The 144179-nt window shown below is 43.9% G+C and overlaps 1 protein-coding gene across 1 annotated transcript; it reads right to left on the minus strand.

Annotated features, from left to right (window-relative positions):
• Positions 1-17669: 17669 nt before the first annotated feature.
• Positions 17670-105325, minus strand: mxra5a (matrix-remodelling associated 5a). Its single transcript, XM_063054609.1, has 7 exons — positions 104898-105325; positions 66923-67342; positions 58658-58787; positions 52509-52899; positions 43472-48097; positions 30522-31422; positions 17670-20123 (listed from the first exon to the last, which is right to left on the minus strand). The coding sequence occupies exons 2-7, from the start codon at positions 67129-67131 to the stop codon at positions 18218-18220; spliced, it is 8163 nt and encodes a 2720-aa protein (XP_062910679.1). The 5' UTR covers positions 67132-67342; positions 104898-105325; the 3' UTR covers positions 17670-18217.
• Positions 105326-144179: the final 38854 nt, after the last annotated feature.

Genomic DNA, 144179 nt, shown 5'->3' on the forward strand with positions numbered 1-144179 from the left:
GGTCTGTTTTTGGTTCACAATTACAATTTCCCACAGATTAAAGCAGTTCTCTCACCAGATAATATCCTCTACAGCATATCCATCAACTTTACTTCATATGGGATGTTTAGTTAGAGATCTTATGAATCTACTTAGCAAAGCTATGAACTGGCTGGCTTGCCAAAAGAACACTTAGAGATTCAACTCACAGAAGTTACAGCAGATTGGAATTGGAAGTGGAATTGATTTATTATTGTATGGAGATACAGTGTCTTGCATACAGTGCAGATCAAATCATTACACAGTACAATGAGCTAGGTAAAATAATAATAGAATGCAGAACAAAGTGTAACATTTATAGAGAAATGCAGTGCAGGTAGACAATAAGGTGCAAACCCCTAACAAGGTAGATTGTGAGGTAAAGAGTCCACCTTGTACAAGGAGGCCATTTGGCATTCTTATAACAGTGGGTAAAAGCTGCCCTTGAGACTTGTGTTATATGCCTTTAGACTTTTGTATCATCTGCCTGATGGGAGAGAGGAAAAAAGTTTATGTCTGGGGTGGATTATGCTTGCTGCTTTACTGAGGCAGTAAGAAGTGTAGACAGAGTCCATAGCGGAGAGGCTGAATTCTCTGATGTGCTGAGCTGTGTCCTCAACTCCCCGCAGTTTGTTACAATCATAGAATCAAAGAATAAATCAAGGAAGGTAGTGCACCCGTGGCTGACAAGAGAAATTAGGGATAGTATCAATTCCAAAGAAGCAGCATACAAATTAGCCAGAAAAAGTGGCTCACCTGAGGACTGGGAGAAATTCAGAGTTCAGCAGAGGAGGACAAAGGGCTTAATTAGGAAGGGGAAAAAGGATTATGAGAGAACACTGGCAGGGAACATAAAAACGGACTGTAAAAGCTTTTATAGATATGTAAAAAGGAAAAGACTGGTAAAGACAAGTGTAGGTCCCCTGCAGACAGAAACAGGTGAATTGATTATGGGGAGCAAGGACATGGCAGACCAATTGAATAATTACTTTGGTTCTGTCTTCACTAAGGAGGACATAAATAATCTTCCAGAAATAGTAAGGGACAGAGGGTCCAGTGAGATGGAGGAACTGAGCGAAATACATGTTAGTAGGGAAGTGGTGTTAGGTAAATTGAAGGGATTGAAGGCAGATAAATCCCCAGGGCCAGATGGTCTGCATCCTAGAGTGCTTAAGGAAGTAGCCCAAGAAATAGTGGATGCATTAGTGATAATTTTTCAAAACTCGTTAGATTCTGGGCTAGTTCCTGAGGATTGGAGGGTGGCTAATGTAACCCCACTTTTTAAAAAAGGAGGGAGAGAGAAACCGGGGAATTATAGACCGGTTAGCCTAACGTCGGTGGTGGGGAAACTGCTGGAGTCAGTTATCAAGGATGTGATAACAGCACATTTGGAAAGCGGTGAAATGATCGGACAAAGTCAGCATGGATTTGTGAAAGGAAAATCATGTCTGACGAATCTCATAGAATTTTTTGAGGATGTAACTAGTAGAGTGGATAGGGGAGAACCAGTGGATGTGGTATATTTGGATTTTCAAAAGGCTTTTGACAAGGTCCCACACAGGAGATTAGTGTGCAAACTTAAAGCACACGGTATTGGGGGTAAGGTATTGGTGTGGGTGGAGAATTGGTTAGCAGACAGGAAGCAAAGGGTGGGAATAAACGCGACCTTTTCAGAATGGCAGGCGGTGACTAGTGGGGTACCGCAAGGCTCAGTGCTGGGACCCCAGTTGTTTACAATATATATTAATGACTTGGATGAGGGAATTGAATGCAGCATCTCCAAGTTTGCGGATGACACGAAGCTGGGTGGCAGTGTTAGCAGTGAGGAGGATGCTAAGAGGATGCAGGGTGACTTGGATAGGTTGGGTGAGTGGGCAAATTCATGGCAGATGCAATTTAATGTGGATAAATGTGAAGTTATCCACTTTGGTGGCAAAAATAGGAAAACAGATTATTATCTGAATGGTGGCCGATTAGGAAAAGGGGAGGTGCAACAAGACCTGGGTGTCATTATACACCAGTCATTGAAAGTGGGCATGCAGGTACAGCAGGCGGTGAAAAAGGCGAATGGTATGCTGACATTTATAGCGAGAGGATTCGAGTACAGGAGCAGGGAGGTACTACTGCAGTTGTACAAGGCCTTGGTGAGACCACACCTGGAGTATTGTGTGCAGTTTTGGTCCCCTAATCTGAGGAAAGACATCTTTGCCATAGAGGGAATACAAAGAAGGTTCACCAGATTGATTCCTGGGATGGCAGGACTTTCATATGAAGAAAGACTGGATGAACTGGGCTTGTACTCGTTGGAATTTAGAAGATTGAGGGGGGATTGGATTGAAACGTATAAGATCCTAAAGGGATTGGACAGGCTAGATGCAGGAAGATTGTTCCCGATGTTGGGGAAGTCCAGAACGAGGGGCCACAGTTTGAGGATAGAGGGGAAGCCTTTTAGGACCGAGATTAGGAAAAACTTCTTCACACAGAGAGTGGTGAATCTGTGGAATTCTCTGCCACAGGAAACTGTTGAGGCCAGTTCATTGGCTATATTTAAGAGGGAGTTAGATATGGCCCTTGTGGCCACGGGGGTCAGGGGGTATGGAGGGAAGGCTGGGGCGGGGTTCTGAGTTGGATGATCAGCCATGATCATAATAAATGGCGGTGCAGGCTCGAAGGGCCGAATGGCCTACTCCTGCACCTATTTTCTATGTTTCTATGTTTCTATCTATAGGCAAAGCAGTTGTTACACCAAACCATGAAGAATACAGAAGGGATGCTTTCTAGGGTGCATTGATGAAAATTGGCAATGGTTAATAAGGACATGCAAAATTTAGTTTGCTTTTTGAGGAATTGGAAGCTTTGTGAGCTTTCCTGGCTATGGGATCTAGGTGGTTAGACCAGGACAGGGTATCGGTGATGTTCACTTCTAGGTTTTGTTTTAAAGCTTTCTATTCATTTTTCTACTGAAGTTGGTTGAGACTAGAACTAGAAATCGTGGGGTAAGGATGAAAGGTGAAATGCTTAAGGGCGACATGAAAGGGTGGTGAGAGTGTGGAACAAACTGCATGACTCTGTTATGTTCTTATCAGCATGGAGGAAATAACTAGTTGAAGGTCAGGTGAGGAGTTGAGCAGGAAGTTATCGGAGGGAGGAAATTTCCTGGAGGTGATACATTGAGACCTCCAAGAGGACCACAACCTTGTTGTGGTTTGGAGGCTTGTGTACCTCAATGACCTGGAAAACTATATTGGCTGGAGTTAGGGCTCTATGCTTTGGTCCTTGGTAGGATAACCCATGCCAAACAGGGAAAACAGTAGAGACCAGTCCACCTGTCCTCCAGGTTCGGAGGTTCAGCTCAGGGTTTATAATCTTGACTGGTAAAACAAAATTGTTGTGAGAACAGCAATGAAGAATCCTTCTACATCTGAGTGCAACAGTTTTCCTGAGTCTCCACCTAGGACTTGCATGACTAACAGTAGTGAGGAAGTTACTGACACAATGAAGGAAACCCTGAACACAGCCGGAGATGGAGGAACTTTACTGCTGCTCTAAACACCAGCAGTGTAATGGGCATTAAGTAGGTAATTCATTGAAAGTCAGAAGAAACAATGATCACTGATGGGACATTCTTGGTATCCATCACCATGATCCTTCTGCTTCCAGGTTTTCCATTCAAAACTTATCACCATTTTGGTTACTTCCAAAGTTTAATCTGATTTTCACTAGACCTCATCTAATACAATCTCAAAGTCCTGACATCGCACCATGGTCTTACATTAGTACACACATAATGCTGGAGGAGCTCAACAGGTCAGGTAGCACCCACGTGGGAAATCAACTGGTGATGTTTCAGGTTCAGAACATGAGGAACAGTCATAAAACAACCCAAAATTGTTCATGGAGAAAATAGGCCACCATTACCCAGTCTGATCAATATGTGACTACATACCCACCAATCTAACTGACCTTTAATTTGTATGCCAACTGCTTTTCGCATGATCACAAGAAACTGCAGAAAATTACGGATTCATCCTGACACAGAAACCAGAATCGGTCTGCACTTCTCTGGAAGTCTTTTCATTGGGAATATTTAAAGTGGAGATTCTTAGGTCCTTTAAGGGTGTCAAAGGTTATGCGGAGAAGGTGGGAGAATGGGATTGAGAGGGATAGTATATCAGCCAATGGCGCAGGAGACTTGATGGGCTGAATAGCTTAATTCTGCTCCTATGCCTTGTGGTCTTCTCACTGCTTCAGTAAAGCAGCCAGCATAATCAAATAGTGGATGTGGAGAGGATGTTTCCTACATTGGATGAGTCCAAGACCAGCGGGCATAGCCTCAGAATAGAAGGATGTCCCTTCAGAACAGAAATGAGAAATTGCTTTAGCCAGATGTTGGTGAATCTGTGGAACACGTTGCAGTGGAGCCCATGTCATGAGTATATTTAAAGCAGAGGTTGATAGGTCCTCAATTAGTAAGGATGGCGATGTTTACAGAGTGAAGGCAGGAGAATGGGGTTGAGAGGGATTATAGGTCAGCTATGATGGAATGGCTGAGCAGACTTAATGGGCCAACACACACAGAATGCTGGAGGAACTCAGCAGGCTAGACAACACCTATAGGAAAAAAGTACAATTGACATTTTGGCCAGAAACATTTTCTCCATAGATGCTGCCTGGCCTGCCGAGCTCCTGCAGCATTTTGTGTGGTGTTGCTCGAATTTCCAGCATCTGCAGATTTCCTCTTGTTTGAGATTTATTGGGCCAGATAGTATAATTCTACTCCGATGACTTATGGTTTTACAATCTCTAACTGAACAATCACTGATAGAAAATAAATGTTGGAATATGGTGCAAGTACTTTTAAAAATAAAGCACCCAGGTCTTCAAACTCCTCTTTGACTTCATTGCTGTTTTCCTACCTTCTCCATCAAGCTTCAAGTTCCTAGATGCCAGCATCTCAGAAGATTTATCCTGGGCCCAACATATTGATGCAATAGTGAAGAAGACATGCCGGCAGCTGTATTTTGTCAGAGTTTGAGGAGATGTGGTATGTCACCATAGACTCTAGCAAATTTCTACAGAATGGAGAATATTCTAAGTGGTTGCTTCACCATCTGGTAGCGAGGAACAAGAGTTGCAAACTCATCCAGCTCTACCATAGGCACTCATCTCCCGACTCTCCAGGACATTTTCAGAAGGAGATGCCTCACGAATGCAGTAATCATCATTAAGGCCCCCACAACAGAGCGCATGCCTTCTTCTCATTTCTGCCATCAGACCATCAGAGAGGACGTACAGGAGCCTGAAGACACAAACTCAATATTTTAGGAACAGCTTCTTCCCCTCTGCCATCAGATATCTGAATGGTCAGTGAACCCATGAATACCCTCTTACAGTTTTTTGATCTCTTTCTGCACTATTTAATAAATATATTTCATATTGTAATTTATAGTATAGTTTATGTATTGTAGTGTACTGCTGCTGCAAAACAACACATTTGATGACAGCAATGCACACAAAATGCTAGAGATGTGTGTTGCTTGGATTTCCAGTATCTGCACATTTTCTCTTTTTTGACATTTGACGAAATATACCAGTGATAATAAACTTGATTCTCATTCTGATTAATCTTTAACATTAGCCAGTGTCTATATCTTCCTTCCTCTGTACTAGCATCAGTGATAGACTTTTCAAGCATTTGTTGTCACTCTCGGAGTTCTGAATCAAACCCGACTGGACCATCCACCGTGAGCAGTAGGCGTGTTGCAGAACAGATGGATCTAGGAGTGTAAGTGCAAAATTCTCTTATGGTGGCATCACCAGTAGACGGAGTGGAGAGTAAGCGTTTGGGATGCTGGTATCAGTAAGGGCATTGAGTATAGGAGTTGGGATGCTATGTTATAGTTCTACAGTAAATTGGTCAGACTACATTTGGAATATTGTGTTCAGTTTGGTCACACTGCTGTAGGAAAGCTGCCATTGAGTGACCCCACCATCCAAGCCATGCTCTTTTCTCGCTGCTGAGGTACAGGAGACCACAAGGTTCAGGAACAGTTATTACCCCTCAACCATCAGGCTCTTGAACTGGAGGGGATAACTTCACTCACCCCAACACTAAATTGTTCTCACCAACCATGGACTCACTTTCAAGGACTCTTCATCTCATGCTGTCAATACTTATTTCTTATTATTAATAATTGTCTTGTTTTTATTGTTCGGAATGTTATTCAACTTGTCGGCCGGCTGGTGGTGCAGTGACATCGGCTCGGACTCCACAGCGAAGGTTCCCGAGTTCGAATCCAGTCGGGCCGCTCCCGGGCATGCTTTCCATCCGTGCTGGGTTGAGTGTCGGGCTCGCAACTCGGCCTCGTTAAAAAAAAAACCAAAAAAACCGCACTGTGAGAAGGACATGGGGGACCACTCACAGAATCTTTCCTCCAAGACAACCACTTGAAAAAGTGGTTGCCGAGGCTCTGGCAGAGTATGGCACAGAAAAATATAGTCGGGGAGTGGGGGTTTCTGGAGAATTGACGCAGAAGATTGTAACATCAGAACAGTAAGTTGCTGGTCTCAGCTTTCGAAGTTGCAGGAGCGATGTCTGTCTCCCTCGATTGAGAAAGAGAGCCTGTCTGAGGTACCAAAGTGCTAGATTATAAACTGTAGTCTTTGATGGACTCTGCATCAAGGTCTCTTTGAAGGACTTTTGCTTTTGCTTGTGCTTGCAAGGTGGGGGGGGGTGGGGGTTCGGTGCATCTGCTGGCGCAAGTTGGGGAGGGAGGGAGGGTCGATGTTTCTGCTGCTGCTTATGCGATGGGGGGAAGGGGAGTCTTTGGGGTTCTGATGTTTCTATTGTTCATCCTGTGGGGTTTCTTGTTACCTGAATGTCTGTGAAGAGTAAGAACTTCAGGTTGTATACTGTCTAAATTCTCTGATATTAAATTAAGCCATTTGAACCATTTATTTCTTGGAGTGTAGGAGACTGAAGGATGTCCTTATTGAAGAGTATAAAATCCAGAGAGGCATAGAAAGCGTGAATGCGTACAGTCTTTTTTTTAATCCCAGGAAAAGGGAATCAAGAACTAGAGAGTATAGGTTTAAGATGAGAAGGGTAAAATTTAATAGGGACCGGAGGGGCAAATTTTTCACACTGAGAGAATCAGAGTTAGAATCACTTTATTGTATGCGAGACATACTCAAATTGATTGTGGTTCAGTGCCAAGCATTAAACACAGGACAATACCATAACAGACAACACAATAGCAACCAACAATTTACAAGTCAATTGTGCAGAAAGTCATGAGCGATCAACAATTGGCAGAACGTCACATGCGCAAACGTCCTAAATCAAACTGAAATGAATGTTAACATACGAACCGACTCAATAATTATTACAAAAGAAGGAGAGCAGGAAAGACCATTAACGGACGTTGTGCAGGGACAGTTAGGGTATTATATCTGAGTGAGTTTTGTTGAGAAGCTGAATACCTACAGGAAAAAAAGCTTTGGAGATGATGTGTGGTCCTGATGGTGATGGACTTGTAGCATTCCCCTGACGGCAATTTGTGTGGAGCATATGTGGAATGATTTGCCAAAGGATGTGGTTGTGTCAGGTACAATAGCAACATTTAAAAGATAATTAATCATTTAGGAGCTTCACTATCAGGGACATGCTCTGTTCTTTTTACCACCACTGGGGAGGAAGCACAGGAGCCCGGAGACCTATGCTCAACAATTCCGAGGTAGCTTCTTCCCCTCCATCATCAGATTTCTGAAAGGGCCAGGAATCCATGAACAACACATCATTATTCCTTTTTCTTTGCACTATTTATTTTGTGATTTATAGCAATTTTACACCTTGCATCTGCTGTTGCAAAACAACAAATTTTCCCATCAGATAAGAAGTTGGCAATAAAAAACCTAATTCTGATTCTGATCCTTGGACAGCCACATGAAAAGGGAAAGTTTAGAGCGATAAGAGGCAAATAACCATAAGACAATAAGACAAAATGTGGGGACAGAAGTAATCCATTCAGTCCACCGAGCCTGTTCCGCCATTTCATCATGACTGATTTATTATTCCTCTCAACCCCATTCTCCTGCTTTCACCCCATAACCTTTGATGCCCTTACTAATCAAGAACCTAACAACATCAGCTTTAACTATACTGAATGACTTAGCCTTCATAGAGATCTATGGCAATGAATTCCACAGATTCGAATCTCTATTCTAAAGGTATGTCCTTCTATCTGGTCCATGACTTCCCAACTTAAGGAAATATTCTTTCCACATCCATTCTAACTAGGTCTTTCAATATTTGATAGATTTCAATAAGATTTCACAGTTGCTAGCTCGATGGTCAACCCTGCACAGATTGAAAGAGTGCAAGGAGCCGGCTGAGTTTGAACCCGGGACCATTTGCCCCTGGGTCTGGTGCTGACGCCACGACACCACTGACCAGTGATAGTGTCAGCTACATCCTTTGAAAAATGTGCATTATACCAATCATGCATTTTGTGGTAAAATAGTCTTTATTACAAGATGTACAGTACATTGAATTAACATTATAAACATAACTATACATCGGAGGACTCTGCTCACACGTGCTATCTGCTCCAGCAGCACCTTGGTACTAGAAGTAACTCCTTAAGTTTGAGTGCAACATTTATATTTTTAGCTTTTTTTTCAGAAAGGTCTAAATGGTTGAAAATGTGACATTTCTCAGGTGGGCCAATATGTGTATCCATGGTACACAGCTGGGATGTGATGGAAATGTCCTCTGACGAGAGGGTGGAGAAACTTGGGTTGCTTCCTCTGGAGCGGCAAATTCTGAGGGGAGATTTTGAGATCATAATAAGATTATGAGAGACATTGATGGAGTAGACAGATAATGTCTTCATCCGAGAGCTGAAATGTCGAATACCAGCCGGCTTATAGTACATTTAAAATGGGAAGGAGCCATTTCAAAGGAGATCTGAGGGGCAGGTTTTTCACACAGAGAGTGGTGGGTGCCTGGAGTGCTCTGTCTGGGATGGTGGTAGAGGCAGAAACATTAGAGACTTTTAAGAGATGTTTAGATAGGCACCTGAATGTGAGGAAGATGGATGGATGTGGACATTGTGTAGGTAGAAGAGATCAGTTTTCCAATTGATTACTAATTTAATTTCTTTAGCACAACATTGTGTGGGCTGAAGGGCCTGTTCCTGTACTATACTGTTCTGTTCTACATAATAAAGATAAAGTGACGTCCACTGTTGTATCCTTCAGCCTTTGCTAAATTATTTCCATTTCAAGGCTCATTAAACAAAGACACTGCCTGGTGCAGAAATAATTCTCACCGACTGGTGCATCACAGATTCTTTGCATTGTCTATGGTTGGCTGTCTATATGGTGTGTGTGTGTGTGCGTGTGTAGTGTGTGTGTGTGCGTGTGTGTGTGCGCGTGTGTGTGTGTGTGTGTGTGCGCGCGCGCGCGCGTGTGTGTGTGTGTAGTGTGTGTGTGCGTGTGTGTGTGTGTGCGTGTGTGTGTGTGTGTAGCTACGTGCAGTATGCACTTTGTATGTGTGATGCAATATGTTATCAGCACAGATGTATAGTGAGGATGTACGATATGCACAAATACATTCAGCAGCCACTTTATTAAGTACGCCTATACATGAAAGCAAATATCTAATCAGCCAATCATGTGGCAGCAACTCAATGCATAAAAGCATAGGGGCATGGACAAGGGGTTCAGTTGTTGCTCAGACTAAACATCAGAATGCGGGAGAAATGTGATCTAAGTGACTTTGACCATGGACTGGTTGTTGGCGTCAGACGAGGTGCTTTGAGTATCTTAGAAACTGCTGATCTCCTGTATTTTTCATGTGGAATATAGTCTCTAGAATTTAGAGAGAATGTTGCAAAAAACAAAGAAATCTAGTGAGTGGTAGTTCTGTGGGGAAAAAGGCCTTGTCAATGAGAGGTCAGAGGAGAATGCCCAGACTAGTTCGAACTGACAGGAAGGCAACAGTAACTCAGAATAACCACGTGTTACAACAGTGGTGTGCAGAAAAGCCTCTCTGAACACACAACATGTCAAACCTTGAAGTGGATGGGCTACAGCAGCAGAAGACCACGAATATCTACTCAGTAGCCACTTTATTAGGGACAGGAGGCGCCAAAAAAAAATAGCCACTGATTGTAGTGTATAACGTGTGGGCAATTGTACCACATGTTGACTGTGTGATGTGCATGCCCATCCACACAATGTGAACAGTGTGTGCCTTTTGTACTCTATCTATCTAGGTGTGGCAGACGGGGATTTGGGGTGATGTCGGTGTTTTATTTTACAATTCTACTTTATCAACCAAACTGACAGCAAAACAATTGGTGGCAATGTATAAAAAAGACACTGAGATCTCTGCAAGGCTCATTAACCCCAAGCACGTACCAAACTTCCACTGAAGTAACTTACAATTTGGTTGCTCAGGTGTTAATCCCCATGCAATCACAGAACTAACCACTTCTGATTGATCTCATGGTGGTTTGAACCTCATGTTTGGGAAGAAACTATAGCTGATAAGGATGGAATTCAGTAATCATCACTTCTGGACTGAGAAGGTAACTTAGGAAACTCAGCAGATCGGGGGGGGGGCGGTGTGTGTGTGTGTGTGTCTATGTCTAGATTTCCAGTGTCTGGAGAATCTCTTGCATTAATTTAATTTAGGAGTTTATTTAGTGCAACTAATTGACTTGCAAAGCTACTTGAGAAGGTAAAAGCCTTGATGTGGTGTAATGTCATATTAATAGTAGATCAGGTGGCAGGTTTTACTCTCCATGGACATAGGTGATCTTGCAGAATACCACACCAATTATGGTCACTTTTATTGATCCATTTTTCTCCCTGATGTTTTGAAAGTATTATTTACATTCACAAACTTATTTTCCCTAGATCAAAGATCTAGCAGCATTACCCCTGCAGCAATGTGGCTGATTTTTAGGAGATGTGAATTTGTTTACAGGATCTGGAAACAATCATCAGGTCAGTCGGCATCTGTGGAAAAGGAAACACGTTATAACTGGAGGGAAAACAGGTCAGTTCCAATTTCCAAGGAGGTTGGGGAGAGGCAGAGAATCATTGCTCATTGCACTGTAACCCTCGGCTTCCCATTGCCTGGTGCTCTAATAACGGGCAGGCTATTTTGGTGCCAGAATTGAGGCATTGCTTCCTAAGGGCACCATCCATCATTAAGGACCCGCATCACCCCGGAGATGCTCTCTCCTCATTGTTACTAGCGAGGAGAAGGCACAGGGGCCTAAAGACAACACTCAGTATTTTAGGAATGGCTTCTTCCCCTTACCATCAGAGTTCTGATTGGACAATGAACCCGTCTACACTACTTCACTATATTTCTTTCTATTTTGTTTTTTTTTGCACTTCTTATTTAAATACATATATATTATCTTATTGAAATTTATATTTCGTATTATCTATTGCAATGTTCTGCTGCCACTAAACAACAAATTTCACAGCACATGCCAGTGATATTAAACCTGACTTCTGATTCTCATGTATGGCAACACTTGCGGACGGCTCCCAGCGTATTCGTGGGTGTGTTAGTTGTTAACACAAACAATGTATGTTTCGGTGACATATGACAAATGAATCTGAAACCGTATCTAGTTCTCTACATCTCTCCCACTCTGAACCTATCCACCAGTGGCCGCCTACACTGTTGCAATGTTGCCAACAATGTTTTGAGGGGAAAAACTTCATCTTATGTCTATTGCAGTTTCCTGAACTGATTATTGGATTTTCTTATTTTAGATATCTTAATCTTTTCATAAGATATATGAACAGAATTAGGTTATTCAGAACTTAAGCCTTTCTTCCTGTATACAGTAGAACTATTTCTACCTGTAATTCATTTATGGTTTTTGGCTCAGATTTTCTCTCTTTCTACCTGAACTGTTGAATATTTTTCACTTCCCATGATTAACCATGGACATTGCCACACTTGGTTTCACCCTATCAGAGATATTCCCTTCGTTCTCTCCCATCTCTAATTACTCAGTGATCAATTGAAGAGGAGAAGATGGCGGCGCACATGGACGCAGTGGTCCCTCGGGGAGGAATAAGTGTATCTAGTGTTTGTTCTAGACGCATAACATACAGTCGGGATATGCTCGTTAACATCAGGGCATACTATGTTGGAAAAACTGACGAGTTCTGGTGTGACATGGACAGTTTACGCTGCTACGGATTACTATCCGCTACCAAGCCGGCTGCTTCCCGAGGGAGGAGGAAGCGAAAGCGCTGTGAGAGAAGACAGAGGAGGGGTAAGAGGGCCGGCATCCATGCTAGGCTAAAAGCTAACCCCACCAGGCCAGTGGTACCGTCCCTCCTGCTCTCAAATGTCCGCTCCATCGACGACAAGCTGGATGAACTGCGTCTGCTGAGAGAAACACGCAAGGAATTTAAAGACTGCCGTGTGTATGTCTTAATGGAATTCTGGCTCCATAACAACATACCGGACGCGGCGATACAGCTAGAGGGAATGACATCGTTTCGTGCAGACAGAGAGGCAGCTAGGTAAGAGCCGAGGAGGAGGTCTGTGTGTTTATATAAACAAAGACTGGTGTGTGAACGCTACAGTAGCTGCTAAACACTGCTCACCACTGGCTGAATTCCTTCATTGTGAAATGTCGGCCATTCTATCTGCTGAGGGAATTCACCATCATGCTTGTGGCAGCTGTTTACGTAGCTCCCAGTGCCAATGCGAAGGCTAATGCTAATGAAACACTGGGAGGCCTACATGAAGCCATCAGTGAGCTACTGATTACACATCCTGACAGCTTTGTGGTGATTGCCGGGGACTTTAACCACACCAGCTTAAAGACTGTGTTCCCTAAATTCCTGCAATATGTGGATTTCAAAACCAGGGGAGACAAACACACTGGACTTGGTTTATACCAACACACCACAGGCATACAAAACAGCCCCCCGTCCCCATCTTGGCCACTCTGACCACATATCTGTCATGTTAACACCAGCATATAAATGACGGCTTAAACGTGTGAGAGCAGAGAAAAGAGAGATAAGGGTCTGGCCAAAAGGAGCAGCCTCAGCACTACAAGACTGTTTTATGCACACAGACTGGGACATATCCAAAACAGCAGCCTCCTATGACGACCATACAGACATTGAGCAGTATGCGGAGGCAGTCATCAGCTACATAGCCAAATGCACGGAGGATGTCACTGTGATGAAAACCTTCACCGCACGTGGTTATAAAAAGCCATGGATGACAACAGAGGTGCGGTCACTACTGAAGGCCCGTGACACAGCCTACAGATCGGGGGACAGGAGTGTGCTTCGCTCAGCCAGGTCTGCGCTTTCACTAGGGATCAGGAAAGCGAAAAGGGCCTACGCGGGCAAAATACATGGACACCTCTGTGACACAGGTGACACCAGACGGATGTGGCAGGGAATTAAAGCTCTGACAGACTACAAGATCAGGCAGAAAACTGATGACAGCGATGCCTCTCTTCCAGACAGGCTTAACAATTTCTTTGCACGCTTGGAAGCATCAAACACTACAGCAAGGGGGAGAGCCAGTCCCTTTTTGCCATCTGACCAGCCGGCTCCAATCATTGATCCAGAGCAAACACGGAGGACCCTTGCCAAGGTCAATCCACGAAAAGCGGGAGGTCCCGACAACATCCCTGGATGTGTGCTCAAAGAATGTGCTGATGTATTAGCAGATGTCCTGACAGACATTTTCAACATCTCCCTTAGTCGAGCTATTGCCCCCAGATGCTTCAAAACCTCCACAATCATCCCTGTAGCAAAGAAATCAGTTGTAGCCTGTCTGAATGATTACCGTCCCGTTGCCCTGACCCCCATAGTGATGAAAGGTTTTGAACGGCTTGTCGAGCCTCATATCACAGCCAGCCTCCCCTCATCGCCGGATCCTCTACAGTTTGCCTATCGTCCAAATCGCTCTACGGAGGGGGCAATATCCATCAGACTGCACACAGTTCTCTCTCACTTGGACAACAAAGACACTTATGCCAGAATCCTGTACATTGATTTCAGTTCAGCGTTCAATACCATCATCCCGCAGAGACTAGTGGAGAAACTGTCGCTGCTTGACCTTAGCATTGCCATGTGACGCAGGATTCTGGATTTCTTGACAGAGAGACCACAGTCAGTCTGTGTTGGCAGGAACATCTCTGACTCCATCACACTGAGCACTGGATCCCCACAAGGCTGTGTGCTTAGCCCATTGCTGTTTACACTGCTAACACATGACTGTGCAGCCAGATTCAAGGAGAACCTGATCATTAAATTTGCAGATGATACCACAGTGGTGGGGTTATCAGCAAAAATAATGAAACAATGTACAGGGAGGAGGTCAAACACCTAGAGAGCTGGTGCAGGGATAACAACTAGATGCTTAATGTCACCAAAACCAAGGAGATGATTGTCGATTTCAGACGGTCTCAGCCTGAGCACATACCCCTCAGCATCAGCGGCTCCACAGTGGAGAGAGTGGAAAACATCAAGTTCCTTGGGGTGCAAATCTCGGACAATCTCACCTGGTCCAGGAACACCACTGGGATTGTGAATCGGGCCCAGCAGAGATTGCACTTTCTGAGGAAGCTTAAACAAGCATCACTCCCCACTAACATCTTAACTACATTCTACAGAGGTGTGGTTGAGAGTGTGCTGACCTTTTGCATCACAACCTGGTACTCCAGCTGCAGTGCTGTTGACAAAAAAGCCTTGCAGAGGGTGGTTAGGGGAGCAGAGAAGGTTATTGGGGTCTCCCTACCTTCTGTCCAAGACCTCTTTCAGAGTTGATGCCTCCAGAAGACACGGTACATCATTAAAGACCCCTCACACCCTCTCCATGAACTGTTTGTTCTTCTGCCATCAGGCAAATGTTACAGGAGCATCAAAACTAAAACCACGAGGCTACTAAACAGCTTCCTCCCACAGGCAGTCAGACTGCTAAATAGCTGCTCCACCTGACTCTGCTTTGGACACTTTTAACTTGCACTGGACACTTATAACTTGATTTTAACTGACATGTGGCTGTTGTGTTTTACTATTTATTGTTATGTCTATTATTTAGTGTTGCGTTTGTTATGTTATGATTGCAGTGCTCCTGGGAAACGCTGTCTCATTCTGCCCTGCAGAGCTGATGTACGGTTAGAATGACAAAAGAGTTTTTTGAATCTTTGAACCTTGAATCTCTCACCCACTTTCTGCTTTTCTTACTTTCCCACCTTTGACCAAGGACTTTGGATTTGAAACTTTAACTATGTTCTTCTTTGCACAGATGCTACCCGGCCTACTGTGTGTTTCTGGCATTTTCTGTTTTTTTTTCCATTTTCCAGTACCTTAAGTTTTTTTTATTCATCAATTGCAGGACCAAAGTGTTGCTGACAAGCCCAGCTGTTTCCTCCTTGTACTTGAACTGAGTGGAATGCTGCACCATTTCGAGCACTTTGTTGTGGATCTGTGCCACACACTACAGAATGATGCTAATCAGTGATTGAGATTGAAGCATCAGAAGAGAACTTAGGGCATTTCTCATTTTATGAACGAAAGGGTTAATGCATTTGATGGCTTTGGGTCAGTACTCGCTTGCATTTAGAAGAATGGGCGGGGTGGGGGGGAGATTTCATTGAAATCTATCGAATATTGAAAGGTCTAGATAGAGTGAACGTGGAGAGGATGTTCCCTATCGTGGGCGAGTCTGGGATCAGAAGGCATAGCCTCAGGATAGAGCGATGTCCCTTTAGAATAGAGATGAAGAGGAATTTCTTTCATTGGAGGGTGGCAAATTCTGTGAATTCATTGCTGTAGAAAGCTCTGGAGGCCAAGTCATTTGGTATATTTAAAGTGGAGTTTGATAGATTCTTTATTAGTAAGGGCATCAAAAGTAATGGGGAGAAGGCAGAGGAATGGGGTTGAGAGGAATAATAAATCAGCCGAGATGGAATGGTGGAGCAGACTTAATAGGCCAAATGGCCAAATTCTGCTCCTATGTCTTATAGTCTTATTATATTTTCGCAGCAGGTTGCAAGTATTTGGAACACAGTGACTAAAAACATGCTGAAGAAATACTCACTGAATTTCAACAGTACCTCAAAGATCACTTGCACAGCCATGAGCTGTAGGTATGTGGCCCAAGTGCTAAGGTGTAGGATTAATCAAAACAGTGCATTTTATTGGACCAATGGCCTCATTTTGTATCAAAATGCTTTGCTTAAAGGATAGTAGATGTCATTTCCCAAGGGACTTAGGAGCTGCAGTAGGCTTTGCCATTGATTTGTGAATTTGTGAGCCGTTAACTATTGCTATTTTGTCCTTCATATTGGAATTAAGAATTTTTTACTGCAATTTTTATTGACCTGCTGTAGTGTTATCTTAAGGATAGTTTAGCAGTGATATGGCCAATTAATACACTCTGTTTGAAGCCTTCGTCAACCATTTCAGCAAAGACTGAACCTTCCTGGACACTGATGAAGGGTCTTGGCCTGAAACGTCGACTGTACCTCTTCCTAGAGATGCTGCCTGGCCTGCTGCGTTCACCAGCAACTTTGATGTGTGTTGCTTCCTGGACACTGTAGTATTGTGCAATAGTGGGATAGGAGCCAAACTAAGTTACCAAGCTCAAAATTAAAGCAGATATCCCTGTCTTTAATAATGACCTAACATTTACAGGAAACTTACAAGCTATTGGTGCTTTAATTTAGTTACATAGCTAGTGTAGTGGAAGTGGTCATTTGCAATTTCAAATTCTTATTGTACAATAAAATTAATTAAAATGTTCAACCTTTATAAATTGGTTTGGCCTCATTTTTTTTTGCACTATATTTTGGTATGGTTGTCGGATTTTTGGAAAGAGTGAAGGGGGATGGAAGCTGGAATGGTAGGATTCACTCAGGTGGAAACATTAGGAGAAAGATAAATCTCCTTGAAACAGTGAAGATTAAGAGAAGATTGATTGAGGGTGTTCAAAATTCTGAAGGGCTTTAGCAGAGCACTTAAGGAGAAGCTAGCGTGAGGGTTTCCTTTGGAGCAGGGGTTCCCAACCTTTTTAATGCCATGAAGCCCTACCATTAACCGACAGATCTGTGCACCCCAGGTTGGGAACCCCTGCTTTAGAGCATCTGGAAAAAGAAGCAGAGAGTAAGGCAGCTTTATAAAATCCTGGTTAGACCATACCTGGAATATTGAATTGACTTCTGGTCACCTCATTATAGGAAGGATGTGGAAGGATTAGAGAGGGTGCAGAGGAGATTTACCAGGATGCTGCCTCAATTAAACAGCATGTCTTATGAAGACAGGTTGATCGAGCTAGGGTTTTTCTCTTTGGAGTGAAGGAGGATGAGAGGTGGCTTGTATGAGATGTTAAGAGGGATAGACAGAGTGGACAGCCAGAGACTTATTCCCAGGGTGGAAATGGTTGTAACAAGGGGAAATAACTTTAAGGTGTTTGTAGGAAAGTATATGTGAGCTAGAAGTAGTTTTTTTTTACAGAGAGTGGTAAGAGCACGGAGCATGCTGCCAGGGTGGTTTTAGAAGCAGATAGATTAGGGACATACTCAAGTAGCTGGAGGAACTCAACAAGTCAGGCAGCATCTATGGAGAGGAATGAACATTCGAAGTTTGGAAAGGAAAGAAGCCACAATAAGAAAGTGGGGAAGGAGGAGGAGTACAACCTGGCAGGTGATAAGTGAAGCCAGCAGACTATTTGATGGACACATGCTGATAGAAAAATGGAGAGCTATGTGGGAGAGAAAGATTAGATAGATTGTAGGGTAGGTTAAAGGGGTCAGCACAACATTGTGGGCCGAATGGCCTGTTCTATGTTTAATGGGATCTGTAGAGTGATAGTTCTTAGTCTGAGGAGCCGGATGTTTAGAATTACCTAAACATTTCACACATACTGTAGTTCAAATATTCCTTTCCTTTGACCCAATCCTTTACGGCATAAGTTAGTATGCATGTGCACAACTGGTATCTAAAACAGATTTCAGGCTGAAATCATTTGTGAGAAGATTGAAGCAGTATCTTGTGCATTTTCTGTGAAGGTCAGTAAGGACAGTGTGCCATTTCATAACTGGTAGTGTCCACTGCAAGTGGGGAGGCAGCCATTCGGGCATTTCATTAGGGAGAAAAAAAACAATTTGGAAGAAACTTCCCTTTAAAAAACGTGAACGTAGGTTATCTTGGAGTCACTGCCCAGCAGGTTCTTTGCAGTGCACTTGTAAAATCCAGTGTCTCTGTTGGACGGGTTCTGGACAATGAGGGACCCTTGCGGGTGGAGGAACTTGTTGCCAATCAGGCGAGCTTGGAGCGTTGCCGTGAGCCGAGTCCGGTCCGGCAGCTCCCAGCTTATTTCCGCTTTTGGAATCCCCATGGCCATGCAGTTCAGCTGGACCGCGGCGCCATGACGTGCGTAGGTCACAGGCGCCGGTCCGTTGGTGATACGCGGTGGGTAGGCTATGACTATCACCGCCACGCTCATCAAGGTAAGGCCCAGCTCACTCACCGACTTGCAGGTGTAGGTGCCCCTGTCGTACACGGAGGCCTCGTGGACAATCAGGGACCCGTTCTGCAAGAGTGAAAAACGGCCTACAGATTGGGGTCTGCTCAGAACCACCCCGCTGGGTAAAATCCAGGATAACTGAGGCAGGGTGTTGCCTCCACTCATGCAGTCAAGTCGCATGCTCTCCCCGGGTAAAACCTTGATCAGGTTCGTGTATCGATTGCGTATCTCTGGTTGGTGTCCAATCTCCAAGGTGACAAATCTCTCCACAGAGCCGACTGTATTCCTGGCTATGCAGCGATAAGAACCAGCCTCTGTGGCGGTAGGGCTGCTGATGTGCAGTGTGCCATCCCTTGCGTGGTACATCTTTGGTAGCTGCTGACCAGACATCAGTTTCTTTCCATTCGGTAAGATCCAGGTTACCTCCGGGGTGGGGCTCCCTCTGGTGGAGCAGTTAAGGTTAACGCTGTTGCCGATCACAATGGCGACCCCGGCGTTCAGTGGGTTGGTAAATGAAGGCTTCTCCAGGCTGTTCTGCACTTCCAACTGCACTGTGAGCCTGGCCTCACCTCCTTCGTTGCGAGCAATGCATACAAACTGGGCTCCGTCCGACAGCTTCGGGCTCCTGATGTCCAGAGTGCCATTGCGGTGCACCTGAATTCTATCCCCATGGTACGGCGCGGTCACAATAATGTTCTCAGGCAGCATCCACATAACCCGCGGAGTAGGTATGCCTTCTGCTCTGCAGTCAATCAGCTTGCGGCTTTCCTTCATTGCCGTGTCCTTGACTATCGTGTTTGCGCTCTTCCACCCGTTAATGCTCGGGGGTTCAATAACTACTCGCACGGTGACGATCCTTCTCCTCTCCCCGGCCGTGTTTCTGGCTGTGCACGTGTAGTTCCCGCCATCCGACCTCTGGACCTTCTGTATGAACAGAGTGCCATCCGTGCTCAACTGGTACTTCGACGAGGGAAAGATCAGCTTGTTAGTTGGAGAGCGCCAGGTGACCCAGGGGGTCGGTTCCCCCTTGGCTTCGCACTTCAATGAGGAGGCCTCGCCGTACGCCACCTCAACAAGAGAGGGGGCATGACCCTTGAAGGTCGGCGGCTCGGCCAGCACCTTCACGTTGACTCTCATCTCATCCTTGCCGATCTGGTTGACAGCGTAGCACGTGTAGTCGCCTTCATCCTTCAGGTCAACCTCGTTGAAGTAAAGGGTACCGTTATCAAAGACTGTGTACCTTCGCATCCTTGTTCCACTGTCATCTGACTGCATGACGCTGTTGACCATGGTGCCGTCCGGCAAGCCCCACGAGATCTCGGGATCTGGTAGCCCTGATGCTATGCAATCAACTTTCAGGTCTTTACCATACATCACCTTATGGTTGGCATCTTGCTTATATTCAATCTTCGCTGGTTTCATCATGACGTTGACCTTAAGCACCATGAAGTCATCCCCCATGTTGTTTCTGGCGATACACAGGTAATCTCCTGCATCTTTGTCTGTGACAGACTGGACCATCAGAGTGCCATTGTCGAACACTTTGATTCTCTTGCTGTAACTGCAAAACAAACCACATAGAGCTGGTATTGGTATCGTTATATTAGTAACACAGAACACTACAGCATTGTACAGGAGCTTTGGCCCACAATGTTGTGCCAACGTTTTAACCTGCTCAATGATCTATCTAACCCTTCCCTCTTACATAGCCTTCCATTTGTCTTTCTTTTCTTTTCAAATCTTTTTATTATTATTATATTATTCAAAAATAAGACGAGTACATCGAAGTAAGCAACACTTACAATGTCTCAAAGGAAAAAAAGATTATTTTAAAGATTGAAAAATTTTGGTGATAATAAAAAAAAACCCTACTAAGCAGAAAAAGTGGGGGAGAAACCCCCATTAGGGGTACAACCCTGGAGCCATGCGTCATACGAAAAGCTTCTAAAGATAAACATCAAACCGCCAGCATCCATTTTTCTTTCATATGAGATAGTTTGAAAGCATTGCCATGGTGTAAATTTTATTTGTTGGATATCCTAGCTATGCAAAGTTGCCTTATAGAACTTAGAACATTACAGCACAGCACCGGTCCTTTGGCCACAATGTTATGCTGAAAACATCACCGCCATTGGTCGAATCAAAGGTGGCGACAAGTCAGCAGATAGGAGGGAGATTGAAAATCCGGCTGAGCGGCGCCACGACAACAACTCCTTACTCAATGTCAGTAAGACCAGTAAGAGCTGATTATTGACTCCAGGAGGAGGATGCCGAAGGTCCATCAGCCAGTCCTCAATGGAGAATCGGAGAATCAGGGGTGGATATGGTTAGCAACTTTAGATTTCAGAGGATCTGTCCTGGGTCTAGCACATAGGTGCCGTTATGAAGAAAGCATGGCAGTGCCTCTACTTAGAAGTTGGCAGAGGTTTGGCATGACATCTAAAACTTTGACAAACTGCTATAGATGTGTAAATATAGAAACATAGAAAATAGGTGCAGGAGTAGGCCATTCGGCCCTTCGAGCCTGCACCGCCATTCAGTATGATCATGGCTGATCATCCAACTCAGAACCCTGTACCAGCCTTCCCTCCATACCCCCTAATCTCTTTAGCCACAGGGGCCATACCTAACTCCCTCTTAAATATAGCCAATGAACTGGCCTCAACTGTTTCCTGTGGCAGAGAATTCCACAGATTCACCACTCTCTGTGTGAAGAAGTTTTTCCTAATCTCGGTCCTAAAAGGCTTCCCCTTTATCCTCAAACTGTGACCCCTCATTCTAGACTTCCCCAACATCGGGAACAATCTTCCTGCGTCTAGCCTGTCCAATCCCTTTAGGATTTTATATGTTTCAATAAGACGCCCCTTCAATCTTCTAAATTCCAACGAGTATAAGCCCAGCTGATCCAGTCTTTCCTCATATGAAAGTCCTGCCATCCCAGGAATCAATCTGGTGAACCTTCTTTGTACTCCCTCTATGGCAAGAATGTCTTTCCTCAGATTAGGGGACCAAAACTGCACACAATACTCCAGGTGTGTTCTCACCAAGGCCTTGTACAACTGCAGTAGTACCTCCCTGCTCCTGTACTCGAATCCTCTTGCTATAAATGCCAGCATACCATTCGCCTTTTTCACTGCCTGCTGTACCTGCATGCCCACTTTCAATGACTGGTGTATAATGACACCCAGGTCTCGTTGCACTTCCCCTTTTCCTAATCGGCCACCATTCAAATAATAGTTCGTTTTCCTGTTTTTGCCACCAAAGTGGATAACCTCACATTTATCCACATTAAATTGCATCTGCCATGAATTTGCCCACTCACCTAACCTATCCAAGTGTAGTGGGAAGCATATTGACTGGTGACATCATGACCTGATATGGAAACAGCAGTGCCCCTGAATAGAAAATCCTACAAAAAGTAAAGATATGGTGCAGTTCATATTGGGTAAAGCCCTCGCCACCATTGAGCACATCTACATGGAGCATTGTGACAGGAAAGCGGTATCCATAATCAGGGACCCCCACCACACAAGTAATGCTCTCTTCTCGCTGTGACCATCAGGAAAAAGGTACAGGAGCCTCAGGACTCACATCAGCAGGTTCAGGAACAGTTATTACCCCTCAACCATCAGGCGCTTGAACCGGAGGGATAACTTCATTTGTCCCATTACTGAACTATTCCCACAAACTATAGACTCACCTTCAAGGACTCTTCATTTTGTGTCTCGATGTCTATTGCTATTTATATATCTTTTTTTCTTCTTTTTTGTATTTGCACAGATTGTGGTCTTGCACATTGATTATTTGTCCACCCTATTGGGTGGAGTCTTTTGTTGATTCTATTATATTTCTTAGTTTTACTGTGAAATCTCAGGGTTGTCTACAGTGATGTATAAATATTTTGTTAATAAATTTACTTTGAACTTTGATCAATCTAACCTTTCTCACCTGCATTTTTCTATCATCCATATGCCTATTTACGAGCTTCTTACATGCCCCTAATGTATCTCCCTCTACCACCATTTCTGGCAAGGAGTTTGACGCACCCACCACTTTCTATGTAAATAAATTACCTTTGACAGCCCCCCTATACTTTCCGCCAATCACCTTAAAATTATGTTCCTTTGTATTAGCCATTTCCACTCTGGGAACAAGTCTCTGTCTATACACTTGATCTACGCATCTTACCATTCTATGGCTCTATCAAGTCACTTCTCATCCTCCTTCGCTCCAAAGAGAAAAGCCCTAGCCTGCTCAATCTATCTTCCTAAGGTGTGCCGTCTAGTCCAGACAGCATCCTGGTAAATGGTCAAAGGTAGCAAGGTGCTGTGAAAGACTTGTCTTGCATACTGTCATGGTCCCGACTGAACAAGTTTTGCCGCTTCAATTCCCCAGAGTATGATTAGCTGTTGCCACACCTTTGAGTCTCAGGCTATCAACTATTGCCTGCCACAATCCTTCATGGAAAGCCTGAACTTAACGGGCTCAGCTGAGCACTCAGAGCACAATCGTAGGAGTTCCATGTCTAGTACTACTATTTGTGATATTGCCTTTGGATGTCGTTTGTGTCGTCTTGTTTATATCCAGTCTGAGTTAATTCTAGATCGTACTCTGCACTTGGGTTCACCATTATCCATAGCTCTCATGTTGCGCATGCTGTTTATTGAGAGCAAATCATTACATAGTGCATTGAGTTAGAGCATTGTAAGTCAGTAACAATGGGTAATAGAGTATAAAACGTACAGGGAAAATGCAGTGCAGATAGACAATAAAGCACAGAATCACACTGAGGCGGACTGTGAGGACAAGGATCCATTTTGTCATACGAGGCCTATTCAAGACTCTGATAACAGCAAGATGGAAGCTGTCCTTGAGCCTGGTGATACATGCCTTCAGGCTTTTGAATCTTCTGCCCAACGGGAGAGGGGAGAAGAGAGAATGTCTGATCTGGGTGGGGTATGGTTATGTTGAGCAGGAGTAGTATAAACAGAGCAGTGAGAAATTTAGTGACAAGATTCAAGATTGTATAATGCAATTTCCAGTATGCAATAAAAAGAACGAAATAATTGTTACTCCAGATCCAATGCAGTGCCAAAAAAAAACACAATAAAATAAAGAACACAACAATATTTTAAATAAAACACAATAGGCAAATACATAGATTGATTGCATGTCCATAGAGTGACTCTAGGCACAGGAGTGTCTGTACACAAGTTGACTGGCAGCAAGTGATAAAGTAGTGGTTGTTTGGGGTGTGTTAGTGGGTGGAGGTGTTGATCAGCCTTACTGCTTGGGGAAAGAAACTATTTTTGAGTCTGGTGGTCCTAGTGTGGATATTATGTAGCCTCTTCTCTGGTGGGAGTGGGACAAATAATCCATGAGCAGGGTGGGTGGGATCCTTCATGGTGTTACTGGCCCTTTTCTAACACCTTTCTGTATATATGTCCTTAATGATGGATAGGTTGATGCCAGAAAGGTGTTGGGTAGTTTTGTCTACCGTTTAGAGTCTTCCTGACTGTCACAGTACAGTTTCCATACCATGCAGTGATGCAGCTTGTTAGGATGCTCCATACTGCTCATCTATAGAATGACATGAGTATAGAACAGCATAGTCCAGCTTTCTTCAGCCTCCTCAGAAAGGAGAGCTATCGACGAGTGCGATATAACAGTTGAAGTGTGTAGATGGCACCACTGTAGTGGGTCAAATCTCAAATAATCTTGAGTTTGAGTACAAGAAAGGGATAGAGAACCTAGTGGTATGGTGCCATGGCAACGACCTTTCCCTCAAGGTCAGTAAAGCCAAAAAGCTGGTCATTGACTTTCAGGAAGGGTATATTTCTGTTTAGATCCACAGTTTTGAAGCCAAGAGGGTTGAGAGCATCAAGTTCCCAGGAGGGAATACCACTATTAGCTTGTCTTGACCCAATCACGTGCATGCCATGGACATGAAAGTGCACAGGCGCATGGTCTTCCTCAGGAAGGTAAAGAAAGCTGGCATTCTCTGTTGATCCTCACCATTTTTTCATAGTTTCACCAGTAAAAGCATCCTATCGCAGTGCATCACAGCATTGGTATTGCAATTGCTCAGCCTGAGACCAAAAGAAGCTACAGAGAGTTGTGAATTCTGATCAGCACATCACGAAAACCAGCTGTCCCTCCATAGATTCTGTCTATACTTCTCACTGCCGCAGTAAAGCAGTCAATATAATCGAAATCTCCATGCATCCCAGATATTTTCCATTCTCCCCCTTCCCACTGGGCACATGATACCAGAGCCTGAAACCAGGTACCCTCAGGTGTAAAAACAGCTTCCATACCACGGTTATACAACTATTTAGCAGTCCCCTGCTAAGACTAAATGGGCTCTTCAAAGTTCAAAAGTTCAACGTAAATTTATTATCAAAGTGCATATATGTCACCATATGCAACCATGAGATTCATTTTCTCGTGGGCATACATCGATAGAATAATAACCATAACAAAATCAATGAAAGACTGCAAAACTTTGGCATTCAACCACAGTGCAGAAGACAACAAACTATGCAAATACAAAATAAAGAAATACTAATAATAAATTAAAAAACAATAAATATTGAGAACAAGTGATGGAAATAGATCCATTGGTTGTGGGAACATTTTAAAGATGGGGCAAGTGAAGTTATCCACTTTGGTTCAAGAGCCTGATGGTTGAGGGACAATAACTGTTCGTGAACCTGGTAGTGTGAGTCCTGAGGCTCTTGTACCTTCTTCTTGATGGCAACGTGTGAAGAGAGCATATCCTGGGTAGTGGAGGTCCTTGATGATGTATGCTGCTTTCCTGGAACAGCATTCCATGTAGATGTGCTCAATGATGGGAAGCATTTCACCAGGGATGGACTGGGCCGTATCCACTAATTCTTGTATGCATTTTTGTTCAAGGGCATTGGTGTTTCTATACCAGGCTGTGATGCAACCAGTCAATTAACTCTCTGCCATGTATCTGTTAAAGCTTGTCAAAGTATTAGATGTCATGCCAAATCTTTGAAAACTCTGAAGGAAGTAGAGGAACTGCCATGCTTTCTTCATAATTACACTTGTGTGCTGGGCTCACTTTTGCCCTCTTAGACGGACTCTTGACTTCACAATCCACTTAAGGCTTTGTATCTCATTGCCATTCTCCACTGCACTTTCTCTGTAACTGTGACATTAGATTTTGTATTCTGTTATTAGTTTTCCCTTGTAATACTTTAATGTGTGGGCACGTGGCCAAGTGGTTAAGGCATTGGACTAGCGACCTGAAGGTTGTGAGTTCGAGCCCCAGCCAAGGCAACATGTTGTGTCCTTGAGCAAGGCACTTTACCACACATTGCTCTGCGATGACACTGGTGCCAAGCTGTACAGGTCCTAATGCCCTCCCCTTGGACAACATTGGTGTTGTGGAGAGGGGGGACTTGCAGCATGGGCAACTGCTGGTCTTCCACACAACCTTGCCCAGGCCTGCGCCCTGGAGAGTGAAGACTTTCCAGGTGCAGATCCATGGTCTCGCAAGACTAACAGATGCCTTTACTTACTTCAATGTACTGACATGATGAAATGATCTGTAGGGATGGCATGCAAAGCAAAGCTTTGTTCCACTGTACCTCAGTACTTGTGACAACGACAGACCAATTTAATATATATTTTTCCAGGAGAAAATTATAAATTTTAGTATTAACACTTTTATCCATTGCTTGAAGTTTACCTAGATTTAATACAAAAACTCTTTATATAGTACATGCCATTTAACTGGAAAAGGATGAAGAGTAGATTCATGAGTATGCTACTGGAACTAGTTATAAGAAGAGACTAGATAGTCTAATTTGCTTTTCCTTTGAGCCTAGATGATACCTGCTGGACGTGTATGAAATGATGCAGAGTGGAGATATGGAGGCTGGCCAAAACTAGAATGCCACAGTAATGTAGCGGGGAGCACGACGTTTTGTGGCTCCGGATGCAAGATTGGGATTCAGTTTCAGCCACTGGCTGTAAGGATTAAGTATGCTCTCCCAGTGACCATGTGGGATCGCTCCAGGTGTTCCGGTTTCCTCCCATATTCCAAAAGTATACCGGTTAGGATTAGTGAGTTGTAGGCACGCTACGCTGGTGCCTGAAGAGCGGTGATACAATCCTCGCTGATTTGACATGACACAAAATGATGCATTTCACTATACCTTTTGATGTACATGTGACAATTAGAACTAATCTTTAGAGGACAACAATTTAAGCTGAGAGGAGGAAGATTTAAAGGGGACCTGAATGGAAATAATTTCACGCAGACGATGGTGGGCATATGGAATGAGCTGCCAGAAGGGAGCGATATGGGTTGACACAGTTACAATATACAGTATGTTCCCTTGTTCGCTTCTCTCTCCCAGCTACCTTTGTTAAGGCCCCTTAGAATCTTATGAAGTTGAATGAGGTCACCCTTCTTGTATTCAGTTACAATCGCGTCATCATAGGAAGGATATGAAAGCTTTAGAGATGGTGCCAAAGCAATTTGCCAGGATGCTGTCTGGGTTGGAGAGCAAATCTTACGAGGATAGGTTAAGTGAGCTAGGGGTTTTCTCTTCGGAGCAAAGCAGGACGTTAGAGGTGTATATGATGATAAGAAGCGTAGATTAAGTGAACAGCCAGAGACTTTTTCCCTAATAAGAGAGGGCATAATTTTAAGGTGATTGGAGGAAGGTGTAGGGGCTGTCGGAAGTTCTGTAAGTATTTTATACTGAGTGTAGTGGGTGTGCTACCGGGGTGGTGGTAGAGGCAGGCACATTAGGGACATTTTAGAGACTTTTAGACAGGCACTTGGATGAAATAAAAATGGAGGAGTATGTAGGAGGGAAGGGTTAGATTGATCTTAGCGTAGGTTACAAGATCAGCATAATATCGTCGGCCAAAGGTACTGTATTGTGCTGTAATGTTCTACATTCTTCCAAACTCCCAAGAACTTGAGACCAAACTGTCTTGTTCCTCTTGAAAGGACAACCCTTCTATGCAAGGAATTATACTGGTGAGCCTCCTTTTGTGCTCTCAAACAACTATATCTTTCTTTAGTGACGCGGACCAAAACTGTGCACATATTTTCCAATGAGGCCTTACTGACACCCTGTGTAAGTGTAACAAAACCTCCCTTTTCCATCTGGGGAGGTGTAATAATGCAAGAGAGTATATAAGGATTGGGAGACTATCATGAAGAAATGGATGTACCTTGGAATGCATGTCCTTCACATTAATTGCATCAGTCAACAAGGTGATTAAAAGGCAAAAAGGTTATTTTCCTTTAAAGGAGTCGGAAGGTTAAGCTAGAACAGGCAGGTTTGAATGTTACATCAAGAGTAATTTTTTATTAATTGCCTGTTATGCCACTGGTGTTTAGGGCAACAATGAAGGTCCTCTAACTCTGTCCTTGGCCACATAAAAGGAATCTTCATTGCTGTTTCTGTTACAATTTTTTTTGCCCAGTCAGGGTTGTTGGTCTTGAGCTGAACCACTGAACCTGGAGGACCAGTGGACGACTCGCAGTCTGGCCTCTAGCCTTTGATTTATCAAGACCCTACCAAGAGACAAAGCACAAGGCCCTGACTCCAGCCTACATTGCTCTCCAGGTCATTGAGGCACGCACACCTCCAAACCCTACAACAAAGTTGTGATCCTCTTGAAGGATCAATGGGCACTTTATTAGGCCATTGCACACCTGCTTGTTAATGCAAATATTTGATCGGCCAAGAATACAGCAGCAACTCAATGCACTAAAGCATACAGATACAGTCAAAAGGTGCAGTTGCTGTTCAGACCAAACATCAGAATGGGAAAGAAATGTGATCTAAGTGACTTTGACTGTGGAATGATTGTTGGTGTCAGACAGGGTTGTTTGAATATCTCAGAAATTGGTGATCTCCTGGGATTTTCAGGCACAAGTTTCTAGCATTTACAGAGAATGGTGCGATAAATGCAAAAAAAAAATCCAGTGAGTGGCAGCTCTGTGCATGAAAATTCCTTGTTCATGAGAGGTCAGAGGAGAATGGCCAGACTGCTTCAAGCTGACAGGAAGGCCATAATAATTCAAATAACCATGTGATACAACAGTGACGTGCAGGAGCGCATCTCTGAATGCACAACACATCGAACATTGAAGTCGATGGGCTACAGCAGCAGAAGACCACAAACATAAACTCAGTGACCACTTTATCTGGTTCATGAGATACCGAATACCTCCTATATTAGGTACCTAATACAGGTACATTTATACATATTAGGAATTTGCTGTGATGTATTGATAAGGGCATGACATGCAACAAACAACAATAACATTCAACAATTATAAAGAATAATATGAAAAAATAAAGAATTCTATAGAAATAAAAAAAAGCTGGTAAAGTCAGTTAAAGGATCGATATGAAAGAAAAACTAAATAAATAAATACCAGCATGTATTTACAACGTAAACGGCATTTTCAAGAGAGGTTTAAAGTGTTTACAATGCAGTTCAGTGACAGGTAGCATGTATTTCTTGTCTCCATATTACAGGAAAGATTTACAAGGATGTTGCTGGGACTTGAAGGACTGAGTTATGGAGGGAAGTTGAGCAGACTGGGACTTTATTCAGAGTGTAAGGGAATGAAGGTGATTTTATAGAGTGTACGGTATCATGAGAGGGTGATGGGTGGAGATACATCTCTACCAATGGAGGTGTAAGATGCTCCCTTAGGCAAGGTGTAGCACCTGCTTATCCCTCTAATCAGGGTCATGTGAGGCGATAGGAGCAGGTGGTGGATGGTCGTACGAGCAGCCGGTGCATAACACAAATCCCGGTTATGCGACCACTGGTGCCAGGAGACAATCTCTGAAGAGTATTGTAAGTGGCTGGGGTCGCCCATCTTGTAAAGACCCTGTCCAGAAGAAGGCAATGGCAAACCACTTCTGTAGAAAAATGTCTGTAGCAAACCACCTGTCCCTATGGCTTCATGTGACCCTATTTGGCAGGGGGTGGGGGTTAAGCAGGGGCTATATCTTGTCTAAGGATGACTTGCAGGATAGTGGGGGGAAGGAGTGTCTTTTATCTACTTGGTGGAGACATATCTCCGCCCGCAGCCATAACCCTAACCATAGGTCTTTGGAGTGTAGGAGGAAATGGGAACACCTGGGGGAAACCCATAAAGGCATGGGGGAACGTACACGATCCTTACAGACAGCGGTGGGAAACCAACCCCCCTTCTGTTTAGAATAGTGTTTTTTTTCTTTTTTTTAAGATAAAAATTCCTAATAGTCCTTCCTTTTTTCATATATTGATGAGGAGAATGAATTACATTCTTTTTTTTCTGTATTACACACTCTATATCAAATTTATACTTTGTAGATCAACACTATGTGTGATTCTGATGCTGTTTATTTTACCTTCTGTATGTACTGTTATTGACATATATACCAGAGATATTCTCCTCCTGTTTGTACACACACTTTTTAAAAAAATTAATAAAAAGATTGAAAAAAGAAAGAAAGGAAACCGACCCCAATCAGTGATCGATGTTGCTGTAAGCTGATCTCACTAATTGCCTAGCTACTCTGCCACCATGGGATCAATATTTGAGAAGCCAGGCAGGGTCACATCATGGCATCTCATTCAAAACCCACCACCTCCATCAGAACATTACTCCCCTATATCCACGTTGGAGTGTCAATCCTGGCTCCGTGCTCTTCTCTTGAACACAGCCTTCCAACTTTGAGGGAAGTGAAGCCCATACCTCAGTGAGGCATGCGTTCAGCCTTGTGAGAAACTGAGAGGGCTTTTGCTACAATAGCAGCAATGACTCGGAGGGTAGTATATGCTGACATATACAGCAGGTACGTACTTTAATAATAAATTTTCTTCTGAAATTTTTGAACTTTTTGAACAACACATCCCTCCAGTGAAATGCTCAGCTGGTTACCGAGCATCCTTACTGTACCTGTAGCGTGAATCCACGAGCAACTTTGAAGGCAGTCTCCAGAATACCCTTGGTCCTGGATTTCCGGCTGCCTCACAGTCCAGGTGCAGAATGCTGCCGTAACTAACGTCCACTCTTTGAGGAGAAGACAGGGTGATCTTCGCTGTGGCCGAGTGCTTCCGGATTCCAATGCCCACTGTCCTCCTGGCCACACCAACCACATTGGTGGCCACGCACTCGTAAGTGCCCACTTCCCGCGGCGACAGGTGGCGGATGTAGAGGGTGCCGTTCGGGAACACGAACAGGTTGCCGTTGATGAACTGGGAAGGCCGGATCTGCATGCCGCCCGCCAGGATCCAGCGGACATTGGCGGGTGGGGCCGCCCTGGTGGTGCAGTGGGCATGGACGGACTGGCCCAGTCCCGCTGAGACGTTCTCCACCCTCTGCCCCAGGATCCGAGGGGGCAGGGCGGAGACGTGCAGCCTCACTGTTACCACATCAGCCCCCGCTGCATTGCCGGCAATGCACCTGTAGACACCCCGGTCGGAAAAGGTGGTCTGCCGGATGCCCAGCGTCCCATCGGCAGCCAGCGTCACGCTGCCGTCCGCGTCACCCGGCGCCCGCAGCATGCGCCGGCTTGGCAGCAACCAGGCGACATGCGGGACCGGGCTCCCTACGGCCTTGCATTCCGCCGTGAATGGCTCGCCCAGGTAGACTGTGGCATCCCGATGACGGGCTTCGGATATCCGAGGTGGCTGGGCCAATACAACTAGGGTGGCCAGCATCTGGTCGGTGCCATGAGGGTTCTGCGCCACACACAGGTACTGCCCGCGGTCCTGCACCTCGGCCCCGCGGATACTGAGGGTCCCGTTGCCAAGGACTTCAAACCTCACTGAACTGCTGCTTGTGGTCATTACTGCCCCTATAAGAAACACAAAGTCTTGAAGACTGAATGGAATCATAGAACATATTTAGATATTTAACACTAGAGGGCATGCATTTATGTTGAGAGAGGGTTCATAGATCAAAGTACGTATGCAGTATACAGCCCTGAAATTCGTCTTCCCCACAAACAGTCACGACACAGATAAGAACCATGGAACCAATCTGCTCAGAGAAAACCATCAAACATCAAACACCCCTGCCCCACCATGCAAACAGCAACAAAAAAAAAATCAAAAAACACGGAATATAAAATACATATTTCAGTACAGTTCTTTGGAAATCTCTGGAGCATTTTTTTCATGGAGAATTTTCGGTGCCTGGAATGCGCTGCCAGTGGTGGTGGTGGAGGCACGTACATTAACTGTATTTAAGAGACACCTAGATGGGCACACGTTTCTCTGCAGGCATAGGAGGCTGGTCTGCCCATCGTTGGCTTGCCCAGCCCAAAATGTAACTCTCTAGGCTAATCCTTCTTCCCTGTTTTCAGTCCATTTACCCATTACCCATCACCAGGGCATTTTATAAATCATAGAGCTAAACAGGACCAACAACCCATCCCCACTGTTAACAGATGTCCTCTCGTTGCTACCATTAGTAGGAGGTACAGGAGTTTGAATACACTAACTTAATGATTCAGGAACAGCAGAGACTGCACTTTCTGAGGAAGCTTAAACAAGCATCACTCCCCACTAATATCTTAACCACATTCTACAGAGGTGTGGTTGAGAGTGTGCTGACCTTTTGCATCACAACCTGGTACTCCAGCTGCAGTGCTGTCGACAAAAAAGCCTTGCAGAGGGTGGTTAGGGGAGCAGAGAAGGTTATTGGGGTCTCCCTACCTTCTGTCCAAGACCTCTTTCAGAGTCAATGCCTCCAGAAGACACGGTACATCATTAAAGACCCCTCACACCCTCTCCATGAACTGTTTGTTCTTCTGCCATCAGGCAAACGTTACAGGAGCATCAAAACTAAAACCACAAGGCTACTAAACAGCTTCCTCCCACAGGCAGTCAGACTGCTAAATAGCTGCTCTACCTGACTCTGCTTTGGACACTTTTAACTTGCACTGGACACTTATAACTGATTTTAACTGACGTGTGGCTGTTGTGTTTTACTATTTATTGTTATGTTTATTATTTAGTGTTGCATTTGTTATGTTATGATTGCACTGCTCCTGGGAAATGCTGTCTCATTCTGCCCTGCAGAGCTGATGCATGGTTAGAATGACAATAAAGTTTTTTGAATCTTGAAATCTGAAACAACTTCTTCCCCTCCACCACCAGATTTCTAAATGGACAATGAACCCGTGAACACTACCTCAGTATTTGTCTTCTCTTTTTGCACTATTTATTTAATTTAGTTTTCTTTTTGATATACAGTGCACTTATCGTAATTTATATATTTTATTATTATGTATTGTAAAGTATTGCTGCAACAAATTAAATAAATAAGTAACAAATTTCGTGACATATGACTCTGATTCCGTATCCGATATCCTCTTCAACTAGCCGTGCACAACAGAGCTGGAGCTACCATTTCTTCTGCCACTTACCAGTAATTTAGAAAGGCCAATTAAACTACAACCCAGCATATAACCATCTAACCATATAACCATTACAGCACGGAAATAGGCCATCTCGGCCCTTCTAATCCGTGCTGAACTCTTACCCTATCCTAGACCCACCGACCTGCACTCAGCCTATAACCCTCCATTCCTTTCCTGTCCATATAGCTGTCCAATTTAACTTTAAATGACAACATCGAACCTGCCTCAACCACTTCTGCTGGAAGCTCGTTCCACACAGCTACCACTCTGAGTAAAGAAGTTCCCCCTCATGTTACCCCTAAACTTTTGTCCTCTAATTCTCAACCCATGCCCTTTTGTTTGAATCTTCCCCACTCTCAATGGAAAAAGTCTAACCATGTCAACTCTATCAATCCCCCTCATAATTTTAAACACCTCTATCAAGTCTCCCCTCAACCTTCTATACTCCAAAGAATAAAGACCTAACTTGTTCAACTTTTCTCTGTAATTTAGGAGATGAAACCCAGGCAACATTTTAGTAAACCTCCTCTGTACTTGCTCAATTTTATTGACATCCTTCCTATAATTCGGTGACCAGAACTGTACATAATACTCCAGATTTGGCCTTACCAATGCCTTATACAAATTCAACATTACATCCCAACTCCTATACTCAATGCTCTGATTTATAAAGGCCAGCATACCAAAAGCTTTCTTCACCACCCTATCCACATGAGATTCCATCTTCAGGGAACTATGCACCATTATTCCTAGATCCCTCTGTTCTAAAGCATTCTTTAATGCCCTACCATTTACCATGTATGTCCTATTTTGATTAGTTCAACCAAAATGTATCTTTGAGATGTGGGAGGAGAAGATGGCAGTGCGCGCGGCCATTCCGAATGATATCGTATCTGTGAAGTAGGATGCCGTGCACAATCCTGATTTGATAGAGACAGACATGAAGAAGCACGGAGGAACATCTGGAGAAACTTCTGAAATGCCCGTTTCGCTGCCGCTGCTACTGTGCGATCGAGAATCTCCGGAGGGAAGGCCCCAAATCCTCGGCCTTGCCTGTTGCCGGGGCCGGGGTCGAAGCGCTCAGCGGAGATGGTGCTCGATGTCGGGGAGCTGGTCGGAGGCTCGGAGTTTTTGGATGGACTCGGAGTCGGACTGTGGTCGGATGCTGCATCGGCAAGTTTGCGGCGCTGGAGGTTTACCGTCTGCGTGAGATGATGGGACTTTCGAGAGACTTTGAGACTGTACCGTGCCCATGGTCTGTTTTTATCAAATTACGGTATTGCTTTGCAGTGTTCTAACTATATGTTATAATCATGTGGTTTTTGCCAGTTTTTCAGTCTTGGTTTGTCATGTGTTTCTATGATATCACACTGGAAAAACATTGTATCATTTCTTAATGCATGCATTACTAAATGACAATAAAAGAGGACTGCGTGTCCTCGTAACCTAAAAAAAAAATTGGGGCAAAAGGACAAAACACAGGGGCACCCCTGGGTCTTGAGGGCCTGAGTAACGGGGAGAGTTTGGGCAGGCTAATACTTGCAGTGCAGGAGACCGATGCCAGTGTAAAGGTTTATGATCTCATGAGGGGCGTTGATAGGATCAGTGTGTACTAATCTTTTTCCCAGGGTTGGAGAATCAAGCACTAGAGAGCAAGGTCAAAGTCAAAATTCCAAGAATGTATATGCCATCGTATAAATCCCTGAGATTCATTTTCTTACAAGTATTTATAGGAAAATAACAAAATTGAATAGAAGTTATGAAAAACTATACATAAACAAAGACTGAGAAACAACCACTGTGCCAAAGGAGACAAATCATGCAAATAATAATAAAAATAAATAAATAATACTGAGGACATGAGTTGTCACGTCCTTGAAAGCGAGTCCATCGGTTGTGGAGTCAGTTCAGCGTTGAGGTGTTGAAGCTGAGAAATGAAGGATCTAATAGGAACCTGAGGGATGGTGCGTACATGGAGTGAGCTGTGACAGGAATGGCCGAAGCAGCACATAAACAACATTAAAAAGCAGTTGGACAGGGACATGGTAGGAAAGATTTTAAAGCCATACAGAGACACATATACATTGAAAAATTGAAATATACAGTGAGCGGGAGGAGAAGATGGGGGCGCGATGCAGTGCGCGCAACTCTCCGGTGACATGATATCGTATTTGTAAGTAGGATGCCGTAGACAATTCTGATTTGATGGAGACAGACGTGAGAAGCAGGGGAACATCTGGAGAAAATTCTGAAATGCCCGGTTCGCTGCCACTGCTACTGTGCGATTGAGAATCGCCGGAGGGAAGGCCCCAAACTCCTCGGCTTTGCCTGCTGCTGGCGACCAAGGCTGAGGTCGAAGCGTTCGGCAGAGATGGTGCTCGGTACTCGGTGTTGGAGGGCTGATCGGAGCTCGAAGTTTTTGGACGTCTCAGAGTCGGACTGTGCTTGGGCATGGCAGGGAGAGTTTTCTTCCTTCTCCCGTCTGTGTGAGATGTGGGACTTTGGAGAGACTTCGAACTTTTTTATTGTGCCATGGCCTGTTCTTCATCGAGTTATGGTATTGTTGCACTGTTGTAACTATATGTTATAATTATGTGTTTTTGTTAGTTTTTCAGTCTTGGTCTGTCCTGTGTTTCTGTGATATCACACTAGAGGAACATTGTATCATTTCTTAATGCATGCATTACTAAATGACAATAAAAGAGGACTGAGTGTCCTCATAATCTAATCTAATAATCTAATCTAAATATGGCATCCTTTGTGTCAACGACCAACACAGTCCAAATATTGTGCTGGAGCAGTCCACAAATGTCGCCATGCTTGAGGGTACAGATGAGGCACAGGTGAGAGTACTGATGAGGACAGGTGACTGTATAGATGAGATTACAGTTGAGGGCATAGGTGAGGACATCGGTGAAAACTATCATTATAAGCATGATAGGTTACATTAGCTACATGGTAGACACTTTCTTTTCTGCCCAAACCTCCCGGAATATTAGTGTGCTAAATGCATGGAAGTGTTAAATTCCCAGATGATTTACAACAAAGGAGGCAAATCAGCCCTCGCCTGGGGCTTCACCTGGCTATTCAGAGATGTCAGACCAGAATTAGGTTTATTATCAATGATATGTTGTGAAATTTGTTGTTTTGTGTCTGCAGTATATAAAAAATTATTATAGGTTACAAAAGTAAATAAATAATTAGCGCAAAAGAGGAGTATCAAGGCAGTGTTCATGGACCGTTCAGAGATCTGATGGTGGACGGGAAGAAGCTGTTGCTAAAATGTTGAGATTGGGCCTTCAGGCTCGTATACCTCCTCCCTGTGGTAGTGATGAGAAGAGGGCATGTTCCAGTCGGTGACGTGCCATCTTAATGATGGGTGCCACCTTCTTGAGCCACTGTCTTTTGAAGAGTGGAGAGGGTTGAGCCTGTGGTGGAACCAGCTGAGTTTACAACCCTCCGCAGCTTCTTTTGATCCTGCGTATTGTGCTGTCCAGCCTAATCCCACCTCCCGCCATTTGCTCTATGGCTCTGCAGTCACAGTTTTTCACATGCATACCCAAGTAAGTTTGGACTGCGACGAGTGCTTCTTGTCTCTCGGGCCCCTTCAGTCAATGAGTTCTAGACCCACCTCTGGGCGAAAAAGAAAAATCTACATCTTCAAATCCTGCTACTGATTACTTTAAGATCCTGCTTCCTGCATTTTGGCCTCTGTTCATGTAAATAAATTCTTCCTATTTGACCCATCCAGGACCCATAATTGGATACACCTCAATAGTCTCCATGCAGCAATTCCCTGTTCCAAAGAAAGCAACCCAGCAATGTTTCACCCTAACTAAAATGTTTCAGACCTGGCAGCTTCTTCATAAATCTTCTCCAAAGTAATCTCAACTGTTCCTGTAATGTGGTGACCAGCTGTTCTCGAACCAGGGTTTGCTTCAGTTCAAGCTAAACCGTTCTGTTGCTATGTTTGTGCCTTTGGCTAAAAAAAATAAAGCATTGTGATTGCTTTCTAATCAGATTTCCACACATTCAGCTACCTGTGTCCTCTGTTCGTCCAGAACCCTCACTATCCCCCCATTTACTGTTAGCTCCCTTTGTCATCGTGAGCTTTCCCAACCGCATTACCTCACACTTCTCTGCACTGAATTCCATTTACACCACTGGCCAGACCTTCCTCCATATTTCATTAAGATGTAGAAAGAGTCCATCAGGCTCAGTGAGATTATCCTAGCCTTCAGAGCAATCCCACCATCTCTTACACCCAATGATACTCTCACACATGAGTTCTGCAACTTCCCGCAGCCAGTTTCCCCCTCAATAGCAAGCCCACAGCTGGTTTTGCACCCTCTGACAAATTAATGAAGTTAAATTCATTATTACAAAGCCCGAGGCAACGATCGTTCACGAGAACGAACCCAGAAATCAAAGGGCTAACATATGAGGAGCGTTTGTTGGCTCTGGGCCTGTACTCACAGGAGTTCATTTTTAAACCAAGAGTAGCTTTATCTGTCATAAGAAAATTCCAGGACTTTGCAGGAGGGAAGCGTGAGATTGATCATGGTATATGCTTGCCTGCAGAAGGCAGAGGGTGGTGGTGGAGGGAGTACATTCGGATTGGTGGGTTGTGACTAGTGTGTCCCACAAGGATCTGTTCTGGGACCTCTACTTTTCGTGATTTTTATTAACGACCTGGAAGTGGGGGTAGAAGAGTGGGTTGGCAAGTTTGCAGATGACGCAAAGGTTGGTGGTGTTATGGATAGTGTAGAGGATTGTTGAAGATTGCAGAGAGACATTGATAGGATTCAGAAGTGGGCTGAGGAGTGGCAGATGGAGTTCAACCCGGAGAAGTGCGAGGTGGTACATATTGGAAGGACAAACTCCAAGGCAGAGTACAAAGTAAATGGCAGGATACTTGGTAGTGTGGAGGAGCAGAGGGATCTAGGGGTACATGTCCACAGATCCTTGAAATTTGCCTCCCAGGTAGATAGGGTAGTTAAGAAAGCTTACGGGATGTTATCTTTCATAAGTCGAGGGATAGAGTTTAAGAGTCGAGAGGTAATGATGCAGCTCTATAAAACTCTGGTTAGGCCACATTTGGAGTACTGTGTCCAGTTCTGGTCACCTCACTATAGGAAGGATGTGGAAGCATTGGAAAGGGTACAGAGGAGATTTACCAGGATGCTGCCTGGTTTAGAGAGTATGGATTATGATCAGAGATTAAGCAAACTAAGGTTTTACTCTTTGGAGAGAAGGAGGATGAGAGGAGACATGATAGAGGTGTTCAAGATAATAAGAGGAATAGATAGAGCGGACAGCCAGTGCCTCTTCCCCAGGGCACCACTGCTCAGTGCAAGAGGACATGGCTTTAAGGTAAGAGGTGGGAAGTTCAAGGGGGATATTAGAGGAAGGTTTTTTACTCAGAGAGTGTTTGTGCGTGGAATGCACTGCCTGAGTCAGTGGTGGAGGCAGATACACTAGTGAAATTTAAGAGACTACTAGACAGGTATATGGAACAATTTAAGGTGGGGTGTTATGTGGGAGGCAGGGTTTGAGGGTCAGCACAACATTGTGGGCTGAAGCGCCTGTACTCTGCTGTACTATTCTATGTTCTATGTTCTAGGCCTCTTACAATTTTACAGATTTCTGTCACATCTGACCTCAACCTGTGATGCTCCAAAGAAAACAAACCAAGGTTGAAAGAGTACAAGAGAAAACTTACAATAATGTTGCCAGCTCTGGAGGACCTGAGTTTTGAGGAAAGATTGAATAGGTTAGGACTTTACTCCTTTGAACAGAGAAGATTGAGCAGAGATTTGATAAAGGTATGCAAAGATACAAGGGGCATAGATAGGGTAAATACAAGCAGGCTTTTTACACTGAGGTCATGGGTTAAGAGTGAAAGGTGAAAGGTTGAGAGGCACATGAGGAGAAACTTCTTCACTCAGAGGCTGTGAGAGTGTGCAATGAGCTGCCAGTGCAAGTAATGCATGTAAGCTTGATTTTAATGCTTAAGAGAAGCTCAGATAGGCCCATGGATGGTAAGGGTAAAGGAGGCTACTGGTCCCAGTACGAGTTGGTGGGAGTAGGCAGTTTAGATGATTTGGCTTGGACTAGATGGGCCAAAGGGGCTGTTTCTGTACTGTACTTATCTATGACTCTCCTTATAGCTAATGCTCGCCAATCTACCAAACTGCTTCAGGATCCTCTGCAAAGCTTCCACAGTGCGGTGGCCAGAACTGCATACCAGACTCCAAATGTGGCCTAGTGGAAGATTTATTAAGTTGCAACATGGCTCTTATATTCAGAAACGGACTCCAATCCCTCAGCAATGATCCCAATAATTTGTTCATCACTAAACTGACCTTAAATGATCCCATTTATTTCTTGCTTTTCAAAAGTCCTCAAACCTTCTAGCATCTACCCCAGAAAGAGATCTTGAGAAATGGGTATCTTAAGGGAAAGATCTATCAATTTACCTTTAGGAAATGAGAAGGAACAAACTGGCAAAACTGTTTGATGAGTTATAGTCTTTGAAATAACTTCTAATTAGTTCCAGTGGTAATATTGGCATCTAAGCTACACTCATATTGAGCCTATTAATTTAACTTCCTTTACCAGATTAAAACAGAAATCGAACAGTGCAGCACAGTACAAGTACTTTAGCCCACAATGTTGTGCCAAACGTTTAACAAAATCCACGATCAACCTCACATTCCCCTCCTACAAAGCCCTCAAATTTTCTTTTATCCATGTACGGTACCTATCTAAGAGACTCTTAAACATCTCTAATGTATGACCTCTACCACCATCCCCGGTAGCACATTCCACCAACTTAGTGCTCTCTGTGAAAAAAAGCTACCTCTGACAACTCCCCTATACTTTCCTCCAATCACCTTGAAATTAAAAACACAAGTAAGTCTGCAGATGCTGGAAATCCAAAGCAACACACACAAAATGCTGGAACCCTGAAGAAGGGTCTTGACCCAAAACGTCAACTGTTCATTCTTTTCCAGAGATGGAGCCTGGCCTGTTGAGTTCCTCCGGCATTTTGTGTGAAATGCTGGAGAAACTCAGTGGGGCAGGTAGCATCTATGAAAATGAAGAAGCAGCTGATGTTTCGGGCAGTGACCCTTGTATTAGCCATTTCCATCCTGGGGAAAAGATGCTGCTTGTCCACTCTGTCACTGCCTCTTTTTATCTTTTACGCCCTCTATCAAGTCACCTCTCATCCTCCTTCACTCCAAAGAAAAAAACAACCGAGTTCATTCAACCTTTCCTCATAAGATATGTGCTCTAATCCAGACAGCATCCTGGTAAATCTCTGCATTCCCTCTAAAATTTCCACGTCCCTCCTACAATGAGGTGACAGAAATTGAACATGATAGTTCAAGTGCGGTCTAACCAGAGTTTTATAGAGCAGCAACGTTACCTCATGGCTCTTGAACTCGATCCACCAACTACACACCATACACCTCTTACCCATACCATCAACTTGTGTGGCAACTTTGAGGGACATGAACCCCAAGATCCCCCTTTTCCCCCACACTAAGAATCCTGCCATTAATTCTGTACTCTGCCTTCACGTTCAATCTTCCAAAGTGAATAACCACACTTTTTCCAGATTGAACACCATCTGCCACTTCTCAGCCCTGCTCTGCATCCTGTCAAAGTCCCATTGTAACCTACGACAACCTCCTGCACTATCAGCAATGCCACCAACCTTTGTGTCATCTACAAACTTACTAACCCACTCGTCCAAGGTTCCAAAACATACCAAGACGTTTCCCCAAAGGCATTATCAAACACGTTTGTCTCCAAGTTAAAAACAGAAGTTAGAACAGATGATAAAAGCTTGGGCCAATATCTTAGGTTTTATAAAGAGGCTCCAAAGGAAGGAAGAAAGAGAGCTGGAAAAATATAGGACTGGGATTCCAGAGTTGAGGTCTTTGACAGGTTACAGGATGGCTCAGATATGAATATTAATTTGATGAATGAGAGGATCAAAAATAGCTCACAGAGTTTTAGAGTCTGAATAATTTGCCCAGGAAGAGTGAGGCTATGGGAGCAATTAAAATGAATAAATACTCAAAAGGCAGAGCCATTGATTAATTAGGAGACAATGCAAGTCAGTAAACACAAGGAATATGAGTAAGCCGCACTGAGCCAACACACACAATAGGATTTTGGATGACGCTTATGTCAATTTGTATTAGAAGCCAGACCTAGAGAAATATTTCTCTTGAATAGGAGAAATATTCACAAACTAAAGAAAATCTGCAGATGCTGGAAATTCAACCAACACACACAAAATGCTGGAGGAACGCCACGGGCCAGGCTGCATATATGGAAAAAGGGTACAGTCGATGTATCGGCCAGGAATGACGACTGTACACTTTTCCACAGATGCTGCGTTGCCTGAGGAGAAATATTTCACCTGGTTTGAGGAAAATAAAAGATTGGGAATGAGAGGAATGAGAGCTGTCTCAAGTTGGTAGGCATGGGACAGAGGTATTGCCGTAAACTGTAACACACTTATGAAGTTCGTAGCCTCATAAGGGGTGTAGAGAGAATAAATGCAGTGAAAAATGTATCTTACATGCCATTCATACAGATTCACAACAGTGCATGAGGTAGTAAGGGGGAAGCACAGAACATAGAACGTACAACATACAACACAGATCACTACAGCACAGTACAGGCCCTCCAGCCCACAATATTGTGCCGACCTTTTAACCTACTATAATATCAATCTAAAAACACTAACAGAATGAAAAATAAGGTATTGCAGTTAACAGAGAAACTGCAGGCAGACAATAGGGTGGAAGGCTACAACGAAGTAGATTGTGAGGTCAAGAGTCCATCTTATCATTGTAGGGGACCGTTCAATGGTCTTACAACAGAACGATAGAAGAATTTTCATCCACCTGCTGGGAAATTAGTACACCACATTTCTGACTTGTATAAAAAAAAGGAATAATTTATGAAATTCTACTGTGGTTGGGTGGGACATCACCTAGAGGTCATAGGTTAAGGATTAAAAGTGAAATATTTAAGGGGAACCTGAGGGGGAACATCTTCACTCAGACAGTGGTGCAAGCATGGAACAAAATGCCAACTGAAGTGGTGGGTATGAATTTGATTCTAGCATTTAAGAGAAATTTTAGTAAGTATATAGATGGGAGGGCTATGGAGTGCTATGGTCCAGGTACAGGTCTGCTGTATATTTAATATTTTAATGATATTTGAGTAATCTTGTGTGTATGTGTATTTTAATCTACATATACTGTAATTGATTGATTGATTGATTGATTTTCTTTCTTATTATGCATTGCACTGCTGCTGCTAAGTTAACAAATTTCAATACATGCCGGTGGTAATAAACCTGATTCAGATTCTGATTTTTATAGTTTGATTAAACATTCTTTCTTGTTTGCTTAAATAATTCACTGTTGGTTATACGTAAAAACATGTTAATTACATACATCTCGCTAAAAGTAAAGACTAAGTTACATCCACATTTGGGTCTGTGTGTCTTCCTGTGAATTAGCCTAATGTTTCGAAGTTACAAAACATAACGAGATTGACGGAACACACATCAAAGTTGCTGGTGAACGCAGCAGGCCAGGCAGCATCTCTAGGAAGAGGTACAGTCGACGTTTCGGGCCGAGACCCTTCGTCAGGACTAACTGAAGGAAGAGTTAGTAAGAGATTTGAAAGTGGGAGCGGAAGGGGGAGATCCAAAGTGATAGGAGAAGACAGGAGGGGGAGGGATGGAGCCAAGAGCTGGACAGGTGATTGGCAAAAAAGATACGAGAGAATCATGGGACAGGAGGCCCAGGGAGAAGGAAAGGGGGGAGGGGGAGAAAACCCAGAGGATGGGCAAGGGGTATAGTGAGAGGGACAGAGGGAGAAAAAAGAGAGAGAGAGAAAGAACGTGTGTATATAAATAAATAACGGATGGGGTACAAGGGGGAGGTGGGGCATTAGCAGAAGTTCATGCCATCAGGTTGGAGGCTACCCAAATGGAATATAAGGTGTTGTTCCTCCAACCTGAGTGTGGCTTCATCTTTACAGTAGAGGAGGCCGTGGATAGACATAGCAGAATGGGAATGGGATGTGGAATTAAAATGTGTGGCCACTGGTTGACAGAGTAGGCAGAATAACAGCTTAACACAGACTAGATGGGCCAAAGGGCCTGTTTCTGTGTAGTACTGCTCCATAACTCCAAGGAGTTATGCAATTTACTGCAATGTGAATGCAATTTATAAAGAATCTTATAAAGAAATCGAGTGATTTTCTGCCTCTATCACCCAATGGTAGACACTTTATTCTGAATTGTGTTATTGTTTTTCCTCAATGCACTGCTATAATGAATATATCTGTATAGATGGCATTATAAAACTATTTTGGCAGACCAGATCACATTACATACTGAACTTCTCCACTGGTGATTGCAGGTTGATAAAGTAGACCTTACCTGTTGACACCTTTGACCAAGAAATATTAGGCGTAGGATCCCCATATACTTCACAGGGGAGATATGCATCCATCTCTGCTTTCACTGACACAGTCACAGGACTGCTGGGAATTATCTTTGGTTTGGCTCCATTCATCCTAAATTTGGGAGATGGCACAATAATATCAGATGAGCCTCTCTCTACCCATGCAAGGTCCTGTGAGCTGTTCACTGAGGCACTTTTAGAGAGCCACTCTGTCGATGGTATGGATACAGTTGTCTGAGTAGGTACGGGAACTGGGCGGGTGGTCGTCTTGTAGGTGGTTAGCGAAGTCTTCACATCAGTAAATGGAATCGGAACATGCACAAAATGTGTCTTCTGATTGCCTCGGCTGCTCTTGGGTTTTTGTATAGTCTGTTCTTTCAGCAGGTAATTTGTTTTATTCATTCTTGAACGGTTGCCTAAATCAGCAACAAACTTATTGCGGGGTTTGCTGTGGGTCGTTCGGACTGGAGGCACTAACGTCGGCGTAGGAGGCCTGACAGAAGGCTCATCTGGTGTTGTCATGCCTTGCATGGTCGTTCTAGCAAATACTGAGAAAGTGGGCATGCTGGTGCCTACTGATGGGGATCTGGTTACAGAGTGAGGAGACTTACCACTTGCTGCAGAGCTCAGCGTTTTTTGTGTTGATCCCACAGGGATATATTTAAATTTATGCCGTGTGCCTTTGTTTGGAATGGCCACCGGCCGGAGGTTTGCACTTGGCTTCCACCCACCCTTCACAATCCAGGTTGAGTCGTTGGTCTGCCCGGTGTGTCTTCCCTTCAATTGTTGCCAGCCATTTGTACGGTGCTTTGAAAGGAATCTGTCCAGTATAACATTACTTTCAGATGTTCTTGTGGTGTCTATTCTGCCTCGTTCAATCTCTTTCACCCCAGAACTAGGATAAGGGAGAGAATCCCTTCCTTGAGAGGTAACACCACCCAATTTAACATCTGGATGTGGTGTTGTTTTGTTAACTTGAGGATGCAAATCAGGGACTACCACCAAGTTCCCAACAGTCGGTTGTACTTCTGGTGCAATGTTTTTAATTCCCATTCCATCTAAAGTTCTATTTTCAACAGAGGGTATTGAAGTCACAGTATCAACATAAGGAAGGGAAGGTATTTTTAAAGGGCTGTCACCTCTGTGGCCGCGACCTGTGGAAATTCCATCATCAGGATGAAACTTTGGTGAGTCAGAATAAGTTTCTAGAACTGTAGGTGGCATTTTTACCACAGTGTTTGATGTTTGAGTGCTGCCTGATCTCTGTATATTCGGAGCAGTGGCTGACGCCACATGGTAATTCAACGCAGATTTTGATGTCAATGTAACTGTTGTAGAAACAGGAAGTTCTGTAATTGGAACAAGTGGACTTAAGAAAACATTTGATGTTTCTCTGCTGTCCTCCACCTCCACCACTGGAATATCTATAGTAGTCGTTCTTCCCCTTGACACTGGCACATTATTAGAGTCTGGAGAATCCGGAGATTTGCCAGTGGGACTTAACGTCAGAGCTGTCACAGTTGTAGTTATGAGTTTCGACTCATGTTGCAATTCATAGTGGCTTTGGGTACGCAGAGGTTTTGACTGCTGGATGTGAGGGATGGGACTGGCAGCCTCGTGATAAGTTTTTACCGCGCCCTGTTCTGTCTGCACCATTGGAGTTGAGTTCGGTCCTTGCACCTTTGGGTGATGTTGCACTAGGGTGGGACTTGTACCTAGATGTGGAGACTCTGTCGTGGTCAAGATATTTGCCGAGGTCGTTCCTGGTCGCTCTGTGGTCAGTCGATGTGGCTCTGTTTTGTGGTAAGCTGCCGTGGTCAACATTAAACCAGCCTTGTTTTCTGTGGTAGCATTAATCCCGACTTTCCGCCTATCTTTTTCTGTTGGAGCCAACTTCATCGTCGGCCAAGTGGTTGACATTCCATTGGCCTTGGCCTGCAGTTGTGGATGATGGTTTTGCCTAAGTCTATTGAGACGATACCTCCTCCCGGGGCGTCTCCTCCTGCCATACCTTCGAGAACTGGGGTAGGACAAACGCCTCCTGCTGGGTGCCCGTGTGTTGGTGTTGACACCAGTGGTGGTGGCTGTAATGGTGCTGGACGCTGTTTTCTTAGGTGTAGTTGTTTCGCCTGAAGAGGTGGGAACAGCTATTGCAACAGTGGAGGTATTGTCAGCTTGGATTGTGGTACCAGCGGCAACAGTGGTTATTCTAGGTGTGGTGGTGTGAGTCCATTGAGTAGTTCCCTTCAAAGCTGGGTGTCTGATGGCCACTATGGGGGTGCTCAACGTAGTAGTTTCATTGACTACGTTCAGATCCCCAGTGAAATATGTGGTGTCATTATCACTGTTCGCATCCACATCCACCATCGATTCCTTAGCCATCGGATTGTCAAGGCTCTTAGCAACCGAACCTCCGGCAATGAACTCATCTACATACGTTTTCGGAATGCTTACTTGCTTGACGTCACTCCCCACCTTCTCCTGAGTCAGCCACGTGTTGAGAAACATCCCCGTCGCTTCGCTGGGATGCACTTCAACTGGTGGGGTGGGGGTCGGTACCACCCCCAAAACCTCCGGTTCCTGAGTAGGCGTTGCCACAGCGCTAGACTCTGTGTTGACCTCAGGAGGAGGAGTCAGTGTAAGCTTCTCTTCTGAAGGACCACGGTGGCTTTCCGAAGGTCGGAGCTCAAGGTTTTCCCGGGGCATAGCGGTCTCTGGTGTCCCCACCACTGCATTATGTGATGGGACCACGTGCATTAACTGATCCTCGGAGAAATTCAGATCACCGTTTCCAGACGAGCCTCCCGAATCAATCCCTGCCGGCGGGCTGGCCTTAGCGGGCACTTTCACGGTGGTCCCAGGCACTCGTTGCCTGGGAGTGGGTGGAGATGTGAAGACTGATGTGAAGGCTTGGCGCGATGGGGCCACCGTGGGCCGGGGAATGGATTTCCTTCTGACTTTGGCCAAGATATCCGCCCACTTCTGTGGATCTATCTTCTTATTCGTCATGTTGATCCGTCGGCGCGAGTCCAACCTCCTCCTGCCTTCAGCTGCCACCATCCCCCTGCCTCTCTTGAACCCTTTCCTCAGCCTGACGTCCCGAGGGTAATCCGCTTTCGAATCGTCCCGGGTTCCGTCAGCATGAAGGTTTCTCCTCCCATTGGGCAGCCTGCCTGTGAATATGTTGTAAGTTACCTTTTTCTGACTTTCATGTGCTGTCTCTTCACCTGAACCACCCTCTTCTTTTCCTTTCCGATACCCAGCCCTGAAGTACATATGGGAAGGATTCCCCTTTTTGACCACCCGGCTGGGCAGCTTTTTAATGACAGCCACGTTGACGATCATTACATCTGAACCGTACCTGTTGGCCGCAATGCACCTGTAGTGTCCGCTGTTGCCGTCGTGGCCGCTTCGGATGACCAGGGTCCCGTTTGCCTGGACTGATCCAGTTGTGGCATTTGTCGGGGTAGCAAGCACGCTTCTGTTTGGGAGGATCCAGGTAAGCTGGGCTTCCGGTACTGACGCGGCCGTACAGGGTAGAGAGATGGTGTCACCGTAAGGCACGGTGATGCCTCTTTCCCTGACTTGCGACTCATGGAGTTCTGCCGGCTGCACGACGACTCTGTAGGTCAGGGTGTCTGTATCATCCTTCACAGAGCCAATGCACTGATATAAACCTGCGTCCAGTTGTTCCACTGCCTTCACCACCAACCTCCCAGTGCTAGAGACCGAAATGCGGTTGTCCTCACTGGTGTAGGGTGCTGCAACTTGGTTACCATTGGGAAACACCCACTGGATCAATGGATTCTCAGAGGCAACCACCTGACATTGTAGCTCCAACATGGTTCCAGTAACCACAACGTGGACCAGTTTTGTCTTGTCCTTTACTTTGATCAAAACCCAATCAGTCTTCTCCCTCGTAGTACCCTGAATTGTAAATTGTTGAGACAGATGCAGTGAAAATACGAGGACAGCATCATTAGCAGAAGTTAGTTTTCTATCAAGTTTTATGTTGACATAATCTTGCATTAACCAGGAGGGCTTGGCCACTATGTTAGCCCTTACATCGGTGTAGTAATAGGAATCTCTATCAACTGCTTGTCTATATTGGTAGCTTGAAGATTCTGGAGACATCGTTAAGTCCTTCTTTAGTCTTACAGGTGTTTCACTGTAGTAGGCAATGAGTTTCCAAAGTCTTTCCATGTTTTCCTGATTCATGGGGCACGTAAGTTTTACTGAGAGTGTCACGTTGACAGCCACGTCTTGCTCGCTCACCCGACGCCACTGGGCATGCCTTTCATTTCCCATAGTGTGGATCCGACAGAATAAGTCATTTTTGTTTCCTTGTTGGTCAGTTAAGTTCAATGACATGCTGCCAAGAGGTTTTCGATAGTCTTCATGCAATGTATCTTCGGCTTCATCAGCTTCCCAGTCTTTGCTGTAACCCCTCTTCAACATGGATTTGATGGTTGGCTTTGTACAGGTCAGTTCGCTGGAGTCCAGTTTAAATAGTTCCTTCCTGATAAGCTGTTTGGGTTCTGAACATACCGGGCACACTCGACCTTTGGGGTTCGTTCTGTCCTTTTTACATTTCACGACATCTGTAAATGAGAAGGAAAGGATAATGTGCTAAATTATTAGGCAGATTATTATTATCAGTGATTTTCTCACTGTTACCATCAGGTAGGAGGTACAAAAGCCTGAAGGCACACACTTAGCGATTCAGGAACAGCTTCTTCCCTTCTGCCATCCGATTCCTAAATGGACATCGAACCCTTGGACACTACCTCACTTTTTTAAATATACAGTATTTCTGTTTTTGCACGTTTTTTAATCTATTCAATATACGTATACCGTAATTGATTTATCAATTTTTTTGAAATTTTATTTACTTTTTCTCTTCTATATTATGTATTGCGTTGAACTGCTGCTGCTAACAAATTTCATGTCACATGCCGATGATAATGAACCCGATTCTGATTCTGATTCTGATTCTGAAATTATTTTGATTTTGTCAAACTCCCCTATGACTCCTGGTGGAAGAGGGGCTGTGAGATTCAGTCCTTAGACAGTGCAGAGCACAAAGAGACATCAACCCTAGAAATTGTTCCACCTTTCTGTGAGATCCTGGGTGTGAACATCTCTAAAGATCTATCCTTGGCCCAACATATTGATGCAATTATGAATAAGGCATGTCAGTGGCTTTATTTGATGAGGAGTGTAAGGAGATTGGGTTTGTAACCAAAGACTAACAAATTTGTACAGATGTACCACGGAGAACATCACGGTCTGGTATGAAGGGGACACTGCACAGGATCAGAAAAAGCTGCAGAGGATTGTCGCTAACTCAGCCAGCTCCAACATGGGCACTAGCCTCCCCAGTATCGAGGACATCTTCAAAAGCTGATGCTTCAAAAAGGCAGCATGATATAATTCCCCCACCTCCCTGGATATACTTTTTATTACTACCATCAGAGAGGAGGTACAGGAGACTGAAGACACACACTCAATGCTTTAGGAACAGCTTCTCCTTCACCATCAGATTTCTGAATGGTGAATGAACACGACCACATTATTTTTCTCTCATTTTGCACAACTTTTTTTCCTCATACATAGAGTGCATATCAAAAGGAATTACCCCCTTGGAAGTTTTCATGTTTTTGAGGACGGCCTGCTCCAGGCAGATTTTCAGCCGTGCCACATTATTTCCATTTCTTGATGATTGACTTAATTGTACTCCAAGGGATATTCGCTGACTTGGAAATTTTCTTGTATCCATCTCCTGACGCATGCTTTGCAATAACCTTTAGCGGAGTTACTTGGAGTGTTCTTTTGTTGTTGTGGTGTAGTTTTTGCCAGGATACTGACTCACCAGCAGTTGGACCTTCCAGATCCAGGTATATTTTTACCACAATGAATAGAAACACCTTGACTGCACACAGGTGATCACTATTTACCTAATTATGTGATTTCTAAAACCTATTGGCTGCACCAGTGATGATTTGGTGTGTCATATTAATAGGGGTGAATACTTATACAATCAATTATTTGGTCTTTCATATTTGCAAATCATTTTGTAAAGATCTTTTTCTGCTGATTGGTATCAATAAAAGCCAAATTAAATCCACTGTGATTCAATGTTGTAAAACAATAAAACATAAAAACTTCTGGGGGGTTGAATATTTTTATAGGCACTCTATATATTTCTTATTGCAATTTATAGTATTTTTATGTATTTCACTATTCTGCTGCCACAAAACAACAAATTTCATGACATATATCAGTGATAAAAACATGGAGAAAAAAATCATTACTGATCTTTATCTTCACTCTGTACATCTGCCTGGGTTCAGACCTTTAAGACACTTGCTGTCTGAGACAAAAGAGACCACAACAAAATATAATCTACCAGATGAGCCCAATAGGTCAAGCAGCATCAGTGGTGGATAAGGAATTGCTGATATTTCAGGTTCAGTCATTACAACTGACCCAGCCACAGCAGTTTTTTGTTTAGAGAAGTCCAAATTTCTGCAATCTTGAGTGAGGAGAACTGGTTCCAACATTACTCAAACTAAAATTACATAGTAAAAACAGTAAGTGCTGGAAAGACTCAGCTGGACTGGGGGAAACCGTTGAAAGTGTCAGGTGAAAAACATTTTGTTAGGTTTCAGAGCTGGGCTGAGAAGTGGCAAATGAAGTTGAACCAGGAAAAGTGTGAAGTGATTAATTTAGGAATGTCTACTGTGAAGGCAGAATAAAGGCAGGATTCTTAGCAAAGTAAAGGAACAGAGGGATTTTGGTTTCTATGTCAATAGATCCCTCAAAGTAGCCACACGAGTTGATAAGGCAGCGATCATTAGACAGGGACAGAGTTCAAGAGCCAAAAGGTAATGTTGAAGCTCTATAAAACCCTGGTTAGACTTGAAATATTGCGTTCAGTTCTGGTCTGCCTCATTTAAGGAAGATACGGAAGCTTTAGAGAGGATGCAGAGGAGATTTACCCAGATGTTGCCTGGATTAGAGAGCATGATTTCTGCAGATGGTTGAGCGAGCTTTTCTCTTTGGAGCAAGGCAGGATAAGAGGTGACTTCACAGAGGTGACAAGATGGTAAGAGACATAGATTGAGTGGACAGCCAGAGATTTTTTTTCCGGGGAAAAAATGGCTAATATGAGGGGACATAATTTTAAGGTGATTGGAGGAAGATATAGGGGGGGATGCCAGAAGTATTTTTTTTACACAGAGAGTGGTGAGTGCATGGAATGTGCTGTCAGGGGTGTTATCAGAGGCAGATACATTAGGGACATTTAAGTGATTCTTAGATAAGCACATGGATGACAGAAAAATAAAAAGATACGTGGGAGGGAAATGTTACCTTGATCTTGGAGTAGGTTAAAAGGTCAGCATAACATTGTGGGCTGAAGTTCCCCTGAAAAGCATCTTTTATTCATGTCCTCCCATTCCTTGTGGGAGCAGGTTCTCCACAATCTCAGTGAAACAGTTTCTTCTGAATTCCTTATTGGATTTGTCTCTGGCCCTCTCTTGTTCATGACCCTTGTTTTTCACTCAAATAACATTTTTTTTCTAAACCTGCTCCATCATGATTAACCCCTCAAGGTCATGGGTTAGGGGTGAAAGGTAAAGTACTTCAGGGAAAAATGAGGAGAAACTTCACTCAGAGAGTGGTAATAGTGTGGAACAATATCCCAGTGGAAGTGATGGATGCAGGATCACTTTCAACATTTGAGAGAAATTTGGAGAGCTACTAACGACCTGGATTTGGGGGTAGAAGGATGGGTTGGCAAGTTTGCAGACGACACAAAGGTTGGTGGTGTTGTAGATAGTGTAGAGGATTGTCAAAGATTGCAGAGAGACATTGATAGGATGCAGAAGTGGGCTGAGAAGTGGCAGATGGAGTTCAACCCAGAGAAGTGTGAGGTGGTACACTTTGGAAGGACAAACTCCAAGGCAGAGTACAAAGTAAATGGCAGGATACTTGGTAGTGTGGAGGAGCAGAGGGATCTAGGGGTACATGTCCACAGATCCCTGGAAGTTGCCTCACAGGTGGATAGGGTAGTTAAGAAAGCTTATGGGATGTTAGCTTTCATAAGTCGAGGGATAGAGTTTAAGAATCGCGATGTAATGATGCAGCTCTATAGAACTCTGGTTAGGCCACACTTGGAGTATTGTGTCCAGTTCTGGTCACCTCACTATAGGAAGGATGTGGAAGCATTGGAAAGGGTACAGAGGAGATTTACCAGGATGCTGCCTGGTTTAGAAAGTATGCATTATGATCAGAGATTAAGGGAGCTAGGGCTTTACTCTTTAGAGAGAAGGAGGATGAGAGGAGACATGATAGAGGTGTACAAGATAATAAGAGGAATAGATAGAGTGGATAGCCAGCGCCTCTTCCCCAGGGCACCACTGCTCAATACAAGAGGACATGGCTTTAAGGTAAGAGGTGGGAAGTTCAAGGGGGATATTAGAGGAAGGTTTTTTACTCAGAGAGTGGTTGGTGCGTGGAATGCACTGCCTGAGTCAGTGGTGGAGGCAGATACACTAGTGAAGTTTAAGAGACTACTAGACAGGTATATGGAGGAATCTAAGGTGGGGGGTTATATGGGAGGCAGGGTTTGAGGGTCGGCACAACATAGTGGGCCGAAGGGCCTGTACTGTGCTGTACTATTCTATGTTCTATGTTCTATGTACATGGATGAGAGGGGTATGGAGGGCTACAGTCCAGGTGCAGGTTTACAGGACTAGTCAGAATAATCGGCATGGACTAGATGGGCTGAAGGGCTTGTTTCTGGGCTCATTAACTCTGTGACTGAATGACTCTAAGTTTCCTTATAACTTACAAATGACCTTTTCATCTTCTCTTTCTTACAGGGAGACTCTCTCTGCAACCTAAATGTACCACAACACACCTGACTGTGGTGCAAAATCAAAATGGACTGTTCCTCAACACGAATAACAATGCAAAACTAGGTTCCTTCAAAAAGTCACTGATTACCTTCAGCCTCTTTGCCCCAGTCCAGCAGCCACTGCAAGCTACAGTCACAAGCCCAGGGGTTATCCTGCAGATAGATGCTTTCCAGCTGTACCATCTGACTTCGCATTTTCCTGGGCAGTGTCCGGATGGAATTATCGGAGAGATAGAGGTGCTTTATTGAGGAGAACATAAAATGCTGCAGAACCGAGAGGGTTACAAAGGTGTTTGGATGGATTTGGTGCAACTGGTTTCCTTCAAGGTGCAGTAGTGTCAGGGAAGTCAGTCCATTGAATGCCCCAGGTTCAATGAATTCAATCTTGTTATGATCCAAGTGCAACCGCAGCAAATTCAACAGTCCCTGAAACGTATATCCCGTAATAGTAGTCACTTTATTGTAGCTCAGTTTAAGTGTCTGGAAGAAATGAATGCAACATTAAGTAACACGATGCAATTCAAAAGGAAAACTAAATCAATTCAATATGCACAATGACTTCCTCCAAAATGCCCAGGCATTACATTAGCAAACAACACATGCACTATATTCACAGATCATTGACGTGATTAGTCTCCTATTTCCCACAGAGAATTATTGACCTTTATTGGATCATCTTGGGAGGTTTAAGGGAACGATAAAGATGGAGGAAGGGAAAAATCTTGTGACATGGGTGTACAGTGACATAGAACAGGAGCTAACAGTGAGTTAAAGGATGGTTTATGTGCGCTCGGGAGGGAGGTTCTGGGCTTGATTGGCCATTGGTGGTTTGTTGCTTGCTGTGTGCTGGCTCGCTCTGCTGAGCAACGTGGGCATACTAAGTTGGCACAAGCATGCATGGTGACACTTGTGGCCAGCCCCCAGCATACCCTCGGGTTTGTTGGTTGTTCGCACAAATGATGCATTTCACTACATGTTTTGATCTGCTCGTGATAAATAAACTTGAATCTTGCGCTTGAATCCTAAACTTTGCTCTCGAAGCCTTAACTTGGCAGAAGAATGCAAGATAGTCAGAGTCAGAATCAGAATCAGGTTTAATATCACCATCATATATCATGAAATTTGTTGTTTTGCGACCTCAGCACAATGTAATATTTGATAAATAAACAAGAAATGAATTATATTTAAGTATATATGGTATATGTATATTAAATCATTAAATTAAGGTAAGTCGTGCAAAAAAAAAATCCCCAGAAAATAAAACAAAAGTTAATGAGGTGGTGTTCATGGGTTTAATGTCCATTCTAAAATCGAATGGCAGAGGGGAAGAAGATGTTCCTGAATCACTGAGTGTGTGCCTTCGTGGTTCTGTACCTCCTTCCTAATGGTAACAATGAGAAGAGGGCATGACCTAGGTATGGGTGTCCTTGATGATGGAAGCCACTTTTCTGAGGCACTGCTCCTTGAAGATGTCTTGCATATGACAAAAGATCATACCCATGATGGAGCTGATTAATTTTACAACCCTTTGCAGCCTGCTACAATCTTGTGCAATAATGTTAATGATATGTTTTGTACAAAATCTCTTCACTCATACTGTTAAATTTTTTTTCTTCCGTGTTTTTTTTTAGTTTCTGCTCCTTAAATTGGGAGGAATTCAGCTCCTAGGTTACAAAATTATCCAGAATTGTACTCAATAAACTTTATCATTTATTCACGACAAGCTCATTATTATGACGTGGTCAATACGTTACCGTGCAAAGAATCTGTGGCCAAACTTTCTGAAGTGTCTCATTTTTCTTATTGTAAATTCCAAAGCTGCACTCACAATGATGAGCAAAGCAGCGGGGAAGGCAATACAGCATTGAAACTTTCATTGGCAGGAACAGTGCAGCAAATGAATCTTTGAACTATGTCACAATGACCAAAATCTTTCTTTGGGGGCTTTGCTGTTTCTTGCATGGTGGGTGGTGGGAATGCTGATACGTTCTGCTAGAATAAGTGGGGGGAGTTGGGGGGAGGGTTGATTCTGCTTGTGCAGGGAGGGGGCAGGGGTTTTGGGGTTCTTACATTTTTCTGTTATTTATTCGTAGTGTTTTTTTCCTTCTGTTTTGTGGAATTCTGCAGAGAGTAAGAATTTCAGGAAGCATATTGTATACATTCTCTGATATTAAATGAAACCATTGAACCACTTCCAACATACAGGTTGGTTCACAGTGGTAACGTCAGTTTAATCTAATAATGTTTCAATTACTACGTTTGGTGCATCGTAGTTCTATTACTGGATAAAGTGTCTAGATAACCTGGAGTGACTTAATATAGCAGCTCTAGATTCTAAATTAGCTTACTTGGGGAAAAATCTTCTGCATCGAGGTTGTACCAGTAAAGGGGAGCATGGACTCGGAGGGGTGGAGCGAAGTCAAGATGGTGATAAACAGCAACTCCTATGCTTACATCTTTGGAAACAATGCTTCCTCTATCTTTGATATCTCTCTCTTCCCTTTTCAAGGCTCTTTTGACCTGGAGTTACACTCTGACTTCGGTTCTTTGCGGGAATGAGACCCACTGTCAGGGCCGCTTCTTGATATCCCAAGGGCGCGGCCTGGATGGCGAGCACGCCTTCAGGGTTCCGGATTTCTGTGGCTCTGGGGACGTGCTGATTCTAGGCCGGTGCCCCTGAATGAAGTGTCGCGGGAGAACACGGAACATTAGGAGCAGCGGGTTAGCTGCCGGCTGTGTGTCCAGACAGCTGTGCCTTTATAGGGCCAACTCTCTGATTGCAGAGCTCGAAAAAGTGAAGAAACAGACTATTAATATTGTAAATCAGCGAGTTGTTTGTTATGTCTCCCCTCTCACTCTGAATGCGGTCATTTCTTTTTCCCTTAGAGAGAGTCTGTGGTATATCGAATTACCAGGTGAACGAGTAGTCTTTGGGGTACTGCAAGTCTGTGTCTTTATTGATGCTTGGTGCACACTTGAGTGTCAGTGGAGGGTACTGATGCTTTTTTTCTGGTTGGGCTGGGGGTGGGGGTCATTGCTTTGCTGTTGCTTGTGCGTGGAAGGGGGGAGCTGAGGGGCCTTTAGGGTTCTAGTATTCAACTGTCATTCATTCTTTGGGTGTGGATGTTGGTAAAGAAAATGAATTTCAGGATGTATGTTGTATACATTTCTCTGACATTAAATATACCTATTGAAACCTATTGAAACTGCTGTGGCGACTCATCCACTAATGTTCTTCAGGAAAGGTAGTTCATCATTTTCAGCCAGCTCTGAATGTGTTAACTTAATTGACCCTCTGGAACAGAGCTTCCCAACCTTCTTGAAGCCATGGACCCCTACCATTAACCAAGTGGTCCATGGACCCCAAGTTGGGAACCCCTGCTCTGGAGGATTTGAAGTACACTTACTATCAAAGTATGTATGTGGTATACAACCCAGAAAAATCTCAGAGATGTATACTGCACACATACTTTGATCATAAACGTACGTTGAATATTTGAACCTTTGGAAAGAACTAGCAAGTGAGTCCAACGTCAAGAAGTGTCACTTCCATTACTCAAGGAAAGGAATGGACAATGTACAGTACCGTGCAAAAGTCTTAGGCACACGGAGAGTGGTGGGTGTGTGGAATGCACCGCCAATGAAGGTGGTAGAGACGGATACAATAGGGTCTTTTAAGAGACTCTCAGATAGGTACATGGAGCTTAGGAAAATAGAGGGCTATGCGTTAGGGAAATTCTAGGCAGTTTCTAGAGTGGGTTACATGGTCGGTACAACACTGGGGTGTAGGTGTCTATGTTCTGTGTTCACATATACAGTATATAGCTATAGTGTCTAAAACCATTGCACAGTAATGTAGTAATTTTATGTATTGCACTGTACTGCTGCCACAAAAAAACAAATTTCATGACATATGGGAGTGATGATAAACCTGATTCCGATATGGGTCTCTATTGTGGACTGAGAGTGGGAAGGGGGCGGGAGAGGGGAATCATGGTTGGGAGAAGGGGAAAGGAAAGAGGAGGGAGCGGGAGGCACCAGAGGGACATTCTGTGTTGATCAATAAACCAATTGTCTGGAATCAAATGGCCTTGCCTCATGTCTCAGGGTTGGGTGTGTCTTCACTTGCACCTGTCCCATACCCCTCCCACCCTCACCATTCCCAACATCCTTTGCTCCCGTCAGATTTTCAGACTCGCTCTCCACTCCATGTTGACAAATACAGCACTGTACAAAAGTCTTTGGCACCCTTGCTATAGATATGTGCCTAAGGTTTTTGCGCAGTACTGTATGGGCAACAAATCTCAGAGTCATACACGGTGACGTATCTGTACTTTGTTAACAAATTTACTTTGAACATATACTGCTCTACCAGTTATTCTCACAGGGTGTAAACACCAGCTATTTCAGCATGTTGGCATAGCGGTTAACATAACACAATGACAGCACAGCAATCACCGATCGGGTTTCAATTCCAACCGCTGTCTGTATGTTCTCCCTGTAATTACATGGGTTTTCTCCAGATGCTCCAGTTCCCTAACATGTTCCAAAGATGTAAGGCCAGGCATAGTGAGTTGTTGGTGCCAGAAGTGAGGTAACATTTGCAGGGCTGCCTGGCACAGTCCTTGCTCATTTGATTTGATGCAAATGACACTTTTAATTGTGTGTTTTGATGTAAATGTGAAAAATAAATCTAATCTTAATCCTCTGAGAGCCATCAACCAAACCAGGGGAAAACAAAGGGAGAAGAGGAACCACTGTGATTAAGCAAAAGAGTCACAGTGGAACCACACAATTACAAGTGCTTCAAGACTTCAGAACTTCGAAAATAATGAACTGGCAATGTTGTTCAAAGGGATGGTTCAGTGGAGAGTGAGGGTAATTAAGAATATCCGACAGTGCATTCTAATCCACCTGAAAGAGGAGGAAATAATAGACCTTTTTTCCCAGATAAACACTTCTAAACTTAACTTTAAGAAGGATGTCAAGGTCCTAGAGAGGTTACGGAGAAAAAAGTTATGAACGTGATTAGTAGGCTGAGGAATTTCTGCCTCAGGTTAAAGCAGAGAAGTTGGAGTTGTTTTTTGAGCAAAGAAGGTTGAAAGGAGCTTTGATAGAGACTAATTTAAATGGGGCAAAGCGAGGGAGACTGTTTCCGTTAGCAGATAGCTCAAGGACCACAGAGACAGATTTAACATCCTGGGCAAAAGGTAAAAGACAGATGTGAGGAAAAATGTTTTGAATGCAGATTATAGAGTCATATATCACCACAGCTCAGAAACAGACTTTCTGGCCTACCTAAATCTGTGCCAAATTGTTGTCCTGTTTAGTTCCATTGAGTCACACCACGAACCTATCCCTTCATACCCCTCCCATCCATGTACTTATCCAAATTTCTCTTAAGTGTTGCAATCAAACCCATATACACGACTTCTGCAGCCATCTGTTCCACACTCTCACCACCCTCTGAGTGAAAACTTCCACCTCAAGTTCCCTTTAAATATCTCAGCATTCACTCTTAACCTATGACCTCTAGTTCTAGTTTCACCCAGCCTCAGTAGAAGAGCCTGGTCGCATTTACATTATCTATTTCCCTCATAGTTCTGTATACCTTTATCAACTCTCCCCTCATTCCCTGGCACTGCAGGAAATAAAGTCCAAACCTACTTAATCTTTCTTAAAACTCCAGTCCTAGCAACATCTTTGTAAATCCTCTGGAACTGCCAAAACAGTGAAAAAAGGAACCAATTGAGACCTTCAAAAGACATGTAAGTGAAAATAACTTATAGTACGATGGAGAGAAAGTGGAAGCAAGCTACTGACAGATTACTCAACTGGGGCTCAGCATAGACCCAGTGGGTTTAATGGCCTCCTTTTCTCCTTTTCTGTTGTACCAATATTTTATTTATTTAGAGATACAGCGTGTGACAGGCCCTTCCAGCCCGAAGAGTCGTACCGTCCAGCAACCCACCTATTTAACCCTAGTCTAATCTCAGGACAATTCACAATGACCAATTACCCTACTAACTGGTATACCTTTGAATTGTGGGAGGAAACTGGAGCACCCGGAGGAAACCCACGCAGAACTGAACTCTGAACTCCAGAATACCCTGAGTTTATGATCCTGCATTCAATACGTTTTGAATAAACTTTGTGATATTCACTCTTGTACATAAAAACATAAATGTAGTTTTAAACAATACGTTATATACATTTTAAATAATGTCATCAGTATTACCTGCAGTGATTTCAAGTTTTTGAAGACCTTATCTGGAAGACTTTGAATGTCATTGCCATGAAGCATTAGAAGTTCCAGCCTTTGCAGTCCATTGAATAATTCTTTGTGCACAATCTGTATGTTGTTAAAGCTGTACAAAACGGAAGAAGAACATCACTCCATTGACTATGAAAGAAAGCCAAATTTCATTGAAGTTCTGTAGATTAAGGATGTCACCAAAAGTTTTGACAAACTTCTCTAGATACACTGGTTGCTGCTGTGTATTTAATAATTCAATAATACTTGAGTAATCTTGTGCATATATATAAACTGGTAAAGCATTCTTGTTTGCTTAAATAATTCGTTATGGGTTACATGTATAAATATGTGAATTGCATATGTACATCATCATGCTACCACGTGATACATGCATGCTTCGCTTTAAGTAAACTCAAAGTTAGACCTGCATTTTGGACTCCCATATCTTCCTTTGAATTAGTTTAATGTTTTAAAGTTACAAAATGTAACAGTGCATCATGGGCTGTTACGGAAACACCAATGCCCAGGAACAGGAAAGTCTACAGTAGGTGGTGGGTCCATTACTGGCCAAGCCCTGCCTATCACTGAGCACATTTACGTTGAGTGCTGTCACAAGAAAGCAGCATCCATTATCAAGGACCCACTCCATCCAGGTCATGCCTCTTCTCACTACTTCCAACAGGCAGGAGGTACAGGAGCCTCAGGTCTCGCACTAGCATGTTCAGGAACAGTTATTGCCCTACAAACATCGGGCTCTTGAACTGGTGTGGATAACTTCATTTACCGCTATTCTGAACTGATTCTGTAACCTACAGACTCAGTTTCAAAGATTCTTTACAACTCATGTTCTCAGTTTTTTTTTGTACTATTTGTCTTTATTTGCCCATTTAGTCCACGCCAAACTAGTGTGTAGGGCAGCAAAGAATGTCCTCCATCTCTGGTAGTGTTCAGGGCTTCCTTCATCACGTTAGTAGCTTCCTCATGGTTTTCAGTATTGTCAGTCATGCAAGTCCTGGGTGGAAACTCAAGAATACTGTTGCACTCAGATGTAAAAGGATTTTTCATTGCTGTTTCCGTAATAATTTAGTTTTACCAGTCAGGGTTGTTAGCCCTGAGTTGAACCACCAAACTTGGAGGTCTAGTGAAGCAGTCTTAGTCTGTCCTCTAACCTCTGACCTGTTTGGCAAGGGTGACACAGCCAACAACCAAAGCATAAAGCCCTGACAGCAGTCAACATAGCTGTCCGAGTCATTGAGGCATAGAAGTCTCCAACCACGAGAAGGGTGTGGGCCTCTTAGAGGCATCCAGGTACCTATCCAAATTTCTCTTAAATTTTGAGATTGAATCCGCATCCACTAATTCCACTGGCATCTCATTCCACACTCTCATCACGTACAGAATGAAGAACTTCCCCAATTGTTCCCCTTAAACATTTCACCTTTCACCCTTAATCCATAAACCCTAGTTCTAGTCTCACCCAACCTCAGTTGGAAAAGCCTGTTTACGTTTACACTATCTATACCCCTCATAATTTTGTATACATCTATTAAATATCCCCTCATTCTCCTATGCTCTAGGAAATAAAATCCTAACCTATTCAATCTTTCCTCAAGTCCCAGCAACATCCATGTAAATTTTCTCTGCACTCTTTCAATCTTATTGATACTTTTCCTGTAGATAAGTGGCCAGAAAGGCACACAATACTCCAAGTTAGGCCTCACCAACTTCTTACATAGTTTCAACAAAACATCCCAACCCCTGTACTCAATAATTTGATTTATTAAGGCCAGTGCACCAAAAGCTTTCTTTATGACCCTGTCTACCTGTGACACCACTTCCAAGGAATTATGCCTCTGTATTCCCAGATCCCTCTGTTCTACTGCGTTCCTCAGTGCTCTACCATTCACCATACAAGTCTAACCTTGATTAATCCTCCCAAAGTGCAAAACCTCACACTTGACTGCATTAAATTCTATCTACCATTTTTCAACCCATTTTTCCAGCTGGTCCAGTTACAGATGCAAGGTCTGATAGACTTCCTCACTGTCCACTACACCCCCATTCTTGGTGTCATCTGCAAATTCGCTGATCCAGTTTACTACATTATCATCCAGACCGTTAATATAGATGACAAACCACAGCATCACTAGGGCCAATCCCTGCAGCACACCTCTAGTCACAGGCCTCCAGTCAGAGAAGCAACCATCTATTATTTCCACTATCCGGCTTCTCCTGTAAAGCCAATGTCTAATCCAATTTACTACGTCATCCTGAATGCTGAGCAACTGAGCCTTTTTGACCAATCTGCCATGCAGGACCTCGTCAAAGGTTCGATTGGCTTGATTAAGTCCACGTAGACAACATTCCTCAACTTTCCCGACAACTTTCTCAAAAAGCTACATTAGCTTGATTAGACATGACCTACTACACAAAGCCATGTTGGCTATCCCTAATCAATCCCTGTCTATACAGATATTTATATATCCGGTCCCTCAGAATATCTTTCAGTAATTTACAAACTAACTGCATGAGGCGCACCAGTTTATAATTTCCCAGCTTATTCTTTGAGCCTTTCTTAAACAACAGAACAACTTTAGCCACTCTCTAATCATCCAGCAACTCACCTGTTGCTACCGACATTTTAAGTATCTCTGCTGGGGCACCTGCAATTTCCACAAGGTCCAAGGTGAGGCCTGTGCATTTAATCTCCCTAATTTGCCTTAAAATAGCAAGCACCTACTCCTCTGTAATCTCTATTGTGTCCAAGACCTCACTACTGTTTTGCCTTACTTCTATCAACTCTGTGTCTGTCTCCAGAGTAAATACAGGTGCAAAAAATCCATTTAAGATCTCCCCCATTTCTTTCAGCTCCACGCAGAAGTGACCACTTTCATCTTCAAGGAGACCAATTTCATCCTTTGCTATCCCTTTGTTCTTAATATATCTGTAGAAGCTTTTAGGATTCAGCTTCACCTTGTCTGCGAGAGCAACCTCATGCCTCTTTTAGCCCTCCTGATTTCCTTCTTAAGTGTTCTCTTGCATTTCATACTTCTCAACTACCTAATTTGTTCCTACTTGCCTATAGCTGTGATGCACCCCTTTTTCTGTTTTCTTAACTAGGACCTCAATATCTCTCAAAAACCAAGGTTCCCCAAACCTGTAGCCCTGCCTTTTATTCTGACCAGAACAAATAAATTCTGTGCTTTCAAAATTGGTAAGGACTCTCACTTACCAAGTACACCCTTGCCAGAAAACAGCCAGTCACAATCCACACTTGCCAGATCCTTTCTGATCCCATCAAAATTGTCCTTTCTCCAATTTAGAATCTCAGCCCGAGGACCAGACCTATCCTTCTCCATAATTATCTTGAAACTAATGGCATTATGATCACTAGATGCAAAGTGTTCCCCAACATGAACTTCTGTCACGTGCTTGTCTCATTCCCTGATAGGTGATCTGGTATCACAGACTCTGTAGTTGGGAATTCTATGAACTGAATAAAGAAGCTTCTGTGAACACATTTGACAAACTCTACCCCATCCGGCCCTTCTACATTATGGAAGAACCAATCAAATATATGGAAAGTTAAAATGACCTACTATCACAAAATTAGGTTTCTTGCAACAGTCTGAGAATTTGCTTCTCTAAGCCCTCTTGACTATTAGGTGGTCTATAATATAATCCCATTGATGTGGTCACCCCTTTCTTATTCCTCAGTTCCACCCATACAGCCTCAGTAGATGAGCTCTCCAATCTGTCCTGTCTGAGCACTGCTATAAAATCTTTCCTCACTAGTAATTCCACCTCTCCCACTTTAATCCCTTCTGCTGTATCACTCTAAAACAACAGAACACTGAGCATCCAGTCCTGTTCCTCATGCAACCATATCTTATTGATGGCTACAGTGTCATAATTCCACGTGCTGATCCATGCCCTCGCTTCCGCCTTGCCTACAATACTCCTTGCATGGAATGGAAACAACTCAGAACATTAGTCTCACCAAGCGCAACCTTCCTGACTTTCTTGTAGGCTTACTAACTTCTTTCCTCACAACCTCTCCACTATCTGTTCTGGCACTCTGGTTCCCATCTCCCTACAACTCTAGTTTAAAACCACCGGCATGTAGCATTAACAAACCTTCTCGCTAGGATATTACTCCCCCTCCACTTCAGGAGCAGACCATCCTATCTGTACAGGGAACACAAGTAAAAGTTGCTGGTGAACGCAGCAGGCCGGGCAGCATCTATAGGAAGAGGTACAGTCGATGTTTCAGGCCCAGCTTCCCTGGAATGGAGCCCAATGATCCAAAGATCTGAAACCCTCCCTCCTGCACCATCTTCTTAACCACATGTTAAACTGTATTAACTTCCTAATCGATTTATTCACGAAGGTTATAATAAATGCCACCTTGTATTTTATCACTACACTGTTTTAATCTATACTTATTAAAGTTTACGATCTGTTTTATATTATGCCTTTCCAATTACCAAATAACACTTAATACTACTCAGCTAATACTCGCACTTCTATTTCCTAACCACCTTTCTATTTTAACCAATGTACAGTACTGTGCCATCGGCTTAAGCACCCTAGCTATACAAATGTGCACAGCGCGCATTTCCTTGCCAAACAATTAAAAGAATTTTGATGAGACTATAACTGGAATAAAATGAATGCCAAGATATTTAGTTGATTGGACAGGTCATCATACATACATATTCCCTTGGCTTCCTTGATTAATGCCATGGTGGATTTCTGTTTATCTCTACTGAGAAAGAAGGGAGTTTGTTTCTAAGGGTGTTCGCCGAACCTGGACATTAAGTTGCAAACATAAGCACAAAACAATCTGCAGATGCTGGGGTCAAAGCAACATTCACAACACGCTGGAAGAACTCAGCAGGTTGGGCAGCATCCGTGGAAAAGATCGGTCGACGTTTCGGGCCGGAACATCGACCGATCTTTTCCACGGATGCTGCCCAACCTGCTGAGTTCCTCCAGCGTGTTGTGAAGTTGCAAACATTTCATCACCAGTCAAGGTGACATCATCAGTGTGCAATTGAGTGTTGTTTCTGCCGAGTGCTCACGTTTAGATTTATAGTTATATAAACTCGAATACTCAGCAGAAACAAACCTTAATTGCGTACTGATGATGTCACCTCAATTGGTGACGAAATGCGGGCGACCTAATCTCCAGGCTCTGTGAACAGCCCGACAAACAAGCAGCCATCCCGAGCTACCAATCTTCCCTTTCCTTTGAGAGAAGGGAGTGCCTGAGTTTAACAGTTCTGATGAAGGATAACACTGTTAGTGGTCGAGTATCCCGTCAGTACTGTAACAAAAATCATCATTCAAAGTACAAAACTTCAAAGAAAATTTATTATTAAGGAAACTGGGTTCCGGGTTTCCGTTGTTTTGAATGTGATAGAGAGGGAGGGATCAAAGGAGGAGAGGTGGCATTACCAGCCAGGCGAAATGTCACCATAAGATTCAATTTCTTGCAGGCATTCTCAGTAACACAAAGAAATACAACTGAATCAATGGAGGAAGTACACACAAAGACTGACAAAACATCCAATGTACAAAAGAAGACAAGCTGCGCAAATACTAAATAAATAGACATATCAATAGATAGATAATGAGAAAATGAGTTGTAGAGTCCTTGAAAGATAGTCTATAGGTTTGTGGAATCAGTTCAAAGTTAAGGTGAGTGAAGTTATCCACAATGGTTCAGGAGCCTGATGGTTGTAGCATAATAACTATACCCAAACCTGGAGCTGTGGGACATGAGGCAATGCCTGCTGAACTCTGCCCAATAGCAGCAGCGAAAAAAGAGCATGCCCTGGATGATGGGGGTCCTGGTGGTGCTCAAGTCCCTTGAGAGGGAATTAAACCCACAAAGATTTGACTCAGCAAGCTGTCACCAATAAGCTACAACTAGGGCCAGGTATACAGCACACATGCAACACAAGGAGTCATTCATACATGGTGAATTACATTCTCCATCGTGTTTACACATTTTCAAGAGAAATTTGTCTCAATGCATTCAATGCAATAAAAATTCCACTTCTTGTATATCCTAGCTATGTAATAATTGTCTTACAGAACATAGAACATTGCATCACAATACTGGCCCTTCTAGATTCTGTAGGACATCTTCAAGGACCGATGCATCAAAAATCCAGCATCCATCATTAGGGAACCCCATCACCCGGGACATGCCCTGTTCTCATTGCTACCATCAGGAAGGAGGTACAGGAGCTTGAAGGCACTCACTCAATGATTCAGGAACAGCTTTTTTCCCTCTGCCATCTGATTTCTGAATGGACATTGAACCCATGAACACTAGCTCACTATTTTTTTTTAATTTTGCTCTAATTATTTATTTAAACTATTTTTATATATGTACTTACTGTAATTCACTTATTATGTATTGAGCGGTAGCTCTACTACTAAGACAACAAATTTCATGCTATATGCCAGTGATATTAAACCTGATTCTGATGCTGTGCTGACCTTTTATTCTAAGCTCAATCTAATCCTTCCATATTTTTATCATCCATTTGCCTGTCTAAGAATTTCTTAGATGCCCCTATTGTATCAGCCTCTACCACCACCCCTGGCAGAATGTTCCATGCACCCACCACTCTCCCTGTAAAAACCTTACCTCTGACATCCCCCTTATACTTTCCTCCACTCACCTTAAAGTTATGTCACCTTGTATACCTGCCCAGGGAAAAAGTCTCTGGCTGTTAACTGTATCTATGCCCCTTATCACCTTGTACACTTCCATCAAGTTGTCTCTCACGTGATAAGGTGCCACACATGAGGCTGTTGGCAGGATAAAATCCTATGGCATTACAGGGAAGCTACTGACATGGTTAGAGGAATGGCTGACGGGCAGGGGGCAGTATGTGGGAATAAAAGGGGCCTTTTCTAGTTGACTGCCAGTGACTAGTGGTGTTTCTCAGGGGTCAGTATTGGGACTGCTACTTTTCACATTGTCAGTGATTTGGATAATGGAATTGATGGCTTTGTGGCAAAGTTTGCAGATGATATGAAGATAGGTGGAGGGGTAGGAGGGGTAGGTAGTGCTGAGGAAGCAATGCAACTGCAGCAGACTTAAACAAATTGGAAGAATGGGCAAAAAAGTGTCAGATGGAATACAGTGTTTGGAAATGTATGGTAATGCATTTTAGTAAAAGGAACAATAGTGTGGACTATTATCTAAATGCGGAGAAAGTTCAAACATCAGAGATGCAGAGAGACTTGTGCAAAGATTCCCAAAAGGTTAATTTACAGGTTGAATCTGTGGAAAAGAAGGCAAATGCAATGTTGGAAATTATTGCAAGAATAGAATATAAAATCAAGGAGATAATGCTGAGCCTTTATAGGACACTAGTCAGGCCACACTTGGAGTATTGTCAAGGGTTTTGGGCCCCATATCTCAGAAAGAATGTGTTGTCATTGGAGAGAGACCAGAGGAGGTTCACGAGGATGATTCTGGGAATGAAGGGGTTAACATATGTGGAGCATTTCGCAGCTTTGGGCCTGTGCTCACTAGAATTTAGAAGAGTGTGTGGGGATCTCATTGAAACCTACCGAATGTTGAAAGGACTAGGCAGAGTGGAGGTGGCGAGGATGTTTCCTATGGTAGGGGTATCCAGAACTAGAGGATGCAGCCTCAAAACTGAGGGGTGACCTCTTAGAACAGAGGTAAGGAGGAATTTTTTTTAGCCAGAAGGTAATGAATCTCTGGAATGCTCTGCCACAGACTGCAGTGGAGGCCAAGTCCATAGGTATATCTAAGGCAGAAGTTGATCATTTCCTGATTGGTCAGGGCATCAAAGGATATAGTGAGAAGGCAGGTGTATGGGATTGAGTGGGATCCGGAATCAGCCATGTTAGAGTGGTGGAGTAGACTTGATGGGCTGCATGGCCTAATTCTGCTCCTATGTCTTATGGTCTAACATTACATTATAGCTCTTGAACTCATTCCCTTGACTAATAAAGGTTAACACACCATACACCTTCTTAAGAACCCTATCAACTTGCATGGTAATTTTTAGGGTTCTATGATGTGGACTCCAAGATCCCTCCGTTCCTCCATATTGCTAAGAATTCCGCCATTAACCCTGTATTCTGCCTTCAAATTTGACCATCCAAAATGAATCGCTTCACACATTTCCAGTCTTACAGATTACAAAAAAAACTTGCTGATAATAGAATCATGTCTAGATGAATACACACCCAAAATTGATCTTTTCTACCGTCTTTGGTATTCCTGCTGGAACAGCTGTTAGTGATCGGAAAGTACAGTGAACTTCAGTGGAGAGGTAACAGGCACAGGGTTGTGGACATGAGAGCGTCAGGCTTGGAAATCCCAGAGTTAACATCAGCACCATGGAGACGGTTACCATGGGAACCATGTGGGGCAATGCCTCAGACACCTTTGCCATCCTTCTGTAAGAGGTGGCAAAATTCGAATGATGTGGGTGGCTGAACAAAGGACAACGCGGTTTACTTTAAGTTGGCGACTCGTGGAGGCTCTTCCTTGCGTTTTGTAGAGAATGTCTTTCTGATGTTACTTTAGCAATGTTGAGCAGTTCATCAAGAAAGATTCACTTTGAAAATGATCGTCGCAGTATTACATAAAAATTCTGGCGTGTCCTGTCAGAGAAAAAAGAGAAAAAAATCAAAACACAAGAAATTATGCAGTTGCTGGAAATCCAGAGAAACACACACAAAATGCTAGAGGAACTCAGCAGGTCAGGTAGCATCTATGGAGAGGAATAAAAAGTCAACGTTTCAGACTGAGACCCTTTATCAAGACTGGAAAGGAATGGGGAAGAAGACAGAATAAGAAGCTGGTGGGAGGGGGAGGACTTCAAACTGGCAGGTGATAAGTGAAGCTACTGAGGATGCAAGTAGGTGGGAGGGAGGGGGATGAAGTGAAAAGCTGGGGGGTGGTTGGTGGAAAAGGTAAAGGGCTGAAAAAGAAGGAATCAGATAGGAGAGTAGAGTGGATAGGAGAGTAGAGGGGACTTCATAGAAACATTTCGAATGTTGAAAGGCATGGACAGAGTGGATGCGGCAAAATTGTTTCCCATGGTGGGGGAGTCTAGTACGAGAGGGCATGACTTAAGGATTGAAGGGCGCCCATTCAGAACAGAGATGCGAAGAAATTTTTTCAGCCAGAGGGTGGTGAATCTGTGGAATTTTTTGCCACGGGTGGCAGTGGAGGTCAAGTCATTGGGTGTATTTAAGGCAGAGATTGATAGGTATCTGAGTAGCCAGGGCATCAAAGGTTATGGTAAGAAGGTGGGGGAGTGGGACTAAATGGGAGATTGGATCAGCTCATGATAGAATGGCAGAGCAGACTCGATGGGCCGAATGGCTGACTTCTGCTCCTTTGTCTCATGGTCTTATGGATCATGGGAGAAAGGGAGAGAGGAGGGTCACCACAGAGAGGTGATAGGCATGTGATGAGAAGAGAATAGATAAAAGGAGAGCTAGAATGGTGCATGGAAAAGAAGAGAATGGAGGGAGGGATGTTCATGCAGTTAGAAAAAAGTCATTCACTGATCAAATACCAGCTCCTGGTAATTAGCTTTCTTATGCTTAGGCACCTCCTCAATCCCAAGGAACTTCCATTTCTACCATGACCACCTACTTTGAGGCTTCTGACAGATTCACCATGTCAGGCCTCAGGGATGTTGATGCAATGAAGTCAGGGAACTTTCCTTGCTTGCCAAGATCAACGTTCAATTGCCAGTCAGACGCCGTGGTGAGTAAACCTGCTGGTGATCTAGACAGAGGCCGTGGTTGGTCTCCAGCTTTGAAAAGGATATGGGCTTTCCAGATTGGCAGAGGTGCCTACTGTTGTTAATGACCGAGAAGATACTTTCTGCCAGTGCTGTCAGCACTCGGTCATGGCGCTAGTGGTAGCGGTCTTCTCCCGGGGCTTTTCAGCAGCTGCTGAGGATCTGTTCCAGGGTCCCTCTGCCAGGATAGAGAGGATATGATGGTTCCTCATTTTTGACTGAAGCAAGAAGGTTCGTTGGACCAGGCAGGACGCAGTACTCAGCCTGGATGGTGAACTTCATGCACTGAGGGTTCTGCCAGCCAGATGTTGGACCAGGAGATCTTCCACGTCAGAGCACCCTCCCACCTCGTCCAAGCTCCCTGCTGCCCCATTCCTACCATCCTGGTGGTATGCACTTCGTCGACACCTGCTACCACCTCTTCCTGAGCAAGTTTGCGCCTGTCCCTGCCCTGGGTTCTGTCGGAGCAGAGTGAAGGGAAGCTACCCAGCCCTGTCTGACCAGATGTCCCTGCCAGATCCCTGTGCCTCAGCCAACTTCACTGCATCCTTGGCCTTCCATTTCCAGCCTGGCCAGACCTCATGCCTGCTGATGAGACTTTGGGGTCGCTAGAATCTCTGTACAGAATTCTGTTGTACAGGAAACCATGAATCTTCAACTAGATTAAAAGGCCATTAGCTGAAGGGCCTGTAGTTCTGTGCTGTATTGCTCTATAGTACAGAGCAAAGGTCTTAGTTACCCTAGCTATATGCTGTATATGTGCCTGTGAGCTTTGCACAGTACTGTAGTGGGCTGGCACAGTGGTTAGCACAACAGCAGACGCAGGTTCAATTCCCACCCCTGCTCATGACAGCATGGGTTTCCTCTGGGTGCTCTGGTTTCCCCCCACAGTCCAAAGACGTATTGGTTGGTAGATTAATTGCTCAAAGTAAATTGTCCCGTGATTAGGCCAGGGTTAAATCAGGGGTTGTTGAGCGGCGAGGTTCAATGGGCCAGAAGGGCCTATTCCACGCTGTATCTCAGTAAGTATATAAATAAATAGTTATACCATCCTCATACCTGCTGTGAGGAAGAGGTCATGGATGTGGTGAAGACCTACAAGTACCTGGACAACAAATTTGAGTGGAGCACTGACACAGAGGCCGTGTCCAGGAAGGGCCAGAGTTTGAGGAGACTGAGGTCCTTCGGAGTATGAGAGCCTCTCCTTCACACGTTCTACCAGTCTATTGTCACCAGTACAATCTCCTACTTGGTGGGTTGCTGGGGCAATGGCATCAACATGGGTGATGCCAACAGGCTCAATAAACTGATCAGGAAGTCTGGCTCTGTTATAGGAGTCAAACTGGACACATTAGAGACTGCGGTAGAACAAAGGGCCCCACTGAAAATCCTGCCAATTCTGGACAATGTTTCTCACCCTCTGCATGCCACCTTGGCTGAACAGTGGAGCACTTTCAGTAATAGACTAAGACAACTGTGCTGTTCCAGAGAGTGCTATGTATGAGGTCATTCTTACCCTCAGCCATTAGGCTCTATAATGAGTCAACCTATAGCCGGGGAAGTGATGACCCTCCTCCTGTTAGACTGCTTAAGATACCCTATTTTTATATATTGTGTGGGCACGTGACCAAGTGGTTAAGGCATTGGACTAGCTACCTGAAGGTCGTGAGTTCGAGCCCCAGCCGAGGCAACGTGTTGTGTCCTTGAGCAAGGCACTTAATCACACAGTGCTCTGCGACAACACCGGTGCCAAGCTGTATGGGTCCTAATGCCCTTCCCTTGGACAACATTGGTGTCGTGGAGAGGGGAGACTTGCAGCATGGGCAACTGCTGGTCTTCCATACGACCTTGCCCAGGCCTGCGCCCTGGAGAGTGAAGACTTTCCAGGTGCAGGTCCACAGTCTTGCAAGACTAACGGATGCCTTTATTTTACTTATTCTTCTTTCTTGTCTTCTAGTATTGAATATCTGTGAACTTGTAGTGCTACTGTGGCACTGTAATTTCCTTTGCGCTCGATAAAGTATCTAGCCATCTATCTAGTCTGTAAAGAGTGCCGAGGAGATTTATGAAGATGTTCGTGAAGGACTGAGTTGTGAAGAAAAGTTGAGCAGGTTGGGTCATTTTTCACTGGAGCATGGATGCACGTGGAAGTGTATAGGATCATGAGTGGCGCAGATAGGGAGAATGTACACAGTCAATTTTCCCAAGGTTGGGGGATAGGTTTAAGGTGAGAAGGAAAAGACTGAGTCGGAACCTGAAGGCAACTTTATCACTCGAGGGTGGTCAGTATACATGTGACGGGGTCCTGAATTACCCCTATGAAATGTGCTTTTGGAAACAGAGAGGAAGAGGTGTCCAACACAGACACCTTGTTAAAAGAGAAAGAGAGGCGAAGATTGCTTTGAGATGGTGTTATGGTTTTTCGGCAGCATGTTTACACTTTTGCAAGGACACTAACAGCTTCCAAGTTCTTACAGAGAGAGAAGGGAGGAGCTGCTTGATGGACAGTTGGTGTTCAGCACGGTGAGATAAATAGAAAGTCAACTGTTAGACCTACAGACACATGGTTTTGGACGTTGAATAAGCTTTGTTGTGCCCACAGAAAAGGTGGGCTTTGGAGGATCGATCAGGCGAGTTGATCAGTGGCTCTTGCAGCGTGAAAAAGGTGTGACCGGTGGGGAGTTATTCGTGTGTCCAACCCTCACCTGGGTTGATAATTCCACCACAGAAGAACGGTCCCCTTTGTTGTGGTCACAGTCAGTGACTTCTAAAGGATTTCGGAGGACAACGGGAAGATCGACGGTGTCAGCTCACCTGAAGACTCAAATCTCTCCCTCTCTCTCTCTCCATCACTACTCAACTCAATACCATGAACTGAACTGAACTTCACTCATCATCATAAGACTATCTATTTACCCCAGACTTGAAGAAGCTTGGTTTTCATATATTTCCACATATACATAATCATTGCTAACCTGTTTGATATATCTGATTTTATATTACTGTATTACGTAGCTACAAATAAATACCATTAGTTAATAGCAATACCGGACTCCACAAAGTGTTTTCCATTTCTACTGGTTCTTTAACCCGTCACGGAGTACGTGACAATACGGAATAAGCTACCAGAGGAAATAGCTGAGGCGGGTAGAACCATAGAACCATAGAACACTACAGCACAGGAAACAGGCCATTCGGCCCTTCTAGTCTGTGCCGAAACATTATTCCGCACTGACCTGCATCCAGTCCATAACCCTCCAGACCTCTCCCATCCATACATTAAAAATTATTTAAATTGAGCTTGGACAGATACATAGATTGTAAAAGATTAGAGGGATATTGACCAAATGGGTCTAGCTGAGAATCTTTACAATCTCTCTCTTGCTCTTGCTGGCTGCTCCCAGAGGAAGTTGCCTGCATTTGACCGTGCTCCCTCTCTCTCTCTCTTTCACTCACTCTCGCTCGCTGGTGCTGGAGGATGGTGCCAGAATCTTGAGTTTTCGGCAAGGTTTAATCAACGTGGTTTGTGGATTGGACTCTGTCGTTTATCTTATCTGGTTACTCTTTATAGCTATTTTGTACGATTTTGATTGGGGCAGACTGGCTCTGTGCCCTGCAGTCAATGAATGACACAGCGCTAAATTCGACTGAACATTCCTAGACTGTTTCAATGACTCTGTAGTTTGGAGTTTCATATTCTGTGTTTGTTGCTCGCCTTTTGCTGTTTGCTGTTTGTGCATTTTGTTCTTTCTTCTGCGTGATGGTTGTTTGATGTTTTCTTTGAACAGGTTCCGTGGTGTGTCTTTGTTTCGTGGCTGTCTATGGGAAGATGAATTTCAGTGTTGCATATGGCATGCATACTTCGATAATAAATGTACTTTGAATCTTTGGTCAGCATGGATAGGTTGGGACGAAGGCCCTATTTCCATACTATACGACTTAACGACTCTATACCACCATTATCAGTTCTTACCTCCCAACTGTTGAGCCCCTAGTCTAACAAGAAGCTTTGCAACACTGACAAAATGCTGGAGGAACCTCGCCGGTCAGGCAGCATCTACGGAAGTGAATAGATAGTCAATGTTTCAGGCCTTCTTCAGAACTGGAAAGGATGGGAGAAGATGCCAGAATTAAAAAAAGTGGGGGGATGAGAAGGAGGGAAACTAGAAGGTGATAGGTGAAACTAGGTGGGTAGGAAAAGTAAAGGGTTGGAGAGTGTTACATATTTAATATTTATGTAATATTTGAGTATTCTTGTATATATATTGGCTGATCAAGCATTCTTGTTAATTTAAGTAATTCATTATGGGTATATGTAAATATATGTTAATTGCATGCATCATCACTTTACCATGTGATACGCGCGCACCTCTCTTAAAGAATAACACAAAGTTAGACCTGCATTTTGATCTCCTGTGGCTTCCTTTGAATTAGTTTAATATTTCTGAAGTTACAAAACATAACAGAGAGGAAGGAATCTGATAGGAGAGGAGAGTGGACCCGAGGAAAAATGGAAGAAGAGGGTGACTCAGGGGGAGGTGATAGACAGGTGAGAGCAGGGAAGAGGGCAGAGTGGGGAATAAAAGAAGGGAGGAAAAGAGATTTTTTTTTAAATCAGAAGGAGAAATCCATATTCATGCCATCAGGTTGGAGGCTACCCAGACAGAATATAAGGTGTTGCTTCACTTAAGTCCAGAACGAGGGGTCACAGTTTGAGGATAAAGGGGAAGCCTTTTAGGACCGAGATGAGGAAAAACCTCTTCACACAGAGAGTGGTGAATCTATGGAATTCTCTGCCACAGGAAACAGTTGAGGCCAGGTCATTGGCTATATTTAAGAGGGAGTTAGATATGGCCCCTGTTGCTAAAGGGATCAGGGGGTATGGAGGGAAGGCTGGTATAGGGTTCTGAGTTGGATGATCAGCCATGATCATACTGAATGGCGGTGCAGGCTTGAAGGGCCGAATGGCCTACTCCTGCACCTATTGTCTATGTTTCTATGTTTCTACCCTGAGGGTGGCCTTATTGTCCTTTGACACTGTCTCTGCCTTCCCAAGGTGTCAGACTTTCAGCTCACATTTACTATCTCCACACTCTTTACAATGAACTTACCATATTTTCATGTTAAAAGTTAGTCCTGAAAAACTCAGAGGGAAATTGCTCCTTAACAAACATCTCACGGTTGATACTCCATTAACACAAGGAAGCCTGCTTATGATCTACCACGAATAATAAATCCCTAAAATATAAACTGTCACCCCTTTAATGCTTAGAAGATTCTTCTAGCTGTCCATGCACCTCCTTTTATAATTCTCTCTACCTCAGGAAAGTAGCCAACATAATCAAGGACTCCAGCCACCCAAGACATTCTCTCCTCCTTCAGGCAGAAGATATAAGAGCCTGAAAGCTTGTGTCACCAGGCTGTGGTACAACTTGGTTGAGCAAAGAGGACGGGGTCGAGACAACAGAGACTTATGGAGAAGAGGAGTTCGGTGGGTAATAAAATGGACAAGTTCACGGCGCTAGCCAGGCGTCAGAGAACATTTCGGGAGTGCAATGTTATGTGTTTCACTGGAATGAGGCTGCACGAGGACATACCCAATCAAAACTTTTCCATGGACGGCTTCCAGACCATTCCGACTGACCGGAAGTGCACTGAGAGAAGTAAGTGTAAAGGAGTTGGGTGCTTACTGTTCCGGTTAACAACAGATGGTGCAATCTGGGTCATATTATGATCGAGGAATGTGTTAGTAGACTGGATATTGAACTTTTTACTGTTTGACTTCGGCCATATTCCACCGAGATTCAACACTGGGCAGTACGGGAGGTCGTTCCTGCCTGTGGCCATCGAACATGCAGCTCCTCCCGTGGAGGGTCAGACACCCTGAGCCAATAGACTGGTCCTGGACTTATTTTCCATCTGGCATAGTTTGTATTTTGTTTATTGATTGTTTGTGGTATTTGTATTGCTATATTTATGCTCTATTCTTGGTTGGTGTGGCTGTAACGAAACCCAATTTCCCTTGGGATCAATAAAGTATATCTATCTATCTATCTATCTAACTTCTACCCCATTGTTGTAAGACTACTGAATGGTTCTCCAGTACATAAATTCATTTATTTTATTTAGTGATCCAGCACAGAGTAGGTCCGCGTAGCCCTTCGAGCCACATAGCGCCAGCAACACTCAGCTACCCTGATTAACCTAATCACGAGACCAATTAACCTAACCAGTACATCTTTGGGCTGTGGGAGGAAACCGGAACACCAGGGGAAAACCTCTCATTCCACAGGGAGGATGTACAGAGACTCCTTACAGACGCCATTGGAATTGAACTCTGAACTCTGACCTCCTGGGCCGTAATAGTGTTGTGCTGACCGCCATGCAACCGTAGCACCCATGTCAGACAATTAGACTCTTGACCTAACAATTGACCACCGTTATTGTCTTGCACCTTATTGTCTACCTGCATAGCATTTTGTCTGTAGCTGTTACAATTTATTCTGCATTCTGTTTTTGTTTTAACCTCTACCATCTCAAGGCACTGTGTAATGACTCTGTCAATACTGTGTTTGACAGTATACCAGTCAAACTTTTCACTCTACCTTAGTACTTGTGACAATAGTAAACCAATTCCAATAAAGTTTGGTGCACACACACACCAAAGAAACAATTATTTTAACTTTCAAATACTAATGGAAAAACCATCGACATCACCTTTGTCCTAATGCATTCCACATGCGTTTTTATTTCTTTCAAACAGCTATTGAAACATTACACACACCAGGAAGCGCAGTGGTGTTCAGTAGCAGAGAAACAATAAAAAGACACACTTGAGACACATCCTTTTGTTAGCACATTACTTGCTGCAACGATAGGGAGAATTGAGAGATTAAAGACAGATTAGCTTCATTTGTCACAGGTACATTAAAACATAGAGTGAAATGCATGTTTGCATCAAATCAAATCAGTGGTGATTGTGCTGGGCAGTTCGCAAGTTTCACCACGTTTCTGGCGCCAACATGGCATGCCCACAACTCATTAACCCTAACCTGTACAATACTGTCCAGAAGTCTTAGGCACACACACACACACACCTATCTATCGATCTTTATTTATTTATTTATCTATCTATTTATTTATTTCATGGAATATACAGCAATAACATCGGTCATTAATGCCAGATCTGATGATCCTTGGGAGTGGATGAGGTCATAATCTGACCTTTCATCAGAAAGATGACAGTTAAAACTGTGCAGCGCTCCGTCAGTGCTGAACTTGTATCAGCCTGAATTTTATGTTCAAATCTCTCATCTGTTAACACTTGTGCATCAATCAGTGAGTTGAAGTGAAGCAGGTCTGTAACCCAGCAGTTGATTGTGCAATTAACTGTAAGACTATAAGACCAGAAGACCTGGCAGCAGAATTAGGCCACTTGACCTGTTGAGTCTGCTTTACCATTCCATCATGGCTGACTTATTATCCCTCTCAGCCCTATTCTCCTGCCTTCTCCCCGTAGTCTTTGACATCCTTACTAGTGAAGAATCTCTCAATCTCCACTTTAAATATACCCAATGACTAGGCTTCCACAGCTGTCTGCGGCAATAAATTCCACAGAGTCAGATTAACAAAGTATATATTGAGAAGAAAGTCTGTGTAAAAAGCAGGGATGAGAGAAACTACAGCTGTTTCTTTCAATAAAAACAAGAACATTTCTCCTAGAGGTAGAATGAGGTGGAGGATAACATATATATTACGTTACAGTCTGTAAATCATATATATATATATAAAGTTAAATTAGATAGTAGTACAAAAAGAGAGACAAAAATAGTGAGGTAGTATTCATGGGTTCAATGTCCATACAGAAATCAGATAGCAGAGGGGAAGAAGTTGTTTCCTGAATAGTTGAATGTGTGCCTTCAAGCTTCTGCACCTCCTCTGAGATGGTAGCAATGAGAAGAGGGCGTGTCCTGGGTGATGGGATTTCTTAACGATAAACGCCACCTTCTTGAGGCATTGCTCCTTGAAGGTGTCTTGGATACTAAGGAGTCTAGTGCTCTTGATGGAGCTGACTAGGTTTACAGCTGTCTGCAGCTTACTTGCATCCTGTGCAGTCGCACTGCCCTCCCCAACACCAGATGGCCATGCAGCCACTGAGAATGCTTTCCATGGTGCACCTGGAGAAATTTGCGATTATTGTTGGAGACATACCAAATCTTCTCCCAATGAAATATAGCCACTGTTGTGCCTTCTTTGTAGCTGCATCGATATGTTGGGTCCAGGTTAGATTCTCAGAGATATTGACACCCAGGATTTTGACATTACTCATTTTCTCCACTTCTGATCCCTCTATGAGGACTGGTGTGTGTTCCCTTATCTTACCCTTCCTGAAGTCCACAATCAGTTCTTTGCTCTTCCTGACATTGTGACTATGACACCACTCAACTAGCTGATATATCTCACTCTTGTACACCTTCTCGTCCCCATCTGAAATTCTCCCAACGATGGTTGTATCGTCAGCAAACTTATATATAGTATTTGAGCTGTGCCTAGCCACACAGTGAGTGTGTATATGTATGTGTACATATACAGTATAGGGCATGGATGCTCTCTGTAATATATAGATCTATTTCTTTTAGAGTAATGACATCCCCCCCCCTTAGAACTGCGTATTGATCTGTTGTCTATGCATGCACATTGTTCTCTCTCTCTCTCTGTCTCACTGTAATGTGAATACACCAGTTAAAGCCTCTCCCGCATGTGTGGTTTTATTTAATTGATAATCATATAACCATATAACAATTACAGCACGGAAACAGGCCATCTCGGCCCTTCTAGTCTGTGCCAAACTCTTACTCTCACCAAAATATGTAGTTGTGCATAGACACAACAAATTGACAAAGAGTACAAACCTGAATGTTAGAAAATATCATGAACTGCACCGACAGGGGACGAAACAGCCAAGAGTTAAACAGCACGAGAAAGCTATCACGGACGCTATGAAAGGCGTGAGTACAGTACATTGTACGCAGTGAAGGACGCGCTGAATTTAAAATGAAAATAACATGGCAATACTTTGGGAAGTTGATGTATTTGATAGCGCTGATAAAGGCTGGGAATCGTATATTGAGAGAGTGGAACTGTTCGTCCATCGTCGATAAAGACCTCGACACCATTAGTCACTTTGAGACTGGATGTGGTGTGTCTGAAGATGACTGGTCAGGCCAATTCGGGCACGGAATGTCCTGGCACATGTTGGACTAACCTAGTTAGGCCTGACGAAAGGTCTCGGCCCGAAAACGTCGACTGTACCTCTTCCTAGAGATGCTGCCTGGCCTGCTGCGTTCACCAGCAACTTTGATGTGAGTTGCTGCGCTGGTGACTCTGGACTTGCGCAGCTCGCGCTTATGTTGTGTTTCAGCAATGCGCCTTGCTTCGTAAGCTTGACAGCCCCTGTGGATGAGGCCGAGCCTGGTAGGGCGGTTTTGTGCCAGCGTTTCCCAGGTGATCTTCAGGGAGGCCTTTAGTGTGCCTTTGTAACATTTCTTCTGCGCTCCATGTGAGCATCTTCCAGCAGAGAGTTCCCTAAAAAGGAGCAGCTTGGGTATGCGCTCGTCCAGCATGCAGATGACATGACCTGCCCACCGGGTCTGTGCTCTCATCAGCAGTGTGTGGACTGATGGTAGACTTGCTCTAGAGAGAACTTCAGTGTCTGGTGCTTTATCTTGCCATCTGATGCCTAATATTCTGCGAAGACAAGTCATGTGGAAATGGTTCAGCTGTGTTGCATGCCTTCAATACACAGTCCACATTTCACAGGCATACAGGAAGGTAGTGAGTACCATGGCTCTGTAGACCTTCAGTTTTGTTGCTGGACTGATTCCTTGGTGTTCCTATACAGTGGAGCACAGTCTGCCGAAAGCAGAACTTGCCTTTGCTATTCAAAAGTTCAAAGAAAAAGTCTGCAGAAAGTATCACAGGTATGTATTATAGAGAGAATATGCAAGGCAGACAAAAAGCACAACCGAGTGAAAATTCTCAAACATAAAACTAAGCAAATGCATAAAGTTATCGAATGTAAAACAGAATCAGACAACATGGAGTCTGACAAAGGTGAACTGTCATGCCTAGAACTGCATAGTATTACTGAAGCAGATCACAATATAATATGAATCACAATGTGTCTGGTGTAAAACTGAAAAAGGAGTTGGATGCAGGCTCAGCTTTGTCCATAATTCCACAGGCTGACTACAACACAATGTTTTCTAAGATACCATTGGAGAAGACCTCAGTGATGCTAAAGACCTAACACAGGTGAAAAAGGGTCCACCAAAGGCAAACTGAAAGTGAAGGTGATGTATGGAGGCCAAACACATTTAGAGCTTTATGTATTGAGAAGTGGAGGGCCAGCACTTTTCAGACATGAGTGGTTGAGAATAGTCAAACTAGACTGGCATCAATAAAAGCTCTCAGTGCGGCATCAACAGACAATGGCAGCCCAAATGGTAGCATTAACCAAAGACTGGTACAAATGCTAATCTGAAGGTGTTTGAGAAGGGAATAGATAAACAGATTGAAGACCTGGCAAAAAGTTGCTTGGGATGCCAAAAAATTCAAAATGTGCCCCCTCAGGCACCGATACAGACACGGGAGCGGCCGTCATCACCTTGGCAAAAGCAAAGAGTACGTATGGACTTTGCTGGACCATTTGTGGACTCCATGCTTCTGATTGTTGTGGATGTTCATTTGAAGTGGCCGAAAGTTATACCAATGAAGTCAACTACTGGAACAAATTGGGAGCGACAACGGACCACAATACATGTCAGAAGAATTCCGACTGTTCATGAAGAAAACTAGCATCAGACATTTCTCACCACCCAGCAACAAATGGGTTAGCTGAAAGGTTTATCCAAACCTTCAAGAAGCCCATTAAAGTGATGCACAAGGTGGACATCTTCCTTTTTGCGTATCGGAACTGTGTTCATGCGACAACAAATCAAACACCTGCAATGCTGTTCGTGAGCGGAAATCTGAAATCTCACATAGACCTCCTGAGGGAAGTACAGAAAAAGGAGTTCAACCAGTTGCCAAGTGAAGCAACAAAGAGCTTCGGGATTGGACGAAGTCCTAGTGCATGATTACCGAGAAGACAAGCGGACACCTGGTAGGCTAGCTACACAAGAACTGGACCACTGATGTACACAGTGGATGTTGGAGATCAGACGTGGAAACATCATGCGGACCAGATACTGGAGGCTGAACTGAAGAACACACCTGAGACGACTGCATCCAACAAGGCAGACTCATTTCAGTCACTGGACTTACCTCTCAGTGATGATCATGTCACTGACAGCAACGTGACACCGGAATCTGAGAACATTGTCTCAGACAAGACATCTACCAAACCTGATGCTACTCCACAGGTCCAGAGGCACAGTCCTGAATGAAACAGAGCGATACCCAAAGAAACTGAATCTTTGGGCCTGTGAAGTCAGTTACGTATTATTATTGTGAAAGCATGTTTATTTGGAATATGGTAATGAAAGAGTAATTGAATGTTTGGTACATATTCAGTTTTATGGTGGGGAGAGGAAATGTAATGTATGAATCTATTTCTTTTACAGCAAGACCTCCCCCCCACCCTGGCCTTAGTACTACTTATTGACTTATTGTCTGTGCATGTGCTGTTGTCTATGCATGTGTATCTTTCTCTCCCTTTCTCTCTGTCACTGCAATTTGAGTAAAGCAGTTAGAGCCATCTCCCGCATGAATGCTTTTCTTTAATACATATGTAGTTGTGCACAGACACAACAATCTCAATAACATTAAAGCTTGACCTCAGAGGAACTTTGTTACATGTAAGTTTGTAGGAGTATCAACAAAAAATGACGCGGAGTGTAATTACTTCTAACGTACACTTTATTCCAACAGCAAACAAATGGCAACGTCATATTTATGCAAGAAACAAAACCCCACCCCCAAAACATAATAGGTAACATACATGGCGAACCTAACTCTTAACAGTCTGGGTGAATTCTGCTCAATGAAATTAAGGAGACCCTACAAGATAAACTTCATTTAGTGTTGCTGCTGAGGTCATGAGTAATTTGTGTATGATTCTCACACTTACGAGAGAAAGTGAAAAGCCTTTATTTTGCATGCCACTCAGACGGATCATTTCATGCATAAGTTCGCTGAGGAAGTACGAAAAGGGGAGCAAGAAACAGAATGCACTCAGTAGCCACTTTATTAGGTACATCTGCTCGTTAATGCAAATATCTAATCAGCTAATCATGTGGCAGCAATTCAAAGTGTAAAAGAATGCTAATATGGTCAAGAGGTTCAGTTGTTGTACAGACAAATACTAGAACAGGGAAGAAATGTGATCTGAGCGACTGACCATGGAATGATTATTGGTGCCAGATGGGGTGGCTTGAGTTTCTCAGAAACTGCTGATCTCCTGGGATTTTCGCACACAACAAACTCTAGAGTTTACAGAGAATGGTGCAAAAACAAAAAAAAAATCAGTGAGTGGCAGTTCTGTGGATGAAAATGCCTTGTTAATGAGGGAGGGCAGGGGAGAATGGCCAGACTGGTTCAAGCTGACAAGAAGGTAACAGTAGCCCAAATATCACATGTTTTTTTACAGTGGTGTGTAGAAGAGCATATCTAATGCACAACACATCAAACCTTGAAGTGGATGGACTACAGCAGCAGAAGACCACGAACATACAACTAGTAAACACTTTATTAGATACAGGAGGCGCATAATAAAATGGCCACTGAATGTAGTTTTACAATTACAGAGAAACTACAATTGAGGAAGACAAATATAGTGCAAAGGCCATAACAAGATAGACTGGGAGATCAAGAATTCATCTTTATCATGGAAGAAATCTGGTTAAGAGTCTTATAACAGTGAGGTAGAAGCTGTCTTTGAGTTTGATGGTGTGCATTCTCAAGCTTCTGTTGCCCGGCGATGTCTATGTAGCAAAAGAAAAATGTACTAATTCCTACCACCTTGCAGTTGCTCATTTTAACACTATCAGTCATGTGATGTTAACTTGTGAACTGGTGATAATAGTTTAATGGTAAGATGCCTTGAATGGAATTAGAAAGGTTTCCAGTTAGAGACAAGATTTCCTTTTGCAACTGGAAAGTTCCCACTGAGTTCAGTGCATGGAGTTCTGATCCACTGGATTCCTGATGTAAGATTAAAAGCATAGATAGGGTAGGCAGTCAGAATCACTTCTTCCCAGAGTAGATGAATTTAAGGTGAGAGAGGGATTGTTTAAAAAAGATGTGCAGGGCAAGTTTGTTAACACAGAGAGGTAGGTGTCTGGAATGGGCTGCTAGGGGTAGTGGTGGAAGTAGACACAAAAGTGTCTGCTACCCTCGGCAGCCCAGGTACTGTTGTACATGTATCATTACACCATCAAGGACATCTTCGAAAGACGATACCACAAAGAGATGGCATCCGTCATTAATCAACCCCACCACCAAGGGCAGACCCTCTTCTCATTGCTACTATCATGGAGGAGGTACAGCAGCCTGAAGGCACACGCTCAACATTTTAGAAATGGCTTCTTACCCTCTGCCATTAAGTTTCTGAAGTGACAATGAACCAATACGTACCTCCTCACTACTTTAGCTCCCTTTTTGCATTATTTATTTAATTTGGTTTATTGAGCATTAATATAGATTTCATATTTTCTGTTGTAACTTATAGTATATTTTAAGTACTGCACTGTACTGATGCCGTAAAACAAATTTCATGACACATGACAGTTGTATTAGACCTGATTCTGATTCAGTGGCGTTTACAAGGCTTTTAGATGAACACCTGAGTGTAAAGGGGATGGAGAGATATGGATCCTGTGCAAGCTGTAGAGTTTTAGTTTAATTTGGCATTGCGTACAGCACAGACATTGTGGGCTGAAGGGCCTGTTCTTGGGCTATACTCTGTTCTGTTCTATATAATAAACTACATTTCTAAATAAATTTTGCTGAAAATGCAGCACTTATCATCGGAATGGGAAACGCTGTTTAATGATTATGATTTAGCATTCCGAACAATGATCCAGGACGACTGCTTGCGGTTTTTTGCATGTATGTATTGCATCGGGTACCATGGACAAAAATGCTGGAGGAACTCGGCAAGTGAGGCAGCATCCATGGATGGGAATGAACAGTCGATATTTCGGGCTGAAAACCCTTCATCAGGAATCATGGGCATTTCCCAGAACCACCATAGTCCTCCATCCAAACCCCACCATTCGGTCAAATAGCTCCTACACGCCCCGCCCCTCAACCCAGCAACCACAACCAGGAGCCAATCAGTCTGTCCCTTGGCTACAGAGTGGGATAAACCTCCAGCTGTAGACATCCAATAAAGGGAGGACATTTGCAAAAAAAAAACTAGTGAAGGATTGAATAATGGAAATTTGCTTGTGATTATTTTAATACTAATTTAGTAAAGGTTCATTAATTTTGGAGTAAACATAGTAATAATCTAATCAAACTATTTGGATGTATGAATCTGAATTAAGAAATTATTCATCATAAACATAGCATGAAATTGAAGTTCTCAATCATAAACTAACTTTCAAGAAACAAGTGTCTGTCAAATTCATACTCGAAATAAAGTACTGTGAGTGGCTAAGACTTTTACACAGTACTGTACACTATATTGGTTAAAACTGGGAGACAAAAAAACAGTACAGTATTTAGATTTGTATTGGCTCAGTAGTATTAAATGTTATTTGGTAACTGAAAAGATATAACATACAGTACTGTGCAAAAGTCTCACTATGTACCAATATGTGCCTAAGACTTTTTCACAGTGCTGTGGTAATTTTATGCATTGCACTGTACTACTGCTGCAAAAAAAAACAAATTTCATGACATATGTGAGTGATGATAAATCTGATTCTGATATGGATCTCTTTTGTGGACTGAGAGTGGGAAGGGAGCAGGGAGAGGGGAGTCATGGTTGGGAAAAGGGGAAGGGAGAGAGGAGGGGTCAGAAAGCACCAGTGAGAGATTATGTAATGATCAATAAGCAATTGTTTAGAATAAAATTTTCATGCCTGGTGTTTTAGGACTGGCTGTGTCTGCCCCCGCCCCTGGAATTCCTTCTCTGCTTCTACACCCCTCCCGCGGCACTCCGCCCTTGCCATTCCCAACATCTTTTGCTCCTGCCAAATTTACAAACTCGCTCTCTGCTCCACATTGACAAGTACAATACTGTGCGAGAGTCTTAGGCACTCAAGCTATCTGTACACTATGTGCCTAAAATGTTTGCACAGTCGTGTATGACTCTAAAATAGTTTGTTGCCTTACATCTAATCTGGCTCTGATACAAGTAGTGGCAATTTAATGACTTCTTCATCTGAGGTTTACACAAACTGCTCACTCTTGATTTCAATGCCATCTTGGTCAATGTCTCCCATCCACTACATAATTTACTGGTTGGGCACAGGAGTACATCCAGCCAGATACTCATTCCTCCGAGATGTAGCACAGAGCGTCATAGGAAGCCATTCCTGCCTGTGGCCATCAAACTTTACAGTTCCTCTCTTGGAGGATCAGACACCCTGTGCTGATAGGCCGGTCCTGGACTTATTTCATAATTTACTGGCATAATTTACATATTACTATTTAACTATTTATGGTTCTATGACTATTATTTATGGTGCAACTGTAACGAAAATCAATTTCCCCCGGGATCAATAAAGTATGACTATGACTATAACTATGAACATATGAGGAGCATTTGGCAGCTTTAATCCTGTACTCACTGGAAATTAGAAGAATGTGTGGAGGTCTCATTGAAACCTACCGAATGTTGAAATGACTAGATGGGGTGGATGTAGACAGAATGTTTTCTTTGGTGGGGGTATTCAGAACTAGAGGACGCAGCTTCAAAATTTATAACAGAGATAAGGAGGGATTTTATTTAGCCAGAGAGTAGTAAATCTGTGAAATGCTCTACCACAGTCTGCAGTGGAGTCCAGGTCTGTGCGTATATTTAAGGCGGAAGTTGATCTTTTCCTGATTGGTCAGGGCATCAAAGGATATGGTGAGAGAGCGGGTGTATGGGGTTGAGTGGGAACCGGAATCAGCCATGATGGAATAGTGGAGCAGACTCAATGGGCTGAATGGCCTAATTCTGCTCCTATGTCTTATGGTCTTATAGGAATAGAATACGAAAGCAAGGATGTTATGCTGAGGCTTTATAAGATATTGGCCAGACAAACTTGGAGCACTGTGAGCATTTTTTGGTTCCTTATTTAAGAAAAGATGTGCTGGCATTAGAAAGGGTCCAGGGGAGGTTCATGAGAATGATTCTGGGTATCAAAGGGTTAACGTGTGCGGGGCTTTTGATTACTGCGCCTGTGGTCACTGGAATGAAGAAGAATGAGGTGAGATCTCAATTAAATCTATCGAAAATTGAAAAGTCTGCATAGAGTGAATATGGGAGGCTGTTTCCTATAGTGGGGGAACCTAGGGCCAGAGAGCACAGACTCAGAATAGAGGGACACCCCTTTAGAACAGAAATGAAGAAGAATTTCTTTAGCCAAAGGGTGGTGAGTCTGCAGAACTCATTGTCAAAGCTGGCTTTGGAGACCAAGTCACTGGGTTTATTTAAAGCAGAGCTGGAAAGGTTCTTCATTAGCCAGGGAGTCAAAGGTTACGGGGAGAAGACAGGCGAATGGGATTGAGATAGATCATGAATCAGCTACACACACAAAAAATGCTGGTGAATGCAGCAGGCCAGGCAGCATCTTTAGGAAGAGGTACAGTCGACGTTTCAGGCCGAGACCCTTCGTCAGGACTAACTGAAAGAAGAGATAGTAAGAGATTTGAAAGTGGGAGGAGGAGGGGGAGATCCGAAATGATAGGAGAAGACAGGAGGGGGAGGGATGGAGCTAAGAGCTGGAAAGTTGCTTGGCAAAAGGGATACGAAGCTGGAGAAGGGAGAGGATCATGGGACGGAAGGCCTAGGGAGAAAGAAAGGGGGAGGGGAGCCCAGAGGATGGGCAAGGAGTATAGTGAGAGGGACAGAGGGAGTAAAAAGAGAGAGATGAAATAAATAAATAAATAAATAAATAAATAGATAGCTAGATAGATAGATAGATAGATAGATAAATAAATAAGGGATAGGGTACGAAGGGGAGGTGGGACATTAACGGATGTTAGAGAAGTCACTGTTCATACCATCAGGTTGGAGGCTACCTAGACAGAATATAAGGTGGTGTTCCTCCAACCTGAGTGTGGCTTCATCTTGACAGTAGAGGAGGCCGTGGATAGACATAACAGAATGGGAATGGGACGTGGAATTAAAATGTGTGGCCACTGGGAGATCCTGCTTTCTCTGGCGGACAGAGCTATGATGGAATGGTGGAGCAGACTTGCCAAACGGTCTAGTTCTGCTCCTATGTCTTATGGTCTTGTGGGCTACCACTCCCTGGCTTCCCCCGTGAAGCCAATGTCTAAACCAATTTAGTACCTCATCCTGAATGAGGAGGGAGTGAAGAGAAAGGCTAAATAAGGACCTGCTTCAAGCCATAGAAATATCGAAATCCAGATGTTGTAACTTCAGAATAAATGGGAAAAGAACCAGGAGAGAAAAGCTGACAATATTTTTAATGTAGTGAGATATTCTATATAGAAATGTGTTGCCTGATATGTTGTTGGAAATGCAATCCACAGCCACCATCTAAACAGAAATCAAAACAGGCTTGCAAAAGAAGATTCAAACTTCTGATGGATATCGGAGTAGATTTTGAAGAGTCTAATCTGGCTTAGTGGGCCAATTGGCAGGCAAATTTTCCTAAGTAGTTGCTTTGCCAATGGGTGACAGGGTCAATGTTATATCCTCATGAAGTTTCACATATTTCATTCCAGCACCATCAATTACATTATTCGCCAATGTAATCAAAACAAATTCCAGCTCATAAGGCCTTGCACATTCATTTTAATGCTGTCAGGCTTATGGTGAATGGAGACTGTTAACTATACTCAAGGATGAAATACAATCCGTGGAGTTGGAAAGGTTCTGGTGAGAGGCATGAAAAATGTAAGACAACCCACTAATCGTGCATCATTCCTACAGAATTCTGATGGAATTATAGCTCAGCTCAGGAAGTGAGGAATAGTATAGTATTGTGAAACAAAAACTGCCAGAAGCACTACAGTCAGCATCTGATTTGGACAAGCAAGCATAAGATTAGGTTTATGGGCGCTAAATTGATCGGGGTCAAACATGGATGTTGCATTCCAGCTGCCTACATGATAGGCAGACCAGGGTAGTATAAGACCATAACACCATGAGACATTGCAGCAGAATTAGGCCATCTGGCCCATTGAGTCTGCTCCACCATTCAATCATGACTGATCCTTTTTTTCTGTCTTCTCCTCAACCTCAGTTCCGGCCTTCTCCCCATAACCTTTGATGCCATGTCTAATCAGGAACCTATCAATCTCTGCCTTAAACAGAGCCATCGAACATTCCTCGTATGATAGACCTTTCATTCCTGGAATCATCCTTGTGAACCTCCTCTGGCCCCTTTCCAATGCCAGCACATCCTTTCTAAGATGAGGGGCCCAAAGCTATTCACAATACTCAAGGTGAGGACTCACCAGTGCCTTATAAAGCCTCAGCATCACATCCTTGCTTTTGTATTCTAGACCTCTTGAAATGAATGCTAACATGGCATTTGCCTTCCTCACCACCGACTCAACCTGCAAGTTAACCTTCAGGGTGTTCTGCACAAGGACTCCCAAATCCCTCTGCATTTCAGATTCCTGGAGATCAATTATTTGCCTTTGTAGCAGGCTTCCCCTCTCCAGGCAGCTGATGAATCCAAACGAATGTGGCCCCTCATATAAGAAATAATGTGCTGGCGTTGGAAACAAAAACATTGGTACAAAGGAGGTGCATGAAAATGATTCCAGGAGTGAAAGGCTTCTCGTATGAGAAGCTTTTGACGGCTCTGGGCCTCTACCAACTGGAATTCAGATTAGTAAGGGGTGATCTCATAGAAACATAGAAACCTTTTGAAAGGCCTCGCTAGAGTGGATGTGGAGGGGATGATTCCATGGTGAGTGAGTCTAAGACCAGAGGATACAGCCTCAGAATACAGCAAAGATGAGGAGGAATTTCATTAGCCGGACAGTAGTAAATCTGTGGAATTTGTTGCCACATGCAGATGTGAAGCCCAAGTCATTGGGTATATTTAAGGCAGAAGTTGATAAATTCTTGATTAGTCAGGGCATGAAGGGATACGGGGAGAAGGCAGGAGATTGGGGCTGAGAGGGAAATGGATCAGTCATGATGAAATGGCAGAGAAAATTCAATGGATCAAATGGCCTTATTCTGCTCCTAGATTTTATGGTCTTATGACCAATACAGTCTGACACCAGTGGCATTATAGAAGTTGCAGTCTGTGTTGAACTCAATGCAGGACTGTCCTGGGGACTCCAGCACCAAATTTTTCCTTGGCGGTTTCTACCAAAGCCTTCCCCAAAGTGGCTACAGACACAAGACAGCAAAGGTTTGAGATCAGAGTTTTCCTTCTCCTAGTTGAGCTGCCAACCATGGCTGAGGAGTCCTATCTGCCCGAAGCGATTGATTTTAAGGTGCCAGTAACTTGCCTTTGCCCCCTGTCCTGGCAGTAGGAAGTGTTCCATCGAGCTTAGTTAGGCGGGGGGAGAAGATGGCAGCGTGCCGCACATGCACAGCTCTCCGGTGAAAATGATATCAAATCCGTTAAATAGGGGCTGTGGACAATTCTGATTTGATGGAGACAGACGTGAAAGCACAGAGGAACATCTGGGGAAATTTTTGAAATGCCGGTTCGCTGCCGCTGTTACTGGGTGATCAAGAATCTTCCTGAGGGTAAGCCCCAAAATCCCCGGCTTTGCCCGCTGCTGGCGACCGAGACTGAGGTCGAATCATTCGGACAGAGATGGTACTTGGTACTCGGTGTTGGAGGCTCGAAGTTTTCAGACGACTCAGAGTCGGACTGTGGTTGGGCATGGCAGGGAGAGTTTTCTTCCTTTTCCCGTCTGCGTGAGATGTGGGACTTTCGAGAGACTTTGAACTTTTTTACTGTGCCATGGCCTGTTCTTCATCAAGTTATGGTATTGTTGCGCTGTTGTAACTATATGTTATAATTATGTGGTTTTTGTTAGTTTTTCCAGTCTTGGTCTGTCCTGTGTTTCTGTGATATCACACCGGAGGAATATTGTATCATTTCTTAATGCATGCATTATTAAATGACAATAAAAGAGGACTGCGTGTCCTCATAATCTAATCTAAACCACACATCAAGACCAAGAGCTGGACTTGGTTGTCAGAGGCAATTTGAGATGCATGTCATTGGGAGCACTTAATAAATAGTGGGAGCATATCCCCACCTCCACTCTCGGCTGGAAAAACGTTAAGAACCCAAGTGAGCTTTATAAAGTAAGAATGCCTGGAATGCACTACCTGGAGTGGTAGTAGAGGAAGATATATTAGGGATTTTTAAGAGACGTTTAGATCGGCACATGAACGTGAGGAAATTGGAAGGATATGGACGTTGTGTAGGCAGAAGAGATTAGTTTAGTTGACCATTTGATTACTAATTTAGTTAGTTTGGCACAACATTGTGGGCTGAAGGGCCTGTTCTTGGGCTGTACTGGTGTATATTCTATGGTCTAAGAATGTAAGATTAGCTTTATTTGTCCAGTGTACATCGAAATGTCAAAACAGACCGTGAAATGTGTCGTTTGCGTCAAATCAGCGAGGTGCAGGAACGGTGGCGCAGCCCATGAGTGTTACCATGCTTCCGGTGCCGACATAACATGCCTGCAACGCACAAACCTTAACCCTAACCCTATGTCTTTTGGAATATGGAGGAACCCAGAGTACCCAGAGGAAATGAGTTATGGTCACAGGGAGAACGTACAAACTCCTTACCGACAACAGCAGGAAACGAACCCAGATTGCCCATCACCGGAGCTGTAAAGCAATTGTGCTAAACATACCGGCCTCCAGAATAGAGAGAAAGCACTCGGAAAAATGGATCTAAGGAAGATTTGTAGCTAAACTGCAAAGTAGTTCATAGAAGCAGAAGGCGGATGCATTTTCTCTTTCAGAGACAAGCCCTGACAAAAAAGGCCAGATGGGAGAGAAGAATTTTTTGCTGCAGTATACTGAATTAATCTGGAATACGCTGCCTTAAAGAAAGGGATGAGAAGATTGAAAAACAACTTTCAAGGCAAAGTTACTTTGGGGAGCCATGGTAGAATAGTAGTTTTTACGATGCTGTTACAGCTTAGGGCTTCAGAGTTCGCACTACAATTCAGGTGTACTCTGTATGAAAGTTTGTACACTATTCCCGCATGCACGGGAGATTCTTCTTAGTGCTCTGATTTTATCCCACAGTCCAACGGCGTACCGGTTAGTAGGTTAATTTGTCATTGTAAATTTTCCTATGATTACTTAATTTACTGACGGCTACACCGCTGGCATTTAGGGCAGCAATGAAGGTCCTCCATCTTTGTCTGTCCATACTTCACACTCAGATATAAAAGGATTCTTCTTGCTGCTCCTTTAACAATTTTTGAGCAGTCAGGTTGTTAGCCCTGAGCTGAAGCCCAAAACCTGGAGGGCCTGTGGACCACTCTTAAGGCTGATTTACACTTGTGCATCAAATGGACGCGGTAGCCTATGCAAATGGCCTATGTGCGTTGTGAGCATTTATACTTGTGCGTTGGTGTGTCTGCCTCGCTCTGCAATTCAGGCACATCGTGCATACGCACACACCTGCCCCCGCAAGGCTTCATGGTCATGGTAGTCTTTCTCGGGGTAAACAAGTTTAAAGAGAGAATTTAAACGCAAACAACAGGAATTCTGCAGATGCTGGAAATTCAAGCAACACACATCAAAGTTGCTGGTGAACGCAGCAGGCCAGGCAGCATCTGTAGGAAGAGGTGCAGTCGATGTTTCAGGCCAAGACCCTTTGTCAGGACTAACTGAAGGAAGAGTGAGTAAGGGATTTGAAAGTTGGAGGGGGAGGGGGAGATCCAAAATGATAGGAGAAGACAGTTGGGGGAGGGATAGAGCCGAGAGCTGGACAGGTGATAGGCAAAAGGGATATGAGAGGATCATGGGACAGGAGGTCCGGGAAGAAAGGCAAGGAGGGGCGAGGGGGAACCCAGAGGATGGGCAAGAGGTATATTCAGAGGGACAGAGGGAGAAAAAGGAGAGTGAGAGAAAGAATGTGTGCATAAAAATAAGTAACAGATGGGGTACAAGGGGGAGGTGGGGCCTTAGCGGAAGTTAGAGAAGTCGATGTTCATGTCATCAGGTTGGAGGCTACCCAGACGGAATATAAGGTGTTGTTCCTCCAACCTGAGTGTGGCTTCATCTTTACAGTAGAGGAGGCCGTGGATAGACATGTCAGAATGGGAATGGGATGTGGAATTAAAATGTGTGGCCACTGGGAGATCCTGCTTTCTCTGGCGGACAGAGCGTAGATGTTCAGCAAAGCGGTCTCCCAGTCTGCGTCGGGTCTCGCCAATATATAAAAGGCCACATCGGGAGCACCGGACGCAGTATATCACCCCAGTCGACTCACAGGTGAAGTGTTGCCTCACCTGGAAGGACTGTTTGGGGCCCTGAATGGTGGTAAGGGAGGAAGTGTAAGGGCATGTGTAGCACTTGTTCCGCTTACATGGATAAGTGCCAGGAGGGAGATCAGTGGGGAGGGATGGGGGGGATGAATGGACAAGAGAGTTGAGTAGGGAGCGATCCCTGCGGAATGCAGAGAGAGCGGGGAGGGAAAGATGTGCTTAGTGGTGGGATCCCGTTGGAGGTGGCGGAAGTTACGGAGAATAATATGTTGGACCCGGAGGCTGGTGGGGCGGTAGGTGAGGACCAGGGGAACCCTATTCCTAGTGGGGTGCGGGAGGATTATCACACCTTGTTCAATCCCTTCCGACCTATGTTCGTGACACTTCTCACGCTCTTAAACTTTTCGATGATTTTAAGTTCCCTGGCCCCCACCGCTTTATTTTCACCATGGATGTCCAGTCCTTATATACTTCCATCCCCCATCAGGAAGGTCTCAAAGCTCTACGCTTCTTTTTGGATTCCAGACCTAATCAGTTCCCCTCTACCACCACTCTGCTCCGTCTAGCGGAATTAATCCTTACTCTTAATAATTTCTCCTTGGGCTCCTCCCACTTCCTCCAAACTAAAGGTGTAGCTATGGGCACCCATATGGGTACCAGCTATGCCTGCCTTTTTGTTGGGTTTGTGGAACAATCTATGTTCCGTGCCTATTCTGGTATCTGTCCCCCACTTTTCCTTCGCTACATCGACGACTGCATTGGCGCTGCTTCCTGCACGCATGCAGAACTCGTTGACTTTATTAACTTTGCCTCCAACTTTCACCCTGCCCTCAAATTTACCTGGTCCATTTCCGACACCTCCCTCCCCTTTCTAGATCTTTCTGTCTCTGTCTCTGGAGACAGCTTATCCACTGATGTCTACTATAAGCCTACTGACTCTCACAGCTATCTGGGCTATTCCTCTTCTCTCCCTGTCTCTTGCAAAAACGCCATCCCCTTCTCGCAATTCCTCCGTCTCCGCCGCATCTGCTCTCAGGATGAGGCTTTTCATTCTAGGATGAGGAATAGGGTTCCCCTGGTCCTCACCTACCACCCCACCAGCCTCCAGGTCCAACATATTATTCTCCGTAACTTCCGCCACCTCCAACTGGATCCCACCACTAAGCACATCTTTCCCTCCCCCGCTCTCTCTGCATTCCGCAGGGATCACTCCCTACGCAACTCTCTTGTCCATTCGTCCCCCCATCCCTCCCCACTGATCTCCCTCCTGGCACTTATCCGTGTAAGCGGAACAAGTGCTGCACATGCCCTTACACTTCCTCCCTTACCACCATTCAGGGCCCCAAACAGTCCTTCCAGGTGAGGCAACACTTCACCTGTGAGTCGACTGGGGTGATATACTGCGTCCAGTGCTCCCGATGTGGCCTTTTATATATTAGCGAGACCCGACGCAGACTGGGAGACCGCTTTGCTGAACATCTACGCTCTGTCCGCCAGAGAAAGCAGGATCTCCCAGTGGCCACACATTTTAATTCCACATCCCATTCCCATTCTGACATGTCTATCCACGGCCTCCTCTACTGTAAAGATGAAGCCACACTCAGGTTGGAGGAACAACACCTTATATTCCGTCTGGGTAGCCTCCAACCTGATGGCATGAACATTGACTTCTCTAACTTCCGCTAATGCCCCACCTCCCACTCGTACCCCATCTGTTACTTATTTTTATGCACACATTCTTTCTCTCACTCTCCTTTTTCTCCCTCTGTCCCTCTGAATATACCTCTTGCCCATCCTCTGGGTTCCCCCCCGCCCCTCCTTGTCTTTCTTCCCGGACCTCCTGTCCCATGATCCTCTCGTATCCCCTTTTGCCTATCACCTGTCCAGCTCTTGGCTCCATCCCTCCCCCTCCTGTCTTCTCCTATCATTTTGGATCTCCCCCTCCCCCTCCAACTTTCAAATCCCTTACTCACTCTTCCTTCAGTTAGTCCTGACGAAGGTTCTCGGCCTGAAACGTCGACTGCACCTCTTCCTACAGATGCTGCCTGGCCTGCTGTGTTCACCAGCAACTTTGATGTGTGTTGCTTGTAAGTTTAAAGAGGGAGTCTTTTTTCATAAAAGCGAAACGTGTCCTCCATAATTTCGGAGGTCTGTAAAGCTTTATGGAAAGCATTGCAGCCAGAGTTCCCTCCCTGCCCTTCAATCGGCCAGTGGGAAGCTATTGCAGCGTAGGAGGAAATGCGAAAAATGCGATGCTACCAGGCAGGCCAATCACAGTTGTTGCGATCTGCGTTGCTGCGACGCGTAGTTAAATTTTGGGAGAGGTGCGCACCAGGCCATGGCATAGGGATCCGCGTAGACTCTGCGTAGGGTTCACGACGATGCCATACCTACGGCGTACATTTGACGCACAAGTGTAAATCAGCCTTTAGTCTGCCCTCTACGGTGTTTGACATGGTTGATCCTACCAAGAGCCAAAGCACAAGTCCCTGTCTCCAGCCTCTGGGTCATTGAGGCACACAAGCCTCTAAACCCTATGACAAGGCTGTGGTCCTCTTGGAGGTGCCCTGTGATTAGGCTAGGGATAAATAGGTGGGGCCTGTTAAATAGAGCCTGTTCTGTGCTGTGTCTCTAAATAAAAAGAAACATTTGCAATAGATGAAGCTGACTTGATATTGGAAACAGGAAATATGAAAAATGCCAATTTTCCAGTGGTAGGAGGGATTATTTTGTTTTGTAGGCTTGAATACACAGTCAGCAGTGTAGGCAAGTAGACAGAGATGGGAAATGGGGAAGGGTCAGGCACTATTTTATGGGTAATGGAGGGGTACGCTGTTAAACAAAGGGGTTAGTATGCGTGAGTGTAAGAAGACAGTTACAGTACTGGAAGGCCTTTGATTATGGAAAATAGACTCAGGATGAGCAGATGGCATGGGACTAATTCTTCAAGCATCTACCATGGGTATAAAGGGCTGAATGGCCCGTATGATATTATAGGGTGGAAATTTGCTTGGTTTCTTGCACTAAGTGCAGAATATCACAAAGGTAGCATACTTCTCTCATCTGTATATCAGGCAATCTATCAAAGTCAATGGGCAAGTTACACTCAGTGGCCACTTTCTTAGGTACAACTGTGCATTACTGCAAGTATCTAATTGGCCAATCATGTGACAGAAACTCAATGCATAAAAGCATGCAGGTATGGTCAAGAGGTTCAGTTGTTGCTCAGACCAAGTACCAGAATGGTGAAGAAGTGTGATACAAATGATTTCGAACGTGGAATGATTATTGGTGCCAGATGGGGAGGTTTGAGTATCTCAGAAACCGCTGATCTCCTGAGGCTTTCACGCACGACAGTCTTCGAAATTTACAGAGGATGGTGCGAAAAACAAAAAAAAAATCCAGTGGGTGGCAGTTCTGTGGGTGAAAACATATTGTTAATGAGAGAGGTCAGAGGAGAATGGGCATACTAGTTCAAGCTGACAGGAAGGCGACAGTAACTCAAATAATCACACTTTACAACAGCAGTGTGCAGAGGAACATCTCTGAATGCACAACATGTCGAACCTTGAAGTGGATGGGGTACAGCAGCCGAAGATCACGAACATACACTCAGTGGCCACTTTATTAGGTGCAGGAAGAATTTAAATAAAGTGGCCACTGCGTGTATAGAGAACGGCAGACTCTGAATATACAGTCAGTTAATCGGTATGTGTAGAAGACTCGTGTTTAGGATAATGACAAAATCTCAACCTAATCAATGTGATTTAAAATCAGAACGTGCCATTAATACTCATCAAGTCAAGCAGCACCTGTAGGAGGCGGAGGATTGGGAAAAGGTAAAAATGGAACAGGATTTCAGCTGCAGGGGTGGGGGGATGATAGTGGATTGTAGGGTACAAAGAGGGGCATATGAAACAAAAGAGGTTAGTGATAGAGTGGAGATGAGGCGGGAGCGAATGCTAAAGGTAAAGGCAGGTCAGAGGTGAGGTGATAAGATGAGACAAATAATATCTAAGGTACCATGTAAAGAGAAGAAAGAAAACGTACTGGAAATTAGCATGCACTTCAAGAGGACTAGAAAATGAAAGCTAAGAAGTAATGCCGAGCCTTTCTAAGACATTGATCAGACCACATTTTGTCATTAGGGGGCGTTGGGAGTGGACCTGAATGCAAGACACAGACACTGAAGTACTAGGAACACAGAGCCTTGGACCTGAGCACAGGAACACAGAACACAGAGCCGGGCCCCCTCCTTGGGGACAGGACCTAGGGCTGGGACTCTTCTTTGACACGGACACTAAAAACAGGGACACAAAGAGATAGTTCCAAACTCAACGATAGATAGTTCCTTATCTTGGCGTGGCAAGACTCCGGTCTCACACCGGCGGTTGAACTTGACGGCGACACAGGCAAGGACGCAGGCAAGGTAGCAGGCGAAGGTAATAGACGAAGATTACAGATGAAAGTTAGTGCTGATGTAACTGTTGAGATAAACTGCCAAAGTAATGGCCAGGGATTCAGAAGGGAGGGTAGAGGGAGCGAGAGAGAGAGAACAGTCCAGCCCTGTCCAAGCCTGAGCTTCGAGCCCTCATCCAGTTCTGGTGCCTCGCCCAGCCCAGGAGTACCTCGCACAGCCCGGTGCTGGAGATTTCTCATCCTGTGCTGGATCGTCCCCATCCAAATCCTCGGCGGTTTACCTTGGCAGTTCCCTCGGCAAGTATCCTTGGCAGTCATGCTGGCCCTGCGTCCTAGAAACGGTCCCGGCCCTGCGAAAGCATCCCGGCCCTATGTCCAAGAAGGGGTCCCAGCTCCGTACCCAAGAGCCTGACCAAGCCGAGTCCAAGAGCCGAGCCAAATCTAGTCCAAGAGCCTTGTCCTGCCCTGGAGTTCCTCGTCCTGCCCTGGATTTCCTCGTCCAGTCCAGGAGTCCCTTGTCCAGTCCAAACCTAGTCCTAGAACCTCGTCCAGCCCCAGTCCAGGCTTCATATTCCCAATACTATCTAGTGTCTAGTCTGTTCCTAGTCCCGAGTCCTCGTCTGGATCCAGGTTCCGAGCGCGAGTCAAGACTCCTTTTCTGGGTCCCTGTCCAGTCTCTGGCTCGGAGTCCTCATCCAGGCTCCTAGTTCCTAGTTCCTCGTCCAGGTCCCACTTTCCTAGTCTTAGTCCTAGCCCAGGCCTGGTGTTTTTGTCTTGTCCAGGGCCTGTGTCCATGTCCAGTGTTGTTTCTTCCCTCGCTTTCCTGACAAACCTAGTCCTGCTCCTCGTACTTCAGTGTCTGTGTCTTGCATTTGGGCCCGCTCCCAGCACCCCCTTGCAACACATTTAGAGCATTCTGAACTGTTTTGGCCCTTTATCTAAGAAAGGATGTGCTGGCATTGGAGAGGTCCAAAGGAGATTCACGAGGATGATTCTGGAAATGAAAAGCTTAACATATGTGGTGCGTTTAATGGCTCTGGGCCTGTACTTGCAAGAGTTTAGAAGAAATGTGCGGAGATCTTATTGAAACTAATTGAACACTGAAAGGCTGAGACAGATTGGATGTGGAGAGAATGTTTCCTATAGTGGGGAAGTCCAGAACCTGAGTTGTGGGCCAGAAGCATAGCAGGCAGCCCACAGCAATTTTTGCTGATTTGATTTGATGCAAAATGATGCAATTCACTTTATGTTTCAAAGTTCACATGACAAATAAAGATAATCTTTATAAATGGTTGCTATCTGAAATTGTTGAATGTGTATAGAGTCTTGGAGAGCAGTAAGTGCTCAATTAGAAGATTAATAAGGTGGCATGGTAGCTCAGCGGTTAGTGTAACACTATTACATGTGCAACATTCCCAGTTCTATCCACCGCTGTTTGTAAGGAGGTGGAAGCTGCAGCTGGATGCACTTCTTGCAGGTTAAGTTGTCAGGGACACTGAAGACCTCCCTGCCTTCCCACTTCCTGCAAGAGGAGCATTCAACCATCCTGCCTGGCATCCCTACTGCTCCGAATGTGCTAATATAAAGAAGGAAAACAATAAATAAATAAGCCAAAAAAAAGCAGCTACAGCTTTTCGCTTCTCTTACTCAAACCTCTCCTTGCTGAAGCTTCAAAGTGTTAAAGCCTCAAAACCCCCACTCTATCACTGTCCACTCCAACAATGGCCGCTCCCACAAAGGCCACTCTGCTTGCCCCTACCTTCAATTTGCACTTGCCAGTGACTCGCAATCTCTGATTATCCGCTGTTCAACACCGAAACTCCTGCAAAGCGTTGCTTTTTACTGCCCACTCACCGACCTGAGGGAGACATTCCTTCTCTCGCTCCCAATCTCTGTTGAAACGCCTGTTTTTAGAGCCTACTAGTTAAGCACATGAATGTGCGGAGAATTGAGGGATGCGGATATTGTGCAGGCAGGAAGGATTAGCTTAGTTAGGCATTTAATTACTTGTTTAATTAGTTTGGAACAACATCTTGGGTGGAAGAGCTTCTTCGTCTGCTGTCCCGTTCTATATTCTACAACTCTCAGATGAAGAAGTGGTGGACCTGTGATAATGCCTTTGACTTTATTCAGTGGGGTGGCATGATAGCGTAGAGGTAACCGCAACACGTTACAGTGCCAGCCATTACCAATCAGGGTTCAATTGCCGCCACTATCTGTAAGGAGTTTGTATGTTCTCCACATTACCTCGTAGGTTTCCTCCAGACCCTCAGATTTCCTCCCACATTCCAAGGATGTACTGGTTAGGGTTAGTAAGTTGTGGTGCTGGAAGTGTGACAACATGTGTGCGCTGCCCTGAGCACATCTTCAGACTGGGTTGGTCATTAACCTAAAACCCACATTTCACTGTTACATTCACTAAATTCTGGAGGAACTCAGCAGGTTAGGTAGCATCTATGGAAAGAAATAAAGAGTCGACATCTCAGGCCGAGACCCTTCATCAGGACTGGAAAGGAAGGGAAAGAAGCCAGAATGTTTTGACGTTACTATCTACGTGTGACAAATAAAGCTAATCCAATGTATTTCATTGTTAGGAGCAACAGTGTTTTTGTTTTCTTGTCTTAATTAAACTGATATTGTCGAGAATGAGGTTGTGGTTCAGCCACATATTTGACACTGGGAGGAGGAGGTACATTAGAAATAGTTATTTTAATCATCTGGTCCATAACCTGTCTTGACTGGAACATTCAATGGGGCAGTAAGTACAAATTCCTGCCCATATCCCCAGTGAAAGAACAGGAAGAAAGTTTTCACTTGATGAAATCCATTGTTCATAATGATTATTTTTAAAAAAACAAATAAATGGAAACAATTAGACAAAAATCCTTGCAATGGATTTTTGATTTGTTAATGTTGAGTGGGATAAATGTAAGCTTTAAATCAAAGTGAAATTTTGCATCTGCATGAACTCTTGTATCCATACAAAAGCACACACTTACTGCATTCGTAGCCATTTTCCTTGTCATTATCACTAAACGTCTTGCTTTTCCATCGTAAGCCCCTGTCAATATTTGTTATGAAATTAGACAAACCTCAGATTGCCTATCTGAGTTTCTCTTCTTTTGAGGCAGGAAATCCTGCTTGTTGCAAACATACATGTGATATTTATTTGTGCAGTATCATTTCTTTATTTAATGGATGGAAAATCTCTAATTAATCGTTCTGTCCTACTCCCCAAACTCATCAAGTTTTGGTATTTACAACAGTAACACAAAAGCTTACGTGATTGGGGTTTGGGCAGCCTACTAAATAAGTTCGCTTCTAAAAGAAATGAGATAGAATTAGCTTTATTTGTTATAGGTACATCTAAACATCAAAACATACAGAGAAGTGTGTCACCTGTGTCAACAACTGACATAGTCCGAGGATTTGCTGGGGGCAGACTGCAAAAGTCACCATGCTTTCCGTGACAACATAATGTGCCCACAACTCATTAACACTCATCCGGATGTCTTTGGAATGTGGGAGGAAATAAGAACACCCAAAGGAAATCCATGCGGTCACGGGGAGAACATACAGACTCCTTATTGACAGTTCTGAGAATCAAACCGTACCCACCCCCCCCCCACCCGATGGTGATCCCTGGCACTGTAAAGTATCGTGCTAACCACTACACTACCATGCCACTCTATCTTTATAGAATTCATCTAACCCTGAACAAGTAATCAGTCTGAAGTAGAACACTACTTTGGAAAGCTCTGGAGATGGTCCACAGGAGATTCACAAGAATGATCCCAGGAATGAAAGACTTTAAAATATGAGGAGCATTTGATGTCTCTGAGTGTGTACTCGGATGGAATTCAGAAGGTTGTGGGGGGGGGGGATCTCATGATATCATTGTGATCTACTGGATACTGAACGGACTGGACAGGGAGGACATGGACAGCATGTCTCCCTTAGTAGGAGAGTCTTGGATCTGAGGGCACAGCCCCAGGATAAAGAGGTGCCTCTTTAACCAAGCTGAGGAAGAAGTTCTTCTGACAGAGAGTGATGAATCTGTGAAATTCATTACCACAGAGGCTAAGTCATTGGGAGTAAGACAAAAATTGACATGCTGTTGATTGGTAAAGAGTTAAGGGGCAAATGTGAGACAATAAAGTTGAAAAAAAATGTCAGCCATTTGTGAATGGGGAAAAACTTGATGGGATGACTCTGCTCCTAATTCCTCCTGTGTCCCCTCCTCCTTCCCCTTCTCGTATTGTCCATTCTCCTCTCCTATCAGATTCTTTCTTTTCCAGCCCTTCACCTTTCACACCCACCGGGCTTAGCCTATTGCCTTCCAGCAAGCCTCTTGCTCCACCGCCCCCCCCACCACCAGCACTTCTTTCCCCCTTCCTTCTCAGTCCTGAAAAAGGATCTCGGCCCGAAACATTGGCTGTTTACTCTTTTCCATAGATGCTGCCTGGCCCGTTGAGTTTTGTGTGTGTTGTTTTGGATTTTCATCATCTGCAGACTTTCCCATGTTAGTAACTAAGACCTGACGAAGGGCTCCGGCCCGAAACGTTGACTGATCGTTTCCACAGATGCTGCCCGACCTGCTGAGTTCCTCCAGCGTGTTGTGAGTGTTGCTTTGACCCCAGCATCTGCAGAGTATTTTGCGTTTCCCATGTTAGTAATTCTGCTCCTGTATTTTATGGTCTTATGGCGGAACTTTTATTCTTTAGGTTACATTTTGGCTTTGTTTATAGACAGTTATAGGCTGAAGTCAATGTTAAGCAAAGATCCAGGAGTGATGATAAGAGCCATAGGTTGAATGGATAACCAGGGACTTTTTCCCCCCAGGGTGGAAAATGACAAATTTTGAGGTGATTGGAGAAAAGTATAGGAGGGATGTCAGAGGTAAGTTTTCTTTTAAAGACTGTGTGTGCGTGTGCGTGTGCGTGTGTGTGTGTGTGTGTGTGTGTGTGTGTGTTTGTGTGTGTACCACCATGCCAGGGGTAGCAATAGAGGCAGGTACATTAGGGGTATTTAAGAAACTCTTAGATAAGGCACATGAACAATAGTAAAATTAAGGGCTGTGTTAGATTGATCTTAGAGTAGGTTAAAAGGTCAGCACAACATCATGGGCAAAGGGCCTGTGCTGGCATATTCTAGGTACCCTGTTCTAATGTGACTAAACTGTTATAATTATCTACTTTCCTTTCACAAACTCTCTTCCAAATGCTATCCCTCTCCCAGGCCTCTGCCTGTAACTGAAATGGATTGTATGCAACCCTAGTGTTTTATTTGACCCCGAAATGTGTCTCCAACACATATCCACGTCATCGGCCAGAGGCGTGCCTGTCTCAACACTACAGTCTTTGCTTCACTGCACAGAGATAAGAGACGGTAGATACTGAAATCTAGAGCAACACACAGGGTGCTGGAATGACTCGGAGAGTCGGGCAGCTTCGATGGGTGAAATTGGACAGTTAATGTTTCCAGTTGACACCCTTCACTTCAATTTAAAAAGCACAGGGGAAATAGCCAGTATAATGAGACAAAGGGAAGTGATGGAGCAGAAACAGACAACTGATAAGTGGAAGGGATGATAGGCAGAAATTAGCTTTATTTGGTACAGGAACAGTACTGTGTAAAATTCACAGGTGCATATATATAGGTAGGACGCCTAAGACATTAGCACAGTACTGTATTTGTCAACCTAGAGCATATAGTGAGTTTGTGACTCTGGCAGGAGCAAAGGATGTTAGGAATGGTGAGGGTGGAGCGCTGTGGGAGGGGTGAGTAACAGGTGCCGGGGCAGAGGTGGGACAGGTGCAGACACAGCCATCCCTGAGACATTAGGTAAGGTTATTTAATTCCAAGTGATTGGTTTATTGACCATTACAGAATGTCTCTCTGGTGCTTCCCCCTCCCTCCCCCTCTTCCTGCTCCCTTCCCACTCTCAGTCCACAATAGAGACTCATATCAGCATCAGGTTTATCATCACTCATATATGTCATGAATTTTTTTTGTGGCAGCAGTACAGTGCAATACATAAAATTACTACAGCACTGTGCAAAAGGCTTGGGCACCCTACCCAGATATATGTGCCTAAGACTTTGGCAGAGTACTGTATATTGAAACATACAGTGAAATGCATCATTTGCAGCATCGTTTGCAATGTGCTGGGGGCAGTTCACAAGTGTCACCATGCTTCTGGTACCAACCTAGCATGCCCACAACATACTAACTCTAACCCTAGCCTGGACTAGGCATCCTTTAGTCTCATGAGACCATGGATTTGAGCCTTGGAAGGTTTCCAGGGCGCAGGCCTGGGCAAGGATGTATGGAAGACTGGCAGTTTGCCCATGCTGCAAGTCTCCACTCTCCACGCCACCAATGTTGTCCAAGGGAAGGGCACTAGGGCCGATACAGCTTGGCACCGGTGTCGTCGCAGAGCAATGTGTGTTTAAGTGCCTTGCTCAAGGACACAACACGCTGCCTCAGCTGAGGCTCAAACTAGTGACCTTCAGATCACTAGACCGACACCTTAAGCAACTTGGCCACGTGCCAACACAGCCCCCCTATATCTGCAGCAGATTTTCCCCAATGGTTTTTTGGCTCTGGTCACAACCTCATTGTGAAGAGGAGCCCCTGGAGACAAAGGAAAGCCCGCAAGTCTCTCGCACTTGCTATTCTTATACCCCTGATATGCCCAGAACTGGACACCAGTGTCATGGCGAGCAAGGCAACCAATGGGAAAGTGCCGCTGCATCCTTCGAATGGGCCGATCAATGACTGGCATGGTGGAAGTGGCTTTTGACCAGCAAGTAAACTAACCCTTCACATTACAGATACTAAAAAATAATTACCATATTACTATCCCTCACTTTATTGCATTGAGAAATATTTGAAATCAATGGAGCAACAATATAATTTAAGTAGAATGAGCTTCAGATCAACTATTTGTGCAAATCACAAATATTCGCTTATTACATAAAATATTTTAGCAGCAATATTTATTGAAAAAAAAACAATTTAATAATGCACAATAATGTGTACTCATCTGTTAGAAGCAACCTGGGCCATAGTACAATATACACTAAGTGACTCTCCTGATGAAGGGTCTCAGCCCGAAACATCAACTGTTTATTCCTCTCCATAGATGCTTCCAGTCTTGCTGAATTCCTCCAGCATTTTGTGTGTGTTATTAAGCAACCTAGGCTATAATAAACATGGGATTATTATTTAGAGATTCTGTGATTGCCTGATGTGGAACAGGCAAATCTGAATGACAGCTGTTGAAGTGGTCCCAGCTGTTTTTAAAGAAAAAAAGATGGGTAATTTTGCCTTTTAATGTGTATACACTATTTTACTATTAATAAAATTATAAGAGACAGATTCTGTGTATAAAGAACAGAGTATGAGAGACAGCAATATATTATTGTCTATGTTTCACTATCTGTGTCTCTCATGTACATGTTTTTTTTGTCTTCAATCTGGGCAAGTCCAAAGTTCAAAGTAAATTTATTATCTAAGTACATACATGTAACCACATAGATTCATTTTCTTGCGGGCATTCACAGAAGATACAAACAAACACAAAAGAATCAACGAAAAGCTACACACAAAATGCTGGAGGAACTCAGTAGGCCAGGCAGCATCTATGGAAAAGAGTAAACAGTCGATGTTTCGCGCAGAGACCCTTCATCAGGTCCTGATGCGTCGACTGTTTACTTTTTTCCATAGATGCTGCCTGGCCTGCTGAGTTCCTCCAGCATTTTGTGTATGTTGCTTTGGATTTCCAGGATCTGCAGATTTTCTCTTGCTTGTGACACAAGCAAAGGCGGTCGGTGCACGAACTCAATATCGTAGCACGTCCTTGATATCTGGGGACATGGGGAATGCGAATGGGTAGGCATGAGTAACGGTTTCGTTACATCTATCTCCCATTCTGCAGAGAACTGAAAGAATTATTATTACAGGGAGTTCTGTTTCGTGGACCCCGCCCACCAGGGAAATCACTGACTGACTGTTTCACGCGTCAATCACAGGGCAGCCCGCCTCTGTATGTCAAGGTGTGGCTTTTGCCGAGAATTCTCTTTCTAACTTCGGAGGTCGTAACGCGTGGAGGTTACAAGCTCTCTATTTTGGGGCACTTGCAATGAGGACACGAAGCGTTTAGTTCGGGGAAAGATACTTAAAACCCAGATATCAACCCATACTACCTGATCCAACTGCTATTCAGTCATCTTTTCGAGCTAAAATCCAATTCCTTCTCAGGTGAATGGTTATCCTGCAGCAGAATCGCTCGTGTTTATTTTGCCTTATTGTATTATTAAGAGGCAGGTCCAAAACAAAAGTTTTAATCTGGGGTGGGGGGAATAGAAATATTCACAGAGCATACGGTTAATATGTTAGTACAACACCGGCACTCGAGTAAACACGGTGGGCGAAGTACAGGGAAACTTTGAGGTAGCTATATTGTGCTGGGGTTTCGTTCGTAGACACGAACAGGATTAAGCCTGGGTCGCGAGGGTTCACTCCTTACTCCCCACCAGCCTGTCGCTGTAGACACTGAGTCACTGTTGGCCAAATACAGATGATTCCGATTACGGACACGCACACTTCCCCGGGACTTCGAGGCTGTATGCTGTGATAATGTGTGAAATTCCAGGACCCTGTCTTTAAAGAACATTGCTGCCATTCGTAAACGCAAGAGATTCTGCAGTTGCTGGAAATCCAGAGCAACACACACAAAAATACTGGAGGAACTCAGGAGGTCAGGCAGCATCCATGGAAAGTGAATAAACAGTCAATATTTCGGGCCGAGACCCTTCAAGGATTTAGTGAGTGTGTTGCTCCAGATCATCAGGGGGTCTCGGCTGTTGACTGTTTGTTCTTTTCTATCGACGCTGCCTTTCCCGCTGAGTTCCTCCAGCATTTTGTGTATGTTGCTGCCATTCAGCCGAGTGACACGGTGCCCTGATTGGGATTTCACGTGGGGGAAAACACAGCAACATTCACACAATGTTCCCACCATCTGTTTTTGAAAAGTTGTAAACTTCATTCTCACTGACATGCAACATAGTCATAAATAGAAAGGTCAAAAGGTATTTTGAATAATAGCCAGCCAACGGACTGAAGTACTGTTTTCGTTAATAAACAATATTGTCATAAATCATATGTGAGCGAACACAGTTTAAATTATTTGAAATATTATTATTTTATAACTGTTACTTATTTTTGCAATCCTATCACTTAAATAGCTGCAGGGTAAAAAAAACTGCGTTATTTACTTTGTAAGACTGTTACTTATTTTTGCAATCCCGATCACTTAAATCATACAGAAGTGGAAAAAAAAGGGTATTTACCTTGTGTATTTCGGATGCTAGTCTATACAGCTGTCCAGTTGCATGCAAGGGAGTCAGCGGGTCACTCCTGAGTCGTTTTTGTATGTAAAAGAGGATCCATTAATCCCCCGACACACACTCCGGCGTCCTGTTGGGATTAAGCAACGAAAGTGCCGGGTAGGCGTCTAATTTCAAGAAAACCTCCTCGGTTGGGAGTCAGTCTTCTTGCTTTCCTCATTATAGCAGAGAAAAATATTATGTTCATTGATCCATTATAGAGAAAAAAAGTTTTAAGCAGCTTTCCTTGAAGTTTCGTCAGTGGCTCACAGACTTGCGTGTTGCAAAGGGTATATTTAATGCGAGATGGTGAGTGAGACCCGGTCAGATTTTCTCGTTGGACTAAGGAAAACCAACTAAACTCGCAGAGCAATTTGTCGGGTTTCTGTGAATCGGACTCTTTGCGAGATTGAGTGGAAGCGGAGGGTTCGGGGAGGCTGCCTGACATGGAGAGGGGGAGTGTTCACTGCCGGCGGGCTGGCGTAGTATGCATACACCCCTGAGCGGGACTGGCTCGGGGGCAGCCCGTTCCCCGAGAAAGGGGAGGGACAGCATTCAATTTCACGCATTCACCTCACTAAACTATTATTAGCGTGGGTGGAGACAGACACATTGACACACCAAAGCAACTCACTGAAGTTACGGATTTCAGAGTGTAACTGTCGATAGAAGTCATACGGCAGGTCAGGTAGCATCTCGGGGTGGGTGGGGGGGGGGGAATCATACATTAAATGCCAGATGTGATAGAGTCGGAGACGACGCAGGTTGGGTGACAGATGTCCCTCATATACAACGCTTGGTCGCTGAAGCTTTCAGCGTGTTTAGCCTGTTTCTGATTTTCTGCAATGACGATATATTGCTGTCTTCCAAGTTCTGTTATAGCACGAATCTGGGCCTTTGACCCATCTGGCCCATGCTAAGTGCAATTCCCAACAACCCCGGTCCCGTTTGGCCCATAATTTTCTATCAAGTACCTGTTAATATTGTACATGCCTCAACTAATTCCTCTGACAAACTAACCTTTGAGTGGAAAAAGTTCAAAGGTTCATTTTATTATCAAAGTGTGTATGCAGAATAGAACTCTGAGATCTATCTTTTCCAGATAGCCATAAAATACAGAAAGCCACAGAGTAGTTGAAAGAAAGACATCAATCCCCCCCAATGAAACAAGAAACAAAAACTCACAAACCCCAAATGCCCCCAACCTTTCTCTGGCACAAAAACTAACAGATCCTTCATGCCCCTATTAAATCTCTCCCCTCTCTCCTTAATCTTCCATTCGTGGACTCACTTTACACTGCACGCTGTCGGATCAGTGCTGCCAGGATAATCAAGGACACGACCCACCCAGCCAACACACTTTTCGTCCCTCTTCCCTCCAGGAGAAGGTTCAGGAGCTTGAAGACTCATACGGCCAGATTTGGGAACAGCTTCTTTCCAACTGTGATAAGACTGGTGAACAGATCCTGACCCAGATCTGGGCCGTACCCTCCAAATATCCGGACCTGCCTCTTGGTTTTTTTGCACTACCTTACTTTCCATTTTTCTATTTTCTATTTATGATTTATAATTTAAATTTTTAATATTTACAAATTTTTACTATTTTTAATATTTAGTATTTGTAATCCAGGGAGTGGGAAACCCAGAATCAAATATCGCTGTGATGATTGTAGGTTTCTAGTATCAATTGTTTGGCAACAATAAAGTATAAACTAAAGTAAAGTAAGGTAAACCTATGCCCTCTTGATTCCTCAGACCTGGGGAAAACATTGTGTGCATTCAACCTCATGAACTTATACACCTCTATAAGATGCATAGATTCAGCACTCCACCAAAAACTTTGACAAACTTCTACATAAGTACTACAGACCCGTGCTGATCAACTAGCTGGAGCATTTACTGAGATCATTACCTCTTGCTTCGGCAGTCTTGAGGTATTCACCTACATCCAACAGGCTTCACTTAGACTGGTACCCAAGAAGAACTGGTGACCTGCCTCGAGGACCATGGTCTAGTAGCACTTACATCCACAGTGATGAAGAGTTTGGAGAGGTTGGTGACGAAACATATCAGCTCCTGCCTGAGAGGTGACTTGCACATGAGTAGCAGCAGTGCAACTGATGTGCAGGAGAACTTTACTGAAAGCATTGACTTCAGATGAAAAGTTTATTGCAAATATTTGAAAAATTATGAATAAAGTTTTCATTTAAAAAATTGTGTATGTTTCACCAGTACTTATCCTCCCTCAGGAGGTTTAGGAAATTTAGCATATCCCCGGTGCTCTCATGCACCATAGAGAACACCCTACATTACAAACTGCATTACAGTTTGAAATGGCAAATGCTCTACCCAACACTGTGACAGAAATCAGGGAGTGAGCATAAGAGTATATTCTCCTTTCTGTTACTGCTTTCCTTTTTCACCATCTTACCATCAGTCCATGGCCTCTTCTACTGCCACAATGAGGCCACATTTATATTCTGTCTGGGTAGTCTCCAACCCGGTGGCACGAACATCGATATCTCAAACTTCCAGTAGTTGCTCCCCCACCCTTCACTATTCCCCCATTCCCGTTTTGCTCTCTCACCTTGTCACCTTTATCTACCTATCACCTCCCTCTGGTGCTCCACCGCCTTCCCTTTCTTCCATGGTCTTCCACCCTCTATCATATTCCCCTTCTCCAGCCCTTTATCTCTTTCACCAATCAACTTCTCAATTCTTTACTTCACCCCTCCCCGTCTCACCTATCACCTACTACCTTGTACTTGTTCCTCCCGTCACCCCACCTTCGTATCCTGACTTCTCCTCTTCTTTCTCATCCTGATGAAGGGTCTTGGCTCGAAACTCTTTTCCATAGATGCTGCCTGGCCTGCTGAGTTCCTCCAGCATTTTGTATTTGTTGCATAAGAATGGAATGACCTGCCTGAATGGCATACAAACAAACATTTTTTACTGCATCTCCTTATAAGAATAAACCAATGCCCTCTTCTCAGTACTACCATCAGGGAGGAGGTACAGGACCCTGAAGACACATTCTCATACATAGTAGTATGAGCTTCTACCCTTCCGTCATCAGATTTCTGAATGGACAATGAACCCATGTATACTACCTCAATATTTTTTTCTGTTTTTTTTTGCTCTTTTTGCGCTACTTATTTAATTTTAATTTTTCACCTTTTTATTCTCAGTCCCAAAGAAAGGTCTCAGCCTGAAACGTCACCTGTTTTCCTTTTCCATGGATGCTGCCTGACCTGCGGAATTCCTCCAACGCTTTGTGTGCATTGCTTTTAATGTACATATTTCTTATTGTAATTTATAATATTTTTATTATTATGTATTGCATTGTGCTGCTGCAACAAAACAACAAACTTCACCACATAACCTGTGATATTAAGGCTGATTCTGATTCTGTTCTCAATTACCAATTACCAATATGGTTATGGTTGATTGGTTGCAGACCGTAACTCCTCTTCCATGCCAGCTCCCCATAGCACAGAATTCCGCAATCTTTCAAATATGTATCTACATTAAAGCATACAGTATAGAAACAGGCTATTTGGCCCAGCCTGTCTATGCTGACAATCAACCAGCCCCAATCTTACATTCCCCCAAGAGGACCACAACACTGTCATCATTTGGAGGCTTATGGGTCTCAATGACCTGGAGAGCAATGCTGGCTGGAGTCAGGGCTTTATGCTTTGTCTCGTGGCAGGGTCACCCCTGCAAAAGAGGTCAAAGGGTAGAGGTAAGAGTGGTCCACCGGTCTTCCAGGTTCAGGGGTTCCTCTCAGGGCTAACAACCCTGATTGATAAAACAAAACCATTATGGAAATGGCAATGAAGAATCCTTCTACATCTGTGCATGACAGTATGGTCAAGGATAGACAGAGATTGCTGTAAACAGCAGCAGGTGTAACGGGCAGTAAGTAACCTGACATTAATCATTTTTGTTCTTCCCACATTAACATTCGCTCCCCACCCCCCCAAACCCCCCTGCCTCGGAGTCTACCCCTCACCTGCATGCATTAATGACATTGTGCAGCAGCAAACTGCATGCCTTTGGGATGTGGGAGGAAAGCAGAACACCCAGAAGAAACCAGCATGGTCATAAGAAGAACATGCAAGCACCACGCAGACAGCATCCGAGGCCAGGATTGAAGCAGGATCTCTGGTGTTGTGAGGCAGTGGCTCTCCTAGCTACACCGCAGTGAAACATGCCCTTGGCGTTAACAACGTCGCAACTCAAAGATGTGCTGGGGGCAGACCGCAGGTGATGCCACACATTCCGGCGCCATCAAGGCATGCCGACAAAGTTCAGCAGAGCAACACAGGCAACAACGGCAAAACAAGTCTCTTTTCCCACTCTCTTTCTCTCACACACACACACACACACATCAACCAACATCAGAACAGGCCATCTCCGGGCCTCCAGTCCTTGGCCCCGGACTCTCAGACTCACAGACATCAGACCTCTAACCATTAATCCCTTGCTGGGATTTTCAAACCAACAGACATCGGGCATCCCATCGCCAGGCACACTGGAAGTCAGAGTTTATGTTCTGCAGGGATATATATTTTAGCCACTGTTCTACTCTCTCTAAACCCATGACTGTGTGGTTAAGTACAACTCAAATGCCTTCAGTGAATTTGCTGATGATACAACTACTGTTGGCATAATCTCAGGTGGTGACAGGAGGGTGTACAGGAGTGAACTATATCAGCTAGTTGAGTGGCGTTGCAGCAATAACCTTGCACTCAATATCAGTAAGACTGAAGAACTGCTTGTGGACTTCAGAAAGTGTAAGATGAGGGGACATGAACCAATCCTCATAGAGAGATTAGTAGTGGAAAGAATAAGGAAATTCAAGTCCCTGGGTGTCAATATCTCTGAGGATCTGTCCAGAGCCCAACATATCGATGCAGCAACAGAGAAGGGATGGCACCAGCTATATTTCATTCAGAGTTTGTGGAGATTTGGTACATCATAAAAGACAATCACATATTTCTACAGATCTACCGTGGAGAGCATTCTAGTTGGCTGCATCTCCATCTAGTATGGGTGGACTACAGCACAGATTCAAAAGGAACTACAGAAAGTTATGAACTTAGTCAGCTCCATCATGGACACTAGCCTCCATAGTATCCAGGCCATCTTCAAGGAGCGATGCCTCAAAAAGGTGATGTCCATCATTAAGGACCCCCATCACCCAGGTCATGCCCTCTTTTCTGTGCTACCATCAGGGAGGAAGTACAGAAACCTGAAGGCACACACTCAGCGATTCAGGAACAGCTTCTTCCCCTCTGCCATTAAGTTTCTGAATGGACATAGAGACTGTGAACACTATCTCACTATATTTATTATTTTTATTTTTGCACTATTTATTTTAATTAAACTATACACACATACACACCTACTTACTGGAGTTCACAAATTTTTTTTATTATCATGTTTTGCACTGCACTGCTGCCACAAAGACAGCAAATTTCACAAATCTACACTGCATTGCTGCCACATGCAAGCTCTTCATTGTACCCAGGCCTCACCATACATGTGTGCAGAGCAATAATATGAGATGCTTGGCCTGCTGCATTCCTCCAGCTGACTGTTGCCCTGACATTACTTTTTGTTTGATTAGATTTCCATGAAGAATCAAAGGATTTTGTTAGAAGCAGGACTGAAGTACAAGAATACGGAGCTGAACCATAAGGTTCCTATATCCGTAACACAGGAAACTCACATCAGACACATGTCACTGTATGTTTCGATGTACACACGATAAACAAATTAATCTGAAATTCTACTCAGATCTGAATCTGAGTAGAATATTCCATTTTGGGATCACATAATTAAGCCCAAGTGTCACTATCTAATAAGAAATGACAATATAGAGGTTAATTCCATCTTAAGAACTGTTTCAGAATAACACTGGGCTCAATGCCAAATGGTGAATAAACCGATATTGTCAAAGGCAGAAATATTACAATTCATAATTAAAAGCAATATCATTTAATAACACTTCAGAATCATAGGAAAGTATAGCACAGAAACAGGCCATTCAGCCCATCTACTCCATGCTGAACCATTTAAACTGCCTACTCCCATTGACCTGCACTGGTACCATAGCCCTCCAAACTCCTACCATCTATGTACAGTAACTATCCAAACTTCTCTTAAGTTTAGAAATCGGGCTTGCATTTATCTGATCTATATTTCTCATAATTTTGTATATCTTTTTCAAATCTCCACTCAATCTTATATGTTTCAAGGAATAAAGTCCTAACCTATTCAATCTTTTCTTATAACTCAGATCCTCCAGACTCAGCAACATCATTGCAAATTTTCTCTGTACTCTTTCAACCTTATTTACCGTAGGTAGGTGACCAAAACTGCACACAATACTCCAAATTATGCCTCAACGACATCTTATACAACTTCAATATAACATCCCAAGTACTTTGATTTATGAAGATCAATGTTCCAAAAACCTTCTTTTCGACCTTATCTACACGTGATGCTACTTTCAATTAATTACTAATTTACTAAAATGTTGCCTGGGTTTCATCTCCTAAATTACAGAGAAAGGTTGAACAAGTTAGGTCTTTATTCCTTGGAGTGCAGAAGGTTGAGGGGGGACTTGATAGAGGTGTTTAAAATTATGAGGGGGATTGATAGAGTTGGCGTGGATAGGCTTTTTCCATTGAGAATGGGGGAGATTCTAACAAGAGGACATGAGTTGAGAGTTAAAGGGCAAAAGTTTAGGGGTAATATGAGGGGGAACTTCTTTACTCAGAGAGTGATAGCTGTGTGGAACGAGCTTCCAGCAGAAGTGGTTGAGGCAGTGTCGATGTTGTCGTTTAAAGTTAAATTGGATAGATATATGGACAGGAAAGGAATGGAGGGTTATGGGCTGAGTGCAGGTCGGTGGGACTAGGTGAGAGTAAGCGTTCGGCACGGACTAGAAGGGCCGAGATGGCCTTCCGTGCTGTAATTGTTATATGGTTATATGGTTATATAATTAAAATCAATTTCCCTCTAAAAATGCTAGAGGGAGCACCTGCAAAGGGAAATTTACGGTTGATGTTTCAGGTTCAGACGCTTCACCTGGATTGCAAGATAGAAGGGTGTGAGCCAGGGTAAAGATGTGAGGGGAAGGGGTGCACCAAGAGCAGATAAGCAATAGGCGGAGCTTGCTGAGGAGGAGTGATGGAGGAGGCAGGTGGAAGAGGGGAGAGTGGAAGAAGCTGGGAGGTGATAGGTGGAGGAGATAGAGGTTCAAAGTTCAAAGTAAATTTATTATTTAAGTACATTATGTCACCATATACAACCCCGAGATTCATTTTCCTGTGGGCATTCATAGTAGAGCAAAGAAACAGAATAGCATCAAGGAAAAACTAAGCACAAACAATAATAGACAAACAACCAATGTGCAAAAGACAACAAATAGTGCAAATACAAAATGAAAAAAAAACACAAAATCAAAATAATAAATAGCGAGAACATGAGTGGCAGAGTCCTTGAAAGTGAGTCTATGGGTTGTGGGCTCAGTTCATTGTGGCGATCGGTGAAGTTTGGTTGGTTATTTGGCGATACAGTGCACAGTAGGTCCTTCTGGCCCTTCGAGCCGTGCCTTCCCAGCAATCCTAGACATACCTGGCTCACCCTAAACCAATCACAGGGCAGTTTAGAATGATCAGTTAACCTAACGGGTTAAACAATCATTGGACCGTGCGAGGAAACCAGAGGACTCGGAGAAACCCATGAATTTCATGTGAGGACATGGAGACTCCTTACAGAACAGCTCTGGAATTGGGTCCTGAACTCTGGAACAGCTGGATCTGGAATAGCGTTGCACTAACCTCTAGGCTACCATAGCACCACTGTGGTTCAGCAGCCCGTTGACTGAGGTGTAATAATTGTTCCTGAACCTGGTGATGGAGGACCTCAGGCTCCTGTACCATCCAACCTGATGGCACTGAGAAGGGCTCATAGGCTCGATGGTGGCGGATGTCCTTGTTGGATACACCTTGCCCGCAACAGCGCTCCTTGTAGATGTGCTCATTGGTGGGGGAGGCTTTACCCACGATGGACTGGGCTGTATGCATCACTTTTCGTAGGATTTTTGTGGAGCATGTAATCAGATGAGGGAGGTGAGGAGGGCAGTACATTGGGCAGTGGGAGTAGAGTGTGGGTGAAGGGCAGATGGAATGGTGTAGAGGAGGGGGAAGAAACAGAGTGATGGGGCTGGGCCGAGGGTAGGAAGAACTGGATGGATCAGGAAGAGAGAGGACAGGGAGGGAGGGAGAGCAGTTTACTGGAAGTTGGAGAACTCAATATTCAAGGCATCCGGTTGTAAACGCTCAGGTGGAGTATTAAGTTGTTCTTCTAGTTTGTGCAAATTGAGACAATTTGGGATGTAAAAAAATTGCTGGCCTCCCCACACTTGTGAGAGAATTTTTTTTTAGATTATGAGGACACGCAGTCCTCTTTTATTGTCATTTAGTAATGCATGCATTAAGAAATGATACAGTGTTCCTCCAGTATGATATCACAGAAACACAAGACAAACCAAGACTAAAAATAAAACCGACAAAAAACACATAATTATAACACATAGTTACAACAGTGCAAAGCAATACCATAATTTGATGAAGAACAGACTATGGGCATGGTAAAAAAATGTCTTAAAGTCTCTCGAAAGTCCCATCATCTCACGCAGACGATAGAAGGGAGAAACTCTCCCTGCCATGAGCTTCCAGCGCCGCAAACTTGCCGATGCAGCATCCTGGAAGCACCGGACCACAGTCCCTCCGAAAAACTTCAAACCTCCGACCAGCCCTCCAACACCGAGCACCGAGCACCATCTCTGCCGAGCGCCTCGACCCTGGCACCGGCAACAGGCAATAGGCAAAGCCAAGGATTTGGGGCCTTCCCCTCTGGAGATTCTCGATCGCACAATAGCAGTGGCAGCGAAGCAGGCATTTCAGAAGTTTCTCCAGATGTTCTTCCGTGCTTCTCATGTCCGTCTTCATCAAATCAGGATTGTGTACAGCCCCTATTTAACGAATACCGATATTATTTCGGAGCAGCCACGCATGCTGCGTCGTGCCACCATCTTCTCCTCCCCTCCAATTGATAAAAGACTCTGTCATCAAAGGCATCCATAAGACATAGGAGCAGAATTATGCCATTCAGTCCATCAATCTGTTTGAACACTCTACCGTGGCTGATTTATTATTATTCGCAACCCTGTTCCCTTCCCTTCTCCCTTTGACAACCTTACTAATTAAAACCCACCAACCACTGCTTTAAATATACAATGACTTAGCCTCTGTAGCCATCTGTGACAAAGAAACAGATACACACCACTCTCTGGCTAAAGAAATTCGTCCTTCTCTGTTTTAAAGAACATCCTTCTATGCTGAGGTTGTGCTCCCCTGTCCTGGACTCCCTCGCTATAAGAAACATCCTCCTCACGCTCACTCTATTTAGGCTTTTCAATATTCCAAAGGTTTCAAGAAATCTCTCCTCATTCTTCTAAACCCCAGTGAGTACAGGCCTACAGCCCATCAAATGCTCCTCATACATTAATCCTGCCTTTCCTAGGATCATTCTTATGAACCTCTTCTGGAAAGCCAGCACAAAACTGCTCAGAATACTCCAAGTGCTGTCTATGATAGAGGGTTGGGAAGTTTTTAAAAACCAGCAGAATGCAACTAAGAAAGCCATTAAGAAGGTAAAGATGGAATTCCAGGTGTCAGGGGGAATGAAGTGTGTGAAGTTACAATAACTTGAGAGAAGGTTCTTGGGGAGACTGAAAGGTCTGAAAGTAGATAAGTCACCTGGACCAGGTGGTGTACACTCCAGAGTTCTGAAAGAGGTGGCTGAAGAGTTTGTGGAGGCATTAGTAATGCTCTTACAAGAATCACTAGATTCTGGTATGGTTCTGGAAGATTGGAAAATTTCAAATGTCACTCCACTCTTCAAGAAGGGAGAGAGGCAGAAGAAAGGAAACTATAGGGCAGTTAGTATGACCTCAGTGGTTGGGAAGATGTAGGAGATGATTATTAAGGATGATGTCTCAGGGTACTCTAGTCAGTATGGTTTCTTTAAGGAAAAATCTTGCCTGACAAATTAAAGAAACAACAAGCAGGATAGACAAAGGAGAATTGGTTAATGGTGTGTACTTGGATTTTCCAAAGGCCTTTGATAAGGTACCACAAATAAGGCTGCTTAGCAAGCTACAAACCCATGGAATTACAGGAAAGATTCTAGCATGGATAAAACAGTGGCTGATTGGCAGGAGGCAAAAAATGGGAATAAAGGGAGCCTTTTCTGGCTGGCTGCGAGTGACTAGTGGTGTTCCACAGGGGTCTACCTTGGGACCGATTCTTTTACGTTATATGTCAATGATTTGGATGATGGAATTGATGGCTTTGTTGGAAAGTTTATAGATGATATGAGGGGCAGGTGGAGAGACTACAGACGGACTTAGTCAGATTAGGAGAATGGGCAAAGAAGTGTCGGATAGAATATAGTGTTTGGAAATGTATGGTCATGCACTTAGGTAGAAGAAATGAAAGGGTTGACTATTTTCTAAATGGAGAGAAAATACAAAAAACTGAGGTGCAAAGGGACTTGGGAGTCCTTGTACAGGGTTCCCTAAAGGTAATTTGCAGGTTGAGTCTGTGGTGAGGAAGGCAAACGCAACGTTAGCATTCATTTCAAGAGGACTAGAACATAAAAGTAAGGGTGTAATGTTGAGACTTTATAAAGCACTGATGAGGCCTCACTTGGAGTATTGTGAGCAGTTTTGGGCCCCGTATCTTAGAAAGGATGTGCTGAAACTAGCGAGGGTTCAAAGGAGGTTCACGAAAATGAAGATGTCCTCGTTGATAAGGAGGCTAGTGCCCATGATGGAGCAGGCGGTGTTTACGATCTTCTGCAGCTTTTTCCAATTGTGTGTATTGGCCCCTCCATACCAGACAGTGATGCACCCAGTAAGAATGCTCTCCAAGGTGCATTTGTAGAAATTTGCTAGAGTCTTTGGTATCATACCAAATCTCCTCAAACTCCTAACAATAAGTCACTAATCCTTAAATTTGTAACCCTTTAGGATGGAGGGGACGGCTCCAATTCTTCTCAACAGAACTTGATTCCAATTTTATTTCACGGAGGTCAATGCTAAAATGCAGCCAATACCAGACTCTGCAATTACTTCATTTAAATCACCCGTTGTGGTGAAAACCACTAAAACTCACTGGGGAGCAAGAACATAATGAAATGAGTTATGTTGGAAATGAAAGCAAGAATTGAATAAAGCTATTGTTGAGAGCAGTCATATGAAAGATGGTAATTTATTCTCCTTGGGCACTTCTCACAGGGACAGGATATCCAAACTAAAGTCTTTTGCATGTGCCTAAAACCACAAGCAATCCTGTTTAGTATTTACATTTTCATTTTTGTGCCTGGACTTACACTTGGGCTTTACAAAAGTTGATTCATTACCATATTTTGTTTTTCCCTCAAGGGATGTGTTTTTGTTAGAATGCTCTTAAATCCTCATAGAATATATAGACACAAGCTGGAGTGTCAACAGACTGAATGGGAGTTATTGCAGTCTATTAAACAAATTAATATACGCTCAGTGGGCACTTTATTAAGTACCTCCTCTACCTAATTAAATGGCCACTCAGGATGTGTTCATGATCTGTAGCCCATCCACTTCAAGGTTTGACATGTTGTGTATTCAAAGATGCTCTTCTGCACACCCACTGTTGTAACACCTGGTTATTTGAGTTACCATCGCTCAGATAGACTGGAAAGGACCAGAGGCGAGGGCCCTGTTCATTCTGCTCTCTCTTCCGCGATGTTCACTCCTCTGCGGCACCGAGGCTGTGAGACTGCTCCGGCTGCTACGTGTTTCGCGTCTGCGAGCTTTGCGGCAATTTGTCCAGCATTCTTCTAGGGTGCATCACTGCCTGGTATGGAAGTTGTCCTGTCCAAGACCGGAAGAAGCACCGGAACACGGCGCAGCACATCACACAAACCAATCTTCCGTCCTTGGACTCACTTTACACTGCATGCTGTTGGAGCAGTGCTGCCAGGATAATCAAGGACATGACCCACCCAGCCAACACACTTTTCGTCCCTCTTCCCTCCGGGAGAAGGCTCAGGAGCTTGAAGACTCGTACGGCCAGATTTGGGAATAGCTTCTTTCAAACTGCAATAAGACTGCTGAATGCATCCTGACCCGGATCTGGGCCGTACCCTCCAAATATCCGGACCTGCCTCTCGGTTTTTTGGCACTCCCTTACTTTCCATTTTTCTTTTTTCTATTTATGACTTATAATTTAAATTTTTAATGTTTACTATCGATTTGTAATCCAGGGAGCAGGAACCGCAGAATCAAATTTCGCTGTGATGATTGTACGTTCTAGTATCAATTGTTTGGTGACAATAAAGTATAAAGTATATGATGAACTGAGACAGAGGCTACGGGCTTAATCTGGCTGCTCCGGGATTCGGGTCTATGGATTCAGTTTGGTTCGGAATGCTGTTGCTTGCTTTTATTGTTTGCATGATTTGTGTTTTCTTTTCCTCTTCCTCTGCACATCGGGTGATGGCCTTTTTCTTTAATGGGTTCGTTCAGGTTCTAAGCAATCAAGTCTCAAGATTGTATAATTTATGCATACTTTGATAATAAATGTACTTTGAATCCTTTGAACTGGTCTGGCCATTCTCCTCTGATCACTCTCCGTAACAAGGCATTTTCAACCACAGCTCACTGGATGCTTTTTGTTTTTTTGCACTGTAAACTCTAGAGGCAGTTGAACGTGAAAATCCCAGGGGATCAGCAGTTTCTGAGATACTCAAACCACCCCATCCAGTACCATCAATCATTCCATGGTCAAATTTACAAAGGTTACATTTCTTTCTCATCCTGATGTTTGGTCTGAACAACAAAAGAACCTCTTGACTGTGCCTGCATGCTTTTATGTATTCAGTTGCTGCCACATAACATGCTGATTAGATATTTGCATTAACAGGCATAATAAAATGGCCACTGAGTGCAGTTAGTGTGGACACGTGACCGAGAGGTTAAGGCATTGGACTAGCTACCTGAAGGTCGTGAGTTCGAGCCCCAGCCGAGGGAACGTGTTGTGTCCTTGAGCAAGGCACTTAATCACACATTGCTCTGTGACGACACTGGTGCCAAGCTGTATGGGTCCTAATGTCCTTCCCTTGGACAACATTGGTGTCGTGGAGAGGGGAGACTTGCAGCATGGGCAACTGCTGGTCTTCCATACAACCTTGCCCAGGCCTGTGCCCTGGAGAGTGAAGACTTTCCAGGCGCAGATCCATGGTCTCGCAAGACTAATGGATGCCTTTAATGTGTATGTGGAATAGAACTCTGACCTAATAAATTGGCCACTGAGTGCGGATGGATTCATGACAAAATTCATTTCAAGTTAGACTGAGTACAACATTGGGGAAATTGTCAATGGACCAAGCCAGTGATCAGTTAAAAAGAAGGAGTGGTTAAGTAGTCATTGGAAAGCTTCCAGGAATCTTAAAAAGTTTAACTCGACCACAGAAAGGAATGTTATTCAATGCAAACCATAAAGGGCAAAGTGCAACTACTATCAAACCCCCAAACCTTCAGTAAACTTTGCATATTGTGGCTTCTGGCAAGGAGAGCTGTATTTATTTAATAATTCCTCTGTGAGATATACAGGCGGCTTGGGGGGTGACACAGTAGCATAGTGGTTAACATAACACTATTACAGCACCAAAGACACTGGTTCAATTTCTGCCACTATCTGCAGGGAGTTTGTATGCTTCCTCTGCGACCATGTGGGTTTCCTCCGAGTAATCTGGTTTCTCCTACATCCAAAGACGTACGGACTAGCAAGTTAATTGGTCATATGAGTGTAATTGGTTGGCTCAAGGTGGGCCAAGAGGGCCTGTTATCTCTAAATAAAAAATTAAAAATAAGTATGTACCCTTGGGATCTATGCAGCTCCTGTCAAAACGCATGGAGGGGAAGTATATTTTTGTAAATACTGCCCTGCTTTGGGAAACATTGAACAGAGACATGAGAAAAAGTGGAAAATGCTGAACGGGAGAGGTGGGCCCGCACATTTTGAGGGATTGCTTGCAGAGAACACAAATAGACTGCAAGGGGAATTAGGCCAGAGAGAAAAAAGATGGTAGCAATGAAATCTACAAAAAACATATTTGAATAAAAGACTTACTGCAGCTTGTGTGAACTCTCTAATTTGTCAAACTCCACGAGAAAGCACCAAAAATAAATCAAAGTTACCCTCCAGAATAAAGCATCCCACTTGTTTGGCACCCGTCCACCACCCTAAGTGTTTACTCTCCCCTCTGCCAAGACATCAAGGCTACTGTTTGCACTATTTACAGCACGACCTTCCTCAGACATGCAGTTGAGAGCGTTCTAACAGACTGTATCACAGCAAACATGAAGAAACTTGCAGATGCTGGAAATCCAAGCAACGCACACACAACAATGCTGGTGAATGCAGCAGGCCAGGCAGCATCTATAGGAAGAGGTACAGTCGGTCCGAAACGTCGACTGGACCTCTTCCTATAGATGCTGCCTGGCCTGCTGCTTTCCCCAGCGTTTTTTGTGTGTGTTACAGTATCACAGAGAGGGCTCTGCAAAGAGGGTCGCTATGCTACGGTGACACTCTGTGGGCAGTGAAGTAGAACAGTGGTTAGTGCATTGCTTTAAAGTGCTAGCGACATGGGTTCAATAGCCACCGCTGTGTGTAAGGAGTTTATACCTCCTCCCCGTGACTGCGTGGGAGTTCTCTGGTTGCTCCAATTTCTTCCCACATCCCAAAGGCGTACGGGTGGGTAGGTTAATTAGTCTTACGGATGTAACGGGCGGCGCGGGTTCACTGGGCTGGGAGGGCCCATTACCGTGCTGTATCTCTAAATAAATACAAATTTTAAAAATAAAGGGTAATTAAAATTGCCCAACGCATCATTGGCACCAACCTATCAGCCCCAAGGACATACAAGATATAAAGAAATGTGCTGGGAAAAGGCTAGCAATATCCCAAAGGAGCTCACCCGCCCTGCTCATGGACTGTCTGTCCCACTCCCTTCAGGGAGGAGGCTATGTGACATCCATGCCAGGACCACCAGACTCAAAAACAATTATTTTCCCCAATCCGTCAGAACTGATCGACACCCCCACCCACTAACCCACCCCACCACCAATACCTTATCAATCAATCTTATGGATAGATGCTCCTGTACTTCTTACCATTTTATGTGCATGCAATCAGTCTATGTTCAAAGCTAATCTCATATATGTGTATTTGTTGTTTTATTTAAAATTATTTTTTTAATGATTATTGTTTTTTATGCTGCATTGCATCCAGAATAACTATCATTTATCTCTCCTTTACACTTGTGTACTGATGCATGACAATAAACAATCTTGAATCCACTCTCCAATTCTCCAGCAGCATCTCCCAAGCCGTAACTGACTGGGCAGCTTCACAACTCATTGCAGGCTGAAGAATACCTTCCAGAGAGCACCACAAACAGAGAGAGTTTTCTTTCACATGTGTGCCCAGAATCATAGAGTAATCCAGCATGGAAACAAGCTCTTCAGCCCAAAGATTCAAAGTGCGTTTATTATCAATGTGCCAACCTGAGTGCCCAACAAGCTAGATTCATTTACCAGGGTTTCACCTGTACTCCTCCAAATCTTTCTCATCTTGTACTGATCCAAATGTCCTTTAAATGTTGTTACCGAACTTACCCTAATTACTTCCTCTGGCAGCTTGTACCACATACATACCACCCGCTGCATGATGGAGTTGCTCCTCAAGTCTCTTTGCAATCTTTTCTCTCCACTCTAAACTATCCACTCCAGTTCTCCCAAGGATAAAGTCTGTGTTTTTCACCCTATCTACAACCTCTCATGATTTTAGAACAAGGGTTCCCAACCTTTTTTATGCCATGGACCTTGACCACTAACAGAGGTATCCGTAGACCCCAGGTTGGGAATCCTTGCTTTAGAAAATTATCCCTCAGTCTCCTACCTTCCAAGAAATAAAGCCCCAGCCTGTACCACCTCTCTCTATAACTCAGGCCCTAGAGTTCCAGCAACGTTATGTAGCATTTTGCATTTGCCTCTATGGAGGTCAATGTCATAATAACCTTAAAGTACTTAATCACACCTTCTCCCCGCGTGTCTGCAACGGATCTCTGCCATGTCTCCCAATTTACTGTTTACTACTTGCATTTTGAATTAAATTCTGTTAACTTATTTATAGTAATATTTTGTTTTATGTTCTTTGTGTGATGTATGTTTTATGGGTGCACTGTGGTTTGGAGGAACCTCATTTCATTGTATACATGAACGGTCAGATGACAATAAACTTGAACTTGAGCTATCACCCAGACACTGCATGAATGAAGAAAGTCTGTGATGGAGGTATATCTGCAGGATGCGATGCTAGCAATTTTCTACAGATGCACAGTTCAGAGCCTTTTGACGTACCTGCTCAGCACTTTCTCAGTAGGTTTTGCGCACGATTTTGCACTCTTTCACTTTATTCTAGATCATTACGTAGTGTGATGACTTGATCTGTATAAACAGTATTCAAGACGAGCTTTTCCCTGTATAAGGTACATGCGACAATAAAAGTAAAGGCATCCGTTAGTCTTGCGAGACCATGGATCTGCGCCTGGAAAGTCTTCACTCTCCAGTGCGCAGGCCTGGGCAAGGTGCTGCCCATGCTGCAAGTCTCCCCTCTCCGCGACACCGATGTTGTCCAAGGGAAGGGCATTAGGACCCACACAGCTTGGCACCAGTGTTGTCGCAGAGCAATGTGTGATTAAGTGCCTTGCTCAAGGACACAACACGTTGCCTCGGCTGGGGCTCGAACTCACGATCTTCAGGTCGCTAGTCCAATGCCTTAACCACTTGGCCACGTGCCCACTACATGCGACAATATAGCAATAATAAACCTGATTCCAATTCAAACATGTGCAGATTGGTAGTTTAATTACCCACTGTAAGTTGCCCCTGTTGTGGATGAGCAATAGAATCCGACTTCTCCAGGGTTTGCCACCTTGTCGTGGTGACGAGGCTTGTGAACTACAGAGATCCCGAGACTGTCGTTGTCTGCTTAGCTTCTGGAAGGGTCACCCATGGCAATAAGGTCAAAGGGGAGGATCTGGACAGAGAGCGATCCAACCAAGAGCTCAACAGTGGAGCTGGCGACAGATGATGACACATCACAATGACCGTGAAGGGGAAGAAGGCTGCAGCAGTGAAGTGACCCCAGCCATCTTGCATTCCGTGCCACTGTACCCTGACCCCAATCTGTCAAGGACTGTGTGGTGGCTGCCCGTGCATCCCCACGTTGTATACCATCACGTAAAGGCATTCTCGGTTAAGGGAATACCTCTTGCGAGAACATCATACACAACTCTAGTGATTGCACTGCTACTGATAGAATCTAAGGAAACTGATGGAAGTGTGGGCTGAGCAAAATAGGTTCATGGATGGCAGTGGAAACAGATAAGATGGTGATAAAACACACGCAATGCTGGAGGTCAGGCTGCATCGATAGAGGGGAATCAAGAGCCAACGGTTTGGAGTGAGACATTGTCCTGATACAGCTGCCTGCTTATTCCTCTCCATAGAAGTTGCCTGACTGCTGAAAGAGAATAGTTTAATTTAGCATCAATACGGACATTATAGACCAAAAGTGCTGTTCCTGCACAGTACTGTTCTATGTTTTGTAGAATGAGTGCACATGCTCAGTGAACTGGAAGGTCTGTTCCTGAGCTGTAAGACTCTATGGTGTCGGAACTTTTGGGTTTATGGTCGGGGAATTTCTGAACACCTTGGAGTTACTGGCAGGTCAGCATTGTGAGATGTGACATTTCAGTAAGGAATTGACATGGAACAATTCAGACCCAGAAACTATTGTTGAGGAGAGCTTGTTCTTGCAGAAAAAAAAGGCTCCAGGAAAACATCCCATTCACTATCAATCTTCAGGCCATGACACTCAGGGACTTGTGCTATTATCTTGAGACTGTATCTGCTATTATAACTATATAACACCACAAGATATGGAAGCAGAAATAGGTCATTTGGCCCTATCAAGTCTGCTCCATCATTTCATTGTAGCGGATCCATTTTCCCTCCCAGCCCCAATCTCCTGCCTTCTCCCTATATCCCTTCATGCCCTGACCAATCATTAATCTGTCAATCTCTGCCTTAAATATACCAACAACTTGGACCCCACAGCCATCTGTGGCAATGAATTCCATAGATTTGCCACTCTCTGTCTAACAAAATTCATCCTCATCTCCATTCTAAATGGATGTCCCTCTATTTTGAGGCTGTGTCCTCTGGCCTTAGGCTCCCCCACCATAGAAAACACCCTCTCCACATCCCATTCTCTTGAGGCCTTTCAACATTCGATTCTAGTGAGTACAGGCCCATTGATATCAAACACTTCTCATATGACAAGCCTTTCAATCCCGGAATCATTTTTGTGAACCTCCTTTGAACCTTATTCAACGTCAGAACATCCTTTCTTAGATGAGGCGGCCAAAACTGCTCACAATACTCCAAGGAGGCCTCACTGGTGTCTTATAAAGCCTCAGTATTACATGCTTGCGTTTATATTTTATATGTGCTGTGTGTGACTATACGCACTGTGTTTTGCCACCTGGCACCAGAGGAATGATGTTTCATTGAAACATAGAAACATAGAAAACCTACAGCATAATACAGGCCCTTCGGCCCACAAAGCTGTACCAAACATGTCCTTACCTGAGAAATTACCTAGGGTTACCCATAACCCTGTATTTTTCTGAGCTCCATAGACCTCTTCAAAGACCCTATTGTACCCACCTCCACCACTGTCGCCGACAGCCCATTCCACACACTCACCACTCTCTGCGTAAAAAACTTACCCCTGATATCTCCTCTGTATCTACTTCCAAGCACCTTAAGATTGTGCCCTCTCATGCTAGCCATTTCCGCCCTGGGAAAAATGCCTCTGACTATCCACACAATCAATGCCTCCCATCAACTTATACACCTCTATCAGGTCACCTCTCATCCTCCGTCACTTCAAGGAAAAAAGGCCGAGTTCACTCAACCTGTTCTCATAAGGCATGCTCCCCAATCCAGGCAACATCCTTGTAAATCTTCTCTTCACCCTTTCTATGGTTTCCACATCCTTCCTATAGTGAGGAAACCAGAACTGAGCACAGTACTCCAAGTGGGGTCTGACCAGGGTCCTATATAGCTGTAACATTACCTCTTGGCTCCTAGACTCAATCCCACGATTGATGAAGGCCAATGCACCGTATGCTTTCTTAACCACAGAGTCAACCTGCACAGCACCTTTGAGCGTCCTATGGACTCGGACCCCAAGATCCCTCTGATCGTCCACCCTGTCAAGAGTCTTACCATTAATACTATATTCTGCCATCATATTTGACCTACCAAAATGAACCTCCTGACACTTCTCGGGGTTGAACACCATTTGGCACTTCTCAGCCTAGTTTTGCATACTATCAATGTCCTGCTGTAACCTCTGACAGCCCTCCACACCACCCACAACACCCCCAACCTTTGTATCATCATCAAATTTACTAACCCATCCCTCCACTTCCTCGCCCAGGTCATTTATAAAAATCACGTAGGGGTAGGGGTCCCAGAACAGATTCCTGAGGCACACCACTGGTGACCAACCTCCATGCAGAATATGATCCATCTACAACCACTCTGTGGGCAAGCCAGTTCTGGATCCACAAGCAATTTCCCCTTGGATCCCATGCCTCCTTACTTTCTCAATAAGCCTGGCATGGGGTATCTTGTCAGATGCCTTGCTGAAATCCATATACACTACATCCACTGCTCTACCATTATCAATGTGTTTAGTCACAACCTCAAAAAATTCAATCAGGCTCGTAAGGCACTGATTGTATACATTTGGCTGTATACATTTGCATGGCTGAATGACAATTAAACTTGAACTTGAAAGGGACGTACCTGCAGAAGAGTTCAAGTTCACATTTATTGTTATTCAACCATGTATATGTATACAGCCAAATAAAACAGCATTCCCCCAAGGCCAAGGTGCAAAACAGAGTACTAACATTCACACACACATATACAATCACAAAAATAAATAATATAGCCCAAGTCCCTTCGTGTCTTGGCCTGAAGATCGATGGTGCAAGGAATGTTTTCCTGCAGCCATGTTTCTTTAAGAATAAGCACGCAGCAGTTCCACATCTCACACTAGTGCAGCCGCAGGCAAAGGCAATCCAGCCAAATTCCTCTTAGATACCCCATCAAAAATGGACAAGAGAAAAAGGCAAGAATGTTAAAAGAGAATAAAGAATTTGCAGATGCTTGAAATCCGAAATAAAACTAGAATTTGCTGGAAACACTCATATGTCAGGCAGCATCTGTTGAAGGAGAAGCTGTTAACATCTGCAATCTTTCCTCCTTCTGCTTGCTATGTAAAATTAACTTGCTTTAAACATTAACTATTTCGTTTATTTGTCACATTTACATCAAAACCTACAGTGAAATGCATCATTTACATCAAAACAAATCAGCAGATATTTTACTGGGCAGCCCACAAGCATTGCCATGCTTGCAGCGCCAACATGATATGTCCAGAGCTCACTCACCTTAACTGTATGTTAACTCTGGAAAGTAGGAGGAAACTGGAGCACCCAGAAGAAATCCACACAGTCATGCGGAGAACGTGCAAACTCCTTACAGACAGTGATGTGCCACTGCTACACGACTATGCCACCTTTTACTCTATCTCCGTTTAGATGAAGAGTCCCGGACCTGAAATGTTAACTGTTTCTCTTTCCAAAGATGCTGCCTGACCTGCCGAACGTTTCCCATATTTTGGTTTAAGGTAAAAGGGATGCAGGAAGGAAGAACAGGAGTACTTCGAGATAAGCACTTCAAGAGAAGCAGCCATGAACTGGACAGTGGTTCCAAAGCCAAATAACTGCATAGGATGGAGATCAGATATACAAGCAGAAATCCTGCAAATACTCAGTGGACTGGACAGTATCTTTTGTAGCAGAGTCACAAAATGTGAGGGATAGCACTCGGTAAACACACTCCTTACACGCAAGCACATACACACACACACTGCCTTGTCATTCTGTTGTTGCACTGAGTGCGTACATTCCAAAGTCTTCCCCGCTATATTCTCATAAGAGGTCCTAAACCAAGCTGATGCACTCGGGTTGGCTTCATGGTGCCTTTTGCTGCCATATTGCCATAAACAGCAAGAATATTCCATTTCTTTAGGAATAGGATGTGTATATATTGTTTGTACACTGTATTTAAGGTAGGTACACCTCTTTATTTTGTAATACGATTGTACCTATGTTGTGGGGTGCTTACTTAACACCCATTACGCTGCTGGCTTTTAGGAAAGCAATGAAGGTCTTCCATCTCTGTCTGTAGAAAAGGATTCTCTTTCCGTAACAATTGGTTTTTAGTCACTCAGGATTGTTAGCCCTGAGCTGAACTCTGATCCTGTAGACTGGTAGACCACTCTTAGTCTGGCCTTTACTCTTTAACCTATTTGGCATGGGTGACCCTATCAAGAGACAAAGTACTAGGCCCTGAGTCCAGCCAACAAAGCTCTCTGGGTCATTGGGGTACATACTCCTCCAATCACTACGACAAGGTTGTAGTCCCCTTGGAGGCTTGTGGATTGCGTCATATTCTGATTCATGTGTAGTCTTAAGTTATCTTTGTGAGTAATTAAAGATGCTATGTCCTAGTACCAAATAAAAAGGAGCCTAGCGGAGCTACCAGGAGTTCCTACTGGACAAAAATAGTATGGAGCTATCATGGAGTTTTCTGGTAGATACCTCTTTGAAAATATTAGCTGTTTTCTTTTGACTATTTTCATAAGTTTGATTTTTGATACACCTAATAAATGTAAGTGTTAAGCAACTCCAGCTATTTTTTCTCTGGTCATAACCCATGATCCAATACAAGGCTATGAAAAATTGAAGCAAAATTTGGCTATTTGATGCCTCTCCCTGTTCTGACATTGTACAAGATCTTATCTGATCTTTTAACTCAGCACCATATTCCTACATTGACCATCAGTTTTTGCCAGGATACTGACTCACCAGCGGTTGGACTTTCCAGATCCAGGTGTATTTTTACTACAATCAATCGAAACACCTTGACTGCACACAGGTGATCTTCATTTAACTCATTATGTGATTTCTGAAACCAATTGGCTGCACCAGCAATGATTTGGTGTGTCATATTACAAAGTAAATGGCAGGATACTTGGTAGTGTGGAGGAGCAGAGGGCTCTGGGGGTACATGTCCACAGATCCCTGAAAGTTGCCTCACAGTTGGATAGGATAGTTAAGAAAGCTTATGGGGTGTTAGCTTTCACAAGTTGAGGGACAGAGTTTAAGAGTTGTGATGTAATGATACAGCTCTATAAAACTCTGGTTAGGCCACACTTGGAGTATTGTATCCAGTTCTGGTTGCCTCACTATAGGATGGATGTGGAAGCATTGGAAAGGGTACAGAGGAGATTTATCAGCTGCCTGGTTTAGAGAGTATGCATTATGATCAGAGATTAAGGGAACTAGGGCTTTACTCTTTGGAGAGTAGGTGGATGAGAGGAGACATGATAGAGGTGTACAAGATAATAAGAGGAATAGATAGAGTGGATAGCCAGTGCCTCTTCCCCAGGGCACCACTGCTCAATACAAGAGGGCATGGCTTTAAGGTAAGGGGTGGGAAGTTCAAGGGGGATATTAGAGGTAAGTTTTTTACTCAGAGAGTGGTTGATGTGTGAAATGCACTGCCTGATTCAGTGGTGGAGGCAGATACACTAGAGAAGTTTAAGAGATTACTAGACAGGTATATGGAGGAATTTAAGGTGGGGGGTTATATGGAAGGCAGGGTCAGAGGGTCGGCACAACATTGTGGGCCAAAGGGCCTGTACTGTGCTGTACTATTCTATGTTCTTTATTAAAGGTGGGGGGGGGGGAATACTTATGAAATCAATTATTCTGAGTTTTATATTTGTCATTAATTTCGATCACTTTGTAGAGATCTGTTTCCACTTTGACACAAAAGAGTCTTTTTCTGTTGATCAGTGTCAAAAAAGCCAAATTAAATACACTGTGATTCAATGTTGTAAAACAATAAAACACAAAAACTTCCAAGGGGTTGGATATAGGGGTTTTATAGGGACTGTATAAATATATATATAACTTTTGCACAGTACTGTACCTCTATCAATCTCCTATGTTCAAGGAATTGGGAAGAGAATTCTAAGGATGCACTTCACTCTGAAGAAACTTCTCTCAGTTCTGATTTTTGATGTCCCCTCCTCTCAGAACTGATCCCTTACAGAGAGAGCATAAATCTTGGTTCTGGATACCCCAGCCAGGAGAAACATAATTCCAGCGTTTTCCTGGCTCAGCCCTATTAGAATTTTACAGGATTTATGATCTTATTTCATTCTTCTGAACCCTGGAGGGTGAAGTCCCAAGCAATGTGGATCTGTTCTCTGTAAGCAGAGATAATGTTTTAGGATGATGAATCTTTGCCAGAACTCACTGTGATCTTGGCTCTTCTCCATTTCTGGCACTCAATCTTTTTAATGTTATTATTTTATCAGTCAATCTATTGAACTCCCGTCCCTGCTTTGTTAATGGAGACATTAACCATGAGTATTGCACATAGAATTGTGCCTGCTCTGAAATATTTGGAAAGTAACGTCTTAAGAATGAAGCAAGTAATTGCATGTTAAACATTAGTACAGTTGTACTAAATATAAACTGAATGGAATGGATAGTTGTAAATTAACCCCAGAATTCTAAAGCAGGGGCTTTATAAAGCATTGGTCATAATACACTTGGAGTATTGAAAGCAGTTTTGGGCCCTTTGTCTAAGAAAGGACATGCTGGCATTGGAGAGGGCCTAGAGGAGGTTCATGAGAATGATCCCAGAAATGAAAGAGTTAATGTCTGAGGAGCATTTTTTGGTTCCGTGACTGTTCTCATACAGTTTAAAGTAATGAGGGAAGGGCATCTCATTGAAACCTATCAAATATTGAAAGGCCTGGAGAGAATGTTTCTTATAGTGGGGGTGTCTAGGACCAGAAGGCACCACCTCAAAATAGAAGGTAGTTCTTTTAAGAACAGAGATGAGTAGGAATTTCTTAAGGCAGAGTGTGGTGAATCTGTGGAATTGCTACAGACTGCTGTAGAGACCAAGCCTTTGGGTGTATTTGAAGTGGAGATTGATAGGCTCTTGATTAATAAGGGTGCCAAAGGTTATGGGAAGAAGGCAGGAGAATGAGGTTGGGATGGATATAAAAATCAGCCATGATGGAACGGAGGAGCAGACTGGATAGGCTGAATGGCCTAGTTCTGCTATGTCTATAGTCTTATGGGATTCTTTCCCTTAATTTTGTCCTCTCCTCACTTCTCCATCTTTACAATGTTGCTTTGAATGGAAGGCCCCTGTGAGATCATTTGGGTGTATTGGACCCTCTCTCTGAGCAAGTTTCCAATCACCTGCCTTAGGTGAAATTGAATCAAAGCTTGTTTCAAGAAGAAGAATTAAGTTTATGATCACTGACTTAGCCTCTCAAAGCCCAACCCTATGTCGCCATCATGAGAGGCTGGCCAGCAGGGTTTAGGTGAAACTGTACAGGCCAATCAATGGATGCAATAGACTGCAGAAACATTGAGGAAATCCAACCATGCCATCAGCTTTGGACGATGGAGACAGGTGGTCAGCGATGGTCTATGCTACACCGGGAGCTAAAGGCCCAAGTAAATAAACACTGTTTTGTGAAATTTGTTCTTTTACAGTGGCAGTACATTTCAAAGTCATAAATTTTTATAAATAATAAAAAAGTGTAAATAATGGAATAATGAAATAGGTTCATGGACCAACCAGAAATTAGATGAAGAGGATAAGATTTTTCTGGATTGTTGAATGTGAGTCTTAGATTAACATAGGAGATTAGTGGGCAAAATTGGAGCACATGGTATTGGGGGCAGGGTGCCGACATGGATAGAAATTTGGCTGGCAGACAGGAAACAAAGAGTAGGGATTAACGAGTCCCTTTCAGAATGGCAGGCAGTGACTAGTGGGGTACTGCAAGGCTCGGTGCTGGGACCGCAGCTATTTACAATATACATTAATGATTTAGATGAAGGGGTTAAAATTAACATTAGCAAATTTGCAGATGACACAAAGCTGGGTGCATGTTCCAGATGGTGGGGTTCTCAATGATGGACCTGCCTTCTTCAGACACTGCCTGTTGAAGGTATCTTCAATGGTGTCGAGGGTTGTGCCTGTGATGAAGCTGGCTGAGGTTGCATCACTCTGCAGCCTCCTGTGAGGAAAAGGTACTGCAGTGACTCTACCAATTTGAAGTTTGAGGAGATTTGTTACGTCACCAAAGACTCTAGCAAATTTCTACAGATGTACCGTGGAGAACATTTTGACTGGTCACATCCCAGTCTAATATGGAGGCTGTGATGCAAAAGATTGGAAGAGGTGAAGCTTATTGGCCTTAGGAGCATCTTAAAATAAGAAGGATTCTTAGGATAGTTATTGTCACTTCAGCATTTCTTTTTGTATCACACGCACAAAATGCTGGAAGAACTCAGCAGGATCTTGGTATGAAACTCTGTTCATTCCTCTCCATAGATGCTGTGTGACCTGCTGAGTTCCTCTGGCATTTGTTTGTGTGTTACTCAAGATTTCCAGCATCTGCAGAATCTCTTTTGTGTCTCTTTTTGCACTGATTCAGTTTGTACGACTAAACTTTGCACCATTCTACTGTTTTGCGCTCATAGCTGTACCTATAATCGTATAATTACCATGTGAGCTTCACATGAGCAAGTATTTTTATTGCACCATGATGGACGTGAAAATACAGCTTTCTTGTTTCTCAGTGTGGTTGGGCCTCTGAGTGCCTGGGCCATAAATGATCTTGACAGTACTGAGGAATCTGCATGTGTCACGCTTATTGGCAAGTTGCTTCAGCTGTCAACTAGTGGAACTCCCTTCCCTCCTCTTGTCTTCACCCTGCTCCCCCCCCCCAATGGAGAAGCCTGAAGGATCTAAGCTCCATGCCAAGCAGATCCAAATTAATGAGAAAATAGATGACTTTTCCCCATAGGAATAATAGGTCCTGAATCCTTCATTGGAATATTCTGATCAATACAATCTGATCACATTTATTATGCCCTCCCTAATTGGCCACAATAAATTCCCTCCTCATTCAATCAAAAATTTAAACAAATTGGTCATTGTAAATTGCCCGTGATCAGGTTTGAGTTCATTGGGGATGTAGGGGCATCGCAGGGGCGACTTGGCTCAACAGTCAGGAAGGGCCTACTTTGCATTGTATTGCTAATTAACAATAATAAAATAAAACTACAAATTAAGTCAATTTAGTATAATAAACATTTTTTTAGTGTTCAAATGCATTTTTTATTTTTTAATTTTTTGATTTATTGAGATAGAACATGGAATTGTTGCAATGGACGAGGCAAACCCAAACGCAGGACACAGGCACGGAGATTGAGTTAGGATGCAGACACGGGTGTGAGCATTGAACGACAAACAGGAGGGAGTGCAGGAAAGCAGGAGGCAGGCAGTACTTATCTTGACACAGAGCAAAGAAGGGAAAACGGCAGACAAAACTCTTCTTAGCATGGAGAGACGGAGTTACACGGGTAAACCTTGGTGCTGAAGTAAAACTTAGAATACTTATCTTGACATGGAGAGACTAAGTTTCACAGGTAAACCTCGGAACTGGAGTAGAACTTAGAAAACCTATCTTGACACGGAGAGACTGAGTTTAACAGTTAAATCTCGGTACTGAAGCAAAACTTAGAACTCACAATTCTAAGCGGCCGGGAAACATTTCTTACCACACTGGCAAAACCAACGATCTGGCAACTAGTGGGTGCAAAGCCAGGGTTCTTATGCTGCAGGACTTGATGAAAACCAGGTGTGCCACCATCAAAGGAAATTAGAAGAAAATGGGGAATTAACGGTCGGAACCATGGCACAATCAAAGGGAACTAGAAGAAAATGGGGAATTAACGGTCAGGACCATGACAGGAATAGGCCCTTCTGGCCTTTCCAGCCATGCCACCCAGCAATCCCACAATTTAATTCTAGCCTATCATGGGACACTTTAACCTACCAACCGGTATGTCTTTGGATTGTGGGAGGTAATCGGAGTGCCTGGAGGAAACCTGGAGAAGGGCAGGGAAAGGAAGAGGATGGCAGCAGTGATAGGGGACTCTATAGTTGGGGGGCAGACAGGCGATTCTGTGGACGCAGGAAAGAAACACGGATGGTGGTTTGCAGGTGCCAGGGTCCAGGATGTTTCTGATCGCATCCATGATATCTTGAAGCGGGAAGGTGAACAGCTGGAGGTCATTGTACATATTGGTACCAATGACATCGGTGGGAAAAGGGAGGAGGTCCTGAAAGCAGACTACAGGGAGTCAGGAAAGAAGCTGAGAAGCAGGACCTCTAAGGTAGTAATCTCGGGAGTATAGGGATAGAGTGAGTTGGAAGGTAAATCTGTGCCTGAGGGATTGGAGCAGGGGGCAGGGATTCAGATTTCTGGATCATTGGGACCTCTTTTGGGACAGGCATGACCTGTACAAAAAAGACAGGTTGCTCTTGAATCTGAGTGGGACCAATATCCTGGCAGGAAGATTTGCTAAGGCTCTTGGGGAGAGTTTAAACTAGAATTGCTAGGGGTTGGGAACCGAACTGAAGAGACGGCGGAAAGGGTAGTTGGCCCACAAATAGAGAAAGCTTGTAGGCAGTCTGAGAGGGAGGATAGGCAGGTGATAGAGAATGAATGCGCTTAGACTGATGGTTTGAGATGTGTCTATTTTAATGCAAGGAGCATCATGAACAAAGTGGATGAGCTTAGAGCGTGGATCAGTACTTGGAGCTATGACGTTGTGGTCATTACAGAGACTTAGATGGCTAGGGACAGGAATGGCTACTTAGAGTGCCAGGCTTTAGATGTTTCAGAAAGAATAGGGATGGAGGCAAAAGAGGTGGGGGCGTGGCACTGCTGATCAGAGATAGTGTCACGGCTGCAGGAAAGGAGGAAGTCATGGCGGGATTGTCTACTGAATCTCTGAGGGTGGAAGTTAGAAACAGGAAGGGATCAATAACTCTACTGGGTGTTTTTTATAGACCACCCAATAATATCAGGGACATCAAGGAGCAGATATTGAGACATATTCTGGGACAGTGCAGTAATAACAGGGCTGTTGCAAGGGGTTTAGATGGGGTGGAGTTTGTTAGATGTGTTCAGGAAGGTTTCCTGACACAGTATGTAGGTAAGCCTACAAGAGGAGAGGCTGTACTTGATCTGGTACTGGGAAATGAATCTGGTCAGGTGTCAGATCTCTCAGTGAGAGCATTTTCGAGATAGTGATCACAATTCTATCTTCTTTACCATAGCATTGGAGAGGGATAGGAACAAACAGGTTAGGAAAGCGTTTAATTGCAGTCAGGGGAAACATAAAGATATCAGGTAGGAAATTGGAAACATAAAGAGAGAACAGATGTTCTCAGGGAAATATACAGCAGAAATGTGGCAAATGTTCAAGTGATATTTGTGTGGCGTTCCGCATAGGTACAGGGAACAGGGAAAGGATGGTGGGGTACAGGAACTGTGGTGTACAAAGGTAGTTAAAAATCTAGTCAAGAGGAAAAGCTTACGAAAGGTTCAAAAAACTAGGTAATGATAGAGAGCTAGAAGATTATAACGCTAGCAGGAAGGAGCTCAAGAAAGAAATTAGGAGAGCCAGAAGGGGCCATGAGAAGGCCTTGGAGAGCAGGATTAAGGAAGACCCCAAGGCATTTTACAAGTACTGTATGCAAAGAGCAAGAGGATAAGACAAGAGAATAGGACCAATCAAGTGTGGCAGTGGAAAAGCGTGTATGGAACCGGAGAAGGTAGCAGACGTACTTAAGAGTGCTTTGCTTCAGTATTCACTAAGGAAAAGGACCTTGGCGATTGTAGGGATGACTTACAGTGGACTGAAAAGCTTGAGCATATAGACATTAAGAAACAGGATGTGCTGGAGCTTTTGCAAAGCATCAAGTTGGATAAATCACTGGGACCGGACGAGATATACCCCAGGCTACTGTAGGAGGTGAGGAAGGAGATTGCTGAGCCTCTGGCAGTGATCTTTACATCATCAATAGGGACGGGGGAGGTTCCGGGGGATTGGAGGGTTGCAGATGTTGTTTCCTTATTCAAGAAAGGGAGTAGAGATAGCCCAGGAAATTATAAATCAGTGAGTCTTACTTCAGTGGTTGGTAATTTGATGGAGAACATCCTGAGAAGCAGGATTTATGAACATTTGGAGGGCATGATATGATTAGGAATAGTCAGCATGGCTTTGTCAAAGGCAGGTCGTGCCTTACGAGCCTGATTGAATTTCTTGAGGATGTGACTGAACACATTGATGAAGGTAGAGCAGTGAATGTAGTGTGTATGGATTTTAGCAAGGCATTTGATAAGATGCCCCATGCGAGGCTTATTGAGAAAGTAAGGAGGTATGGGATCAAAGTGGACCTTGCTTTGTGGATCCAGAACTGGGTTGCCTACAGAAGGCAAAGAGTGGTTGTAGACAGGTCATATTCTGCACAGAGGCTAGTGACCAGCGGTGTGCTTCAGGGATCTGTTCTGGGACCTGTACTCTTTGTGATTTTTATAAATGACCTAGATGAAGAATTGGAGGGATGGGTTAGTAAATTTGCTGATGACACAAAGGTTGGGGGTGTTGTGGATAGTGTGAAGGACTGTCAGCTGTTACAGTGGGACATCGATAGGATGAAAAACTGGGCTGAGAAGTGGCAGATGGCGTTCAACCCAGGTAAGTGTGAGGTGGCTCATTTTGGTAGGTCAAAATGATGGCAGAATATAGTATTAATGGTAAGACTTTTGGCAATGTGAACAATCAGAGGGATTTTGGGGTCCAAGTCCATAGGACACTCAAAGCTGCTGTTCAGGTTGTCAGTCAGTCAGTCAGTCATTGGGTGCCGTCCCGAATCCGGGGTTGGTGGCTATGCACCTCCATCTTCTTCAATCTTGCGACAGCACCGAGTACAGCCTCTCCTCCAATTTGGTCTTGCTGGCCATCTTGGAACCGCCCCCGCCGAACTCAAGCCCGAGGTTGTGTCGGCCTCCAGCCGCGGCCGCTTCTTCGAGCTCGGCCCTTCCTTAGGCAGGGGCCTTGGGCAGGTCCAGGCACATGGTGCAGCGCCCAAGTTCATCATGTCTCTTCTAACTAGGTGCATTGCACACGATTTGTAGATATGTGGTGAGGCTTTAATCTCTTCCACGGAAGATGGCCATTGGTTCACAAGGAGCTCATCCGCCCTTTGTCAGGTCTTGCTTTTTTTTTCAGTCCTGCTGGGTGTCCTCACACCCTCCTCATCAGGCTAAGTCCGGTGGGGGAGCCGGCCCAAGTTGCCGACCACTTGACCACGGCCCCCTGTTGAGCTCCCGCCGCCCGCCAAATCTCTCTGAGCATCCGGTGCCTGACCGAAAACCATGGCTGAGCGGCTGGCGACCAATACAGAAGTTCAGGTTGACTCTATGGTTAATATGGCCTTCATCAACCATGGGATTGAGTTCAAGAGTCAAGAGGTCATGTTACAGCTATATAGGACTCTGGTCAGACCCCACTTGGAGTACTATGCTCAGTTCTGGAAGGATGTGGAAACCATAGAAAGGGTGCAGGAGAGATTCACAAGGACGTTGCCTGGGTTGGGGAGCATGCCTTATGAGAATGGGTTGAGTGAACTTGGCTTTTTCTCCTTCAGTGACGGAGGATGAGAGGTGACCTGATAGAGGTGTATAAGGTGATGAGAGGCGTTGATCATGTGGATAGTCAGAAGCTTTTTCCCATGGCTGAAATGGCTAAATGAGAGGGTACAGTTTTAAGGTGCTTGGAAGCAGGTACAGAGGAGAAGTCAGGGGTAAGTTTTCTATGCAGAGAGTGGTGAGTATGTGGAATGGTGATGGCGGTGGAGGCAGATACAATAGGGTGTTTTAAGAGGCTCCTGGATAGGTACATGGGACTTCGAAAAATAGAGGGCTATGGGTAACCCAAGGTAATCTCTAAAGTAAGGACATATTCGGCACAGCATTGTGGGGCGAAGGGCCTGTACTGTGCTGTCGGTTTTCTATGTTTCTATGAAATCTACAAGGTCACGAACAGACGAACAATCTCCTTACAGGCAGTACTGGGAATTGAACCTGGGTCGCCTATACTGTAAGGTGTTGTGCTAGCCACTATGCTACTTCGCCACTCCCACGGTAGCAAAGAGGTTACTACAAGGCTTGCTAAGGCTGGCAACGAGCTTGAAGAGATTTGGTCCACCACCAAAAACTCCAGCAAACTTCTATAAATGTACTGTGGAGAGCATTCTTACTGGTTGTATCACTGTCTGGTATGGAGGCTCCAATGCACGGGATTGAAAGAGGCTGCAGAGGGTTATAGACCCATGAACACTAGCCATTCTACCACTGAGGACATCTTCAAAAGGTAGTACATCAAGAAGGTGGGCATCATTGAGGACCCTCACCATGTAACACATGTCCTCTTCTCATTACGACCATGGAACAGGAGAATAGGGGTCTTCGTACCATCCACTGGGGACATTTATCAGCAGCGCTGTGATTTCAGGGCCCTTAAAATTATCAAGGATCCCACCCGTCCATCTGCATCCTCTGACCTTCTACCATCAGGCAGGACACTCTGGTGCATAAGGGCAAGAATGGCCAGGATGGGAAACAGTTATTTCCCTCAGGCCATTAGGCTTCTGAACTCCCTGCTGCATCACATTCAAAGTGTCACTGGTTAATATGTTCTGTACTCTACAATATTTAAATTATGTACTCTATTTTTGTTTATTCTGCATGATTCATTTGTAGATAACTAAAAAGGCAATACGGGGAGAAAAGATGAGGTACGAAGGTAAGCTAGCCAAGAATATAAAGGAGGATAGTAAAAACTTCAGGTATGTGAAGTGGAAAAAATTAGCTAAGACCAAAGTTGAGCCCTTGAAGACAGAAATTGGTGAAATTATTATGGGGGACAAGGAAATTGTCAGTTGAACAGGTACTTTGGATCTGTCTTCACTAGGGAAGACACAAACAATCTCCCAGATGTAATAGTGGCCAGAGGACCTAGGGTAATGGAGGACCTAAAGGAAATTCACATTAGGCAGAAAATGGTATTGGGTAGACTGATGGGACTGAAGGCTGATAAATCTCCAGGGCCTGATGGTCTGCATCCCAGGGTACTTAAGGAGGTGGCTCTAGAAATAGTGGACGCATTGGTAATCATTTTCCAATGTTCTATAGATTCCTGAGGATTGGAGGGTCGCTAATGTTATCCCACTTTTTAAGAAAGGAGGGAGAGAGAAAGCAGGGAATTATAGACCAGTTAGCCTGACATCAGTGGTGGGGGAGATGCTGGAGTCAATTATAAAAGATGAAATAGCGGCACATTTGGATAGCAGTAAAAGGATCGGTCCCAGTCAGCTTGGATTTACAAAGGGGAAATCATGCTTGACTAATCGTCTGGAATTTTTTGAGGATGTAACTATGAAAATGGACATGGGAGAGACAGTGGATGTAGTGTACCTGGACTTTCAGAAAGCCTTTGATAAGGTTCCACATAGGAGATTAGTGGGCAAAATTAGAGCACATGGTTTTGGGGGTAGGGTACTGACATGGATAGAAAGTAGAGTAGGGATTAACGGGTCCCTTTCAGAATGGCAGGCAGTGACTAGTGGGGTACTGCAAGGCTCGGTGCTGGGACCGCAGCTATTTACAATATACATTAATGACTTAGATGAAGGGATTAAAAGTAACATTCGCAAATTTGCAGATGACACGAAGCTGAGTGGCAGTGTGAAATGTGAGGAGGATGTTATGAGAATGCAGGGTGACTTGGACGGGTTGGGTGAGTGGGCAGATACATGGCAGATGCAGTTTATTGTGGATAAATGTGAGGTTATCCACTTTGGTGGCAAGAACAGGAAGGCAGATTACTATCGGAATGGTGTCAAGTTGGGAAAAGGGGAAGTACAACGAGATCTAGGTGTCCTTGTTCATCAGTCACTGAAAGTAAGCATGCAGGTACAGCAGGTAGTGAAGAAAGCTAATGGCATGTTGGTCTTCATAACAAGGGAAGCTAAGTATAAGAGGAAAGAAGTCCTTCTGCAGCTGTATAGGGCCCTCGTGAGACCACACCTGGAGTACTGTGTGAAGTTCTGGTCTCCAAATTTGAGGAGGGAGATTCTTGCTATTGAGGGAGTGCAGCATATGTTCACGAGGTTAATTCCCGGGATGGCAGGACTGTCATATGTTGAAAGATTGGAGCGACTGGGCTTGTATACACTGGAATTTAGAAGGATGAGAGGGGATCTGATTGAAAATTATAAGATTATTAAGGGATTGGACATTCTAGAGGCTGGAAACATGTTCCCGATGTTGGGGGAGTCCAGAACCAGAGGCCACAGTTTAAGAATAAGGGGTAGGTCAATTAGAACGGAGTTAAGGAAAAGTTTTTCACACAGCGAGTTGTGGATCTGTAGAATGCTCTGCCTCAGAGGGCAGTAGAGGCCGATTCTCTGGATGCTTTCAAGAAAGAGTTAGATAGAGCTCTTAAAGATAGTGGAGTCAAGGGATATGGGGAGAAGGCAGGAATGGGGTGCTGATTGTGGATGATCAGCCATGATCACAGTGAATGGCGGTGCAGGCACGAAGGGCCGAATGGCCTACTCCTGCACCTATTGTCTATTATTCAATTCTTCCTTCCCTAAGTTATTGTGTGTTGTATGTGAGTTATATGCATTACTGTGCTTTATGCCTCAGTACAGAGAAATGTTGTCTCGTTTGGTGATATTAATGTAATATTGCTAAATGACAATAAACTTGACTTGACTTGACTTGACTGGACTTGAAGACCCACACTCAATGTTTTACAAACATCTTCTTCTCCACCACTATCAGATTTCTGAATAGTCCATGAATTCATAAACACTACCCCATGATTGGAGGAAAGGGGATATCAGAGGTAAGTTTTTTACACACTGATTGGTGCCCTACCAGGGAAAGTGATAAAGACAGTTACATTAGGGATATTTAAGATAGACACATAGATAATAGAAAAATGGAGGGCTATGTAGGAAGGAAGGATTATGATCTTTTAATTTTTTAATGTCGGTCGCATCCGGAATTTTTCCGGGTAGCGGACGACTTCCTCCCACGCCATTCTGACGTAGTTGGAATTCGTGTACGGGGCAAGTTGCAGCAGTGGTTTGCCATTGCCTTCTGCTGGGTGAGTTTTTTTTTCAAAGAGATCACCAGCTCTTAACCCCGCATGGATGGAAAGCGTGCCAGGGGGAGCCGGCTGGGTCGGAACTTCGGAACCTCCGCCCCGCAGTCCAGCGCTGATGCCACGATGCCACCAGCCAGTTCGTGATCTTAGAGTAGGTTAAATGATCAACACAGCATCGTGGCCTGAAGGGCACGTACTGTGATGTAGTTTGTCATGTTGTATGTTTTCTGTCTTGAAGATATTCCTTAACATGTTTTTTTAATGCTGGTTTTTACACATGTTGATTTAGTTCGGACATTGAGAAAATGATGCTAGATGATGTTTCATCCAACTGGCATTGACTAGCTGCCTGCTTGAGCATACTGGAGGATCTGCTCAGTGCTTGGCAGATCTAATAGTCAAGAATTGACATATTTCTCCCACCTACTGATCCCTCCTGGGCAGCCCTCCAGCTGTGTATCAAGCTGAACAAAGCTGTGAGCATCCAATGAACTCATGGAAATAAGAAGGACAAGCTGTATTGTACAAGGCTGAAGCAATGTTGGGACTAATAGTGCATTCCAAATATTCCACGGCTTTCCTTAGTAAATTGGTTTACAATACCGAGGTACAGTGGAAAAACTTCGCTTTGCATACCATCCATATTATGAGGAGAATGGATAGGGAAAATGCAAGCAGGCTTTTTGCCCTGAGGTTGGGTGGGACCACCGGTCATGGGTTAAAGGTGAAAGGTTAAACATTTAAGGGGAAGCTACTTCACACAGAAGTTGTGAGACTGTGGAACGAGCTGCCAGCACAAGTGGTTCCTGTGGGCTAAATTTCAATGTTTAAGAGAAGGTTGGATAGATACATGAATGGTAGGGATGTGGAGGGCGATGGTCTTGGTGCAGGTCACTGGATGTAGGCAACTTGAATGGTTTTGGCATGGACTAGATGGACTGAAGGGCCTGTTTCTGTGCTGTACTTTGCTATGATTCTATTTAGATTATTTCATTACAAAGGTACCATAGTGGTTAGTGGGACACTATTACAGCTTGGGGCATTGGAGTTCAGTGTTCAGTTCTGGTGCCGCCTGTAAAGCATGTCCTTCCTATTTCCATAAGCTGGTTTGAGGCTCTCGACTGTGTTCAGCTGCTGGAAAATATCTTACAAAAGTAGTTCAATGGATTCTAGCTAAAAGATCACGTTTAAAATTTACAATACCTTCCACTAGCCTTCTTAAACAAGCTATCCTCAGTTTATTTCTCCTCCCCATGAATGCTTGGGTTTCCTTCAGGTGCTCCAGTTTCCTGTCATAGTCCAAAGATGTACTAGTTAGTCGATTAATAGGTCAGTGTAAATTGTCCTGGGATTAAACTGGGGTTAAGTAAGCGTGTTGCTTGGCGGTGCGGCTCGTTGGGCTGGGAGGGCCAATTCCACGCTGTATCTCCTAATAAATAAATTACCAACGATGTGTTAAGGTAGTAAGAGGGAAATCAATAAAAGATTCCAAAGAAAGTGCTACAGTTACAAAGAAAGTTCAAGTTCAAAGTATATTTATTATCTAAGTATATATACATCACCATGTATTACCTTGCAGACACTTACAGGGAAATAAAGAAATACAAAGGAATTATAAAAAACTATGCATAAACATAGTGCAGTGCAAGTAGACTATAAGGTGCCAAGCCACAACAAGACAGATTGTAAGGTCAGGAGTCCATCATTTCACAGCAGGGGCCCATTTATCACCTTTTGTTAGCAGGATAGAAGCTACTCTTGAATTTGTACGCACTTGCTTTTTGTATCTTCTGTCTGTTGTCTTCAGCTACATGGGATGTACCTGCCTAAGTCTGATCACTTAATGTCTCTGAATTGTTTGGCGATAATGTTTAAGAGGACAACCTAGGGATCTCCAAACTTGTCTTTATTGCTAGGTTTGTAGACAATACGAAGATAGGTGGAGGGGCAGGTAGTGTTAAGGAAGCAGAGAGGCTACTGAAGGATTTAGACAGAGTAGGAGAATGGGCAAAGAAGTGGCAGATAGAATACAGTGCCGGGAAGTAAATGGTCATGCACTTTGGTAGAAGAAATAAGAAGGTGGGCTATTTTCTAAATGGAGAGAAAACAGAAAAATCTGAGGCGCAAAGGGATTTTGGAGCCCTTGTGCAGGATTCCCTAAAGGGTAATGTAACTCTCAATTTGGCTAGTGGCTTAACCTAGGGGAATACAGTGCTCGGCCCAGCCAAATTTAAGAAATCTTGTTTAGGTGGATGCTGCACGATGTGTCCCCATTACGACTCAGTACCATGAAATAACAAAACAACGCAATATGCAATTAAGTGATTTAGCTTTATAATTCTTAATTTGACTAGTAAAGAAACAAGAAAGAAAAGGATCCATTCTCATGAAACAGTGCAACGCTGGAGCTCATGATTGTGTTCATTTGTTCCCTGTTGACCTCCTCCGGGTGTAGTCGACCCTTGGACACTCGGTCCTCCTCCACTACTCTGGCAGTGTACCAACTCTCTCCATTCACGTCTTCTCTCCTCATCTTTCCCTGGCAAAAGACCATGAAATCCCTGCTCCCAGACCCACAAGAAAGAACAACATCCCGCTCATTGGCTAGCCTACATTCCAAAGCCCCTGTTATCTGTAGTTATAACCCAAACATTGCTGCTACAGGGAAACCATTACCTTAGCAGTGAAACATTACAGAGAGGCCATTACATTAGCAGTGAAATCTTACAGTGCGTTACAGTAACTTGATGTTAGCATGCACTCAGGAAGACTAGAATATACAAGCAATGATGTATTGTTGAGTCTTTATAAGTCACTGGTGAGGCCTCGCTTGGAGTTTTGTGAGCCATTTTGGGCCCCTTATCTAAGAAAGGATGTCCATTTAGACTGGAGATGAGGAGGAATTTCTTTAGCCAGAGAGTGGTGAACCTGTCGAATTCTTTCCCACAGGTGGCTTTGGAGGCCAAGTCATTGGGTATATTTAAGGCAGAGATGATAGATTCTTGATTATTCAGGGCATGAAGGGATACGGGGGGTGGGGGGCGAAGGCAGGTGATTGGGGTGAGAGGGAAATGGATGAGCCATGATGAAATGGCGGAGCAGACTCGATGAGTCAAATGGCCTAACACTGTTCCTATATCTGATGTTCTTATGGAACACATGACTGACAAGTGATTGCTTAATTACATTCACCAACTGTATGAGTATTTCATTTATTCATTGACCCTCTATAATTTAGTTTCATATGTTCAAAGTATTTATTTATTTTGTGTTTAAGTTTTAAAATTATGGGATGTATGGTCGAGTAGCACTATTATGTGCTAGGGAGACGCGTTCAATTACTGACTTTGTTGTAAGGAGTTTGTATGTTCTCCCTGTGACCATGTGGATTTCCTCCAGGAGCTCTGGTTTCCTTCCACAGTCCAAAGATGTATGGGTTAGGGTTAGTAAGTTCTGGGCATGCTATATTGGTGTTGGAAACATGGGGACGCTTGCACATCCGCAGATTGTGTTGGTCATTGGCGTGAACAATGCATTTCACTATATGTTTCAATGTTTCAAGGTATATATGACAAATAAAAATCCATCTTAAAAATGATCTGGTTCATTAATGCCCTAAAGGGAGGAAATCTGCCCTCATTACATGGTCTTTATGTGACTCCAAACTCACCAGAATGGTTAATTAGTAACTGATTCAGGGACAATGAGTGAGGGGCAAAAATTCTAGCATGTTACACCCCATAAGTACAATCACTAAAAGCTTACAAACTATACATAGAGCATAGAATGAAGCATGGTAGATTAATCAGTTCTTTTGGCGGCGTGGGCTCGAAGGCTCAGAGGCATTGTTGCATCTCTAAATAAATGAACAAAACAAAAATACTTGATTTCCATAACAATGCTAATGTTAGAGTGTTCCTGTTAAAATCCTCAACAACTGAATTTCTTCAAGAGCCGATGACCATTGCAGCATTAGGCCTTTCAGCCCATTGACTCTGTTCTATCATTCTATCATGGCTGATTCATTATCCCTCTCCACCATATTCTCCTATCTTCTCACCGTAACCTTAGATGCCTGTACGAATCAAGAACCTATCAACTGCTTTAAACATCCCCAACAACTTGGGCTCCACAGCTGTCTGTGTCAATGGTTCACCATCTTCTCACCTCTGTTCTAAAAGGATGCCTTTCCATTCTGAGGCTGTGCCCTCTGGTTCTAGACTCCCCCACTATAGGAAATATCCTCTCTATGTCCACTCTGTCTAAGGCTTTCAATATTTTAAAGGCTTCAATGAGAACCATCTTCTTTCTTCTGAACTCCAACGTGCACAGGCCCACAGCCATCAAGAACTTTTTCTGGATCTTCTTCAGTGCTAGCACTGGTCAAGGGCCCTAATATCACTGAGTTCATCAGGCCAGCAGGACCACTTTCCTCCCTGCATTTAGACCAGGTGTGTGTGCAGGGAAAGGAACTGAGGATGGTGACTCCAAACAGCTGGTTGGAGTCCGTCTGACCCTGTCCAAAAGTTGACCACTTTTGGAATAAGCTGCTGGCTCAGGCACGGGAGAACTGTTCACAAATTTTAATCAGGTTGTAGGCAAACATTTGAGTCGGATGCCAATACTCTCAGAAGGTGCACGCTGCTGGGAGTTATCAAGGCTAAACTGGACTCCTGGAATTACTTCAGATGGGTAGCGGATTGAAGACAGATTTTCAACTTAAAACAAAAACATCTGCAGGTGCTGGAATCAGGAAACAAAGACCTGGAAATG

The sequence above is a fragment of the Mobula hypostoma genome, chromosome 7, assembly GCF_963921235.1.
Source record: "Mobula hypostoma chromosome 7, sMobHyp1.1, whole genome shotgun sequence".
In the NCBI taxonomy this organism is placed as follows: domain Eukaryota; kingdom Metazoa; phylum Chordata; class Chondrichthyes; order Myliobatiformes; family Myliobatidae; genus Mobula; species Mobula hypostoma.

Bases quoted from the DNA above. Each gene is read 5' to 3' on its own strand.
- mxra5a (XM_063054609.1), bottom strand. From the start codon at position 67,131: ATGGCAAAGGTGTCTGAGGCATTGCCCCACATGGTTCCCATGGTAACC. The intron at 52,900-58,657 runs GTAATACTGATG...CATTTCTTCCAG, and splicing joins AAAACTTGAAATCACTGCAG to ACACTTAAACTGAGCTACAA. The intron at 31,423-43,471 runs GTAAGGTCTACT...TGTTTCTTATAG, and splicing joins TTGGTCAAAGGTGTCAACAG to GGGCAGTAATGACCACAAGC.